Source organism: Hemibagrus wyckioides, linkage group LG13 (genome assembly GCF_019097595.1).
Source record: "Hemibagrus wyckioides isolate EC202008001 linkage group LG13, SWU_Hwy_1.0, whole genome shotgun sequence".
In the NCBI taxonomy this organism is placed as follows: domain Eukaryota; kingdom Metazoa; phylum Chordata; class Actinopteri; order Siluriformes; family Bagridae; genus Hemibagrus; species Hemibagrus wyckioides.
In genome coordinates, this window is record NC_080722.1 from 6,962,501 (window position 1) to 7,095,000 (window position 132,500).

General features: G+C 38.4%; 5 protein-coding genes across 8 annotated transcripts in view; 2 read left to right on the forward strand and 3 right to left on the reverse strand.

Moving 5' to 3' along the window:
- Window positions 1–25,606, reverse strand: part of LOC131363235 (alpha-actinin-2-like) — a 35,808-nt gene extending 10,202 nt beyond the window's left edge. For all 3 annotated transcript variants that reach the window (XR_009206295.1, XM_058405562.1, XM_058405563.1), the window contains exons 1-15: window positions 25,328–25,606; window positions 21,933–22,047; window positions 20,775–20,894; window positions 20,308–20,394; window positions 18,773–18,860; window positions 15,777–15,855; window positions 14,636–14,717; window positions 9,406–9,491; window positions 9,154–9,246; window positions 7,903–8,133; window positions 6,498–6,645; window positions 6,245–6,395; window positions 3,288–3,396; window positions 2,161–2,301; window positions 1,551–1,733 (exon numbers count right to left, since the gene is read on the reverse strand). Coding sequence is in view for 2 of the 3 variants with exons in the window: in XM_058405562.1 (XP_058261545.1) it covers window positions 1,551–1,733; window positions 2,161–2,301; window positions 3,288–3,396; window positions 6,245–6,395; window positions 6,498–6,645; window positions 7,903–8,133; window positions 9,154–9,246; window positions 9,406–9,491; window positions 14,636–14,717; window positions 15,777–15,855; window positions 18,773–18,860; window positions 20,308–20,394; window positions 20,775–20,894; window positions 21,933–22,047; window positions 25,328–25,468 (1,854 nt within the window). In the remaining variant the exon portion in view is untranslated. The remainder of the gene's footprint in view (window positions 1–1,550; window positions 1,734–2,160; window positions 2,302–3,287; window positions 3,397–6,244; window positions 6,396–6,497; window positions 6,646–7,902; window positions 8,134–9,153; window positions 9,247–9,405; window positions 9,492–14,635; window positions 14,718–15,776; window positions 15,856–18,772; window positions 18,861–20,307; window positions 20,395–20,774; window positions 20,895–21,932; window positions 22,048–25,327) is intronic.
- A 4,514-nt stretch (window positions 25,607–30,120) lies between these two features.
- Window positions 30,121–31,655, forward strand: LOC131363625 (olfactory receptor 14I1). Its single transcript, XM_058406349.1, has 2 exons — window positions 30,121–30,126; window positions 30,900–31,655. Exons 1-2 carry the CDS (start codon window positions 30,121–30,123, stop codon window positions 31,653–31,655), a joined length of 762 nt encoding a protein of 253 aa, XP_058262332.1.
- Window positions 31,656–39,253: 7,598 nt separating this feature from the next.
- On the forward strand, window positions 39,254–46,085 carry LOC131363587 (uncharacterized). The gene is made up of 10 exons (XM_058406287.1): window positions 39,254–39,389; window positions 39,560–39,703; window positions 40,667–40,795; window positions 41,568–42,519; window positions 42,737–42,837; window positions 43,287–43,499; window positions 43,690–43,806; window positions 43,917–43,993; window positions 44,127–44,186; window positions 44,647–46,085. The coding sequence occupies exons 2-10, from the start codon at window positions 39,569–39,571 to the stop codon at window positions 44,696–44,698; spliced, it is 1,836 nt and encodes a 611-aa protein (XP_058262270.1). The 5' UTR covers window positions 39,254–39,389; window positions 39,560–39,568; the 3' UTR covers window positions 44,699–46,085.
- Window positions 46,086–46,376: 291 nt separating this feature from the next.
- On the reverse strand, window positions 46,377–69,783 carry LOC131363586 (rho GTPase-activating protein SYDE1). Its single transcript, XM_058406286.1, has 8 exons — window positions 69,523–69,783; window positions 56,809–57,489; window positions 54,176–55,120; window positions 52,703–52,932; window positions 51,700–51,826; window positions 51,454–51,620; window positions 50,301–50,586; window positions 46,377–49,763 (listed from the first exon to the last, which is right to left on the reverse strand). Exons 1-8 carry the CDS (start codon window positions 69,605–69,607, stop codon window positions 49,324–49,326), a joined length of 2,961 nt encoding a protein of 986 aa, XP_058262269.1. The 5' UTR covers window positions 69,608–69,783; the 3' UTR covers window positions 46,377–49,323.
- A 2,095-nt stretch (window positions 69,784–71,878) lies between these two features.
- Window positions 71,879–85,236, reverse strand: LOC131364056 (cytochrome P450 4F3). 2 transcript variants are annotated; one of them, XM_058407121.1, is made up of 13 exons: window positions 85,080–85,236; window positions 84,676–84,853; window positions 81,876–82,020; window positions 81,656–81,709; window positions 80,196–80,323; window positions 77,612–77,733; window positions 77,232–77,511; window positions 74,965–75,031; window positions 74,721–74,850; window positions 73,324–73,457; window positions 72,817–72,881; window positions 72,410–72,492; window positions 71,879–72,329 (listed from the first exon to the last, which is right to left on the reverse strand). In XM_058407121.1, exons 2-13 carry the CDS (start codon window positions 84,850–84,852, stop codon window positions 72,161–72,163), a joined length of 1,554 nt encoding a protein of 517 aa, XP_058263104.1. In that variant the 5' UTR covers window position 84,853; window positions 85,080–85,236; the 3' UTR covers window positions 71,879–72,160. The 2 variants fall into 2 exon arrangements, with proteins under 2 accessions (XP_058263104.1, XP_058263103.1); XM_058407120.1 differs by having other exon boundaries at window positions 85,076–85,231.
- Window positions 85,237–132,500: the final 47,264 nt, after the last annotated feature.

Here is a 132,500-nt window from a genome sequence, read left to right on the forward strand (position 1 = left end):
TCTATTTATATTTATGTTTATTTCTATTTTGCACTACCTCAACTGCTGCTATTGTATTTTTGCCCAATATTGTACAAGTTGTCAGGCCCCAAAGTTCATCATCATCTCATTTTATTACATTTCATTTACATTTCATTGCATGTTCTTTTTCTTTTTTTTTTTCGGTGCTAAGTCTCCTGTGTTTTTGTTGTTGTGTCTTGTTGCTTTGTTTGCACCTAGCTGCACACTTTACACTTTATGTGGCTTGGACCAACTTTCGGTCCTAGCTTTGTGTTGTTCTTGTGTTTGATCTTTATGTTGTATGTTTGTTTTTTAATTTCACTATGTATTGCGTCAGCTATATGTGGTTGAAATGACAATAAAGCTTCTTGAATCTTGAATTATCTATTTTAGTGGTTCTAACATCCGTATACCAGGAACTTCCTAACAACTCACACAATACTTTCACCGTTCCGTAAAAGTGATGACGCTTGATGGATGAGTCATATATGTGGAAAAACTTAAGTGGAGATAATAATTACACCACAGTGCAGCTTCCTCAGAAAGCTGAATGAAGAGGAGTAGCAAAACAATCTATTTTTACTTACAGTTGATGTGGAAAAGCATTTAGCTGGGAAAATCACCATCACCAGTCATTGCGTAAGTTGCCACAGGTATGATCTTGTAGAAAAACTGTTCTTAAAGACACATACACTGATCAGGCATAACATTATGACCACTGAGGGGTGACATGAATAACACTGAGTATCTCCTCATCATGCCACCTGTTAGTGGGTGGGATATATTAGGCAGCAAGTCAACATTTTGTCCTCAAAGTTGATGTGTTAGAAGCAGGAAAAATGGACAAGAGTAAAGATTTGAGCGAGTTTGACGAAGGGCCAAATTGTGATGGCTAGACCACTGGATCAGAGCATCTCCAAAACTGCAGCTCTTGTGGGGTGTTCCCGGTCTGCAGTGGTCAAATCTATTAAAAGTGGTCCAAGGAAGGAACAGTGGTGAACCGGCGACAAGTTTAATGTGTTGACTTGGCCTCCAAATTCCCCAGATCTCAATCCATTTGAGCTTCTGTGGGATGTGCTGAATAAACAAGTCTGATCCAAGGAGGCCCCACCTTGCAACTTACAGGACTTAAAGGATCTGCTGCTAACATCTTGGTGCGAGATACCACAGCACACCTTCAGGGATCTAGTGGAGCCCATGCCTCGACAGGTCAGAGCTGATTTAGCAGCAAAAGGGGGACCAACACAATATTAGGCACATGGTTATAATGTTATGCCGGATCAGTGAATGTCTCTTTTGGTAATGTATATGACCCGACATCTAGCTGTCAAAAGAAGCTTAATGCACCAAACCTACATAACTACCTCGCAAAACTTTAAATGTCATTGAATTTATAAATATCATGTATTTCTGTCCACTTTGGGACTTTTCCACACAGATGCACACATTCATGCATATATGAACATTAGAAAATTGTTCAGCTGTTCATCTTAAACAACAGGATGGACACACACACACACACACACACACACGCACACACACACACACACCTTGTCCCATTTGAAGCCGATCTCAGCCGGGGTGATTTTGCAGTACATGTTGGTGAGTTTGGAAGAGATGTTGTAAGCCTGGGTGATTTTCTGCACCTCGTTGTAGATGCTCAGGATGGCCTGCCTCTCCACGTCTGCCTCAGGCAGTGTCATTTTGAACTGGTCATGGGCGGAAATCAGTTTCTGTACACACACACACACACACACAAAATGGGGCTATCTGCTGTGATATCCTACACACTTTACCTACAATAAATGTATAAATCATGGCACGAGTGATATTGTCTATGGAAGCCCTAAGAGGCCATGCAATCTTTTTGTTATGTTTTCTTATGATCTCTTGATCCCACACTGTGCAGAATTGTCTGAATAATCTCAAACATGAACGCCTACTTGTTCACTTTGCCAAAAACGAGTCCCATGTTGCCGTAAGATCAGCAAAAGTCACTAGAAATGTAAATTATGTACAGCAACTGTAACTCATTTATGAAATAGAGAATATGCATCACACATCAAACACATTAAATAATGATACTTCAGCCGGGAGGGGAAAAAAAGGTGTGTCTTTCGCCCAGCATTTTATTTACTGCTATACATCCCTGATCATTACCTCTATCTCCTCTATGCTGTGCACTATGAACATGTCCTGCAGGTCCTCCATGGCTCCCTCCATCCAGTTATTAAACGGAACAGATCTTTTACCAAACTCCAGGAAGAGCTGATCGACTGTCTCCAGCAACTTCTCTGTCCTCTTACAAACACACACACACAGAGTCACAGTCAGTGTTTAAAGCAGGTTGATGAGACTGTATCCATGATCCTTGCCACATTTGCCCCAGGCTTGCTCGACCTTTTTGTTTTTCTAAGTTTCTTATGTTCTATTAAACTGCTTTGAGACAATGTCCAAATACGAATCCAAAAATAAAACTGAATTTAATTCTCTCAAACTCTGCCTTATGCACATAATAGTGACGCATCTTGAGCCTTGTGTATGTCTGTGTATGTGTATCATCTTCGTTTATATCCATTTTAAAAGATTAATCTCCCAAAAAAGACGTGTTCTAGCTCAGTGAAGCGACTTTATGATCTTGCATTACTGTCAAAATAAATAACATGTTTTTGAATCAGAACAATATGCAATACTAGTATGTTTTCACATAAAAACACACGAGTGTTTACTATTTAAAGGCAAACTATTTCAAATAACCCACAGCATTTAGTCTGATATCCTAAACATATAATTATAACTGATCATCTCGAGCACGTTTTAAGGTGAAACTCCTTGTACATACTGTAGATATTCACATCATAACAGTAGATAATCATCATCTTAATAATCAGCAGCAGGAGCACAATAAGTTAACCATTTATTACTGGACACATTTCTGTCCTTTGCTGCATCTCAGTAAACTTTTAAAATGAACAAATATGAGAGAAATTTACTCAAAGCTTTTGAAAGATATATGTGTAGGTATTAGCTTTTTGTTCTGGGTCTGGGTGTTGACCTGTATGATAATAATCCTCCAGCCTCAGGTGTACTAGTGACTGATTTCAGAACATGACCCTGGAGTGGACTACATGAAACTCTGTGAACTCATGTGAACTCTATCAGAGCGATCAAGCGCTATATTGTGCAAAATATAGTTGTACAATATAGCAATGGTTTTGATTTTTTTTTTCTTTTGAAAACTGTAGTAAAGTAATGGTTGTTAATAATAATTATTATTATTATTATACCTCCAGAGCCTCTCTCCTTTTCTGAGTCAGCGTTCCCAGCTGATCCCACTGATCACAGATCTGCTGACAACGCTCATTAATGGCTGCTGCTGCATGGTAATCCAGTTCACTGCACATGCAGAGAGAGAGAGAGAGAGAGAGAGAGAGACTGAGACTGAGAGACTGAAAGACTTCTTGTTTCTTTCCATTCTCTTTTAATGGCATTTTAATGACTGTGCACGGACTGAAGACTACCGGTACACCAAGCTGTGAAAATAACAGCACTTATTAAAAGAGGATAAAAAGTAATTTCTTAATACGTGAAAAAGTCTTGGATATAGACAAATTCATGTCCTTAATTTATTTCATAGGCTGCTGGAGGATTCACAGAATAAGAATTTCATTTCATGGAATAACACACCTGTTCATATGACAAGAAACTCTGGAATGTTGAATCTTACTATACACCCATCAGGCATAACATTATGACCACTGACAGGTGAGGTGAATAAGACTGATGATCTCCTCATCATGGCACCTGTTAGTGGGTGGGATATATTAGGCAGCAAGTCAACATTTTGTCCTCAGAGTTGATGTTAGAAGCAGGAAAAATGGACAAGTGTAAGGATTTGAGCGAGTTTGACAATTGTGATAGCTAGACCACTGGATCAGAGCATCTCCTAAACTGCAGCTCCGGTCTGCAGTGGTCAGTATCTATCAAAAGTGGTCCAAGGAAGGGACAGTGGTGAACTAGTGACAGGGTCATGGGCTGTATGGGGACAGGGATATTTATTGTAGCAATGTAGAGTCTAACAAATACTGTAAATATTTAGTAAAATGTCTGGGCACAAAATTGGCAGGAGAAAACTAATAACAGTACTATTAAATGAATCAAAAAATCACAAAAGTACAATCTACAAATTCAAAATCAACAACGTTGTGTGAATTGTGTTAAAGTGAATGCACTTTGCCATACTGTGAATTTCTCAGTGTTTAATAACTGATTCTTGGTTTTCAGGGTCATTGATATGTGTATGCTTATCTGCGTGTGTGTGTGTGTGTGTGTGTGTGTGTGTTTGTGTTTTACAACTTAGAACACAGTGACAGAGTTAATGCTACACAGATCACCTCATGGCCAAAGTCCAGAAACATGTTTTTCATAAATGCACATGTTAGTGAGATCAGAAGGTGATACTCTAGCAGAGAAGGAGAGAGACAGAGAGATAGAAAGAGTGATAAAGATAACATGTAGTTACTTTTTCAAAAACATCAGTGTCTGCTATCGGGCCACAAGTGATGTGATGGGTATATATATTTTTTTCTCAGATAATGAAAGTGTTCGAATAAATTTCGTTAAAACCTCTACAGACATCAGTAGCTCAAGATAATAATGCTTTAAAGATGTGCTTATAAAACACACAATGTCTTAAAATATAAATACAGTATGAAATAAAACCCTACTGCAACTTTCCAGCACACACACACACCTTTTAAACTGACCCCTGAAGCTCTCAGTGATTTAATGTAGGTGTGTGAGACACTGACCCTGACCCACCAAAGCACACACACACACACACACACACAGGTCCCAGGTCCCAGGCCCCAGACAGAAAACCAATGTCCACAATTCAAGGGAAACAAATTAGAATACTGCTAGAACACTAGTCAGGCACTTATATGAATAATCAATACAAAGAGAGAGGAGGGGATGCATGAGAGAGTGAGAGAGCATGAAATAGAGAGAGAGACGGGGGGGTGCATGAGAGAGTGAGAGAGCATGAAATAGAGTGAGGGGGGGTGCGTGAGAGAGTGAGAGAGCATGAAATAGAGTGGTAGAGAGAAAGAGAGAGAGAGAGAGAGAGAGAGAGAGAGAGAAAGAGAGAGAGAGAGAAAGAGAGAGAGAAAGAGAGAGCAAGGGGGTGCATGAGAGAGTGACAGAGCATGAAATAGAGAGAGAGAGAGAGAGAGAGAGACTGAGATAGAGATCGAGAGAGGGCATTTACACAGAAGGAAACCAGCAGGTGTTTTGCCCAGGTCACATTTAGACCAGAAACAAAAGGAAGCTCAGACACTCTGCCAAAGCAAGAGCTTTAAATACACCACATGCTGCACAGAGCATCAAAACACTGCCACACGATATTAACACCTACCTCACCTCATTTTTCATATTTCATAGTTTCATATTTCTGATCTGATCTGTGACCCAGAGGATGTTTCTCTGTCTCAAAACTAATGCTAGCTTCACTATCACAGTTTATATAGCTGCTAACTTTAAAACAGCACAGCTATATATATATATATATATATATATATATATATATATATATATATATATATATATATATATTATTAAAATTAAAATTAACTCTATATTCTGCATGACCTCACAATGGGCCATATGAATACCTTCAATCAAGAACAATAAACACAGTCTTAATTAAAGCACCTCTTTAGAAATGAGCTAAAACGGATTTATGGTAATGTTGCATGTTTCACATTTTTCTGATGTGATCATCTATAAGTTACTGTTATAGAATAGTGATGAGGATAAGACTTACAGATTTCTTCATCATGATACGCCAATATGCTATTATATTGCTGCACTGGTAGTTTACTGACCTATAAAGACATACTGCCTTAAGTTAACATTCATAGGCGCTTGGTAAAAACCTAATCCAGGGCAATTTATGTAAATCTCATATAGTTATACAGTTGAAGGTCTTGTTCAGGGGCCCAACAGTGGTGGTGGTGGTGGTGGGATTTGAACTCAGGACCTTTTAATCAATAGTGCACCAACTGATCTACCACAGCTTCACTCTGGACGCCTCTAAAACCTTTTTTTTTTCATATCCAGACCTGAGGTCAGAAAACAAGATCAGTAACAGAGATCAAGTTTAACGTTAATGCTCCAAAATCTTCCCCATGGATTACTGATCTTTACTGCTGCAAAAAGGAGAAGAAACAGGAAATGCTCATACTTGAGTTCCTGTGCGATGGCAGCGATCTGCTCCACCCGGTCCTGATGTGCAGCAAGGTCGCTCTCGAATGCCTCATGCCTCCTGAGCAGAGCCCGCACCTCTGTTAGAGAGGCCTGCTCATAGTCCTTCTGAGTCAGGAGCTCATCCTTACCTACATCAAACACACACACAGAGACGCACACACACATTTTTTTGTTTGAATCATATTTCTCTTGTCTCTCTTGTGTTTGTGTGTAATGATGCACCCTCTGACCTTTAGCCCAGCTCTCGTAGGTGAATGCTTTCTGCTGGAATTTCTCAGCCAGGTGGTCAAGACGCTCCAGGCGTCTAAGTTCACTCAGCAACCAGTCTTCATAGCCTTTCTCTGCCTGCTCCAGACCCTGCCAAGCGCTCGTAATGTCCTAGAGAGAAACAGAGGACTTGTTAACTTGATAATCACCTTCACAGAAGACTTGTTAACTTGATAATCACCTTCACAGAAGACTTGTTAACTTGATAATCACCTTCACAGAAGACTTGTTAACTTGATAATCACCTTCACAGAGGACTTGTCTTAAATACAAAGCATTCAGAAAGTATTCAGACCTCTTCATTTTTTTCACATTTTGTTATGTTGCAGTCTTATGCTAAAGTGACTCAAGTTTCTGCTCAGTTCTCAGCATATCTGGCAGACATCTCATCATGGACGGCAGCTCATCAGCCTAAATTTAATCCCAGCAGATCTGAATTGCCGTTCATTTCCACGTCAGAACCTCGTGATCTCCCTGGACAACTCGCCTGGGTCACACCTTCTGTCACTGCACGCAGCCGTGAGGTAACCGTGGACAATCGACTGTCCTTTACCTCTCACACTGCAAATCTGACACGCTCGTGCTGATATCTCCTTTAAAACATCAGAAGGTTTCATCTGTTTCTATTCACACAGCTCACTTAGGTGTTCGTTCAAATCCCTTGTCATTTTGAGACTGGACTTCTTCACCTCGCTCCTGGCAGGTCTACCTCTGAGCAACATTCATCCTCTGCAACTGATCCAGAATGACATGGTTATAAACCTTCCTAAGTTCTCCCACACCACCCCATTGCTATTCTCCCCTCCACTGGCTTTCTGCAGAGTCTGAAGTGATTATTGAGAAATAACTGGAATCATTTTAGCATAAGACACATTTAACATAAAAAAATGTAGATACTTTGTGAATGCATTGTATGTAAAGCTCAATGTATCTCCTAAAGTTATTTATTTATATTATTTATATTTATATGATTTATTTTTGTCTACATAAAGGCTAGCAATGACTATACCTGCATCTTTAATGCAATTCAATGCAATTAGATGTTTAAAAAATATGAACATTAATATATAAATGCTCATATAAATAGTGACATTTTAGATTTTAAAAATGTATAATTTAGACTTTTTCCTGACACTATATTTGACAATTACTTCACTAAAATTCTAAATATAATATATATAATAAATTATAAATATAATAAATTAATCCTAACATAAAAAAAAACAGTTTTTTTCTGTTTGTATATAAACATCAGAAAAATATGACAATAATATCAGATCAGTGCCATTTCTAATAATAATATAAATATAAATAAATAAATGAATAAATAAATCTTAATTTGAGCATGTTGTGAATGTGGCGTCTCACCGACACCATTTTCCCCTCAGAGGGCATGTAGGCAGGCCTGTTGCTAATACGCAGTTTGGTCTGCAGCGTGTTGAAGTTGATCTCCAGCTGACATTTCTCTTGCACTTTCGGCGGCTTGTGAATGCGACGGTAGTCGCGGAAATCTTCAAGCTTCTTCCTCATGGCTGCCATAGAGGTCTCGGGAGAGCGGTTTTCCAGCCACGGGGTGGTGCGGCGGATCCAATCCAGCAGCTAAGAAGCGGAGAGAGAAAGGATGAAAGTCAGAGTAGAAGAGAGCGGTATTAAAAACGCATAACAAGCATAATGACGTGTTCAGTGCATCGCAGTACCTTCATTTAGCCTTTGTAAAAAATCCAAACATCAAGTGGAATTAACATTAATTGAGACTTCCCCAGTCAAGATGAGCTGAAGGTATTAAGATACAAGTACAAGGGAATTGATCGACACATTCCAAAACTGACTGCTCTCATCAACAAGGCATTTCCACCTACACAACTGTGGCTCACTCAATGTTTTTTTTTTTAATCAAAATTCTGTGTGAACTCTAGAGATTGTTGTGTGTGAAAATCTCATAAGATCAGCAGTTTCTGAACCGGCCCATCTGGGAACCAAAATCCACGTCACAGAGATTGTTCTTCTGCTACATGATTGGCCGATTAGATAACTACATGAATGAGCAGGTTCGTGTACAGGTGTTCCTATTAAAGTGGACGGTGAGGGTTAACACTTCTTTCTAGATATAATTTATATATAATATTTAAATTAAACATATTTATATATTACACATTTACATACAAATAAATTTTAAAGATTTATATATATATATATATATATATATATATATATATATATATATATATATATATATATATATTTTATATATATCATGTAAACATTTCCAGTATATTCAATAAAGATAAAGATAATAATCAATAAGACCTAGAGCAAAGGTATGCTTTAAAAAAAAGGAATTTATAAAACAGATTGTTAGGGTTGTAAATTAATCTGATTGGCTGAACTACCTTCAACTCTATTTATCAAAGTCTACATCACAAATTGAAAATTTTTTAATGTAGGCTCACATGGCCACATGCTGTATTAATGGAAACAAATGACCAATAATAGCATGAGGCTAATAATTTACTGAGCGAGCACACAGCCCTTAAACTGTAATGATTATCGTTATACGGATGACACAGTATGAAGACAGTGACAGGAAAACAAAAAAATCTTTAGATTTGTGTGACTCACCTCACTGGCCAGTTTCTCATAGTCTTCCATGAACTTCTCGTTCTCCTGGTTGACCCCAAGAACTTTGCAAATCCTGTTAGCAGCGGTCTCCGCCTTTCAGAGACAACATGGTATTTTTGATCATTTAGCTGAGGCAAGCTGTTAAAAAGGCAACATAATGTAGCCTATGTTTTTAAAGTGATAGATAAGGTCAATGTGGCATTAAAGCCTGTGTGAGGGAGGTGTGTATGACGTCAGGTCAAAAAGCTGTACCTGCTCGGCTCCAGCAAAAGCATGGTAGAAGCAGGACACGTAGGTCATGATGGCTCTCTCGTCAGGCTTGGGGGTGTTGATGATATCTGAAGAAAAGAAAAAAAAACAGGAAATTCATAGTAAATGCAATAGCACAAACAAACACAGGGCTAGGATGAGATACAAGCATGTGATCTGGTGGTACGCATGTTCTTCGGTTTGCAGAATTGTCAGTGTGCTCTGTGCTTGATGCTTGCTTGAGAAAAAATTCAGACAAACCAAAATGTGTTACACCTCATTTTTAAACAATGAGAGATTAAAGGAAAAACTTAAATCTGTCAGCTATCTGTATCGTTAAAGATGAGTCCACATTCAGTGAAGTCGGACAATGCTTCAGCTTTCTACATACTCTAATCTACAGTGGCCGAGAAGTGCAAAACAAAATAACAAATTTGAGAACAAAATAGCAAATATTATAATATTACTGGTAATCTATTTTGTTATTGTTGTGTATGTTATTGTATTTGTTATTTTTTGTTATTGTGTTTTTGGATTTTTTTTATTTTGTTTTTGGATTTGTTATTGTGTTTTTTTGGAATTGTTATTTTGTTTTTTTTGGAATTGTTATTGTGTTTTTGGATTTGTTTTGTTTTCTCATTTGTTGTTTTTTTCTGATTTGTCATTTTGTTTTTGGATTTGTTATTGTGGTTTCTGATTTATTTTTGTTTTTTTGGATTTATTTTGTTTTCTCATTTGTTGTTTTGTTTTCTCATTTGTTATATAGTGTTTTGATTCGTTTTAGTGTTTTGTTATTTCTTATTTTGTTTTTGGATTTCTTATTTTGTTTTTTGATTTGTTATTGTGTTTTCTGATATGTTATTGTGTTTTCTGATTTGTTATTGTGTTTGTTTTTGTGTTTTGTTATTGTATTTTTGCATTTCTTATTTTGTTTTTGGATTTGTTGTTTTGTTTTCTGATTTGTTATTGTGTTTTCTGATTTGTTTTTGTCTTTTCTGATTTGTTATTGTGTTTTGTGACTTATTATTTTCTTCTGCACGTCTCAGCCACCGTACTTACCTCCTTAAACAGCTTCATTAAAAAATACACTTGTGTATTTACACTTGTGTAAAGAAGGAGAAAATGCTCTTAGGACACCTGTGGTCAGTAGAGGTGCTGATGAGGGGTAATTAAGTGGGATAAGAAGGAGTGGGGTAATTGTTCAGATAAAATGATTCTGATATGCTGCAGAACCACATGAGAGACAGTTTCTGTGTTTTATAGCAAATCAGTAATCAGGTACATTTTTTATTCAAGTGATGAGTAGGAATTATGAATATATATGAGTTATGATGAGTAGGAATTATTAATATGTAACCTATAAACAATAAAAAAATTTGCAGAATGTCACTTTTCTATCTGCTCTAAACACCTTATGCTGATTACATTCCCATAAAAATTCCTGATGTTTACTGGAATGGTTTTCTGGGTTGATTTCTGTTTTCTGATTACTTCGATTCTCCTATCTTAGTTTGTTTGCACAATGCTTTTTGCAAGCCTGACTATGATGTTGGATAATTAAAGGCAAATAAATATTACTTATCTTAATGGAATAACGTCTGTTTCTGAAGAGTGCAATGCTAATCAGTCAAAAAATCAGTTGTATGCAGTGCATGTCCTGAAGGGTGGTGGTGATGCATATAAAGCTCTACTTTACCTCATCAGTAAGCCAATTAGTTCTCTACTAGATCAATATTAATGTCACATTTGACCTGACCTGATTCTGTTCCTGATCTATTTTCCCTAGTTTCCATCGAAGATACCATAGCATATAAAAAATAGAATTCAAACAGTCACAGTTCCTAGAAGCCTACCTTAGGGACAATAACAGATAATAAAACACCATCCATCAGAATGGTGTAAAAGGGTCTCTGGAGAACAAACCCATTTATACTCGTTTTAAGGCTGCGGCTATCATTATCTTTCATTGTCCGCATACTTTCTTTATCTCAGAGCATAAACCAAGGAAGGCTTTCAGAGTGAAGAGAAGGAAGGCAGCAGGGTCCTTACAGCCTGCACTGACCAGCTAGCACCAGTGCTTACAGACATATTCAACCTATCTGTGGCATAGTCAATAATTCCCAAATGCTTAAAAATTCCTTATTGTTCATGTTCCAAAGAAATCCCAGCCCTCCTGCCTCAGTGACTATTACCCATTAGCCCTGGGCTTAGTCATGGTGAAGTGCTCCAAAAGGCTGGTCAGAGACTTTCTCATCCCAATCACACTAGCTAGGACACCATCTTACACAGCCCTGAACAATCTGGACCAAAGGAAGGTAAATTATGTTAAAATGCAGTCTGTTGACTACAAATTTAACACAATAATTCCCTTCAAACTCATCAGCAAGTTGAACTTAGCCCATCCATGTGTCAGTGGCTCTTCAACTTCCTCATAGTCGGATCACAAGCATTATACATGGACAAGAATTTACTACCTCCACTACCCTCATCACTGGAGTCCCCCAGGGTTGTGTCCTGAGCCCCCTGCTGATGTCACTGTTGTGGTAGGCCTGATCTCTGATAATGATGAAAAGGTCTACTTGGAGGAGATTAAAAACTAGAGAACTGATGCCAGGAGAACAATCTCCACTTGAATGTCAGCAAGACAAATGACCTGATAGTGGACTTCAGCATGATGCTGGACAGGGACCTACCACCTCCCTATGATCAACTATGCCCCAGAGGAGAGAGTAGACAGTTTCTGGTACGTTAGTGTTACATCATGGAGAACCTGCAATGGTCCTGTCACCCTGGTTAAGAGTGCGCATCAGTGTCTTTACCACCTTAGACACTTAAAGGACTTTAAACTGCCCTCTACAGTGCTAAGTAACTTTTGCACCAGGAAGCATCACAGCCTGATTTGTGAAAAGCCCCAATCAGGATCAGGCTCTCTCCGAGGGTGGTGTGATCAACTGAGCTTACCATCTGCCCTGAGCTCCATAAGCTGCAGTCTATTAACAGCAAGTAGTGCTGGACCAAGGCCAGGAAGATAGTGAAGGACCTCAGCCATCTGAATAATGGACTTTTCTATCTACTGTAGCTTTTGATTCCTGAAGGCCAACACAGAGAGAACAAGGAGGAACCTGTTCCCACAGGTAATTTGAGCTCTCAACCAGGAGAATACACATGACTACTAACACACAGTCATACAAATACAGACCTTGGATTTCTTTGGACACCCACATCCAGCATTATATTTAGTATACATGTAATTTCTGTATTTATAAAGAATTATTATACTGCTAGCTTTTTCACTGCAACTACACTATATTGCCAAAAGTATTCGCTCACCCATCCAAATAATCAGAATCAGGTGTTCCAATCATTTCCATGGCCACAGGTGTATAAAATCAAGCACCTAGGCATGCAGACTGTTTTTACAAACATTTGTGAAAGAACGGGTCGCTCTCAGGAGCTCAGTGAATTCCAGCGTGGAACTGTGATAGGATGCCACCTGTGCAACAAATCCAGTCGTGAAATTTCCTCGCTCCTAAATATTCCACAGTCAACTGTCAGCTGTATTATAAGAACGTGGAAGTGTTTGGGAACGACAGCAACTCAGCCACGAAGTGGTAGGCCACGTAAACTGACGGAGCGGGGTCAGTGGATGCTGAGGCGCATAGTGCGAAGAGGTCGCCAACTTTCTGCAGAGTCAATCGCTACAGACCTCCAAACTTCATGTGGCCTTCAGATTAGCTCAAGAACAGTGCGCAGAGAGCTTCATGGAATGGGTTTCCATGGCCGAGCAGCTGCATCCAAGCCATACATCACCAAGTGCAATGCAAAGCGTCGGGTGCAGTGGTGTAAAGCACGCCGCCACTGGACTCTAGAGCAGTGGAGACGCGTTCTCTGGAGTGACGAATCATGCTTCTCCATCTGGCAATCTGATGGACGAGTCTGGGTTTGGCGGTTGCCAGGAGAACGGTACTTGTCTGACTGCATTGTGCCAAGTGTAAAGTTTGGTGGAGGGGGGATTATGGTGTGGGGTTGTTTTTCAGGAGCTGGGCTTGGCCCCTTAGTTCCAGGGAAAGGAACTCTGAATGCTTCAGCATACCAAGACATTTTGGACAATTCCATGCTCCCAACTTTGTGGGAACAGTTTGGAGCTGGCCCCTTCCTCTTCCAACATGACTGTGCACCAGTGCACAAAGCAAGGTCCATAAAGACATGGATGACAGAGTCTGGTGTGGATGAACTTGACTGGCCTGCACAGAGTCCTGACCTCAACCCGATAGAACACCTTTGGCATGAATTAGAGTGGAGACTGAGAGCCAGGCCTTCTCGTCCAACATCAGTGTGTGACCTCACAAATGCGCTTCTGGAAGAATGGTCAAAAATTCCCATAAACACACTCCTAAACCTTGTGGACAGCCTTCCCAGAAGAGTTGAAGCTGTTATAGCTGCAAAGGGTGGACCGACGTCATATTAAACCCTATGGATTAGGAATGGGATGTCACTTAAGTTCATATGTGAGTCAAGGCAGGTGAGCGAATACTTTTGGCAATATAGTGTATCTTTGCTTGACAGTTTTTTATCAGCTGTACATATCTGTATTTTATTCCACATAATGGAAACAAAGGCGGCACAGTGGCTTAGTGGTTGGCACATTCACCTCATACCTCCAGCCTCCTGGTTTCAAGTCACTGTGTGTGTGGAGTTTGCATGTTGTTGGTGGGTATCCTCCGGGTGCTCCGGTTTCCTCCCACAGTCTAAAGACATGCTTCTAGGCTGATTGGAGTCTGTAAATTGCCCGTAGTGTGTGAGTGAATGTGTGTGTGTGTGGGTTGCGATGGGTTGGCACTCTGTCCAGGGTGTATCCTGCCTTGATGCCTGGTGACGACTGAGAGCACAGACTCCCCGTGACCCGAGGATAGATCGGATAAGCGGTACAGACAATGAAATGAAAAAAAATAATAGAGACAAATATTTTTCTAGTGAAGTAAATTCTTATTTATGCCACCAGACTCATGTAGTGCATGTTGTACTGTGTATGGTTGTTTGTGTGACCAATAAAATTAGATTTCATTTGAGCTCATTAGTTGTAACAGCTGCTTGTTATACCTGTCTAGTTCATTTTCTTTGTTTTTTTTGTGAAGTCATATGTTTCCTATGCAGTAATGTACCTTGTTTTCTGTTGTTTTTAGTGCTTTGAACTGATTTTGTGACTATCTACTATGTGAGGTGTGCAACATACCTTCTGGATCCAGCATTTTGGGGATGTCAAGGTGTTTCTCTGCAATTTCCAGAGCCAGGTTCAGGTTGCCAAGATGATCATCCTGCATGTACACAAATAGAGGATGTACTCAAATGTGTAAAGGACTATTGAGACCAGCTGTCACACTATGGCTGCTGACAGTTCTAGGCCATCTTATTGTGACAGATCCTGATGTCTTGCAGGGGCCTGAAACTGTGTTAAAGGGACCATTTAGTTCACACTTTTTAGTGCTTTGTTTAGAAGAAATCTACATAGAAATGCAATTGAATATCATATGTTCCTAAAGAATGATTAACAAAATGGAATTCGCAACGAACCCTCAGGGGGAATGTACAACATGGCCAGGGTTATATTTATTAATCTTGCAGAAATCAGTCCATCTTTATCTTTCTTCTCAAGCTCTTCCAGTCAAACGAGACAATAAGTGTTCACTTAAATTCACTGGGTTTAATCCAAACCTTAATAACAGCCATAACAGCTTTTTAGCATTACCCCCTTATCTGTAAAGGTATTTTTTAGTTTACATTCAGTTCGATAATCAAGAAAAAGACTTTTGAAGTATCCTCATATAGGGAGCAGATGCCTCTAAAATATCGCAACTTGAAAATTGTTAGAGTTTAATAGCCTTGTTTTTAACTATAGCTATAACCACAACTAGAATGAAATAAGAACATAAGAACACAGTTTTCTGTATTTTTAGCAGTCTAAAGGCATATGAATAGATTTTTACTGACTGTGAATGATTCCACAAAATGAGAATTTAAAAGTTATTTTGATAGACATTTGATCCCAAGCCTGGATAAAATGAGAAGGTTGCTTCAGGAAGAGCATCAGGCGTGTGCCAAATAGAAAGATGCGGACCAAATATTCGCCTGTGGCAACCCCAAACAGGGAGCAGCTTTAAAGAACAACAGTTAATCACAGAACAAGAGATTACAAGCTGCATTTTACTAAATCTGGCACAATGAACCACAGCACAATCCTCATGTGATATGATCCTTCGACTAAAGAGACCACCGATTATACAAAAAACATTAAAAAATATTTCTCGGACATCTGCCTGTCAGACATGATAGACTGTATTGTGTCAGACTTGTTAAAGCTGATAAATCACTCAGACCTTGTTGAGTTTGGAGTAGTCAATCAGGTCTGGTCTGTGTCTGTGTATAAGGGCGCAGAAGGCCAGGCCATCCTTCCAGCTTAACACACCAGCGATGGAAAGAGCAGAAAAAACAATCACATGACATCTATTTATGTAGAACTGATACAACAAGTCTACACATCCATATTAAAATGGAAGGTTTTTGTGATGTGATAAAAATAAAACCAGTGCAAATCCTGTGAAAAAACATTTTCCACTCTCACTGTGAAATTACAACATATAAAAATAAGGTGAAAAAGAAAGAAAGAAAAAACCCAAAAAGCTTAAGTGCGCACATGCGTAAAGTAATACTTTGTTGAAGAACTTTTCGATTTTAATCCACCATTCTGTCTTTTTGTAATTTTATAAGCATTTATAAGAATTTTTTCTCACTCCTATAAGTATAAGGACATCTCCTGTGCACAAACCGTTCATTTGTTGATTTAGATCACTGTTTTGGGTCACTGTCATGCTGAACGCTGAAATCCGTTTTCCTCTTCAGCTGACTAGCAGACACCTGAAGGTGCTGCACTAAAATCCACTGGTATTTGGAGCTATTCATGATTCCTTCCACCTCGATAAAAACCCCAGTTCTGACTTAAGAAAAGCAGCCCTAAATTCTAATGCTGCTGAGCTTGGATGTGTGTGTGAGAAAGGACTTCCATCTGGTCTCACCCATTCTTCACAGTGGAGAATATATGAGATTCTTGTCACTTGCAGAGAGTAGTCAGAACCTGTCAGATATTCCTGCAGCTCCTGTAATGTCGCTTCAGTCCTCTCGTCAGCCTCTGTGTTCAGATTCCATCTTGTCTTTTGGGAACTTTTTGCAGAGACATCCTGTACTTTGGTGATGTCACTGTGGGGCTCCATTTATGGCACTTTATTTATGGCTGATTACCTTTATGGTGTTTTATGGTATATCTAACACGTTTTGGAAATTCTTATATCACAAGCAATTCTTAGATCCCTTTCCTGATCAATAACATTCAACAAATGTCATACCATGCATGCTTTGTAAGCTCTTTACAGAACATGGCTTCAAGAGTCTGATGAAACCTAGAAGGTCAGAAGAAAATCCTACAGAACGTTACTCAAAGTTTATCAGAATAATTTCATTGGTGATGTCATGATACGGGAGGTGAAGGCGGCTACAGGTGCAGACACGAAAACTAAGGTAGCAATACATAAAGATTAGGGTCAAGACTACACAGACAAAGACATGATAAAAAGGAGCATGAATGAGGTGACTAATGACATAACACATAACATGTGAGCTTGATGAACGGAGGTAACGGGAGACACAACAGAAGAAGAGTTCAAAACTCCGTACAGAGATGCTGGAGGGGAAATGGACAGATGATGGCTGTATGATAATCGCTTATGAACATGAGATTGGGGTTTTCTGAATACAGTCATTAATACTCCATTAATAAAAGGGTATGTAGACTTATGCAACCTGCCACTTTTACAGGGGTCAAAATGGCATTAGTTTTAAATAAAAGAAAAGAGAAGAGAAGAAAAGAAAAGAAAAGAAAAGAAAAGAAAAGAAAAGAAAAGAAAAGAAAAGAAAAGAAAAGAAAAGAAAAGAAAAGAAAAGAAAAGAAAAGAAAAGAAAAGAAAAGAAAAGAAAAGAAAAGAAAAGAAAAGAAAAGAAAAGAAAAGGAATATGCAGTACACTCGGTACCATACAGTTTTTTCTTCCCCATTTCTTTCACCATAAATCCAGGTCATTTGTCAGTGAAGCATGGTCCTAATAATACTCTGCCTTGATCACTCACAGTGATTTGACCACAGTGAGGGAGAGCAGCTCAGCTCTGAAGTGGACCCGACATCATGCCTATGCTGGGCTTTTTTCTATTTAAACTAATTATGTATTGTACTTAACTGATTATTTAGCTCTGTGTTCTGCCACTTGAGTTCCGTGATTTGCGTGTTTTCTTGCATGAACACATTTATTTACTCCCAAATATCACTGGACGCACAATTAATGATAAAGAGGCTTCTCAGGAGTCTCCACTAGTTTGTTGTAATAATGAAAATCAGTCCACAATTCAAATCTAATCAAAATTATTGTATTTATTATTGAGGTGTTAAAGTATAATCATGGACTATAACAAATGGACTGTTCAGGTGAGATCAACCAAAAAAACAACGAAAAACGAACAAATAAACAACCCTCAAAAACAAGCAGAGCTAGATCTTGCAAGTAGATCTTCAGTATAGTAAAATACAGCAAACCTGATATTGTTATTAGGCATGATTCTAGTCACTGTTCCTTTGGCAGATAATTGTGCTTTTTTCTTGAAATGAACTCTACGAATTAGCAAAATTATCTGGCATTAGAAGAAGGCTAAGTGTTAAGAAGTTTTTAAGAAGGTTTTAAGGTTTTTTTTTAAGGAAGTTCTAGCTAACTTGCTAAGCATTGCGTCATTGTCAAATGAGACCATGAGTGTTCACTTTAAATTCATTGGGTTTAATCCAAACCTCATTAACAGCCATAATAGTGCTTTTTAGCATTGTCCCCTTTCCTGTAAAGGTATATTTAGTTTTCATGAAGAAAAAGACATTTTATAAGCAGTGTAATGATTTAATGAGCTCTGTGCTTTGTCACTTAATTTTCTGTGATTTGCAAAAGATTAACTTACTTCCAAATGTCATTGGAAGGACAGATTAAAATCTTTAATTGGGAACTTTTTAGCTGTTGAGAGCATCAGTATGTTGGTGAAAACTATCCATCCAACTCGCTGTGATATATGGAGATATATATTTGCAGAATTCACCAAGTACCAGACTATCTTCAGCAGAAAAACTAGTTATTGCCGGGAGATACTCTGTGGATATTCTCCCCCAGGAGATGTGGTAGAATTGATCACTTATCACAGTGTTGACAAGTCCTATGTCCCAAGTCGTTAAGTTCACACTGTAAACGCATGTAAATCAGAAATGATATGAAATCTATTGTCATAATCTCTCACCTGCAGTGGAAGTTCTGGACGTTGACGTTCCTGTACGGAGCCGTCTTCCTCTGGCACCACAGCAGCAGGCCCTCTTTAGCAGAGGTTTCTGAAAAAGAAAAAAGAAAGAAACTCACTGATAACCCCTACACCCAGTAATACACGCAAAAGAAAAAATCATGTGTCTTAAGAGCAAATAATAAGCAACAGAAACAGAACAGAAATAGGGTTACTGCTAGATTTTTATTCCTCACATAACAAAAATTGGACCATGATTAATTGACCTCTAAGTCAGGAGTTCCCAAAATCTGAGGTCAAACAACCTCAAATAAACATTCGGAATTTATAATATAGCACTACTGTAACATTTTATGTCAGTAACACGCTGGGTGTTTAAGTGACAAGGAACTAAAGGGATATTCTTTGTAATGATTCACCAATCAAATAAGAGTTGGTGCGCTGTTATAGGAAAATAATCCAGGCCAGGGTGTTGTGATGTGGCACAAAATGAAGCAGACTAGTTTATACTTTTTTATACTGTTTTGTGCAGAACCATCTGTAGCACACACAGCATTATTTACACACTCACCTGCACAACTTCCGTGCATCCAACAGGTTTAAAAGTGACATTCTTAAACAGTAAGAGACAATGACACACAGTGATGCTAAAGTCTGTCTCTTTTCAAACTTTCCGCTATTGTCACAATTGTCTGCGGCTCAAACAGAAAAATCTGACCTTACGATCAAAAGTAAATACTAGTCTAGAAACTCAAGAAGGTTAAGTACAACAAACAGACACTGAAGGTGACATGAGGAATTTTTCACATGTTAAACTAACAGTTTTTCTTCTTCTAACAGTTAACCAGTTAGTCTTATTCTGAAATAACGCAATTTGAAACACAATGCAATTTTTAGCAGTAGAATCAGGGGTCAGGGGTCAACCTCCGGAGGAGGGGATCGAACCCAGGTCATTAGCAAGAGGTTACAGGAAAGAAATGAAGGATAAAACAAACAAGGTTTATAAGACACATAAAAACTAACAAACTGAAATACAATAGAAACTCGAATAAACACTCAAAAATCAAAGGGAATCACAAAAACACTGCTGAATTAAATAAAACAGAAACCAGACACAAAGCACAACATCCAAACATGAACTAAATGTAGGTACGACTCGACAGGTATATATAGGACTAATAATCAGGAGAATATGAGGAACAGGCGAGAACTAAAAATGGAGGGAAAACAGAACAATAGACTGGGTGGGGCAAATACACGCATGAAAAACTAAAACATAAACACGGAACACAAGGGCAAACATAAACAACTCCATGGAACAGGTCCTGCCAGATCGCCCTCTGGTGGTAAAAAATAATAACATGAAACAAATGAGGAGATTTCTCTTCAGTTTCTCTTTTGACACCATCTGGTTTGGGAACTCCTGCTCTAGCCTATACTGGATTTATTGATGTATCTGTAAGTATGTTTTATTAGTTAGTGCTGTCTTTGGTTTATGGGTATATGATTTTATGATTAGGTGCTTTTTCATGCCTTACCTTCCACCGAGATATCCTGGATGGCGAAGCGGAGGATAATGGTCCAGATCATTCCCAAAGTCATCTTTACATTTCCATCAACGATCTCTAAAAAAACATGTAAAACAAAACATTACTCTTAATGACTTGTCCCAAGGGCAACACGTTATATTTTACTTATTGTCTATGACTGCACTTATTATTTTTACTATTTTGTGTTCACTATCTGTCATACTTTTCAACTGAAATGATTTTAACCCATTTGAATAACTACAATATTTGATTTCAAGCCCGAAGCTGAAAAAAGACATGAGTCCTAACCTAACCTTAATATGAGTCTGTCTCTCTGTCTGTCTATTTAGAGAGGCAACAGTAATTATAGCCAAATCTGCAGTATCTCTGAGTCAACAGCTATTATTAGCTTACAATACACAGTATTTAGAAACTTTGGAAAGATAAAACATTGTCTTTAAAAACCGGTTTATTACCTTCTGCTCCGATGGACACCAGCTTTACCCCTTTACTGGTGATGTACTCCAGGGCTTTGTTCACATTGGCTATTTTGTGAAATCGCATTTTTCCTCTGTCTGGTTTAGGCAGTCTTTCACCTAAAAACAAATACAATATTTACAGTCAGTTTCTGACTTTCTGACTCTATCCAAAAGCAATCCTGAATTACTTACTACTTATTACTTACTAACTTCCTGTAAAGCAGCACATGATTAAAGCACAGTTCCAGTTCTGGTGTTAAATGACCAGACCTGACGCCTGAAACGGTCAACCGTTACTTCCTTTTCTCAAGGTTACAACATATTCGTATTTTTCATCTTTCTTGCAAATGAGGTTATTTTGACGCTCTGCACTGTTTCTGTACATTCTCTACTTAAATGTAAGTGTGAATGTCTTATATTGAGCAAGTTCTGCAACTGCTTTGAACATAAGCTCTGATTTTGTTCATGTCTGTTGAAGCACATGAAGCACTTGTGGAGTCTGTCAGCTCGAGTGCAGAGTGTCATTAAAGCAAAAACAGAATGTATAGTACTAAATACGCTAAAGAAATTCTAAAATTCACCTTTACCCTACATATTTCAAAGAAAATAATAATAATAATAATAATAATAATAATAATAATAATAATAATAAGAAGAAGAAGAAGAAGAAGAAGAAGAAGAAGAAGAAGAAGAAGAAGAAGAACTGCTGCCAGCAATTTCATCCATCCATCCATTCTCTATGCAGGGAACCTGGAGCCCTGTGCCAGGAGACTCAGGGCACAAGACAGGATAAACCCTGGACAGGATGCTAGTCTATCACATGGCACAACTGCATACACACTGAACAGTTTTAGAGACACCAACCAGCCTATAATGCATGTCTTTGGACTGAGTTGTTGTATTAAATTAGAAAAGAATGCAAAATTGATGCATTTTCAACAGTGCTTTTAGATCTTTGAAAGTTTCATATTCAGAAATTTTGTGTCTCTGAGCTAGCAAAAATAATACAATTAACGGTTATTATTATTATTATTATTATTATATTGTTAAATAAAACTTATTACTTATCATTATTATATTGTTAAATAAAACTTATTACCCAACCTAAAACTTCATTGAATGAATATGCAGAGTAAAAAAGTCTCGTCTCAGTACCAGAAATGACTTCTAGAAGGAGCATCAACTTGAGTCCATTACGAAAATCCTCCTCGATGTTCTCAATCTGAGTCCCAGCCTTACGCAGGTGCGAGTTGCACCATGCAGTGAAAGTCTGAGACACACAGACAAACAAGACAGGGGGAAAGGCTTTAGAGTTAACAGTTTTCAAGAACTTTTTCATTTCATTTTCATTTCATTTCATTGTCTGTACCGCTTATCCGATCTATCCTCGGGTCACGGGGAGCCTGTGCCTATCTCAGGCATCATCAGGCATCAAGGCAGGATAGATAGATCGATCGATCGATAGATAGATAGATAGATAGATAGATAGATAGATAGATAGATAGATAGATAGATAGATAGATAGATAGATAGATTGGATGCAGCTGCTCGGCCATGGAAACCCATTCCATGAAGCTCTCTGCACACTGTTCTTGAGCTAATCTGAAGGCCACATGAAGTTTGGAGGTCTGTAGCGATTGACTCTGCAGAAAGTTGGCGACCTCTTCGCACTATGTGCCTCAGCATCCGCTGACCCCGCTCCGTCAGTTTACGTGGCCTACCACTTCGTGGCTGAGTTGCTGTCGTTCCCAAACACTTCCACGTTCTTATAATACAGCTGACAGTTGACTGTGGAATATTTAGGAGTGAGGAAATTTCACGACTGGATTTGTTGCACAGGTGGCATCCTATCACAGTTCCACGCTGGAATTCACTGAGCTCCTGAGAGCGACCCATTCTTTCACAAATGTTTGTAAAAACAGTCTGCATGCCTAGGTGCTTGATTTTATACACCTGTGGCCATGGAAGTGATTGGAACACCTGATTCTGATTATTTGGATGGGTGAGCGAATACTTTTGGCAATATAGTGTATCATGAGGTGCAACGGCTAATGGATAACTTAGTTCTGTTCAGTAGAACTGAAAATATAAGTAAGAAACTTCAGTATGTCTATAATCGTAAATCTTAAAAAACTACTCACTTCTAAATCTTTTGAGGTCATTTTTGTATGATTTCAGTATAACTACATCTTCGGTTTGATTCATAAGTTGTTTTTTTCTGGGTTTACATAAACAAAATGAAGCAAATTTGCCTGTTTTGTCAATGAAAATTCAAAGACTGAGGTGAGCAATAGCTACTTTCTATACTTTTGCAATATCTCACTAACTAGGATTAAGTTAAGTTGCCTTTATTCACATATCCCATCCTTGGAGGTTTGGGGTCAGAGCACAGGGTCAGTCATGAGCAGCACCCCTGAAGCAGGGTGGGTTGGGGGCCTTGCTCAAGGGCCCCATGGTGGCAGCGGGGCAGTGCTGGGGCTTGAACCCTGATCTTCCAATCAGCGACCCACCAACTTAACCACTTGAGCCACCACCGCCCCAGATATTAAAAAACAATCAAATTACTTCCAACATACAATTCTGCTGTGAGACATTTGGTCACATGACCTACCTACATTTACCAGACACCCTTATCCAGATGACTTACATTTTTATACAATTGAGGGTTAAGGGCCTTGCTCAGGGGCCCAGCAGGAGCAGCTTGGTGGACCTGGGATTCAAACGCCCAACCTTCCAACACCTTAACCACTAAGCTACCACATCCCCTACCTGAGAGTGATGACCTTTTGCCTAGGTTTTTAACTATGTTTGAGAAATGTAAACGCTATTTATCGAGAAGCTATATGCTATATAGCTCCAGTGTAAAAAGTTCATTTCAATTTCTTATTTCATTTGCGAATCCTTGTCTGTCATTAAAGCTCTGTGCTCTTCCATGATCTTTGCTGATAACAGAAGAATGGGTGAATGTGCTGATTTCAGTACAGTCCATTAAACTTAAGTGCCTAGTATATTAAGTATAAGAGATTCAGAGAATATGCAAACGACTTTAGAATATTATTTCTTACTAAGAGGACCATTATTAGCTTTCGGTAATCATCATAGCATGCAGAATACTTATGGATATAACGCAACTCGAAACAAAGGGTGTAGGTTGTCGGACGGAAGAACATTTGTCCTGTCAGTGTCAGCTGTGCTGTGTGCCACTACTGTAATAAATTAACCTCCTGCTGAAATTTGTTCCGGGCTTGCAGCCCTGGCCCTGCATGCCACATAAGAACAGTGCTTGTCAATCAACATTTCAGATAACACCCATTGGGTTGTATTTAAATACCCCTAAATGACATTAAAAGGTCACGCAGGGTTGTATATACAGAGAAAAATAACCATTACACAGTATAAAGGAGAGAGAATGCATAGAGACAGAAAGTTAAAAACTTGTGGATGGACTTGAAGCTGATCGAGTTCTATGTAAATATTTGCAATTAATTCAACAAAGATCATGGACAATAGACTGAAGAAGGGTGTAATGCTTCTCGTAAACAGATTTTAAGTGACTTAAGATTTTAATGCATTAGCAGTCCACATGTTGGACCGGTCACTGCTAATACCTCTATTCTTGATCACACATGATCATGTCAAAGCCTTTTTTAATATGGTTTATATATATATTAGTTCAGAGTTTAGATTTTAACGTTCACAATCCAGACAGTCCTTCAGAGTCACTTAACTTGGCAGGTACAAACAGCAAACAGGTGCTACACTTTATTACAAACTATGCACACACACACACTTTCTATCAAACTCCCAATGTGATCATGCCTATAGGAAGGTGACACCCTGTGGAGATGGACAGCTAGCTAGCTGCTCCCCAGGCCCAGTGCTCTGAGGTTAAATTTAGTCGCTGTTGTATTCATTCTGATCTCCGGGACGTCCTGAAACTGCTGACAGTCTTTGCGGTGTACACATTGCCGGAATGGCGCGGTGAGAAAGCTGCTTGCTACAGAGCTCTATTGTTAGACAGTTCAGGACACTCACACACCACTTGCATGATGTAAACCCACATTTCTATTATACTGCTGGCGAATTTGATTCTGTGAATTCTACAATGATCAAATTGTTAATAAATATGAATCGGGGTGAAGCCTCACACACACTGTGGTCAAGAGCACCACTGTTCATGTTAGTCCATGACTAAGACGAGCCAAGATTGAGTCAAGAGACGGTTAAAGGGGTTGAGGCCAAGTTCACATTAAAGCAAGTATGTGCTTTTGCACCAATGATTAGGCGGAAGGAATAACTTTTTGTTAAACTTGTGAAAAGACAAGGTGGACATTATGTCTAAGCAGTAGTGGCTCCGTGGTTAATTTGTTACTGATCGGAAGGTCATAAGTTCAGAAACTGTAGCAGCACTGGTTGAACTCTTAAACAAGGTCCTAAATCAGTAAATGTGTTGTATCATGTCAAGTAAAATGCATTTAAATGTAAAATATAATTTGTCAAATCAAGACCACTGAATGCCTCTCTCTCTCAGGATTTGTCACCACTCGCACCTTGCGCTGTTGTTTCTCCCAGGCGGGGTCGAGCAGCAGGTCTCGGTCCCACTCATCCTCCTGGAGCATGTACTCCTCCTGCACGTAGCCGTTGTTGTACTGCGTCTCCGTTTGATTAATCGTCACCATCGTCGTTATCATCGTTGCCTCTTTTCACACAAACCCGAGCCTATGAACAAGGATGTGGCTGATTCCCGTGTGTCCGAGATGCTACACGCTCAAGCTTATGTGTAACTCGAGTGTCGTCCCGCCGCCGCCACCGCCGGCTGTGTCCCTCGCGCGCCCCTTTTTGGACGCACGGCGCGCGCCGATATCACCTTGCCACGTCACATGATGAACCTCAACAAGGTTCTCCGCTGACAGTGACCATGAAACCCGAGAGGACGAGCCGGGGTACTAGAGTTGAAGTTGAACCTGAGAGATTAAGAGAAAACAAAACAAAACAACAAAATCGAAAAGAAGCCACGTGACTTCACATGGATTTGTTTTTTAATGTCCAACAGTGAAAAGCGTTCGAGCAGAAGTGAAAAAAGCCATAAAACATATTTTACTTTCATACTTTAGAGCAAGATCATATGCCAAAAGGATCTCAGATCTTATCACATCACTATCATCATCCATACTGTGTAACAATTTCTTCTCTCAAGCCATCAGAACGCTCAGCTCTCAGGGACTGGACTCTCTCTGTCTGTCTGTTTGTCTCCCTCTCTCTCTTTCTCTTTCTCTCTCTCTCTCTCTCTCTCTCTCTCTGTCACACACACACACACACACACACGTCAGTCTGCAGTGTTTTTCTACATTCTTAAATGCTTCTACAAACTGTAATTTTGGACACCAAGAGACTGTTTACTGGTCAGCGCTATCTTTATGTGTCTGTCTTGTAATATATTGTATAGTGTCTTTGCATCAGTGGAGGCTCAAGTGGTTAAGGCTCTGGGTTGTTGATTGGAAGATCGAGGTTCAAGCTCCACTGATGGGCAATTGAGCAAGGCCCTTAACCCTCTCTGCTCCAAGGGTGCTGGATCATAGCTGGGGGGGGAGTGAAGGAGGCAGATATGAGAACATGGTGGGTCCTGGATATTGTTGATGGAAAGAAGCTATTTTTATTGCGTGAGGTTTTAGACTAGATGGACCCCAGCCTTCTGCGGGAGACTTTTAGCTCGGATACATTGTGTCCAGGGGTGAGATGGGTCAGCCACGATCTTAGCTGCCCACTCGGAAGTGTACGTTTCTTGAAGAGGTGGTAGATTGCAGCCATTCACCTTGTACACATGCACTTTATGTCAATAGGCTATTTTTTTTCCTTCCAGCACCATGGTCCTGGAGGAATGCTGTTTCATTTCACTGTGCACTGCATCAGCTATATATGGTCCAAATCACAATAAATGCCTCTTGACTTGACTCTTGTCTCAGATGGGAATTAGGTCTCAGATGCCATGGAACATAATGTACTCTGTACTGTGATTGCTGATAATGCTGATTTTTTTTAAAAAAAAAAAACAGTCTATTGTTGTCAGTGCAAATAATGAAATATAAAAAAGAGACATTTTAGTGGTACAGTTTTACAGATGAAAACACTGGGATTTTTCTAAAGACTGCTGCTATTGTTGTTTTTGTTGTAAGATCTCGTATGCCAACACAGCACCATCTAACGCTGATGAATTTAGTGAAGCTTTTTTCTTCCAATCCGGAAAATTGATTTATTGATGCAATAAATATTCTATGAATAAATAATGTCTAAAGGTGTCATTGATAATAGTTAACACCTAAAACAATGAAAATGTGTGCCTCAAAATCCCCCAAAATTATTAAAATGTTTTGAAAATGTTTTGTAAAATTTTTTGCTTTAACATTTAAATACTCAGCACCCTGAGGGTTTCTTTATTGTCTAGCTGGGATACCAAAATCCAATCAGTCAATAAAAGAACTATGACAAAGACAACAAGAAACGATGGATAACTTCCCAGACCGCCAATATTGATCTGCATGGCCTCCTTCAAGACCACGATCAATAAGTGCTGCAATTAAAAATAAATAAATAAATAAGCTGAATAAATAGATAGGTTAGGTTAATCAAAAGCTGTATTTGAAAATGTATTTTTGCATTATTAGTGCATGGCTTTAATGACAAAAGGGATATTGTTTTCCTTTTTTTCCCCTCTTATTTGTTCATATGATGAGTTTATAGAAGAATGCATCACATCCTTCTAAGTGCTTAAGTATGTCTTGGTGACTGAAAGCAATGTATTATCTCTTTATTTTATTTTTTCATGTTATTAAGTATAACTAGATTTATTTTAATTATAATATTTCTTCTTGAATATAGTATAATATTTTTGATTAAAATAAAGAATTGTACATAGCGATTTCCACTCCTCTTAACTGGCTCTTTTCCATTGATCATTTGGCTGAGCTCACCAATAAGAGCAGATTCTTTCAGGTCCTATATGGCCCATTGTGTTTTTTTCCCATCTGACGCTTGCAGTAGACACACGCTCTTCTTTGTCTTGATCGTAAATAATTCTATCAAAGCTTCATCTGCATACCAACAAACAAAAATAACATTCCTTTAAGTCACATTTTGTAAAATCTTTTATGATTCCTTAATGCCATTGCTGCTGCTGTGTCCTTACTTTATTGAGAAGTTATTCATTTGCTTTTATCCTGATAGCTGGACATTGTGCCTGCACTTGACTACATACAGAAGTGCAGCCGACCCTCTCTGTAATGTAATGTTCGGTCATTCGAACAAAGCGATGTTGAAAGCATGTTTCCATGGAAGCGTCTTGTTTCAAGTGAAATGCCATTTTTCTACATCAGGAAAAAAACATGTATATATATATATATATATATGTTGGGTTTAATCCAAAAAAAGGCTAAAAATGATGTCAACTGGGAGCGAATGTGGCCACTGACCTTGGAAAAATAGTTATAGATCTTACATAAATAGCCAGAATAATACTGTAAACAAAAAAAGTTCTCTTTTCAACATTATTTTTTATTGTCATCTAGTACTGGAGTGAAGTCCAATCTAATCCTCTGCTTCAAACGACCGATTCAAATACTCTACTTCAATTTCAGTGCTCATTAAATGTAACATAATTATGTACAAAGAAAACAAGTCAGCTGTAAGAACTGGGAATTAATGAGCTATTAATGCAGCTCAATTCAATAAGCTGGTCTCACTGTCCATGACTCTGGCTCTGGAGTAGTATCTGACCTTAGCCCTGAGAGTAAACATTTAAAAAAAAATTGTTAAAATGATGGCATTTCCATAATTTCACTAAAAAACAAATCTAGGTAAACACGACACTGAGCGTTACAATGCTTGTAATTGCTTACAAAAAATGAGTTCCACTGGATGATTTTAACATGACGATATATGAGATGAAAATCTCCCAAGGTTTTATATACCATAAAAACATCTGTGTACATTGCAGTTACATATTTGGCTTAAAACATTCAAATCTTTAATTTAATTATGTGATAATATCGCAGGTCTGTAGGGCAGTACTTGAGAACAGCAATTCACATTCATAACATTATACAACTGGTGCATTGTGTAAGGTACTGTCTTTTGTCTCAGTTTATAATAGTATACACTGGTCAGACATAACATTATGAGCAGTGAGAGGTGAAGTGAATAACGCTGATGATCTCCTCATCATGGCACCTGTTAGTGGGTGGGATATATTAGACAGCAAGTGAACATTTTGTCCTCAAAGTTGATGTGTTAGAAGCAGGAAAAATGGGCAAATGTAAGGATCTGAGCGAGTTTGAGAAGGGCCAAATTGTGATGGCTAGACCACTGGATCAGAGCATCTCCAAAACTGCAGCTCTTGTGGGGTGTTCCCGGTCTGCAGTGGTCAGTATCTATCAAAAGTATCCTTTAAGTCCTGTAAGTCCTTTAAGTCCTGTAAGTTTAAGCCCATGGGGGTGGGGCTCATGGAGGTGGAGCTCATCTTGCAACTTTCTTAAAGGATCTGCTGTTAACATCCTGGTGCCAGATACCCACAGCACACCTTCAGAAATCTAGTGGAGTCCATGCCTCGAAGGGTCAGGGCTGTTTTGGCAGCAAAAATTGGGACCAACACAATATGAGGCAGGCGGTCATAATGTTATGGCTGATCAGTGTAACATGCTTCACTATATTTTATATTGTTATGACTAATCAGAATGCCTTATTTTCTTATTTAATAATGTTTACAATGTTGAACATACATATTCAGTACATATACAAATTGACCATACGCACAAGGTACTGCCTCTGGCACTATATCACTTATAACACTATAGTGTCACTGCATTACTGTTTTTTTTTATATTGTATATACTATTTTTTATATTTATATTGTTCATATTGTTTATAATGTCTTCAATTTATTTTTGCTTCTATCTATGACAAAGAAGTTGTCTCTTACATCAAGCACTCTTACATCAACCGTTTCTTGTCGCTGGGACTGTACACTTCTGGTCAGTATTTTTCAACAGGAAATACTCACACATTCACTAACACATGACCATCACCAACAAAACATCAGGACTTAATGATCAATTAAAATGATAATGACTCTTTTCTGTCACTGGATGTTGTTTATTGAGCACATGGTGTGTCTCCTCTCCATTCATCACCTCATAACAACCTGACGGCACGCAAGCTGCAGAATGGGACCGGTAAATAAACTTCATTTAGATTTCTTGTTGATAATTTAATAAATTGGGACACTGTTGGGAAAAGCTGACATAAGAGTGTAGGTTGGGGGGAAGTGAAAGCAAGAGGGGGGGGGTAGTTGATGCAGGTGAGAATCCCTTTACACCCTCGTCGTCCTCATCCTCTTGCACCAAGGCACATTTCAGAGCTATCTGAACCACTGTACCTTATTGTAAAAGTATCCAGCTGTCATAATTAAATATGACTAAGGACTCTATACTGGGAAAAGACTCAATTAAAAGACACAATGACCCACTCAAGGAAAGTGTCTGATTTAGGATGAGTAGTATTAAGCTTAAAAAGATATCAACAATAAATACAAATAATACACGTAATAATATTCTTGTAAAAGCAAAATACATTTTAATGAAAGGAAAAGGAACTAACCCCTCCCCTCTCCATACAGGAGAGACTAGTTGCTAGGAGATGATCGCGTAACTTTATGGTCACCGAGACTGATGAATTGAAGATCTGAGCCTTAAACACTCCACACAATACTTTACTGTTAACAGATGGTGTTTCAGCCTCAAGCAGTTATCCAGCCTCCAAGTTCTCTTCTCCTAATTCGAGCGACAGCAAAAAAAAAAAAGAAAAAAGATGAATTTTTCACAGAAGGATGAAGTGGACTGCACTAATTTGTCATCACTCTCTTCGAATGAAACTCAGCTTTCAGTTGAATGGAGCTCAGAAGTAACCTCCTGTCTCTTTTGGGAAATTGTTTACAGTGAGGATTTGCTGAACATTTCAATAATTATTATTATGACACTTTTCATTTTTTCCCTGGTTGTTAATATTTATTTGCTCCTGGGGCTGGAGCACTCTGAAGCTCTTTCCTGGAATCCACGTTACGTGCTGTTGAAGAACCTGATTGTGAGTGATTTGCTGCTAACCCTGACCATCGGTCTTCCAGCACTTCACTGCTTGCTGCACCGGGAAACTCTGAACTTCAGCGTCAGATGCGTAGCGCAGTACTTCGCTGTGAGTTTGGGTATCAATAATTCGCTTCTGACTGTGGCTTCCATGGCTTTGGAGCGTTTCGTGTACACATGTCATGGCATCCACTACCTGGGCATCATGACCAACATGCGAATGTACTGTTTTCTTATTCTCGTCTGGTTAGTGGCTTTAACGGGTGCTGGGACGTCTACAGTCCTGGTGCTGATGGGCAGAGCGAAATTCGGTCGCATCATTGCAGGGTTCGTGTGTGAGCCGGAAGTTGTGCAAGCTCAGCTTGAGCAGTCAAAGTATTTTGAGATGTTCAACAAGATATATGTCGGATGCGTACTTTTCCTCTGCCTCCTCATATTCTCGTTCTCTTACAGCCGCATGTATCAGGAAGCCCGGCAGGTGCAGCAACCTTTCCAGCAGGACAACGCTCGTGCCAGATGCACCATCTTTTTCTACTTTGCCATCTTTTTGCTTCAGTTGTTTCCAAGCACAATTAAATTTATCACTATGTGTTTCAAGGATGTCGACAGTCAGATCTATATGTTAATGCTAGTCTTGGTTCCACCGTGTGTCAACCCACTGGCATACGGTATCAGAAATAAAGAGGTACGTCAGGCACTGGGGCGTCTTTGGGGGTCAAGGAAGCTTAAAGAGCTATTTTGTTGGTAAGCTATGTATGCAAACACACAGCAAAATGTTTATAGCTCCTGTCTATCGGGCTGTTTAAGTCTACTGCAGCTGTGCAGTCGGTGACTATTATCTACTACATTGTGTGCTCTCTACATCGCCTCGCCTTTTATTTAAATATGCTACTGTAATCTACTGTATGTATATATGTAGTTTCAGTGCTTTGCATTCTAAGAATGAAATCTCAGGACTGTCACAGAACCACTGCTGGACCTTCAAGTAAGACTCTCAACTTTAAACCGCTCGGCTTTCAGCCTGGATAAGATTTACTACTTTGCTTCTTCTTAAAAAAAAATGTCTGCTGCGTTCATAAATATGTAATATGTCTCCATTTTCCATAAAGCTATTGCCTGGCACAATGTATGGAGTTATTATAAGAACTGGAGAGAGTTTTTCTTCATTTCACACGAGTTTCATTTCAATGTTTGCTCACTGCCATGCTGTCTGCAAGGATGTCCTTGTAGTTACATGTACAGAAAGCCTATGAAGACATGTTCTTTTGTCATAGAGAATATGAATTAAGGTGAGTGGGTGATTCAGGTATGCAGGTTGCGTGCTTTTAAACTGGCTGCAATAATGAGGCATCTTTACAAGTTAGCTCAATTAGCCTCATTACATCAGTGCAAAACTAGTCAAGTGAAATATCTTCTGGCTGACAGCTACATCTGCTCTAAGCAGGAAACCGTGTAAATCTCATTTTGTTCTGAACTACTACTTTAATCTAAATATATGTAAATTGTTTTTGTTGTTTTTTTTTATATATATATAATGCAGTCAATGCCCACAGTCGTTATGTCTTTAAGAAAAGTGACGATTTGTCTCAATATTCTCAAGATTTTCTGTGTTGTATTGTTCATTATGTCATTTCTTAATAAAGAATGAATTCTACATATGGTCATTTATTGTTGTGTTCAGACCAGCGTGTTTCGACAAGTAAGCTTTTCAGCACATATTTGAGCTACAATTTTCCTATCTGCTCACTGGGTTTAAGAGATGTATGACATATCATACTTTATCGAATTTATAGCTTTTATCTGATTGGTCAGAAGTGGCTCACTACGTTTGTGTTACAGCACGGCTTGGACAGTAGATGTTGTAACATAAATAACTGGTTTATAATAATTCTAATGTGTTATTTTCTCTATAGTAACAGCCCATACACAGGGACTGATAAGGTGGACACTCCAAATAATCTATAACTAAACATTAAATCTTAACTAAGATCCACTGAAATGTAGGTATGGAAGTGGAGTTAGCATACCGATGTGGATTATTTTCGGTTATTTTATATTCCCTGTGTAAAAAAAATACGCATTCACAAAGGGCGATAAAAAGAAGGTAAAGATTCTTGCGTCTTCTGACTTTATTTATGGACAATTTTGGAATAGAGAGTCCAAATACATTTATCTTTATCGATGTGAAGTTTATGCTTATCTGGCTGCAAAAGAAACTTGCTTTGCTTTAAAATTGCTTGTTATTTTATATTTGCAAAGCTTGAAACAAAAATTTTCAGAGGCAAGCAAAACAGAGCGTTTTAGTGTGTTAGATTTAACATGGTATGTAATAATTATACTTGAAAGCTCTTCCAGTCCATCAGGTTAATAAGCCCTGTAAGAGCACTTTCCACCCTAACCATATTAACAATACAGTCTCCTCAGAAAGCTCCAGAATGGCAATGCCAAGTCTTTTGTTTTTTGCTATACATTGACAGCCTTTGGGTTTGAAATAAAAGCTGAACACGATAGATCAAAACGATCGTTTCTAGATGCGTTAAACAACAGTTTCTGTACCTAATGGCAGGTTTTGTTCATTTTTCTAAAGACAGCTCATTGTTAGCGTTAATCGTTTTGGTCGTATTCATTGATGCATATCATATAGCGACCATTCAATGAATGCTTTAACACCGTGAAAATTATGCTCAGCAAGCTACTGTAGCTAACATGTTATAGTCTCAAAAGAAAAAAGAGAAAAAAGATATATGTGTGAATGAACCTGGCGTCATCCATGACTGATGGTTCGATCCGAATTCAGAATGATCTTACTTCCCTACTTTAATTCTGAAGCGGTAATTATGAATATGTCATTTTCACATGCTTTGAAGCTTCTCCTGGTGCTTCTGTTCATACTTGTGGGTCATTTCCTTAAGCTTGGAGTCAACTATGGAGTCTTCTTTGTCTCATTCTGGCTCTCCACAGACCAACTACATTACAAATTCCAAGGCGTACCCGAAAATATATCCTTATTCCCCCATATAATGCATTTAACTACTGAGAAATACTAGGAAAAGGAATACCGTGGAACTCAAAAACCATGTGGGCGATTCAGCTCTAAGACAGAAACAAAAGAAGTAAAGAAAACACATCTTAACACTTGAGTGATGTTCGGGTAAAATTGACCCGCTTTATATTTTTACAAAACATTTTTTGCATTAGTTATAAATCATCCAGACTTGCAGATGCATTTTTTGACAGCTTTAATTCACAGCCAGTGACTGCAGTAATCTTTTGTGTTTCATGTTTCTAATGTTCTACTACTTCACGTCCTCCGTGGCACAGACAAAGCTGTCCTGTTGCTAGCATGTTCTCTCCATCACAGTTCTTTTGCATCGACCTCCATTCTCCATTCTCTGCTCCGAATTTCTTGAATGCTATTAAATTCTATTATAAAGGTATTATCTTTGTGGGTTTGTTCTAGGAACAAAATTAGCCATGCTTTTAAAAATATGTACTACTGCAGTGCATTGACCATTTTAGTGCCAAAAGCAGTCATTGAACAAAATTGAACAAAAAACAGTGCATGCAGTTTATCTGATATACTGAGGCAAGCTCTTTTAAGGCTGGGGAAATGAAAATAAATGAGTAAATACAGTAAACCAACAATTCACTGAAACTTATAAACGTATAAACAAGGCATTCTGTACAGTGAAATATAAAGAGGGAAACCAAACGATTTACTATCCTTCATCTTTTTGTCATATTTCTTCATGATCAAGGTCAACACCTCCATTTTCCGAACCTATAGTGAAATATACACCAGAAATGACTTTTAATCTTTAACTATATCAGAGTCTAGACATCAACGCAAAGGTTTTCAGATGTTTTATCCTGCAACTTTGTTACTCTACACCGATCAGGCATAACTTTATGTCTAATATTGTGTTGGTCCCACTTTTGCTGCCAAAACAGCCCTGACCTGTTGAGGCATGGACTCCACTATAGATCCCTGAAGGTGCGCTGTGGTATTTGGCACGAAGATGTTAGCAGCAGATCCTTTAAGTCCTGTAAGTCGCAAGGTGGGGCTTAAAGGACACTTACAGGACTTAAAGGGTCATTTTGATAGATACTGACCACTGTAGACCAGGAACACCCAACAAGAGCTGCAGTTTTGGAGATGCTCTGATCCAGGAGGATTATCTTTCCATATAAACTCAAGGACACACAGACCCTGCAGTAGACAAATGCACTGACATTCTGTTTGTGGCCATTAAGGTTCACTACTTTTCCCGGTATAGTGTATAGGAAATTACTTTTTAATAAACAGGCAGATAGGAGGGTAATAAAACTGACGTCATGGCATGCTCATGAAGGCTAGTCAGTGCAGCCGTGTATGGCAAAACCTTTGGCAGTGTGGAATTCAAAAATGTTTGAGAGAGAGAGAGAGAGAGAGAGAGAAGCTTTTTATTGTCATTTCAACCACATACAGCTGACGCAGTACATAGTGAAATGAAACAACACTTCTCCAGGACCCTGGTGCTACATAAACATACAACATATAGTTGGACACAAAAAACAACAACACAAAGCTAGGTTGTGAAGTTGAGTTTCCACCCAGGATGAAGAGGTCATTTAGGTGCAGTGACATGTTCAGTTCGGCCCTTCAGAGAACTGCATGTGCAGCTTCAGACAAATGCAAACTAAAAAAAGATGACACATTCATACAGTCAGATATCTGGCAAAGGTAAATTAACACTTTAGTATGAGCATTATGCTATGATCGTTATGGAATAAGCACGCTGAGTACCGGTTATACATGGTCACTATACAAATAAAACTGAATTGAATTGAGTTGAATTCATATGAAGAAAACGTCCTAAACTGGCACTGCATTCTCAGCTGTTTCACAAGTCATGTGTCTACATCTGCTGTAACTCACCGCATTTAACCAGCTAAAATAATACTCTGAGCCTAAGTCTTCTTCTCTCCCTGTTTGGTCATTTCATCTACAAAAGCCATTTCATCAATAAACCATTACTAAAATGCTCTTGAAAATGAATTTCCCTGCACAATACTGTCCCAGATCTTTTTCAGTCCTGCAGTAACTGATGTCAATCCTTCACAATGCCTTAGGCAATAACCATATAATGGTTAAGCTTAAAAAGTCGTTTTAAGGATATAATAAAAATGATTTGCTTGTGATTAGTCCCTGCCTGCACTTTACACATAATCTACATTGTCTTTAAAAATCACATGATCACAAGCATACTTAATATCTTTCTCTCTCTCTCTCTGTCTTTCTCTGTCGAGCTATACTTCCCACTCCTGAGCTCCCAGTGTTCTGAGTTTCCAGTGTGACCACTTCCTGGTTGGAGTCTGGTCTCGTCACTTGGTGGTACTCACTGCTGCTGTGGATGGACCTGTGTGGACAGCCTGTGACCAGGAGACAGCCGTGGACAGAGACACTTGGAGACTTTTACACCGTCACGGATCTGCCATTACATCTGTCAGCTTGTGACAGCAAGGAATTAGTGTCTATCATGAACTCAGGAACTACACTGACCTAATAGTTCCTCATAAGCCCTTGGTTGCTGTTGTAGAAAGGACATTATTTACTTACGTTTACATTATTTACTGTCCACTGGCACCCAAATGAGGATGAGGTTCCCTTCTGAGCCTGGTTCCTCTCAAGGTTTCTTCCTCATATCATCTCAGGGAGTTTTTCCTTGCCAACGTCGTGCAGGTTTGCTCATTAGGAATGAAAAACTAACTTCAATTTGAACTTTATAATTTTTTTCCTTCCTTCTCGTTTCTATACTTCTGTAAAGCTGCTTTGAGACGATGTCCATTGTTAAAAGCGCTATACAAATAAATTGAATGGAACTGAATTGAAATCATTTTGTTTTGCTTAAAGAACTGACAGGTTCAGAGAAGACGCAACATTATTGAAGTCATGGCAATGTCCAGGCATATTCCAGTGCCCGCTCACAGTGCATTTAAATGACCTGTGTCTGAGGTTTGACACACTTGGTCACTTGAAAATATATTTCCATGATCTCTCCAAACTGTTCTCATAGCTGAGCTTTTGCGTCTGCAGCTTCCTTTCCGAGACGTCTCAGAAGAATCAGGTGAGCCCTCCATTAGCACTGAACAGAAAGCAGCTCAACCCCTCACCCCTTTTCATTTTCTTTACCCTTTTTAATGAATGGGGCATTTAGCTTTTATTTTAACCCACACATAGATGCAATTAAACTGGTTCTGTGTGAGATGTCTGCATTCAGATCTATTCATTAAAAGTGGTCTGAATGAGAGCATTAAGCTCCTGGTGAAATTAAGCCCTGAGGTTCATTCAAGTACAAGGGCCACTCCACCGCAACACAACGTAACGCTCATGTATAGAAATACACACGCATTAAGCACATCTGATTTTTAACAAACACAGGTTCTGTAAATACTTTTAATAAAATATACTTTTGAACAGACCTTCCTTCCTGTTCCTGTAAGGATTATGTACCTTAATCCTTTCATGATCCCTTTACCATGTTGTGAATATGTAGTATTGATTTTCTTAAGGCTATAATAAGATCGGTTGCTACTTTTTAGGTCTTTGTTATTTTGCTTTGCTACCAAAATGAAGTCTACTTTACCATGTGTGTGTGACGAAGTACACCAACAATTGTGGACGCATATATTTTGGACTTTGCTTCAATACTAGGATTTTTATTTTTTTATTTTTACATATTTTTATCTATGATCATTTTAATCCAAGGCTTAAAAGGTATGGAATGGATTTGCCAATTATCCTGTAAGTTTTTCATTTTATAGTTTTATGCATACTTACTCAACGTACAAATTCAATGACTTTGCTACTTTAATGGCTTGCAGGTCTTAACCAGTCACTAAAAATATGTTGCAGTCAATTATCAGGTCCAGAGTGTGCTCTGATATATGATCTACAGGTATATTTTGATCTCACACAATGCATTTACTCACTGGTTCCATACAGTTGGATGGGTAACCATGAGGACCTTTGGATTTGGATTTTTTCATCTCATTTAATCTAACAAATACTTAATACTCCATAGTGAACATTTATTCAATGCACTTCATATTAATGCCCTTAGTTTTGGAATGGGATGTTCATCAAGGTGATGATAAAGGTCACATGTCCACATACTTTTGGCCATATAGTGTAACTCATATTGGAGCTGTGGAAGAAACCAATGCTGGACCTGGACAAAATCTTTTTTTAGTGCATCATATATCCATGAACTAAATCCATGAGCCATGTAACTATATGAACTAAAACCCCATGATTTAATTTTTAATATTAGTTCATATTAGTGCATACAACATGTACTGCTGTTTTTATATCAAAATGCAATTTTCTCCTCTGACCATTAACATGTTATCCACCATTTGCATTGCAGACTTAGAGTGCAGAGTTATAGACTTCCAAATTAAATTCCTATTCCAAATAAAGTAAGAGAACTCGCTAACTCCATAATGCAACATTAATCTATTATTATTTTCCACCATCAACATTATTATTTAATTTGTTTGCCCCTATTTACTCCTCAGAAATATTAGCCTCTTAAAACCTGATTAAATGCTTAATGGAATACAAATATATGTTTCTGTGTGTGTGTGTGTGTGTGTGTGTGTGTGTGTGTGTGTGTGTGTGAAATCACTTTGCTGTGCTTCTCTCTGTGTTTAATGAGGTTTTATGCACATGTCTGTTCTTTATGAGGTCTCAGAGAAAGAGATGTTACTGTGACACACTGGGACAGGACCTCAGCTCCTTGCTTGTGTCGGTCCTCAGTGCTGTTACTGAGGATGATTATCAAAAACTTAAATAATATAATAGTAGAAAAAATCAAGCAGGGATTACCCAGATTTTAAGGTCAACACAGTCAGATGTTCCAATCCTTTTGTGGACATCCACAATATAAAATTAGGGTAAAAACGTGAAGAAACAAACAAATTAACAAACAAAAACCAAATTTGTTCTTTGCAGAAAATTTTACAGAAAATATATATAATATATAATACATATATTATAGTAGTATATATATATAATATAAATATATATAATATATAATACATATAATATAGTTATTACGATATTTTATATTACGATATTATATATATATATATATATATATATATATATATATATATATATATATATATATATATATATATATATAAAATATCGTAATATCGCTATATTATTATATATTTGTTTGCCAAATATTCAAATATTGTATGGATTTATTTTTGCTCTAGATTAACAAGGGCCAGTGGGCGTGGCTTGTCGGTTTCTAGGCAACAGAGTTACAGTCGTTAGTTTCCGGAAGTGTTTACCTAGAGGCTACATATCCGCGGATGAACTACAACAAATTAAACTATTTATCTGATTGTACGCTATATTTATATGTTTTATCGCCACGAGAAAAAAAACAAAGAAAAATGACCTAAATTGTGAAGCAGGAGTGTATAGGTAACGTAACCTTGCTTTTTAAGTTTTGCAATTTAATATAATAGCAGGCCGAATTGCGCGCGCTAAACTTTGTTACTTACTTTGTTACTTACTTACTAAAGATATCCGTAATCATAACAACAGTAAATAATATCAGAAAATGTATGTATATATATATTTTTTCTTTAAAGAAATAGGTGATGGAGAGCTATGAGGAGTTCTGTTTGAAGAGCCTAGCTCACGTGCACGCGGAGAGTGGGTGCAGCGCGCGACACGGCCACGCGGAGGCGCGATCCGCCATCCGATTCCACGGCAGGCACGCGCTTCTGCCCAGGGTAAAACAAGCCGTGTGTGTGTGTTTATTTACTGGCACAGGAAACACGTCAGCATTTATTTATTTATTTAAATATATTTTTAATTTTAATTTTTAATCATATTTTAACGAATTAACAAAATGCATGACTTATGTAATGACTTGAATAAACACATTTTGAATATCTCATTACAGTGTGTACTAAAATGGCTGGGAAACATGTCTATTTTTACTAAAACACACACACACACACACATACACACACACACGGACACCTGACACATTCAGACACCTTTTTATCAGAACCAGCATTAACTTCTTCAGCAATCTGAGCAACAGTCTGTTGGATCGGATCACACGGGCCAGCCTTCACTCCCCACGTGAATCAGTGAGCCTTGGCCACCCATGACCCTGTCTCCGGTTCACCACTGTTCCTTCCTTGGACCACTTTTGATAGATACTGACCACTGCAGACCGGGAACACCCCACAAGAGCTGCAGTTTTGGAGATGCTCTGATCCAGTCGTCTAGCCATCACAATTTGGCCCTTCATCAAACTCGCTCAAACCATTACTCTTGTCCATTTTTCCTGCTTCTAACACATCAACTTTGAGGACAAAATGTTCACTTGCTGCTTAATATATCCCACCCACTAACAGGTGCCATGATGAGGATATAATCAGTGTTATTCACTTCACCTCTCAGTGCTCATAATGTTGGGCCTGATCGGTGTACAAAGATCACTTAGATCTTACATTTTGCTGTCGTTTAATCCCTACTTGTACTTTCCTGGTGTGCATAGTGTACACAAACATGCAAAGATTTAGCAAACTGTAAAAATGCAACATACGTAATTATTGTGATATAAAGTTACCCTAAAATACTGGCAATTCTAATATGTTTAATTACAGCAGTGAGTAATTCACTCTGTCTGTGTGCTATGTGTGTGTGTGTGTGGTGTGTGTGTGTGTGTGTTGTGTGTGTAGCTCAGTGAACAGCAGCGTGTCGAGATGGCTGAACAGAGACAGACAGCAGTGCAGAGAGAGTGTGAGAGACACACAGTGAGACTCAGGTCTCTGCTCGATCGAGTGCAGGATGTCATCAAACACGTACAGGTCATCTCAACACCTATTACTGCAAACACACTAAACTCTACTAAACTTTGTAATGTCAACTTTTTCTAAGCTATGTGGCCTAAAAATGTTTATATTGCATGTAAAGAATACAGGAGACTATACTTTCTATGCTTCTATGCTTTGGGTAAGTTTATTATGCTCAGTGTTACTCAGGCTGTACTAATTAGGATGCACTAATTGGTGTATGCATGTAAGTAACAGATGTGGAATAATCAATCCATTTAGTGATCCATGTGGAGAGATGTTTACATTTCCTGTCCTTAACATACCACACAACATTCTGGTGTGGTCAAAAAAATGCTTTCACACGAACAGTCCACTAAGCAAGTGCCAGGATCATTTCCTGTGCTGGTTTGTAACACAGAACTAAAACAAACAATGTTTAAGTTTATGTAGAAAACTATTACTTTGGTAAAGCAACACACTGAAATGCTAAATTAAGTAAAGAAGTATATTTCTTGATCTAATCTTATGGTATGTCTGATGGTTAACAGTCTTGACTCTTCTAATTAACAATGTTTGTCACAAAAATTTCCAGCAAATTCCTGCTCCTGCATTATGACTAGCTTGTATTTTGTTCACAAACTACAAGAACCTTTGAGAAACAGAAGCTTTCTGTATTCTGACAGATCACATTAGTAGAGTATCTGGGATTTGGGTTGAAACTTTCCTTGCTCTTCTTCACTGTCCCCCATGGAAGGTGTATACTGCCACCTACTGCATTATAATGAATATTTTCTTCTCTTTGCAGTTGCAAAAGGTGCAGGGTGATGAGCAGGGTGATGAGCAGGGTAATGAGCAGGGTGTTAACCAGACTGTAGAAGCCCCTTGGTCCAAAAGAACACAACTAGAGGAGCAGCAACACAGCAGCCACTTCTTAAACCGTACTGCACTGCGGAAAAAGACACTACTGCTCCTGAACAGCCAGATGGAGAGAATGAGGAAAGGAGGAGAGGAAAAAGGAGAGGAAGAGATTCAGCCAAGCTGTATTGGAGAGATTGGAATAGGAAATGAGGATTTGGGATATGCAGAGATGAAAAGTGGCAAGAAAAAGGAAAAGGAAGAGCCTGACTTTGATGGGGATTGTAGCACTGATGCTGATTCAAGATCACCTGACCTATCGCTGACTGGATTTTCTATTTGTTCCAGTATAATGGACTCTTATATTCCGTTACCGAGTCCACCCAAACCCCATTCATGCCAAATGCCCATCTCTGTTTCTGTTAACAAGTCAGACGTCCATCCTCATCATTTTAATGAAACTTTTAAAAACTCCAAGAGAGGAGCAACAATTTCAACAGAACAGTCAAGTTTATCAGCGTCTTCTGCTGTGGACTGGAACTGCCGCTGCTCAGACCTATCCAAGACTAGCTGTAATTTAATCATCTCTTCCACTCCCAGAAGCTTAACATCCCAGAGACCAATCAGCATGCTAAACACAACCCAACCAGGTCTCCTTAAGATAAAGAAAACCCAGGGTAATCACTCCGCCACCCATAAGCGCTTCCCTTTAGCTCCACTCAACCAGTCCTACGATGTGGAGAGTCCGTCCCCGACACTGGATCATCTCAGGCCACAGATCAGATCAGCCTCTGAGGCCTCAACCTTCATCAGACACAGTCTGGAGCTGGGAAGACTTCCAAAGCACAGAATGAAACAGGAGGATGTGGCTGCAGCAGATATCCTCCAGAATGAAGCAGTAGGTAAGTACACAAAGAAGAGTCATTTTAAGTCATCGTACTTGCATTAACTAGAAACCTATCCATTGACTAAATCTGTCACCACTGCTACAATAAAATTTCACACAGCAGTGAAATTAGTCATTTTCATTGTGAACACTAATATAAGTGTAGGTTCTTTTGTACAGTTAATTATGTGAGTGGGAAACATTTCTGTAACCTGTGTTATCTTCTCTTGTAGGTAATATCCAGCTAGAAGAAACATCATGTGAGCGTGTGAAAGAACAACACACTCTCCAACTCTCTGACATTCCCAAAACACAGGAACAGGAAACACGACAGGTCCCATCCATCACACAACCTTGGATATCAATACACAGCATAAACACTCTAAAAGATGTTTTTGTAAAATTCTCTTTCTAATAATACTAATTACTAATATACTAATAATGTAGATGAATCATTACCAAATTATTATGTGATCAAGTAATACTTAGCATACTATAATTGCACCATTAAAATAAAACGTCTAGATTTTAGCCAATAATCAGGTTAAACAGCATATGTGGACAGTTAAAGTGATCTGCGCAGAATTAGACGGTAAATACTACAGCGTGAAGAAGGATTTTAATAAATGACACAACAAGATCTATACATTTTACATAACATCCTTCTTCTACTACAGGCTTAGATAGAGTACAGAGCAATTATGTAGCTGTCAATCATATGTATTTTTATCTGAAGTGGTAAGATCATAAAATATTAATGATACCAATTTTATTTCAATTCAGTTTCAGGAGCAGCAGAAGGCGGCATGTTGTCTAACCGCTGCAGCCCGAGGTTTCCTCACACGCCAACTTCTCCGGACCGAGAAAATGAAACAGTTGAACAAAACCATTCAGGACTCCAGAGAGGTCATTCGATTTTTTCAGACAGATACACACCAAAGAAGAGCTTCCTTCTTTATGCAGGATCTCAAACTGCAGCACCGAGTCAGAGCACAGGTAACGCACACATACACAATTTTCCAGCTGATTAAAAAATAAAAACAGATGCAAGTTGCAAACAAACTAAATAATTTCCATTAAAATGAATAGATAAGAAGGTAGTGGTCTAAAGAAATGTAGGACCATATCCCCCTGTTTTTACCTGCTGTTATATATATATATATATATATGTATGTGTTTTCTCTAGGTGCATGCCGCTGTGTGTGAGATACATGAGATCTTTTTTGTGTGGCCTGTGAGAGACAGAATAGCTTTACTGCAACAGGACCGAAAGCTCCACAGTGAGAGGAGAGTGAAAAAAAAGGTACAAGAGGACAGAGAAAAAAGAAAAGAAAAACCCTGACGTATTTAACACACACAGATAATATGAAACAAAAAACCTGACAAGGACACACTTGCATGTTTATACCACAGGAAAAAGCTAAGAGGGAACAGAACACACCTCGCCAGTCCTCTTGTACCCAGAATGCCTTGTGCCGGATGAGACAGAGGTGAGACACACACATAAAACACATGCAAGATATTCAGCACAATTAATTAACCTGTGTCTATAAACTACTGTAAAGTAATAGATTGAGGAATAAATACAATAAAAGATACATTCACTTTTCCTTTGTCCTGTAGGGTTCTGCAGCCAGCTCAGAGCCAGAATACACCAATCATCTCTCGGACACTCAAACCAGCGTAAGTGTGCTCATTATCTAGTTAATCAACAGTTTTAAGATTTATAGAGATCTCTAAGAACAGCTACAGTACAAGAGCCGGATGATGGACTGTATTTTATCACCAAGTTAAATGTTTAAAATAAACAACAAAGATGTATGAACGTGGGACAGACAAGGGTGATCAGGGATTGGTCACTGAGGACCAGGGCAGTGGTGGCTCAATGGTTGAAGCTCCAGCACTCATTGTCATTGTTGGACTATTATTGAACAAGGCACTGTATCATGACTGACCCTATGCTCTGACCCCCATCCACATATCAGAAGACGTGAGAAGTCATTGCTTTTTGATGGAAGACTACTGTTAAGCATTAAACTTGTTGTAAAATAGTACATTATTAATACTTATGAGTATTAAATAAAGCAATGATATGCATGTTCAACCAAGTTATTTAACACTTACTTTCTTTCATCCCCTGCAGGAAAGCGATGAGGAAGACCACAGCTTTCCGAGCTCCTCAGCCCCCGAGCTGAATGTCAGTGACCAGTGTAACACCACCTCAAGTGCTTATAGGTCAAATCTATCAAATTATAATGATAAACTAGACTAGCCTTTATCTCCTAGTGTCCTTTTAGTTATCTTTAGTACTAAATTTCCAGGCACTCCATTGAATTAGGTGAACGCATATGCTATTAAAGCTACAGGGTCTTATGGTTATGACACTGATGATGAAGCTAATTAGACAAGTTAGATTAGATGTATTGGCATTACAATCAAAATATGTATGGAAGACAAAGAAGTAGTACTATTTTAAGATCTCACTATGTCCATAGTAAGGATGTACGTGAATGCAAATATGTTATTTGGAATAAACAGTTTGATACTTATACACTAGCGCTCAAAAGTTTGGGATCACTTGCATATTTCAGCTACGGAGGAAGACTCCATCAGCCAATTCATCTTGTGGGAGATGCTCCAGGAAGCATGGGGTGAAATCTCATCAGGTTATCTTGAAAAATTGACTGCTAGAATGTCCAGGCTATCAGCATGTCCTGTTGTTTTACTATATTTTCCTATTCAGACTGATTTCGTGTGTGTTTCCTTGGAAAACGATAACATTTTTGAGTGATCCCAAACTTTTGAGTGATAGTGTCCATATGATATAAAAGCACAGCATCAAGTTTTAAAAGCTTGCCAGAAAGTTTCACATAGCACCTGGTTGAGATTAAACTAAAGGGTGTCCATCAGGATTGGGATCCCGGCACAATGCAACAGAAATGTCCCAACAGCAGGAGACTTTTACTTTCAGCTCGTTTAGTGGCTGCCTGGTCAGTTTCACATTAGGCTACCAGTTTATTTAAATTTTCCCAAAGTGTTTAACTAAAATAGCATGTGTACAAGATTTTAGAAGCCCTGCACTCATCTCGTCAAGACCTATTATGAAACTCACTTTGCGTTACATCTCAATTTTTCATAGTATCCTCACTGTGCTATGGTTTTAAAACAGATATCACATCTATTCTATTTATTTCTAGGCAAAGCATGCTGAGATTTATTCTTTAAAAAAATGAAATGTGATGTACATTATTCTCACACAGAGCAACTGTGGGTTATATCCCATATGAGACCGACCTTTAGAAAGAATTTTTGAGCAGACACGTCCAGTATTCCCGGTTATTCATGAAGTTAAACTTTGTCGGATCCTTAAACTGTTCAACAGGGCTGAGATTTAGGGACTGCGGGGTACTCAAACAGTCAAAAAACCCACTGACATGTTCCTGGACGTGTCAAATAATGAAATATAAATTCTCTAAATGATGATCGAGAGGATGATGGAAGCGCTATAAAGAAAGCCAAAAACACAGTCACAGAGAATTTAACATGGGATATAGCAAACAATAGTACATGGTTCCAAATGTTGTATACAATACTGGTTTAATCATTATGACTTATAATACTGTGCTTTTATTTGTATTTGGTTAACACTGATTGGTACTTAAAGGTACCAATTTAAGAGGTTTTTTTTTTTTTACACTAGTACACATAGGCATAGTACATAGAAAAAAAATAAGTGCTTGCTGTAAATGTGCAATACAAAATAATACTGTATAGAACAAAATCAAATAGAATAAAAATGATTACAGCGTTTTTGCATAATGAGCAAACCCCTGCTCGGTAATGGCCTTAAATTCCTTAAATGTCCTTTTATTCCCCCCCATCTTCTTCTTCTTTTTGTACATTTTATTAATTAACAAAAATCACAGTCAGAAAAACATATGTACCGTGCTCCAATGTTAAAGAAACAGTGCTACACCAGCAACGGCAACACCGTGTACTGCACTCAACCAAGTAAGCAGCAACGTCATATAACCAAATACGCAATACAGAAGTGCAAAAGAACCGGCAAAACGTGTCTTTGGTCTGGAAGTTTTTAGAAAATGGTGTGTGTGTGTGTCCTGATTAGCTGATCCACGTTGTGCTTGTTCTTGAGGCTAAATGATCGGGCAAATGTGGATTTGCTCATTCTTTCTACTTTCCTCAAAGTGAACTGTGCAAATTAAGTACAATAATCCTTCTATACGAAAGCAAAAAGACAGTTTCCCTCTAATACTGAAATATTACTGGAATCCAGACACCTGACTGGTAGCTCAGAGGTTAGGGGACCACAACGTCTTGCTCATAGGCTATATTTAGGTCGAAGGGAAGATTGTTTTTTGTTTTTATTCCATTAAAGCATCATTGAGGGCTGTCTGGCGCAGGAAACACATCAGCACGCTAGGAAAATGCAATCTTTCAACTCAGAAACAGAATGGGGTAAAGCATCTCGAGCATTAAGACTGGACCAGTAACGGAATGTCCCAGTGGAAAACTTTACATAACATTTGGCCCAAGTGCCGCTGGCAGGTCACACTAGATGGGAGGATTTATTTCAGGGGGAAAGAAGACATGCATAAATAGGCACTGCACAAGCTTTCCTGCTGCTATCAATATTCATGGATCGAAAATCCAGATTTAGCCCTAACACAATTTGTAGACAATATGAATAAATCAGTAATGAAGTGTAAATTGTGACCATGAAAAAAAGTTTGTTGAGATCGTTTGGAATTTGTTTTGCTGAAATTGAGCCTAAATGAAACGGCATTTATTTGAGATGACGACAGAAATCTCTCAGGTCACTGTTTTACTTTAGGATGCAGCTGCAAAATCACTCACAGATTTTTTCCTTTCAATTCCTACCGACTAGCTAACGCTGCCCTATCACACAACACCTACCAGCTAGTGAGGGTAAAGGCTCTCTCATGCTTCTTCTGTATCATGAAGCCAGCCAGCTACATCTTTTCAAACTGATGCTCATGCAGATCAACAGGGCTGGGCAGAAGCAAAGCTGTTACCATAGAAACAATATCGGATCGTTCATTTCACAGCCGGAACTACCGTCCAAGACGTGCTGTTGTACCGCACATATGTGATCTCAGTAGGAATTGTCATGTGCTTAAAAGACAGACTTCTAACGTTCCATAATTTTGGCTTTACACCACAGTTTATATTAACATGCTCATGTTCTGACAATGCTTCTTTGGTAACATGATAACCTGCATTTTTTTGTCTTGTTTACTCTAAGAGAGAAAAAGATAGAGGGGCTGATGAAGGGATGACCGTTTACAACCTGTAAGCCATAACAGGAACTTGACACTTGGATGTTTCTAGTCTTAAAAGAAATGAAACCATGTGAAATGTGTTATGATCTCATCAATCTGCTCTGGTTGTTTAAAACTATTTAGTTAAATTGATAAATGTGGTTAAATCAGTGTGTAAGATGTCGAACAACTGATCAGAAGGTTGTGAGTTCAAATCCCAGGATCACTAAAGCTCCTGCCGCTGTGCCCTTGAGCAAGACCGTTAACCCTCAACTGCTCAGTTGTATGAATGAGATAAATGTTCCCGGACCTAATGTCTTCCGATGTGTTTTTCCCGAACAGAATGATCATAGCGGATGCATGTTTCTTTCCTGCTTAAACAAAGCTAATAATTTGTGCTGCGAGACGAGATCGTGCCCTTAAGCAAGCGCTGTCTTGAGCAACATTATAATTTAACTTTAAACTGCTAGGAAACTCCCTAGGAAATGTGCAATAAATGGTGCAGAATAAAATAGAAATACTAACTGCATTCAGTAACGCAGTGCTCATGAAGCCTGAGCATAAAGGCAGAGACGATGGTGGGATTTTATGGAGCTGGGGTGAACAGTAACACTATGCTTTTGAGTATTAATTCAGTTATAATGGCATGAAAACAGAGTCCATAAGACACCAATGTACTACTCAGTCCTTTTTTTAGACGAATCACGTGTGTTGTGTTTGTGCCGGGAATGAAAACTAACCTCTGTGCTTTTGAGGCTCTGCAGGATTTGACTTGCCCTACACACACCTCTGTCTGGGTTTCTATTAAATATAATTTCACACTTTACTAAAGCAGAAGAAGCTGCTTGTCGTCGACCTTCATCGTTAAAGCGCCCATTTGAACGCCTGTATCTGCAGCGCATTCTTCCAGCATCAGGTCTTCAATTATATAATTATGTACATTCTCCAGGCTTAAATCCCTTTCACCAAATCAGCCAAGACATGAAGGTGTCTGCAGCTGGCTTCTTCAGTTTTTCTATTAAAGCTACTATAAGATGGTTGTATTTAATAAGCTGGGAAACCTTACAGCCTCCAGTGTAGCACTGTGAAGACGGCATTGCCTCGATTATATTCGTTTTCATAAAATCTTCCAAACAGATAAAATGTGAACTGTATCATCATCCGAAACCATCATTAAGCCTTTCATTATTTGTGGCACACCTTATAGGTGAGGCTGATGCTTTTGTTGTTACCAAACAAGATGGCTGCTGCTGTCTGTGAGGACATTTTGTCATTTTTCTAAAGATAAAGTTTTCACACCGCTAAACTGGAGTGTCCATCTACATAGCTTCAGAGCAAAAATAATGATAATAAAAAAAAATTAAAGATCAACACCAAATGTAGAGGCACATCATGTCTTGGCTGATCTACACCATCTGCTCTAAGTGTTGCTTTAAATCATAACACATTTAAATTCTGAATACTTCAATGCTGCATGACTTCAGTGCAGTGCAGATACAGGGTTTACGTAGAGACGGTGCTCAGAGGCAGATGTTGATCTGTTTGGCGAGTTCACGCTCCAGATCTGATATTAGGTTATCGAAGTCTTTCAGACTCAGTCTGCATGTAAACGGCGCGTCAAAGTCTAGCGCATAATCGTCCGTGTACACCCAGTCCTTTTTCTTCTCCTCGTCCTCATCGCTCTCGCTGCCCGCCACCTCGTCGTAATCGGCGTCGTCGTTGGTCAGGAAGTCCCGCCCACACACGCTCCAGTCACCAGCATAGCGATTACAGGGTGGACTTTCCAGACGGCCACGCCCCCTCCGTGACACTACCGCTACGTCCTGGGGTAACGGCAGTTCCACGCGTAACGATGGCCGCTGACCACAACGCTGTAGGGAATTCTGGGAAAGAGAAGGAGGAGGAGCTTCTTCATCCTCTGAACGGCAGGGTGACTGATCCGTCACTCTTCCTGTTGGGACTATAACAAATTTTTTTGTTTAAAGGAGGGAGGCATTAAGAAGAACAAAATTGTAGTTATTTCTCACATTTATAACTTGCTCTAACATTTATGAGTATAAGAGCTGAACATAATGTGAAGATAATGAAGACTGAAAGAAAATAATACATAATGATCTGTAAAGTATTTACTGTTATGACTGATTCATATAAAACTCTGTATAATCGCATTAACACACATGCTTGCACACATACACACACAGCACATTTTTGTGCTTGATCTGCTGTACAAATTCTCCACAGCTGGAAAGAGGAGCTCAAAGTCCAGCTGTGTGCAAGACACGTGAGGCATGTGGCAGGATTAAAATGGCAGCCATTACTGCTGACAGGCGTGAAGTGTTTAAGGAATGCTTTAGCAAATAACCCTTAGGTTATTAAAAATGCATATGTGTGTGTGTGTATGTGATTTAACTGTAGTCTTACTGTCAAAGTGTGATTTAGGAATGTGCAGTGAAAGACGCTAAGTGAAAGAAGATGTTAAGAACACTCTCTCACTCACTCGGCCAGAGCTGCAGCAGATAGTGCAGAGCTTCGATGTGCCGCTTGAAGTCCACAGCGCTGGCCATCTCCATGCTCTGCTGTGTGAAGTTTCTTCCTCCCAAGCTGCTTCCATGTCCTGCAGGGACTGATGGGAAGGCGCCCGGTCCTGCTCCTTTCCACGAGTCCTGGGTTGGGGTGAGCAGAACAGGGCCGAAACACACAGCAAGGTTCTGACAGGTCATCAGATTACAGTCGCTGAAGGAAGCCACCAGACTCAGATGGTCCAACAGGAGAGAGAGTGTGGCCTGGAGAGAGTACACGCGCACACACACACACACACACACACACTTCATCAGGCATGTGAGAACAATCATACACTCCGTTAATGTTGTGCCAATTCCTTAATTCAACAGAGGGGTATGACAGGCATGCACAGATGTATTGTGGTTAAACACACAGTATCATTCAGACACACACTCAGACACAGACACAATGTCAGATACACTGTCAGACACACACACAGACACAATGTCAGATACACTGTCAGACACACACACAGACACAATGTCAGATACACTGTCAGACACACACACAGACACAATGTCAGATACACTGTCAGACACACACACAGACACAATGTCAGATACACTGTCAGACACACACACAGACACAATGTCAGATACACTGTCAGACACACACACAGACACAATGTCAGATACACTGTCAGACACACACACAGACACAATGTCAGATACACTCTCAGACACACTCTCAGGCACACTCTCAGACACACTCTCAGGCACACTCTCAGGCACACTCTCAGGCACACTCTCAGGCACACTCTCAGGCACACTCTCAGGCACACTCTCAGGCACACTCTCAGGCACACTCTCAGGCACACTCTCAGGCACACTCTCAGGCACACTCTCAGGCACACTCTCAGACACACTCTCAGACACACTCTCAGACACACTCTCAGACACACTCTCAGACACACACACACAGACAATGTCAGATACACTGTCAGACACACACACACACATACACTGTCAGACACACACACTCAGACACACACATACACACACACACACACTGCAACACATGCACAGTGAGACAGTCACAAAGCAAGACACACAGGCAGACAGACTCCCACACACATACTGACACAGTACCCTCTCTGGTTCAGGTAGACACTGCAGCAGGGTGACGGTGTTGTGTGATCTGTGTGTGTCGTCGCTCCTGCACACTGGTCTCTGACACATGGCCTCCAGCACCACCTCATACAGAGTCCGTGTGATGAGTGGCGATGGCAGCTCACGCAGGTAATCCTTCAGAATACCTGAAGACAATAATCTGACACATCACACTGAGGAACTTAAACTGTGTGTGTGATTGTGTGTGTGTGTGTGTGTTCTCACCGGTAATGACATTGATGTCAGGATACAGCTCTTCATCGAGTGTGACGGTCGCACTGTCCTTCTCAAACGCATCCCTCAGTTCCTTCTTTACAGCCGCTGAGCCACAGAGACGATACAGACCCACAACCTATACAACACACACACACACACACACACACACACACACAGAGACACAGTCACACACACACACACAACATTTCAGCCTTGTTAGAAAGTTCACATTACAGGTCAGTGAGAGACTGAAGAGTCAGGCCTTTTCAGTTTGAACAATGGCCAGTGAGCCTCTAAGTAATCTCATGGTTTCTTGTCAACACAGTTGCAGGTATAAACAAGTTTTTCCCATGTTATGGAATAACCCAGATTGTCTCAAGCATCTTGTAGTCAGGAGCTTTATTGTAAATGTCCATAGTATTATTTTGTCTGTTTATTAGAACCTTAGATCTTTCTATTCCTGACCACTCCAGCAACAAAACGTTTGATTTGATTTGACATTTTTAATAAAGACTCCATGTTTTTGACTTATTGAGATTTGGATTAAACCCATTCAAAGTCAAGAGTTATATAATAATAATAAATATAAAAGCTTTGATAATGATGGGTTGTGCTTTTCACTGCTGTAACCAAATGTCATAAATCACAGAGGCTCTGGCTTCACTTTACTGACCCTCAATTATTTGTATAGCGTTTTTAACAATGTCCATTATCCAACGTCCATCCAATGAATTGAACTGAATTGCCATCAGTAGTTATAAAGTTAGACTCTGTGATGAATGATTGTCTAGTTGGGACATGTAAGTATAAAAGTTTCCAACCTTTCACATATTTAAGGTGGTCCATTACTACAGTCTTAATCCCATCCCTTTTCACTATAATATTTAATATATTTTTCAGCTCAAACACACTTATACGCAGTTACAACTGTCTAGAACTATGAATACTCTAAGCATTTAATAATTTCTTAACTAATATACAAATATAGATTTACAAAAAAAAATTTTTCAACCTTGAGTCCCCGCTTTTCGATCTCCGCCACACATTTCTGAATGATCAGAGGCACTTTGGGAACGCAGGCCTCTTTCTCCACCAGGTGACGCAGCTCCACGCCGAATACGGAGGGGGGAGGCAGCTCGCTGAGGCGGGGCGGTGGCGCCTCCCACTGCTCCAACAGAGTCAGCTTCACATACAGCAAACCCCTCGGCTCCAGCTTCACACACAGCTGCTGAGTCCGAGAGGCTGGAGGGAGGGAGGGAGACAGGGGGGGTAAAGATAAACAACCAGAAGGGCAGAAGGGGGCCAAAACTGAGGGAGCATAAACACACTAACAGACCCGAGATCCAGTAAAACATCCCATTCCTCTTTCACCCTGTAAATCTGAGCTAGCATGTTTATGGTTACATGAAAAGCTAATCTGTGAATAAGAAACCTGCTGGAATAAAATGACACTGTATAGTAATAATAATAATAATAATAATAATAATAATAATAATACACAGAAATGCACTGAAGCTCGTGTTAAAAAATTTTGAGATTTAAAAATGTCTGTAAAGCAATAAGGTTATTGAGGTGGCCTTAACACCGCTAAGTGCAAGAGAGAGGACTAATATCGTCTAACACCGTAAACAAAACAGCCTCTGCCAAAACTCACACTCTTGTTATTATGGTAATGCTGACACCAAATACTGTTCCTATACATCTGCTTTAAATTACACGTGACGTAAATGGAGATTTAACATATTGCTGTGTTCAGAGTAAACATATAAACACTTTGGAACAATCACAATAACTTCATTCAGATCTTCGCATGGAGCCATTGTGTTGACAGCTCTCTCTCTCTCTCTCTCTCTCTCTCTCAGTACAACTACAACTATCTCACTGGAGAGAAACCCAACCTTGCAGCACCAGGATCAGGCCTTTAACAGCTCTATTCTTGGATCGGATTTGGCTTTAACAGCTCTCAGATTTTTGACTCTGCATCACTTGTTGAGTTGTTTTGCATAAACAGGTCTAACAAATGCAAACTGAAGGTAAAAATCAAAATACTTAGTTCTTAAATATGACAGCAGTGGCCAGTACCAGCATGTGCATGGAAAGTTCAATGATCTTAATGTACATTGTTAACCTTAATTGGATCTTGGCAGTGTCTTATTAAGGATCTCGCTTCCTTTGGTGCTTCCTTGATAATCATATTAGATCAGAAAATTCCAGATAATTTTGGGTTTGAAGGAATGGTATTTACAAGACACCAACTGATAATTATCATAATTCCAACATGACGTACAGACCCTGCGTAAGCCTCAGCACATCTTCATGCACTTGCACAAACAGTATAACGCAATGAATGTAATGCAAATGAACGACGTTAGATTTTTGACTGAAGCATTAAAACAACGTGTCCGGTATAAAATCAGAGAGAGAACTGTATGAAAAATTTAATGACTGTGGCTTAAAATGAAATATATACTCATAAACCTCTCACCTTTAAACAGAGGGGGGATTGCCACAGTGCCCAGGCAGCATACCCGGTTGCGTGTTTGACCACCGGGGCCTGTGGTTCGATCCACGATGTTAGCACTTGGTGTGAGAACAATAAGCTTTAGCATGCGCGCTCTCTCCAGCTCCAGGTTGAAGGTGTGGTTTAGCGGGAGTGACGTCTCCTGGCAGGTGAGTAAAGCGGTGCGAGCTCGCGTCACTCCGTCCACCTGGATGGCACAGAAGATGTCTTTAGAGGTGCGAGATCGCACGAGTTCAGAGACACCGAGAAGATGCACCGTGAGGAGCCCTGACACTCTCTGGGCGCACTTCGGCTGCTCCGATAGTGAGTAGTGCCGGAATGACCCGACTGTATCCTGCCACCCGCGGTGTGGAGGAGGTTGTGGAGACTCCTGTGTGTCTTGACCTGATCCCTGAGATCCCGGAGTCAAATCCTGTTTGGGGAGAAGCTCAGGGGAGTCGCCGTCGCTAAGATAACCACCTTTGCTAGCAGAACGCGTGCGTGACGATCGTCGCCTCGGTCTGGCGGGAGCGCTGGTGTCCAGATGGTACCTGCTTATGACATTGTTAGAAGACTCTTTACGTGCGTTGGGAGGTGAGGCCTCATCAGCGCCCCCTGGTGCATCACTGCCACCCGCTTGTCCTTGAAGGTGTCGCTGATTGCGTGATGAGCGCAGGCTGAGCTTACGGCGCAGTTCTGGAAGCTTGCGCATCTTCATAGACAGACGCCGTACTGTGCCGGGGGATTTAATCTTCTCCATCATACTGCTGCTGCTGGTTCCTCCTGAGATTTTTGTTTGTGCTCCAGGACTTCCAGAAGAGCCTGCTGAACTGCTGGCTGCCGCGCTAACAACTTCACTAACACTACTAGCACCTCCGCTGCTGCAACCCAGATAATAAACATCAGGGTGACAAGACTGTGGAGGAACATCTAAAGGAAAAAAAATAAACCAAGAGAATATTAATGATATTGTAACTGTTAATCCTTTTTTTTCTGTTTATAATTGAGTAGTCAATTGAAAAACAATTCACAACAACAAAAAAGAATATTTCAGCAAGTAGCTCTTCAGTGAGATCAGACCAGAGGGGTTAACCATCACAACCCACTTGGTATCCCCTCGGAAGAACTGGTCATTAACGGAGACGGAATATTCACCAATCAGGCATAACTTTATGACCACCTGCCTAATATTGTGTTGGTCACCCTATTACTGCCAAAACAGCCCTGACCAGTTGAGACATGGACTCCACTAGATCCCTGAAGGTCTGCTGTGGTATCTGGCACCAAGATGTTAGCTGCAGATCCTTTAAGTCCTCTAAGTTGCGAACACAACTTACAGGACTTAAGGGATATTTACAGGACAGGATACTTTTGATAGATACTGACCACTGCAGACCGGGAACACCCCACAAGAGCTGCAGTTTTGGAGATGCTCTGATCCAGTCGTCTAGACATCACAATTTGACCCTTGTCAAACTCGCTCAAATCCTTACACTTGTCCATTTTTCCTGCTTCTAACACATCAACTTTGAGGACAAAATGTTGACTTGCTGCCTAATATATCCCACCCACTAACAGGTGCCATGATGAGGAGATCATCAGTGTTATTCACTTCACCTGTCAGTGTTCATAATGTTATGCCTGATCAGTGTATGTAATGCACATTTAAACGCATATTAGATCAGATACTCATGAATAATACTTTAGGAACCTACAAGGACAATGAATTCATTCGGATTGATGAAAACAGGCACATGTAAGTATACCTATGATCTAAATGATGTCAATCACATGCTATGACTTTCCCGGTCATCAAATCTCAACTCAGTTGAGAAAAATGGTATGCATCACTTTAGTACAGAATCAATGCCATGATGCACTGAAGTGGTTTTAGTGTCTCATGTTGACCCAACACCTTATTGAGACGTGCTTGTGTTGTTATTTTTTTCCTTTAATTTGTCACTTATATGCATGGAGTATCTTTTACTGTTAGAGCGGAAAGTTTAAAATTAAATGGTTAAAACATTCGGCCCATTCTTTCCAATGCTGCCAATAATTACTGCAAATGATCTCATTTCTCTCTTCTCTGTCGTCTCATAAAAGTATTTACAGGAATTAAGGGAAGAAGTTAAGTTACTGTGTAAAGTGAGAGAAGTCCATAGAACAGAATGACCTAGGACTTTATTAATTTGAAAGGGAAAAACCAAAAAAATTTTTCATACTGGACTCATATAAACCATCAATTGATCCATTCATTCAAATGAATTAGAATTTCACAGCGGACCTCACGCTGAGGCTAGAGTGAAGAACATCTCCCACAGACTATTAAAAGACATGGAATGCAAATCATTTCCTGTTACGCTGTGTACTGTGACTAATAAAGCTGATTGTGAAAGCCTGAGAAAAAAATCTATAAAATGAACAGAAGCCCACGGGGTAACTACACTCAAGCCGGGTGATATCACAACGAAGCTATGCAGGGTATTTAATTAAATAAATATTTTAAAGGACAAGCTGAACAAATGGATCAAGAGTTCACCAATTTCAAGAATCTGTTGTTTATTGCTGCGCTCTTTCCTCAGCTCACGCTAAAGATCTCCACTGGACTCATTTCTCACCTCTCCATTCCTCTTGTGCTCCCTCCATGTCTCTCCTTCTCCAAGGATCTTCCAGCACATCCTTCTCTTTCTCCTTCAGCTTCAGCTTCACTCCGCTGACCCGAGCGTCCTCTTCTTCTGGGATGGGGTTGTACCAAATGTTGCTCTCGCTTTCAGTCATGTGCCTTCGCTCTGTGAAGCAGGCTGTGTAGGCCTCATCTGGAGCCTGGGTCTTTCCTGACGACAGCACCCAAGCTCGGCTACTCCTCTCCAAGTGCTGGAGGTACACTCCCTGCCCAGAGAGCTTACCCATGCCCAAGGAGGTGCAGTACTCAGTGACTGGAGGCGTTACTAACTCTGGAAGACCAGCATCGAGTGTGTCAGCCCCGTCAGCCGTGTCGGCTTTCTGGCAAGCTCTGGGGTGGGTTCCGTCTTTATGTAGATCTTTCCATCTCCAATCAAAGCCATTCTCCCTGAGAGAGGCCTGTTTGGAAGCCTGGGCTTTGCCTGTGCAGCTTTCTCGCTCCTGAGACACCGAGCTCAGGCTTGGGAGCTGCTCGACATCCCGGGGGATGGATGAGAGTTTGGCCCAGTTCTGTTTTTTGGACACTGTGATCTGTGTGTGTTTGGTGCAGTCCAACTCCACCTCAGTCACCGAGGACGATGAAGAGCTGTGGACGAGCTCCGTCTTCCTCGGTCCATCTGAGAGAGAGGAAACAGACTGTCTATTAGACCATCTATTAGACCTTTTTTGGTGCTCAGGTATTTTGTTTGACCAGAGTGACTAAGTACAGAAAGAACGGTTCGTTGGAACAGCGCAAAGCCGAAGCCACCAAACCGGGGGTGATTTAGTTTAATGGCTAATCCACGTGATGCCTGAGACAGTCATTAACCTCTACATAGTGGAGTTGGAGAGCATTCTTCTCCAAAAATAACATTTCTGACATGCGGGACATACCAAAGCATAAAAGTGACAGGGAAAGAAACCAGGGGAAAAGACCAAACACAGTCATGAAGATGGCAGTTTTTTTTTCCCCCGCTCCTTATCCCACAACTCCCTCCCTCCTCTCTCTCTCTCTCTCTCTCTCTCTCTGGCACTACCCCCTCCTCTTTCTCCTACATCCTGCACATCTGGAAGTTTCTCCCCTCAGCTCTCTTTCTTTCAGCTTAACAGATCCCCATGACACAGTGAATATCTTATTCAGCTCCCTGATCTGGGATAAAATGCTGTGTGAACGTTTCAGTCAGATGCGCTTGAAGTTGTAATAACACGGTTTAACTGAAGTGACAGAAACGATCAAAAATGAATCTAGACCTGGCACATTAAACCGCTTCCACTGAAACACAACACACCAAACTGCCCTTTATATTAGGTGCCCCAACTAAATATTCATCACGTCGCAGGTGTACGATTCCTGATGTAGTACATCAGTTATACTGCAGTTTGTCATCCCACCTGTAACTCATCAGTAGTAAAGGAACACTGCTGATCAGATATCAGCCGGATGATTCCAGCACACATGGCAGCTAGCAGCTGGAGTGATGAACACGTGCTTCCTCGAAAACAAGTAACGCCAACTATCGCATCATTTTAAATGGCTCCTCATGCTATCTCACGAAGCAGCTGAACACATTAACCTCCGATGCATACAAGAGCTCACAGAAACACAGGATTGCTCAGACTGGGGATGTAGAACTTGTTGGACTACTATTCAGAAGGTTGTGAGTTGGATCCCAGGTCCACCAAGCTGGACCCCTGTGCAAGGCCCTTAACCCTCAGTTGCTCAGATGTATAAAATGACAAAATGGTGTGTTTGGATAAGGGTGTCTGCCAAAGGAGACAGGAATATCATCCCTCCCTCTCAGACAGCATGGCCACAGAGTGCTGTTGCATCATCAGGACTCAAACTCTCTCATAATCTCCCATGAATAAGGCAATGGAACTCTAGGCTACTCTTTATTCTTTTATTTTGCAAGACATCTCGATCATCTCTACAGCTTGCACCAATATAAAAACTGTACTATTTTCTTTCATGACATGCAGCTTGATCCTGGTCCAGATTTCAGTAGTGTGGATGTGCTTTTAACTTTTTAAAAGCTGGTGTTTCTGTTCCTGTAATCACTTGTACACATGTGCTGCTACAGAACCCAGCTCTGATTCAGAGAATGATAATCTGTGGAGTGCAGCACTGAGTATTCTCACTACTAAGTGATTATTATTTGTTTGATACACAGCCTGACCTGGAGACTGGGTCAGCTCTCTAAAAGCAGGCCAGGAAAATCAGATGACACAGACACACACACGGAGACATACACACGGAGACACAAACACACAAACATGGACACGGGCATTAGAGACACGTGGGCACACACGCACACAGACCCGGACACAGACACACAAGGACACACACAGACACACAAGGACACACACAGACACACACACAGGGACATACAGGGACATACAAGGACAAAGACACACACGGACACACACAGGGACATACAAGGACACACATGGACAAAGACACACACGGACACAAACACGGACACATGCACATATATGTAGACACACACACGTGCATATGTGTGCACACACAGAGGATACAGCTTTAATGGACCTGATAACTTCCTGCAGCACAAGAACAGGGACATGCATAGAGAGGAAAACATACAGAGAAAGAAAGAGATGGACAGATAGAGAGAGAGAGGCAGGGAAAAACAGAAAAAAAGACAGAAGATGGAGGGACAAAGAAAGAAGAATAGAGGAAGAAATTGTGGAAAATGAAGTGAACTGACCGAACAGTGGGGGGGGAAGGAGACATGAAAGGAAACACTGGGGGCAAAAAAGAAAAGAAGAAAAGAAAAAAGACAGGGACTAATGACAGACAGAAAGAGGGAGAAAGGAGAGATGGAGACAGAAAAGTGAAGAGAAGCAAGGGAAGATCAAGGAGACGAAGAACAAAATGAAAGGAACTGAGGAAAGAAGGAAAGAAAAGCGACAGAAACAGAAAACTAAAAAAGATGGAAAAGGGAGGGAAACAAACACACACACACACACACCCCTACACCCCTTCGTCATCATAATACTAAACAAGCAGCTGTTGTGCAGCCTAGAGCTCATCAATGAACAGTCTGTTAGAGCAGCCTCCCTTATAGCTTCACACACACACACACACACACACACACACACACAGTTAACCCTATTCACTATTCATTGCTGCGACCAAAAATACACACACACACACACACACACACACACACACACACACAGAGAGGGCAGAGGTTCAGGTTCCCGCGTACAGCACGGATGCTGAGAGAGACACACACACACACACACACACACACACACACACATAATTAATCAGGCCAATGTCTCATGAGTGCACAGAACATCTTGTCTTTGAATGAAGGAGTAGGAATGAGTAGGAGTCACTACATCTTGAGACCCCGTTATACTAACAGTGCTGAATAAAATCCGCAGTCACACACACACACACACACACTCCACTCACCATCCACACAATACACAGAACCCTGAGCTACACAGTGGAACCGAGGGGTACTGACGTGAGCACAGTGACTGTATTGTGCATGTTCAATGTAAACTTTACAGGGAAAGTGCAGTGAACATTTTTAATGGTAAATTTCCCTTGCTGTCATTTGCTTCCTTACTTTTACATTTACACTTTTAATAAACACCCAAATCTTTTTCTAGAACTAAACAGACCCAAATCTTCATTCAAACAGCTACAACAGAGTTCATATTTTTAACACTAACAACAGTGAGCATGTGACACGGATTTTCTCTATACTCAGGACATGGAAATGAACAATACTGTTGCAAAACATCTATAGACAACACCGCTATCCAGAAATTAGCTTGATACCGACTGAGAGAACAGGATGAAAAGGGATTATAGGCGAGCTTCGCTTTCTGATGGAAGGAATAAAACACTTGAGAGAGAGCTTGAAAAGGAGAAGGAGAGCTTTTCTAGAAAGAAGGTGATGTGATGCAGAGAAGCAAGTGGATTATTTTCCAGCAGAACACTAGATCATGACGTGTTTTATTCCTCTTATACCAAAGTAAAGTCAAGTCTGTGTCCTGGAAACTTGGGAGAACAAATGGCTGACACTGGAGACTCCTTCCATGAATGTTAAGTATTTAAATCCATTACCTGGTCTGATATACAAGTACCAGGAAATGAGTTGTTAATACAGTAGCAATAACATATTATATCAATCACATTAATAATATTCCACTTTATTAGGAACACCTGTGCCTATGCACATTCATGCATCTTGCACAATGGCTAAAATCATGCAGATACAGGTCAAGAGCTTCAGTTCCTGTTCACATGTTCACAAACACTAGAGCAGGGAAAAAATGTGATCTCTATTACTCTAACCATGGCATGCTTGTTGGAGCCAGATGGGCTGGATTGCGTATTTCTGAAGCTTCTGTTCTCCTGGGATTTTCATACACAGCAGAACTGTACATCCAGCAACCGGCTTTAACGTGAATAACCACTCTGTACAACCGTACTGAGCAGAAAAACACATCATAAGAGGATAGGCTACAACAGCAGAAGGACACATCATGTTCCATTGCTCTCAGCTGAGAACAGAAATCTGAGGCTAGGCTCAGCCAGAGAAAAAGAAAAAAAAAGAAAGTGGACAACAACAACAATATCATTATCGTAGAAATACAGCAGTGTTCTATTTGAGAGAGGCTGTCTGGGAAGGGAGCATTTAGGGGCAGAATTAAATAAGGACTGTCCTCTGAGATTTCTAAACTGGCCAAGTCTGTTGGTAGTACAGCACGTGTCATTCCTGGAAAAGGAAATCCCATAATTCTGTTCAGAGTACAAGAGCTTGATAAAAGCCATGAGAGATAAACAAACGCTTTGCTAGTTACACAATATGGAGACGTTAACTTCGTCACCGAATCCTGAAAGAAAATTCGATAAATGATTACGCTGAACCGGACCCTGACTAAAAACCGCTGCGACCAAACAGACTGATCCCTTTTAGCTGATGATGTGTTCGTAAGTGTTTGACATGCAGGAGGTGTATATCCAGGAGTGTGTGTTTCCCTGAACTGAAAGCTCTTATTTAATTCCAGCTGTGTCGTGCCATGTTCGGCAACGAGTCCAAGACGGGGTGGAAAAGTTTGCTGAGAATGCATGCCTCGAACAACCCATTAAGTGTTTTCCCAAAAAATACCAGCCCTAATGCCCCCACCTACATAAACACACACACACACACACACACATAATTTGAGACATCCTGTGAGAAAGCAGCACTGTTCTCAACCCCTTTTGCTGCAAATCAAAAATAATTATCACTCCAGAGCAACTTTTCCATGCAACAGAAACAATTTTCTCCAGGCATTCATTCCATCTCTTTTCACATATTTTCCGTAGCCATGTACTAAAATGCTATTTTTACATTACAGTAATTGCTCAAATGTTTGCATGATATTACACCATATTCGTTAGCTAGCATTTTGTTTTAAACAGGCTAAGCATTCAGTGTTTGCTAGTTTTAGTCAGCTAGCCACATAGTTTTTCTTCAGGCATTCAGCAAGCCAAGTATTTTTTCCTTTTTAAAATCTATTATCATTTATTTAATCTTTCAAATGAAGCCAAAAGCAAGCTGACTAGCTTGCTATCATTCTCCTTGACAAGCATTTTTAAACAGCTTTAGCTCTTGTTTATAAAAGCAAGCTTGATGTGATGATTTTAGCTGCTTTAGTTATGTGGTTCTGAACATGTTCTAGAGGAAGTTCATTTTACTGTAATAGAATAATTTTACTTTGGTTGATTAGCTTAAAAGCAACACAAGGACAATATCATCATATCATATATCATATCATATATCATATCTCTGCATGTCTGGAGTTACAGTCTCTCTGATTGGACCATCTAAATGGAAACAGAGTGCACTTCTTTTAGTGTACACTAAAACGTGAGCTAGTGCTCTATTTCGTCTTTCATAAAGCAGACAGTTAAAGCTAAACTTGTGTTTGGACCATTTCTTCCTTGGACTTTGATCGATGGCTAATTCTGTCAACAATAACCTGTAAATCAGCCTGTAATTTTCATGTCTATATATATATTGATGGCTGTTTTGAAAGCGGAGGGGTTGCTTGGATGGAAAAGGTGCCGCTGAGCTCACCTTGTCTGAATAAAAAGGGATGAATTCAACTTACAAGCTTTTTGAAAAGAACCTCCATATGTATAGTGCATTCTTGTAATAGCTTACAGTTTGTTGATGAGTTTTATAACGTAGTAACCTGGACATACCGAGTCTTTGCAAATCTACAAAACTTTCTGAAAAAATTCTGCCTTTACAAATGGTAGCTGAATCTCTAGCTCAGTCTGTGCTCAGCATCACTGGATTCATGTCATAAGTACGAACATTTCCTTGAACACACAATAACTTCCCGTCAGCTTGCGTTAGCTCAGCTGGAGAAATGAAACATTGGTAACGTTTGCTGGAAATCAATGAACACATGACCGTCTCTAATTCTGCCTCCTGGGGTCGGGGCGATATTCTGAAGTGTTTGTGATGGCAATGTTGTGTGTGTTTAATATCACTTTATATCATAACACCAATCATTGGCTCACTTCTGCACCAAGATAAATATGTTTCTCTGAAGTCCAGAGTGAACTGTGGTCTCCGTTCCCTTTGGTACACGTGACTTTCCCATAATGCAATTCTCTGGAAAGACTGTGTGTGCCTGTAAAAAGCGCAAGAGTTTCCCTAAAAGTCATTAGTGAAAACTCTGCCTCGGGTTCAGCCTTTTATTGCCTCTTTTTCTTCTTCATGCTGAAGTTCAGTCAAGTTTTATTCCACTCATTCTCTCCCTCTTCTTCACTCACTCACTCGGTCTGTCTGTCCATCCCTTCTCTCAGTCTCTCACTCTTCTTGTCTTCTTGTCTTTTTCTTTCTTTCTTTCTATCTATCTATCTGAGGGTTAATCATTTGGCATTCTATCTATATGTCGGTCTGTCTGTCTGCCCCTCCGTCCATCTGTCTATGGGTTAATCATTTGGCATTCTATCTATCTATCTATCTATCTATCTATCTATCTATCTATCTATCTATCTATCTATCCTCTCTGTCAGTTACTTGCTGTCTCCATCTCTAGATCCCTTTTTATATATGGTTGAAGTGACAAAGTTTCTTTGACTTTTTCCTGTCACTCACTCACTCACTCACTCACTCACTCACTCACTCACTCACTCACTCACTCACTCACTCACTCACTCACTCACTCACTCACTCACTCACTCACTCACTCACTCACTCACTCACTCACTCACTCAGATCAGACAGTGGAGTAAATGTCCGTGCATCCTCACATCCCGCACACTCAGTGGGGGAAGCTCCACTGTAAACATCTGCACGTCCCCCTTTGAACTGTCCCGTTTTGTTTATTTGGAGGACTTACGTTATCAAGCCGCAGCACAGACAGTAAACGAGACACTTGGAACAGATTAGCTTCATCACTGGTTTTACTGGTTAACTGCTGACAGACGGATACTCCGTGTCTCTTTCTTTAACCACATGAGGCAAAACGCATGCACTGATACACATCTGTATGGCAAGCGTGTAAACACATTTTCCTTAATTACACATCACCACATAATCCGTCTGTCCTCGCACGAATGTGTACAATAATATGTCCGATACTTTGCTAATTATTACACACGTTAATGACGACAGCGTCATTAATAACGGTATAACAACGCACCACTTCTAGTATTCCTTCTCTGTAAAACACGTCCTATTTCATTCTTGCTACGTCTACAGTAACAGTGTGAAGAGTTGAGCAAATCTGCTATCAGGAAGTCCAGGAAGAGGAAGAGGTAAAAAACAAGACAAGGGGAATGAGAATATAAATAGGCTAATCTTCATCACACTGACAGGATGCAGAGCTGGAGGAAGCCCGGCCTCGGGCTTAAATAAAAATCCTCATTAATGATGATCTGAACTGAAGCTGCTGTACCACAGAGTTCTCCGAAGCAGTGTCCTAATCAGATTCTTCTGTATCATTCCAGATGATTTTGGAGAATATGTGTCTAGGGTGTTTATGGTGAGAAATACAAACTAATGTAGTACAGTAAGAAAAGGAGGATACAGAAATTCATTCGCTGAACAGATGAAATGATCAACTTAACACTCAACTCTATGCTCTTGCTTATTTATTATTATATAATTATCATTTATTAGAATTGTTAATTAAATAGCAACGATCCTAACCATCTTAGGTAGCTAGGATAGCTAATGTTTACTATCTCTGGTACATGAACAATTTATATTTCTATTTATGATGCTGCAATGTCTTATTTTTATGTTAATGTATTTATTTACCTGTGGTTTCGTTTATTTAATTTACATGTTTTCTTCTGGTGGTGTTTACTCAAGTAACGTGATTAAGGAGCAGATTTATATCTTTGGATGAATATAAACAAGCTTGTTTTTATTGGGAACTGGAAGCCCGGTGGTTAAGGTGTTGGACAACTGATCAGAAGGTTGTGAGTTCGAGGTCCACCAAGCTGCCACTGCTGGGGCCCCTGAGCAAGGCCCTTAACCCCCAACTTCTCAGCTGTAATAAATGTGATAATATGTAAGGTGCTCTGGATAAGTGTGTCTACCACTGATAAATGTTTTTATTATGGATTTAACATGCTAAACTATTTTTATATAATCATATGTCCCTAAATTTACTCAATAAGTACTCTTCCAGCATTGGGTAAAAATTATGACTACCATTTTAACCAATATCAGTCGGCAGTAATGTTACATTAGATGGCTTTTATGAATAACATCGCTTTTTGGGGGTGGTGTAGGTGCAAAATTGACATGAAAACGGCTTTAAATAAATAAATACAATAAACTAAACAAAATCTTTAATCATGGGACTGAACAGTAAAATTTCGATGAGTGATATACCTCAAAACATCAAACTATAGCATCAGCATTATAGATTTAACAAGCATGTCTTTATGTTGATTGAAATTCGTATAAATATGCACAGCATGACCTCTGAAAGATAAGTATTTACTACTGATGCTGTGATCTGATGTAACTTGCTGAACATGGGGTTAAGGAGACCGTCCTGACTTCAGAGGATTTCAGTGTTGAGGGAAGTTTTTGTTTTTTTCCCAGTCTCAATTTATAATCAATTGTATTTAACTCATAATGAACCCTGATGATAAAAGCTGTGCAAATCCAAAAATATTGGAAAAAGTAGAAAAGGAAATAAAGAAAAAAGACATCACTGAGGAAAAGGAACAGACAAAAAGAAAGAGAGTCCTGTTTCTTCACTCTCACGTGGCTCACAGATGCTTAAGATAAAGAGTTCTATTGACAGTCATTACAGAAAGTGCGTACACACACACACACACACACACACAAAGACTTTTACTAGACCAAGTGTGCACTGTGAGGAACATGAAGATAACTCCATAACAGCCATGACAGTGCAGCTGGGCAGCTTACTTCTCTCCATCTTGCACTTAATCGCTCTCTCTCTCTCTCTCTCTCTCTCTCTCTCTCTCTCTCTCACACAGACAGATAGACAGACAGACAGACAGACAGACAGACAGACAGACAGACAGACAGAAAGAAAGAAAGAAAGAAAGAAAGAAAGAAAGAAAGAAAGAAAGAAAGAAAGAAAGAAAGAAAGAAAGAAAGAAAGAAAGAAAGAAAGAAAGAAAGAAAGAAAGAAAGAAAGAAAGAAAGAAAGAAAGAAAGAAAGAAAGAAAGAAAGAAAGAAAGAAAGAAAGAAAGACGCAGCCTGGACTGTAAGATTAGACATATATTAATCATAAATACAAGTCTGAACCCTAAGGCATCACAGGAATTTCCAATCTCATGCTCCTCTCACACACTTATTACATCAGAACCTCTCACACACTCACTCTGTCAGACTCTCTATCACACATTCCCTCTCTGTCTGTCTCTCTCTCTCTCTCTCTCACACACACACACACACAGACACACACAGACACACAAAACCTCTCTCGCCCCTGTCCCGACCACATACCTCACACTGTGTCATCAGAAATGACGACAAACACTCCAACACACACTCACACTAGGAACCGAAGTGGCATGGTGTTTATACACACACACACACACACACTCACATACACACAATGTAGACCAGCCAGCAAACTACTTTCCCTATTTTAGACATCGTGAGAGAGAGAGAGAGAGAGAGAGAGAGGGGGGGGGGAAACCACTTCATTAATTCACACACTATCAGTAAGCCATGGGTCAGTCTACAATATTGTTTATATAAAGCATGTTTTTCACATTTTTACACGACTCCCATCTTGTTGGCTGAACAGAATCACACAAACATCAGTCCATTAAAACGTGCAGTGATCCTATAAGATTCATACGCTTTAGAAAATCCTTAAAATATTCTTATCCCATACTGCAGTATTGAAATTCTGTTTTTATTGATTTCATATGAATACTACTACTAAAATAATACTAATAACAAAAGAATGGGACAGATATTCCTGGTTCGATTTAGTTCGAGTTTAAGTTATATTTGTTCGGCCAGTCGCAAGCATGATCATATAAGAGTTTCTCCATCACTCCTATTGGTAGACATCTTGTTAATGAACATAGATACTGGTTTTAAGCACAAAGCGTCGTTAACTGACCAAGCAAACTTAAACAGATACAAAATATTCATTAAGTATTGCTGGATAAAATGTTAGATATGCAAGCTAGTTAGCTACATTCATGTCTAGTGTTTTTATATGAGGCATGGCACATTTTTTACATAAAAAAAAATCACAGCGCACCACCAACTAAAAAGTTTTTATATAATGAAAATGTTTATCTCCTAATTTGTTTATACTCTCTCAGCATGAAACCTGGGCTGTCATTCATCACTGTGGTTTTTTTTATTAAAAACATACAAAACAGTCTGTGTTCTTGTTTCTATAGCCATGAATTCACAAGGTCATTATTGCGCTACCTACTGATTTCGAGGAGTACTTCATTGCTCTGCCAGTCACTACATCACATGCACACCTGATGATCTCTCATGACACACTTGTGTGCATTTACATTTCTGGTATTTTATCCAGAACGACTTACATTTTCATCTCGTTTTATACAACTGAGCAATTGAGGGTTAAGAGCCTTGCTCAGGGGCCCAGCAGTGGAAGCTGGGACTCGAACTCACAACTTTCCGATCAGTAGTCCAACACCTTAACCACATCCCCTCAGCACAGTAGTTAAAAATCCTAAAAACTATCATACTGTCTAATTAAACAGAGTACCTTATACAAGACACATGACATCATCAACTCATTAAAATGACAGCCTGAGGTCATATGATCAAGTTTGTTACACACTGATTAAATTTAGCTTAAAGCTGCACCACCAAATCATCGGGCGTCTGATCACCTACAGCCTACAGAAGTAAATTTACTCCCGAAGAGTTAGATTTAGTTTCAAGGTAGGAGTTAATTGCAGGTTATCACTCAGACCTCTGTCCTACAGCTGGGACACCATATGGCGTAAGCTCACCGGAAACACCGATACAGTCCAAGTGTGGCCATGTGTGTCAGGGCTTCGGCACAGTTTGCTGACGATCCTGCTCGAACAAACACTTTATTCAACACCGGACATGACTTCGTGCTCCCTCATTCTGTCGTTCTTTCTACACCAAGGTTTCCCAACTCGCTGGTCTCGACAACCTGAACAACACAACTGATGACTATTAGCTGAGCACGTAGATAAGCAAAACTTCAAACTGAACGTTTCAACACTGGAGGTGAAAAACCCTCAATCTTGCACATCTGGATCAGTTTGACCAGCACATTGAGCCGGACTCACAGTACACACAGGCTCTCTCCAGGATGACCGGGCAGCGTACACAGACATGGTGGGGTCAAAGACCCGAAATGCAAGCAGACACAACTCTGACCATTTTGTTAAATTATTAATCTAACGTTTCCTATTCCAAGGGTCAATAAACCTCAATCCTAGAGATCCTACCTTTCAGTCCAGTTCTTCTCATTATCTGTTTTATTCTATTTCCAGATACTTTTTTTTTTAAATCTTACACTTATTTCTGTATTAAATTTCATTTTAGTGTTAAAAATATTCTTGTACATTCTATTACTTTTTTATTTAACTTATAATTTATTATTGCAAATATCCTAGACATCAGGATTATGACCAGATGGAGTGGTTTTAGAAAATCAGATGCGTGATCATCTCACTCTCACTCTCACTCTCTCTCTCTCTCTCTCTCTCTCTCAGCAATAGGTTCTGTTTTCAACCAGTCTGTGATCAATATTAAAGTCTGACCAATATTTAAGCAACAGATAAGCTGTTTCTTGCTGAACCTTCTGAAGGACCCTCTGTGTCAACCCAGCAAAAACAAACTCAGTATGGAAATATGGAAATGAAAAGATCCAGTGTTGCTCAGAAAGCCATGGTTCATGCATATCTCCTTCTGAGGATCAGACTCAACCCTCCAGCATCCTTCAGCCAGCAGAAATAAATTTCCTTTATAATGCAAACATCAACCCTTATTTAAGGGGTTCCTCCTTATAATAACAACTGCATGTTTTTCCTCTTATAATTCACGCACAAATAGAAACAAGAGGTCTGTCTCATAAAAGAAAAACAGCAACAAACGTTATACTTAAATAGTAAACATGACGATAATGGAGCAAAAATGAAGAGGAATACCGTTGAGTCTGGGGTCGGTTTTGCGGCGGGATCGGTCTTTACCCCGCAGTTTGGACAAGGTCCGCTTCAGTAAGGGTTCAGCCATTCCCGGAGTTTATTCTCGCCCTGCTGATATTCGCACGGGCCTGAATATTACGGAAAAAAAATCCCCAGTAACAAATAAACGCAGTTTAGTTAAATTTCACTACGCATGTTTTTCCTGAGACACGGCGTCTGCATCGCTGCGCCGCTATGAGTAACTTTCACAGGAAATGAATTCCACGGATTCTTTCCCAAACTAGTTTTTTTGGCCTCGCCTCCGATTGGTGCCGGAAAAACCCGAGCGTTTCTGGGAAATGAAGTTCTCAGTTGCTTGGTAGCTCACTGCCAAAAGTTTTGGGACGTCTGCCTTTACATGCACATGAATTTAATATAGAGTTGACCCACCCTTTGCAGCTTCTGGGAAGGTTTAGGAGGGATTTTTGACCATTCCTCTCTAGAACTGTGTTTGTGAGGTCAGGCGCCGATGCTGGACGAGAAGGTCTGGCTGCGCCGTAATTCATCCCAAAGGTTGAGGTCAGGACTCTATGCAGGCCGGTCAAGTTCCTCCACACCAAACTCGATCATCCGTGTCTTTATGGACCTTGCTTTGTGCACTGGTGTGCAGTCATGTTGGAACAGGAAGGGGTCATCCCCAAACTGTTCACACATAAAGTTGTCCAAAATGTCTTGGTATGAAGCTGAAGCATTAAGAGTTCCTTTCACTGGAACTAAGGGGCCGAGCCCAAACCCTGAAAAACAACACCTGAATTCAATGGTTTGGAGGGGTGTCCCAAAACTTTTGGCAATATAGTGTAGCTCGCGACTACTTAGCCTGCGTATGTTAATAAATTTACTGAACTGTAACCGCACTAAACTTACTGCAATGTCATTATTTACTATTTAACCTTTTTTTTAAAAAAAATATATATATATATAAATGTTTTCATTTATTTTATTATCCACTTGTTAATGTTAGCACTGGCACTTAATTTTGAAAGAAGTTGCTAGCTAACTTAGCATCACTTCAGGATTGTTATCTTATCTTAACTGCAGATTAGCTTACACATTTTCCCCGCCGTATGTCATATATCACATGAATAACTTAACAAAAAAACAAACAAACAACGAAACTCAAAGCACATAAATCTCAAAATATCAAAATAAAACCTTTAATGAACAAACAATCTTCAATTTCAGTTATTCTATATTAACCAGGAATTACTGTATAATTTCCTGATACAGAGTTTATGATATATATTAAGTCCCTGGATAAATATAAAATTGTCTCAGAATTAAAAGATCATTAATGATTCCACTTTCTAGCTGTAGCAAGGAGGGATGTTTTCTTTCTCCTTTAGCATATAATCTTCAGCATTCACTTTTGCATTACTGTAACATTGCTGATGTTCAGGGAAATACATTACTAGAGTTCTAAAATAATGCAGAAAATATGTATATATATATATATATATATATATATATATATATATATATATATATATATATATCATCTACCCCAAATCTAGTTGATCATCTAAGATATTTTAATGAAAACTTATAGCAACCAGTTTAGTGTCATACAAAATGCTTAAAATATTACAAAACTGCTTATAATAGGACTGAGACCTAAAGTATTCCATAAAACAGCTAAATATGTTTGTATTTTAAAATAAATAAAATAATTAAAAAAATAATTATTTTAAATAAATAAATAAATAAATACTTGAAGCCAAATTGGGGCTATACTTTTCTTTCTACCCGAGTCTAATCCTAGGGCAGGCTGTAAACCTTGTACTAAGGAAGAAAGTGATTTCAGGCTTCAGGATGTGTACCGTGTCTGTTTTTAGCTCTTTCACATCCGTTTGCTCATTTTTATAGGCATCAGTGTGTCATATGGTGTCAGAAAGCAGATAAACAAGCCTGTTTGAGACATAATTAACTCAATATGACCATACTTATACAATACTAAACTACCAGATAACATGTTCAAGAATTAGGGTAAGTAGAAACTGTGATTTTGGGACGAATTGTTTCTTTAAACATTGCTTCCTTTTGAGCTTAGATGAACGGTTATTGATTAAGGATACACATCCTGCACAGAAAGTAGTGGGTTTTTCAGTTGCTCAGTTAGACAGAGAGACTTTAACTTGCTCATTTGTAGTTAAAGTGTCTGATTAAGGCGTTATTGTGCTGCATTTGAAAATAATTTAATTTCATGTAACCCTTGCAATTCCATAATTCTAGTCCTTGGGCATGTCAATGACAGAAGCTACAGTTTGACTTCTAAAGCAATCTTTAGTTACTAAAAGTGATGTGAAACATATAAATAAAACCATGAAATGACTTTTATTTTGTAAACAAGCAATACAGCGAAGAAAGGAGGACATAAACATGCATGAAATCACTTTTGGGTGTATGTATGTATGAACTGTTTTGAAATGAGGTAAATAACCCTTGTTATCTAGAATTTAAGTGCATTCAATTAAGACATCACTTCATTTTTCTAAAATTAGGTATCATGTAAATCTCATAAAAAATAAAAAAGTATTATTTAAGTTTTCATTATTAAGTATTGTGTGCATGTTTACTGTATATACAGTATATGTGTGCATGTATTTCAGCTATGTAGAGGTTCCAGCATTAGAGGCAGCCCCTCCTCTGTTCTCAGTGTGAGCATATAAAGACGATTTGGAGATCTGGACCCTGGAAGAAGCCTGAATCTCCTCAGAGTAAGTGCCACAACCACTCGGATCTCCGCCATGGCAAAGTTCTGACCGATACAGTTCCTGCAACACAGGACATACTGCAGGTCAACTGTGTGTGAATGTGTGTGTGAAGCTCAGTGATTAAAAAGCAGGAATCTCACCTTGGTCCAGCAGAAAAAGGAACGAAAGCATATGGGTTGCGTTGTTTCTGGTTGTCAGGGTCAAATCGCATGGGGTCATACACCTGCAAGAAACAATGTTAATGCTTATTAACTGAACCAGTCTCTGTGAAGGAGGAAGGGCATCTTTAGGTACGTTCGGTCCATCAGTGGAGGCGTGGCTTCTGTATCTGTCGGTCTTAGGGTAAGAGATGTCCTGTCAGTCTCAGTAATGTATCCATGGCCTCATTTTCAGTAAAGGAGCCATGGCTTGAATGTGTACCAATCCCAGTGTGACCTTCGTGAGACCCAGTGAGACCTCTGAATTAACTTGACTGTATGAAATGATAAAAAAAACACAACAGAAGCAAGCAAAATCTGCATATCAAAAAGTTCAATTAATTGCTCACCTCTGGATTAGGCCACACATCTGGATTATGATGGGTGCCATAAACACTGATCAAACAAATAGTTCCTGTGTACAAGAAAACAACAAATCAGGGCGTACTTCATGCAATAAACACTGGGTTTAAATAAAGGCTCAAATTAGATACAAGGACGATAGTATATCTAAAATAAAGCCAACGTTACAAGCACACACAAGAAAATGGGAGTGTTGATAGCGCCCCCTTGTGGTGAATATAGAGATAAACATAACTGAGAAAATTAAGTGTGTGAATAGAGGTGTGTATGACACTCGGTGTTGTCCTAAGCAGTTGTTGAGCATCTGCTAGTAGAACAGCTAGATATCCTAATATAGAGTAAAATATGGCAGCTAGAATTAAAAGGTGACACTGTGTTGCTTTGTCAAATTGTCAAAGATTTGGGAACAATGAAGATCGGGTGAACTGGACCTGTATCCTTCACACTCTTGTTATGAAGGTTATACAGCAAAGCACAAATGAGTGATTAATTACCCTCTGGTACGGTGCGTCCCTCAGGAACATTTATATCCTGAGAGTAGTATCGGGTTAAAGCCAACACGGGTGGATGAAGCCTCAAACTTTCCTTAATGCACATGGTGGTGAAGGTCAGGTTACTGAGGTCTTCCCTAGAGTCAATAAAAATACAAAAATAAACTCTATGGCAAACAAAACATGTTGAACAGAAATAGTCTCAGTATATTGATCATCCATCATCTTGCTGGATAATTCTTTTCTGTCTATATATAGTTTTAGTATCCATTTTTATTTTATTAGGAGTTTTATTCCTATTAAACCATAGCAATTTGCTAATTATTAGCTAATTATCACACTTTCATCCATTCATAGGTACATTTGTGTTGTGGAACGCACATTATGCAGCGTATCTCTTACATTATAACGTCCATAAACTGTTGTTCGCCACTTTCTAAATAATCAGAGCTCAGAATTTAGCAGTGCTGTGGCTGTCTTTTGTGCTTTTCTCACCTTGTTTCACAGTTCTAGTGTTGTTTATTCCTCAGCTTACATATCAGAGTTAAAACAGTACACAAAGAACAGCTAGAAATAAAAGGTGACACTGTGTTGCTTTGTCAATGTTTTGCTTAATAGTGAAGATGGAGTCAACTGGATCTGTATCAAGAGACCCACTGTTGTTATGAAGGTTATAAAGTAACACAGATTGCCCTCTGGTACAGTGCGTTCCCCAGGAACATTTAAAAAACTGGATCAGGTCCATTTCGGAGGTAAATGGGTATCTGTGTAGAACTTTAGAAGAGCAAGTCTCTAAGTGATACTAAGCAATGTTCCTCTAGTTGTCTGCTTTTCTCACCTTATTTCATAGTTCTAGTGTTTATTCCTCAGTGTACATTTGTTTCAGACTCTGATAGCGAGCTTGCTGAAAAAACCTGACAGCCTTGTGTAGAGCAGTAGAGACCAAAATATTGAGTTCAGATCTGCCGATGGATCCCTGAGTGAGTCTCTCGTCTCTAAACTCTACCAGTACTTTTACATTAATAATGGACTATACTGAAGCTACTGAACTGAAAAGGTGCCAGCTAGGGGTCTGTGATGGCTTAGTGGTTAAGGTGCTAGACTACTGATTAGAAGGTTGTGAGTTTGAGTCCCAGGTACCCCAAGGTGCTACTGCTGGGCCCCTGAGCAAGGCCCTTAACTCTCAAATGTTAGTCACTCTGGATAAGGGTGTCAATAAAAATGGTTCCAACTATATTAAAACTGTTAACAGTTTTACCATGTCAAATTTTCCAGTCTACAGTTTATAATGTGAATATAATATGAATAAATGCATATAAAAATTGATGGGTCAATTATTCAAGGCTGATAAAATTCATGATGGTCACAGAGAACTTCAAAGGAATAAATGACGTGCGAACCAGGCGATCTCGTCAGTGTCTCGGCCTGCAAGTAGCTCATTGATCTCAGAACGACAGCGGTCTTGATACTCCTGGTGCATGGCCAGATTATACAGAACCCAGGAGATCGCACTCGCCGTTGTGTCATGACCTGAGAGAGAAAGAGGAGACAAACTTCTTTGAGAACTTCCTTATTGCTTAGTATTGTCACATTTCTGCGCTTAATATAAATCTAAAAGTAGTGATGCAAAGCAGCGCTTGTTACCTGCAAACATGAACGTGTTTGCTTGTGCTTTAATCTCCTCATTGGACAGACCTTCTCCGTTCTCATCCTGCCAGAAAATACCATCAAAATGTCGGCACCTTAGTCTCCTCACAGCTCAAACAGGCCACTTTTATGTAAAAGACTATATCTCGGTTAATGTATTCATTTGTTTTAAAATGACCCGCTCTTTTTTGACTGAAGAAGTAAGGTATCGATATCAATGACTAACATAAAGCATCTCTCAGACTCTTCACCAAAAGCATATCATTTCTATAAGCAGCGCTTTGGTTTAAAATACAATAGAGAAAATAAATGCACAACTGCTTTTTCATTCATTTTAATGAATTTTTTAAGTCATTCTTCATCCTTTGAAGAGAATTTCTTCCCTTTTGGTGCAAAGTAAATGTCACTTTGGCTAAACCTAAGTTTGATTCTATTATTACTTATTATTATCCATTATCTCTCTAGCCTCCTGGTGACCCCGTGCTTTCATTGCCGTGGCCCAGGTTCGATTCCTGGGCAGGTCTGCTAACCCAGCCACTGAAGAGTTAACTCTCAGTGCCAGTCCCAAGCCTGGGTTAAATGGGACGGTTGCATCAGGAAGGGCATCCAGCGTAAAAAAAACCTGTGCCAAATCCAAACATGTGGACCAAATAGTGCGCTGACCCCAAGCCGAGAGCAGCCGAAAGAAGAACAACCTCTCTCTCCTAAGTCACAGGGTTGAAGTAACATCTCTCTTACATAACCTTTCACAATATGGTACTTCCACTTAAAGACCCATTCAAAGCTGAACTTTGAGGCAAAGTTGAGTAAAAGGAAATCACGACCATTGACTGTTGCGGTAAGTCTATAACCGGTAAACTGGTATAATTGGTGTATAATCACAGGGTCGATTATTCCTGACTTTCTGCACGTGATCCATTGTGTTTAGTTCTGCCTGAGTAGCGTGGCAGGCTGGGAGCTTCAGCATGCTCCTTAGAATATTAACTCACGCTTACTGCATGAAGTTCAGTGTAGCTTTCAAGTTCAGTGGGGAAAAAAATATTGTTTTATTATTATTGTAATTCCAAAACTGACAAAAATTTGTGGTTAGTCCTTCTGAATCCTAAGAACGCAGCAAGGCATATTTCAGAAATATACTTCAAATAGAATAAAATCAAATACAGTTTTATTTGTCACATACACACTTGTGCACAGAGACGCCATGAAATGCTTTATCGACTGTCTGTGTCATAAAAATAGAATCAATAGGAATAAAACAAGAGGGAAAGTGGGAATAAAAATAGATTATATATAATACGATTATAGTTTTAATAAATTAATAATACTAAATAAATAAATAAATAAATAAATAATATAGAGAGGTATATATGAACGAAAATATATCTAGGAAAAGGATTTGGTCATGTGGTAGCTTTAGAGAAATACATAAATTCAGGATGTAAATTTTAAATGTAAAAATTTATCAAATTATTTCTTAATATGCAAGCCAGAGGTGATGGGTGCAAAGACAAACTCTAGGACATCCTCATCTGTGTGACACCAGATATGCGATAACTATACCTGTGTGCTATGTCCCTGTGATTTTATAACTATTTATCATTTATTTTATAATGTTACTAATGAAATGAAGCACATCGCTCAACTTTATGTGATGTGACAGGTATTGCTGTGGACAAATGTAAGGAGAATTTAGCTGATAGGATTGTTGTGGTGGATTATATAGATTTATGAAAGGATTTTCTTACATATGGTTAAAAAAGGTGGGTAAAGATATGTAATCTTTTCAAGGTTCAAGGTATTTTAGTAATAACTGAATTAAGCAACTTCTAATTGCGGAATGTGGAGGAAACCTTTAAGCTTCCTGTTGCACTGCAAGTTTCCTCATGACTCTTGATTGCATTATATTGTATCTTATATTTTATTAAATATGAACCTACGCCATGTGTATGTCACATGCCGGTGTGATAAAACCTAAATGTTTCTTTCTAAAGACTTTCTACATCAAAACTCCATTCTCAGTTGATTGACAGCTTATTTATCATCTTTGTCCTATTCCTAGTATAAAAGCGAGGGTTTAGCTCAATATTAGCTGAGACAACACACATCCAAAATCCTGAACACACTGTTTTTCTTGCAATATTATCACCAATCCAGTACACTGTATCTTTATCATCTCTGTGCTTGAACTGGATTCAGCTTTAACTTAGATCAAAGCATCTGCCCAATAATTAAACGTAAATATTTATTTACAATCACTCACTCACCTTTGATAGAAGCAGTAACTCTATAAAATCAACTGCTCTCCTCTTGTTGCCTGTCGTGCTAGTTTGTGTGTTATCTGTCCACCCCTGATGGAGGAACTGGGAACGGCGTTCTTGTACCACACTATCAGTGAAGCTGTGGACGATATTGCAGGCCCGACGGAAACGCCGTCCATCTGCAGAGTGCTTATACAGCCAGTTCCAGTGATGAAGGAGGTAGCGCTGCCTCTTCACCACCAAATCACTCAGCTCATAAATGGCAGAGATGTACTCACTACAATTTCTGTCAGAATTACACATAAAACATGTGTAATCAATGACGTCCGGGTGTCCATCACATACTGTACAGCAGTGTGTGTGTGTGAGTGTGTGTGTTCACTCACTCCTGGCATTGGCTATCATAGCTGAAAGTGCATTTCAGGAGGCTGTCCAGAGTCATCAAGCTCACGTGTTCAAACATATCAAAGTCATTCTTTCCTTCTGCCAGCAGGCGGCGCCATTTCTCCTAAATAGCACAGAAACGCAAGAATTGAACACAAAAACTTCACAGAAATCTGGAGGTAGATTATGATCTCTACGTAACAAGGAAGATGTGTCAGTGATAAAGAATAACTCCCTGAGACTACTTTAGGAAGAGACTTGTGGACTCAAAAGGAAAAGGATATTCTCATACACCGATCAGGCTTGACCACCTAATATTGTGTTGGTCCCCCTTTTGATGCCAAAACAGCCCTGACCTGTTATGGACTCCATTAGATCCCTGAAGGTGTGCTGTTGTATCTAGCACCAAGATGTTAGCAGCAGATCCTTTAAGTTTTGTAAGCTGCGACCTCGAGGATACCTACAGGAACTAAAAGACTTACTGTACTAAAGGACTAAAGGATACTTTTGATAGATACTGACCACTGCAGACCGGGAACACCCCACAAGAGCTGCAGTTTTGGAGATGCTCTGATCCAGTGGTCTAGCCATCACAATTTGACCCTTGTCAAACTCGTTCAAATCCTTACACTTGCCCATTTTTCCTGCTTCTAACACATCAACTTGAGGACAAAATGTTCACTTGCTGCCTAATATATCCCACCCACTAACAGGTGCCATGATGAGGAGATCATCAGTGTTATTCACTTCACCTCTCACTGCTCATAATGTTATGCTTGATCGGTGTATACATATATATACATATGTATATATATATACACTACTCACAAAAAGTTAAGGATATTTGGCTTTTGGGTGAAATTTATGCAAAATGTAAAAAGTTCATGCTACAGTGATATTATATCATGAAAGTAGGGCATTTAAGTAGAAGCATGCAATGGTGATTTCCTCATCTCAAACAATTTATTGAAACAAAAGCCAATGTGGGTATACCACAACAAAAAATGTCAATGTCTCAATAATTTGTCATGTGCCCTTGACCATCAATTACAGCTTGACAACGACGTCTCATGCTGTTCACGTGTCGACTTATTGTCTGCTAAGGCATGGCATTCCACTCTTCTTGAAGGGCAGCCCTCAGGTCATTGAGGTTCTGGGGTGCAGGGTTACGAGCCTCTACACGGCGCCTCAGCAAATGGAGTGGCCTGCACTTTCTCCAGACCTGAATCCCATAGAAAACCTATGGGATTCAGGTCTGGAGAAAGTGCAGGCCACTCCATTTGAGGTACCCCAGCCTCCAGCAGCCGTTCCCTAATGATGCGACCTCGATGAGCTGGAGCATTGTCGTCCATGAAGATGAAATTAGGCCTGTGTTGTTCATCCAGGGGCACAATGACTGGATTAATGATGTTATTCAGGTAGTATTGGCTTGTCACTGTACCATTCACAAGATGTAGGGCAGTTCGGTATTGAGTAGACACACCTGCCCAGACTGTAACACCACCACAACAGTGGCTGATGCATAGTGCTCTCCTTGACGTCTCCAACATCGTTGGCGGCCATCATTTCTGCTCAACGTGAATCGACTTTCATCAGAGAACAGCGCTGAGGCCCCCTGGTCCCTCGTCCAACGCAAATACTCCCTGGCCCATGCAAGACGATGACACCTGCACCTGGTGGTCATTGCAGGTCGTCTAGCATGCAGACCACCATGATGTAAACGGTTTCGAATGGTCTGACGTGACACTTGGGTGCCTCTCACCTCCCTTAAATGTGCCTGGAGTTGAGTGGCATTCATCATCCGGTTCCGCAGGGCACTGTTCACAATGAAGCAGTTATCAACGTGGCATGTGGTCAAAGGACGTCCACTTCTATGCCTTTCTGTGACTCTTCCAGTCTCTCTGTCGCAACCTGCTGATGACACTCTGTGACACTCTAAGCTCAGTGGTCACTTCCCTCTGAGAACATCCTGTTTGAAGCCTCGCAATGGTGAGGTACTGTTGATCAGTTGTTAGGCGTCGTCTTGGTCTCATGATGTCAAAATGTGAACAGCAGGATGAAGAGGACTGTTTAAATACCAATTCTAATTGAACCAGAAAATTTATCGGTCGATTCACGGATCAAACACCAGTTGTGAATTTTGCCGTTAAGCACCTTGTTAGAGAACAGCAAGTTATGCAAAAAGTACTGAAACACTGAACAGTTGGACATGTGCATTCAAAAGTGTAGAGAAGGTCAAATTAAGTTCACCTGTAAAGGTTATAGTGCATTTTAGGTGCATCCTGAAATTTTACCCGAAAGCCGAATATCCTTAACTTTTTGTGAGTAGTGTATATATATATATGTTTTATTACAGTATATAGTTACAGTATATATATAGTTTTAAGTACATTTGTTGAAACTTTTCATTGGAATTTTCATCACACAAAAAAAACAGCTCTTTGTAACGGTATATTTGACCATTAACCAAAGTGACAGAACCACAGACAACATTTCTCTTGTGATTTCCTCTTTCACAATCTGCCGAAAGCTGAATATGTGACTAATTATTCTGTAGAGTCAGAAACATGATACATGCAGACTCACATGCATGGTGTTGGTGGAGCTGTTGAAGATTTGAATGTAGTTTTTCAGTATGTCAAAGTGGAAGGCCGGAGTGAGGAGACGACGCTGACAAGACCACTGTTTTCCATTACTCAGCAGAAGTCCCTGTCCTGTTTTACACACACACACACACATTGGAGTAGTAATGGCCTTACACATACACACAATGCATAGTAACTGTTATGAAGGTTTCTGTGGATCCAATAAGCTGTTATTTCAGGCTGCTGATAGACATTTCATTTAGGCAACAAATGGATAAAAACCTACATAAAATCTGAGAAGCAGGTGAATCTCCTGCACAAATAAGAAACACTCAAACATGCCATATGTGGGGCAGAAAGCTGCAAGAACTGAGAAAGCTGCAAGAACTTTTCTTTTCTGTTATTTTCAGCAATTTTCTTGCTTTTTGGCGTCTGCCTGCAAAGACCACATAAGGAAAAGGGAAGTCCGTTTTAAAAATGTAAAAGCAGTCAGTCTGCACAACACCTCACTAGCGAAGTGTGACTTCCTCATGGTTTGGTCATGCTTTATGAAAAGTTACAGTATGTGCTGCAATGAAATGGACACAAGCCTAATCAAGTCAGTTTGTAATCAGATTATATTGTATTGTACTGTCTTTTGTCTTGCACTGTTTGCACACATGCAGCTTATGTAGTTCTGTGTATTGTACTTAGTTCAGTGTTGTTCTCATGCAGCGTGGTCCTGGAGGAATGTTGTTTCATTTTGCACCAGCTGTGTATGGTTGAAATGGCCATAAAAGCTTGATTGGACTTGACTAGTATACGGTATACACAGTATATAAAGGAGAAAATGTCACATTTTGATCACGTGAGGGTTTTCACAGGTCACCTTAGATATTAGCTTTGTTTGGTGTTGACATAGCATTAATTTTTGTTAGATCTTTACCTTAATTTAATTAAAACAAACAAACAGACAAAAAAAAAACCAAAAAAAACTGTGCAGCGGTCCTGGTTAATTTCTTTTAAAACAGTAAACCCAATTTATTTTTCAGTATTAAATTACAGCATGCGAAACAATTGACCGCTTGTTTGGTCAGACAAATCACAACTTGATTTCAAATAACGCTGATTCATACCGAGAGTTTGAAAACTGATCTTGATATATACCGTATCGAGGACTTGAGATCTCGTACCAATCTTTCTTTCTTTCCCTCCCGAACAGATCACATGAATACCTCTTCTGTAAATGGGTCATGAAATGATGCTAATAATAGAAGCAAGTTGATGCGTTCAGACAAATGACCGTCTGACCGGAGGAATGAGAAGGGTCCCTTTATGGTAATTCTGTCAATACTGTAACCTAGTTGATGTTATTAGTTAACTTAACTAGTTAATTTCAGGGACCAAAAAACACATAGCAGAATGTTACAACGTGTGTGTGTGTGTGTGTGTGTGTGTGGGTGTGTGTGTGATATTACTTACCAAGCCATGGTCTCATAAACCCATAGAACAGCTCGTCTTTAACTGTAATGGAAGCTGGTAAGAAAAATATCAACATATAAAAATAAATAAATAAAGAATAATTTTACTCAGGGTCATTTAGGTGGATCTGTACATGTGAACGATGATTGGTTTGAACAATTAAAGTTATAATGCTAGCAATTCACACATGCTACTGGTTATAGTCCAATAAAACATTTACCAGAGGCAAAAAGCAATGGCTTGATGTAGTCAGGATGAAAACAGCGCACAAGGTTATAAAAGGGACCGAGAAACCAGGCACAGGAGTGACGGTAGGTCCTTATCAGCTCATCCAGCTCCTGAAGACCCACTTCATCAGACCGAATCTGAGAGAGAGAGCACAACAAAGAGAAATAAGCAATACGGGTTAAATACATCCATAAACAATATTGGATCTCCAGAAATAATCTTGATACATCTGCATCATTTGCATATGTGATCAGTAGCATCAGGCTTCTTTCATTAATGAATGATAATACATAAAGGAATGCATGCATAAGAATGAAGATACTCAAAGCATGAGAGAAACAGTACTACAGTATAACATTCACATCTTCTATGTTATTATAATAAGCTATAATTACAAAAACCTGCTATTAAAGAAAGCTGCTCGCTATTAACAGCATAGCCACTTGTCTGTTTTAGGATAGCAGCCAAGAATGGAAGAAGAAGCCTTTTATTATCGCCACACACATTACAGCACAGTGGAATTGTTTTCTTCATGTATCCCAGATAAGGAGGTCAGAGCTCAGGGGACAGCTATGATACAGCACCCTTGGAGCAGAGAGGGTTAAGGGCCTTGCTTAATTGCCCAGCAGTGGCAGCTTGGTGGTGCTGGGGCTTGAACCCCAACAACCCAAAGCCTCAACCATTTGGGCTGCCACTGCTCATAACTCGGAATATGACACGGGACATGACATGGTATAGGCCATTTTCAGAGATAAACAAATTAAATTCAGGAAATCCTCTGACTCCTCTGTCACTCTAATCAATCAACTGCAAATATATGCATTTGAAAACAGATTTTCTTTTTCACTCTGTTGGGTTCAGGATCATTTATGGAGAGAAAGAGGCAAAGAGCCAGTCCTAAATCCCAACATGTGATGATTGTGGCTGTTTCCACTGGCAGGGTTTGCTAAGAATTCTTAATCTAGCTAGTTACCCGGCAAGCAAACTCGCTGCTAGGCCACCATCAGCTATTTTGCTGTGCCAATGTTGGAAGTTTATACACAGACCTACTGATGCTAACAGATTTTAAACTTGCTTTTCCAACATTGTTGGTTCATGAAAAGTGCCCTTTTGCTATCACTAGCCCCATTCTGGTACAATTCCTAATCCCCATCCGGGGTCATCAAACCCTTACAATAGACATTCTTAGTCATCTGATGCTACCTGGGTAGGTTATACAGGTTATGTTCAGCTAGTTGTTTTGCCTGTATATGTGTAGCTCAATTGTATTTACTACTCCATTCAATACCTTTCAGATTGATAGAAGATAGACAGCTGATATTCTTGCTAACTGTTCATGTTCTATTACAACAAATGACACCCCTCTGTGTTATACTTAAAACCTTCTTTATATAGCCATGTATTCATGTTTTACCAAAGTACAACAATGATAAACCTTCATTTGAACACTAGCCAGCTTGTTTCCTAGCAAGCTAACACAAGCTACATGTAGCTTTGTAAGCAACACAGGGGACCATTTGAGACAGAGAAATAACATTCATGACTTTGAAAGGAACAGCTAAACTGTTAAAAAAATTTTTTTTTTGTATTCTGGCTGCCAAAAGTGTTGAGAAATCGATGTGTGTAAATGTCCTTATCATTTGAATCTGATAAAGATCTTCTGTGCAAGAACGTTTTCTGTGAGGAACTCAACGATACCGTCAACAGGATGCAGCCAGTGTGGGTTTGATCTTTTGCATCCTGTCAGTCTTTCTCTGGAAAGCTCCCAATGAACTGACTGTATGTACAGGGCAGTATACAAATCCTTCCTTTTGGTTTGCAGCCTGCTTTAAATGTTTTTCCCTGGAGAGTCAAATCAATCAACAGCCACAGTAATGTCTTTCTGTTCCAAAGTGAACGGTTTTCATATCATTTATCTTTCATCTGCTGTCCTATTACACTTATTCTCAGTGTAAGTGTGTGAGTAAGTGTGTGTGTGTGTGTGTGTGTGTGTGTAATTCCAGTCTTCCTGTCTACTATTATTTCTCAATTCTCTTCTGCACTCATATTTCATAATAGAGCATCATGACATTCACAAAATCGAATCTCAATGCAAAACCCTGATGTTAAATACTAAAATAGTGAATTTGAACCACAAGTGTACGATTCAGAATTTCAACCCGAACTTGAATTTGTGGTAAAACATACAAACATACATGTAATATTGTGTGATTGTCTGAAGTCTGAAATTCAAAGTGAAGTATTTGTATCATCATAATTCTTAATTCAGCATTCAGACCCTCTATTAATACACAGTTTCAGCGTTCATTTCAAAATAATGGTGTGAATAATGGTGTGAATCAAATTTAAAATAATAACATGTCCAGATTTAAAAAATTCTAATGACATAATTTTTAACTATTCAGCCCTTAATCAGACCTACTTATCTGTCATCCTTTTCTTTTCTTCTCTTTCTTCGTTTTTCTATTTTATTGTCCATTTCATTCATAACATTCTCTCTCTCTCTCTCTCCCTTTATATTAGACAGACAGACAGACAGATAGAGAGATAGACAGACAGACAGACAGACAGGTAGGTAGGTAGATAGACAGATAGACTGACAGACAGACAGACAGACAGACAAACAGACAGATCAGCTAGATAGATAGATAGATAGATAGATAGATAGATAGATAGATAGATAGATAGATAGATCCCATGAGTGATATCAAATCACTTTGTATTTTTTACTTCTGCTTTTATTTCTTTCTACTGTCTCCTTTTTCTCGTGCATGCTGTAGAAAGTCACTCACGATTCCCATGTGTCCCATGAACCAGTTGCGCTGTGGCGGACAGCTGAAGCAGGAGAGGCGCGTGCGTTTCGACAGCACCTGCGCGAGGCGCGTGAGGAAGACCACCACGAGCGTGAGCGCGCACACGACGAGCGCACCGGACAGGATCCTTAGAGCTTCAGACAACACCGCAGCCATCCTGAGATACAGCAGACAACACTGTGCATCAGTGCACACACACACACACACACACACACACTATACGCATTGCTAAGCGACAATACCGCGCTCACACACTCTTTGGGTAACTTGAATAACGAGATCCCTTAACGTACCCGAAAAAGTCGTGGCAAAATGACACCTAATGCTCTTTGTTAAAATGATATATTTGATTTGTTGCTCACAAAAATGCCGACCTTACCTACCTTCAGATGTTTGCATGCATGTCCTTGGAGTTTGCAAAAATTGTTGCACCAACGCGTTTTGTAATCTGTGTTTTCATCGGAGATAATTTACAAAGCAACTTCCTGGACAGACACACACACACGCACGCTGGCACACACACACACACACACACACATACACGCAAACACTGCCCTATAGCTACTCCTCCATAAAGGTATCAACAGGTTTGGCTTTGACAGTAGATTAGCAGGTTTCCTGAAACCTTTTGTGACTGCTCAGAAACTAGGTAAAAGATCAATTCATTATTTCATAAGCCATTCCCTATTCAGAGCCTGTGTGTAGTTCTACCTCAAGGCTGACAATCTCTATACAAAAATCCTTTCACTTAGTGTGAGTGTGACCTTTAAACTCTATTGACGTGGTTGTGTGTTTTGGTGGCGCAGTGAGCAGCAAGGCCGTTTTGCAACATCGTCTTGAGTTTGAGCCTCCAGTTCCAGGTAACTGGCTGTGTGGGGTTGCACATCGCATTGAGCAATTGTGTTAACTACACAAACTGAGGAAGCAGTTGTGTTAACTGTATAAAACAGATGAAGCAAACTGAATACAAAACTGTGTTTATGGAAATCAGTTAATTCTGTGATGAGAGGGATGATGTACACGACTGATCTGTGTAAATTCAGTGGATTTTTTGTTCTCCCTTTGGTCTGTGTTTTGTGCACTAATAAAGAGTTCAATTCATTTACTTCATTGAAATTTGGACACCATGTAAATGAAGTGATTTGCATTTTTATACACTGCAAATATATGTAATAACAATGTATACTGTGTAGTTATTTAACATTACATTTTTACCATTTAGCAGACACCCTTATACAGAGCATCTTACATTTTTTTATCTCATTTTATACAACTGAGGGATAAGGGCCTCGATTAAGGGCCCAGCAGTGGCAGATTGGTGGACCTGGGATTCAAACTCCAATCAGTAGTCCAACACTTTAACCAATAAGCTACCATATTAACTGGTGGGTTTCCTCTGGGTGCTCCGGTTTCCTCCCACAGTCCAAAGACATGCTTCTAGGCTGATTGGAGTCTCTAAATTGCCTGTAGTGAATGAATGAGTGTGTGTGTGTGTGCCCTGCGATGGGTTGGCACTCCGTCCAGGCTGTATCCTGCCTTGATGCCCAATGATGCCTGAGATAGGCACAGGCTCCCTGTGACCCGAGGATAGATCGGATAAGCGGTACAGACAATGAAATGGAATGGAATTTAAATCTGTCAACACATTCCCAATTTTTAGTGTAGCTCTAAAAATAAACAAAATTCCCATTGGAATATGTTGATTATGCTGTGTCAATCATCTGTTATTTATAAACCTCATCTATCTGTGTCTGTTTATACTGTTTAAGTCTGATTTTATCTGTTAAATTTACCTCTGGAATTGTGAATCTAGTTTTTGACTTCCAACTTGTGTGGATTTTCTTTTTCTTCCAGACACGGAAGACTACTAACAATTTTTTTTTGATAACAAAGGCTTAACAAAGACAAAACAGATTTATATTTAGATTTATCAGTATCAGGAAACCCACCCCATATTCATATGATTTGGGTCCTTGAAAAGAATGTTCATCTCTATCTCTGTCTCCCTGTCTCATACCGGACAGTGATGTCCCATAGCTTCCCATGTGCTCTGACTTCAACTTTGAAAGCTATTTCTGTAATTCTGTATGCACATGAACACACTTAAGAACATGAACATGAACACACTTAATTCAGTAAGTCAGTGCTGAAGATAATAACTGTTTTGTAGTCCTGTGTTTATGAGAGGCTGATAAAGAAGATTACCAAGTAAGATGCTATCTTTCACAAAGCAACAAAACTAAAATCTGTTTTCATGAAAGTATGCAGTCTGTGTTATGTCTTTTCTAGTCTCATCTTGTCTCATTTGGGAAAGAACAACCGTTCTTCATGCTAATCTAAATTGCCACCTTCCACAAGCTACAGATAACCATTAAAAGAATAACCATTATTAGTTAATTCTGTGTTAATCAGTGATTGGGTAACGTGCATTGTGCATGTAATATACACACTATAATGCTAGGCAATAGTGAGATATTTATTTGCTTATGTTTAGTGAATGTCAAGACTCTTAAACGCCAATTTACGGAGACACCTATTTCATTACGGAATATAATTTGCCATCATAATCGGTCATGAATAAATATCAATCGAGAACCTATTAAACTTCAAATATCTCAATTTCTACATGCAGACATGCAGCCCATTTCCCTGCATGATCTACTTATTTATTAATCACAACGCTTGTGCATACACATCTTCATGTATAATACACAACCACATTACTGTGTGATGCATTGTAATAATGTTAACTAAAACCTGTCAATCAAGCCAGTGTAAAATCAGCCAAGTTGGGTTTCAGGAACTTAAGTCTTAAATCAGTCAGTTCTGCTCCATCAGTCTTCATTCTACAATATTAATGACCACAGTAATGGACCGCAGGAGGCTCAGAGCGAATGATTAGACAGGAAATCCCTGCAATAACCCCCAATGATTGGGTAAATAAATAATGGGGTGTTTTAGGTGCCACCTACTGGCTAATCTCTGCTAGATGGTGACTGGAACATAAAGCTAATGAAATATTTAGGTATTAGTTTAGAGTAAGGGGTAATGATTCATGCCCATATTTACATTTCTGGCATTTGGCAGACACCCTTTTCCAGAGCAACTTACAATTTACCCCACTTTTTTTGAGCAATAAGAGCCTTGCTTAAGGGCCCAGTGGTGTCAATTTGGTGGACCTGGGATTTGACCATCTGATCAGGAACCTTCTGAACACCTTAAACACTAACCTACCACATCCCATATATAAAGATCATGCAGGGGAGGTTCAAGAGTTTGATTATTACTGGGGCACAGGGTCCCCAAGAATTTTATAAAAGTACTTAAAATTTCTTAGCAGTGTCCAGGGGCATGCTCAGAAGCAACTGGTAAGAAAACAGCACCAAAGTATTCAATTCTGGAGAATGTTTATTTGTTTGTTTGTTTCCTTAAATCCAAAACTAGCATTTATGGGAACAAACCTACTAACTAATCGCTTAAAAAAGCTTTCACTGATGATGACTAAATTGCGCAGTTTGGAGCAGATTGAATGTGACCACATTAAAAGAGATAAGCATGCGTTCCTTTATCAGTTAACAAGTTAATGTTATAAATCAAATCTCTTCTAACTACATTAGATCTGTCAAACAGGATGTCCTCGTTCAACTGAATACAAATTCACATCTTCTTCTCCTTTCGGCTTTTCCCTTCAGGGGTCGCCACAGCGGATCATCTCTCTCCACCTATCCCTATCTTCTGCATCCTCAACACTTGCACCCGCTAGCTTCATATCTTCATTTATTCAATCCATATACCTCCTCGTTGGCCTTCCTCTTTGCCTCCTGCCTGGCAGCTTCATGTCCAACATTCTCCTACTAATATACTCACTGTCCCTCCTCTGAACATGTCCAAACCATCCCTAACTTTGTCCAACATGACCTGTCCCTCTGATGTACTCTTTCCTAATCCTGTCCAACCGTGTCACTCCCAAAGAGAACCTCAACATCTTACTGCTCATTAACACATCGATAAACGATATTCCGCGTTATACCGGTATTCCTCAAGATCGTACAGTATTATGAAATATCGTCAGACTGCAAGTCGAGGTTTTCATGGAGGAAAGTGAAAGGAGGAGGAGCACAGGAGTAAAGGGGCGGGGCGTGTGACTGGAGAGGACACAGGATATTTTCGCCTCCGCTGGCGTTACCATTAGTCCTTTAAAAAAAAAAAAATTATTAAGATGAAATACATGATAACTTTTAATAAAAAGACACGCCTACTGACAATAAGACTACAAAAATTGAATTGTTTTTAATTTGCAGATAAAGAGATTATCTTGTAAGTTTTTATTTTTTATTTTTTTAATAAATGATAATGACTGATAATAAACAGTAGATACATTTAGACACATACAGAAACTAAACATGGTTAAGAATTGAATATTTGAGAAATTTGTAATAAATAATAAATCTAATATTTATTAATGAAACATACCTAAAAATGATTCACACATTTTTAAGGCTATTAATGGCTGGTCTCAAATTTATTTATTTATTTATTTATTTGTTTATTTGTTTGTTTGTTTGTTTGTTTCTTTACTGAAGTTCAGAAATGAGCCGCTAACCCTAAGACTGCAGCGTTATGTGTATAATACACGTAATACACGTACAACAGTCAAACGTATAGCAGTTATAGCTGCTATAGCAGTGTGTGTGTGTGTGTGTGTGTGTGTGAGAGAGAGAGAGAGAGAGAGAGAGATTACCCCTAGAGGGCAGTAGAACACTTCAGTTGTAGCCCGTTGTTTTAACAGTAGTAGAGAAGTGGCTTTTGAAATCTAATGTATATGAACCTATGAGAACATTACAGAATAATCACATGAAATCAAATTAACATACAAAGGTAACACACAAAAAGGGTGATTCCTGAGAAATATTATGAAATAGTTAAAACTATAAAATGTTTTTAGTATGGCAATAACCAGATAGGTGCTTTGTAGATCAGGCAGATTTTTTGCACTTATTATAAGAAGAATTGTATTCAAACTGCTTAACCTCATTTACTTAGGGTCTCTCTCTCTCTCTCTCTCTCTCTCTCTCTCTCTCTCTCTCTCTCTCTCACAATCTGTTGGAAGCAGCACATCTTTCCAAGTCTGCCTAGCACTAATGGGACAAACTTCTCACCAGTTCCTGTTTCGTCTTTGCGTCTGTGTGTGAATTTGACACTAAATAATAATAGAGTGTAAAATATTTCAGGATATGACCCCTGCTTTGTGGCTCTGTGGAAATGTCAGAATTTATTTATTTATTTTTTTGGCATATTCATATGCCTTTTCACTGTGGGAAAAGTGCCTTCTGCACTGCCTGCAGTAACCTTCAACAAAACTTTATATTTGTAGCACTATGAAGAGCTGAACTTTTCTGGCCTTACCAAAAATACAGTCATAAGATGCAATAAAGTTACAGCAGAACTTTTTCTGGATTTCTCCAGGATGTGTTATAGAATATAAGAAGTTGTTATTTAACTGCCTCTCACCCAAAAGTCTCTTCGTTGTTACGCTGTATGGGACGAACTTTATTTCCTCCCCTCTGTAAGCACAGTCGTTGTGAGTTCAGCTAAATTTTAACAAAGTGTTTGAATGTAAAAGTGCGTTTTAAAGAAATGTCTGTGACAGGACTACTCCTTTTTAACATGCAAATCTATGACACTGTAGCACAAATGTAGAACAAAACAACAAAATGGCCAGATAAAAAAAAAACCTGAAATGATTTTTTTCATGGTTTCATAGTTTGTTAATATTAATATTTTATAAAGAAATGGAGTACACTCATACAGTTGGAGCAGTGAACTGAGCTAAAACATAATTGGCAATCATATGAAGGGATTTGTTATAGAAAAGAAAAAAGAAAAAAAGTAAGCTATATATCCTGAGGGTCAGCATATAAGAAGACAAAGTCCCTGTACTTCAGTTTCTCTTGAATATACAGATGTCATAAATTCTTAACCAGGTCCAGAGTCACATTCCTCATTATTAGCAGTAATTTATAGTAGTTTCAATGGGTGGAATGTATTCATTTATTTCTGTTCTTTCATGATGATGTGATGAATGATACATGATTTGATCATTTTTTGGACAAGTTTCTGTTTTTCTTTTCTTTTAGCTTTGAGCATTATCTAAATGGTCTTGATTTGTGTCCATTGCATGTGGTCCACAGTATAAAAGTCAACTGTTTTACACTTCATGTTCATCTCTTCAATTATACCCCTGCTCCTAGTCTCCTGATTCTTAATTCATCTTACTTCTGGTGAAACAGCAGTGTTCTGATCATCCAGAAAGATTTACAACGATAGTTTTAAAGTTTCAGTGTGTGTATGTGTGTGTGTGTGTGTGTGTGTGAGAGAGAGAGAGAGAGAAAGAGAGAGAAAGAGAAAGAGAGATCCTAGTTTTCAAAGATGTATTTGCACCATTCCAAAAATAAATGCAAAAATATTACACATAAGTTAAAAAATTGGACAGAATAAAGGTGTTTAACAGTGATCCAGTTATCACATGCATCTCTTAGGCTGCAAATAAACTTTTCCATAATCTTAATTCGCGGTCTGATTTGGCTTCAAGCTGCATGAAACCTAAGGTGGCCAGATCCAGCAAAATATTACTGTGGGTTGTGTGGGAAGTGATGTGGCTGGAAACATACTTAAAACATACATCTTAAAAATTCTTCAAAACTTTTCATGCTAGGATTTACTTATAGCAGCAATGTGAACCATGCACAAATGGGATTTCTGTGTTTGCACCTGCACCAACAACCTGTACCAAGACAGGGAAATGCACCAGGGTTCAATTCATACAGAGTGAATACCGCATACGTGAACAAACCATAACGTGTCTAGAGTTAGACATTTTTTTCTACGCTATTTGTACAAAAATGATTGTGACATGATCGTGTTTGCAAAGTGATTCAGGATAATAAAGCTTACGTTAATTAATAGATCATAAATAATGACCTCCAAACTATGCTATGAACTCCATTGCAAAATATTCTCTAAGTAGCAGAACAAGATACAAATATAACATTCAGACTTGGACTAGAATGAACTAATTGTATTCATCTGCAGCTGAAAGCGTCAGAATCATAAATACGTGACTAAAAATGTAATAAACCAATAAATATATTCATGATCTTATTTGGCAACACCAAATCTTTATCTGCTCCTAATCTGCACCTCCGTGAGGCTGGAAGGTGTGTTATGTGTGTTGCGCTGTGACACTGTGGCTGTAGATGTTCTCCCTGCCGCTGAATTCCATTAGTCTCCGTAGTTAACACACTCTCTTAGTTTTGAACAATGTCTTTGCTTGAGTTTCCCCCGTAGAGACAAGAGAGCAATTCAACAAACCCTAAGCCCCCCGCCTCCCCCTCTCTCTTTAATTTTAGTAATTATCTGTAGCTGGGGGAGGTGGCAAATTGGATTAGCATGGAGAGTTTTCAGTCGAGTGATCTCCCTCCGTCGCCCCGTGTGGTGACCCTGGACTGATAAGGAAAAAGGCATCAAAGAGACATTTTTGGAGTGCAGGTGGCCTGCAGGGATCTCTCCGAATCAGTTTTTAAGCTGCCTGAAGGTTAGATTATGCTATAAATACATATCCACAGACATTATTTCTTTTACCTGCTATTGTAGATGTTATCATAATGTCTGGATCCTGTGCAGAAGTGCTGTGTAAACATGTGCAGGCAGATGGCTGTGTTGCATTTAGATATCAGTAAAACCTGCTTATAATACAACATAATATTTAATACATAATGATTTGGGTTTGTCCAAGCTCGGTGTCACTAGTGCATGCAACTAGTCCATGCAATTCACGTGCATTTAAACAAGACAGGGATAAGATTTTTTGTGCATGAGCTTAAATGTGAATCTCTATGGACCCTTAAGCACTGACATATACACCATCCTCACAGCAATTTAGCAAATAATATATAACTACAGTAGGCCTTTTTTTTTTTACTTAGCTTGGTCTAATATTAACACATAATCAGCATTATAATATTATCTTGGTTGATGCTTCATTACTGAAATATAATTAGCAGCACTTCATTATTAGTAAACTTTTCCCTCATCCATCAGCAAAAACAATGCCATCAAACCAGCGTTATTGAGAATGGCGAGGTCTAAATACTGAGGTGCCCGCTGAGAATGAATGTGTCATTCAGGAGAAGGAAATGAGCAGCTTTCTCTCTGCTTGTTCTGCATTTAGACAGCAGTTTGAAAAGGCCTTTAATCCTCCACTTCCTACTGTGCCATACACAGAAGGAGATCAAACAGAGTAGAGACACACTCTCTGCATGGCCCAGCCATGCCTCCCCTCCTTCATCTTGATGCACAATGTTGTGGAGGGAAAGAAAATCGCTACAGTTACGGCGAACGGCAGCTCTGTAAATAGAAACACATCTAGACGCAAAGTAGTTTGCGGGTAAAATCTAATGTAGAATTAATTATAAGCTAGAAACAATGACTGGACCTTATGGTTTCGGGCTTTTTATCAATTCTGCATTAGAATAGAGATGTGTACATGTTTATAATGTTTCTCACGGTGTCAAATCTGTTATGATTCACACGCCACAAACAAGAAGTAAAGTGAAACAAGGTGTACTATAAATTTTCCACAACACCATGTTCTGAAATGCTTTATTCTCCAAAGTGCCAAAGTGCTACTAAGTTTTGTATTCATTAATGAACAATAAAATAAATGCACAGTAAAATTTAATGCACTGGATTGTAACAAGATAGCTCCTGTTATCACCAGCAGATATAAACAGCCGTTTCCTTACCCTCTGCTGTCTATTGCAAGTAATAAGATCAAAAAAATAAACATGGCTTGTTAAGCTACAGAGAAACCAGAAAGACCTCAAGACTCTTTAATTCTAACTGTTACAAAGCACTGACAATGGAGACTCCTTCCATAAAAAGCTAATAAATGAATCAAAAATATCGCATGTTTCCGTCTTTGTTCAATTAGCCTTAGATCCTGTTGATTTCTTCATGATTTCATGATTTCTTCCATAGAAATCCATGGATCTTAAGTTGTTGCTATAGAAACAATATCAGAGCCAGTGCATTACTATAAACTTGCAATTTTGAATTAGACTGAACTACAGTCTGAGCTGCCTGTTATAGACAAACAACTAATGTCTAATGACTAATATTTATGTATTCTTAATTACCTTTAAATAATTAAGTGTATTAAATGATATGAATGTTTAGGGGCGGGGTTATCATCTGTGTCTTTATTATTATGTTTGATTAAAATAGAATCTTGTCCAAACATTACATAGTACACTAAAACTTTGTATGTATAATGAATTTTTTTTACTGACTATGGTTTGTTTGTTATGTATATATATATATATATATATATATATATATTTTATTTCTTACATATATACACATTTAGGCACTGTTGGAGAACTTTGAAACATCTACAGTACTTCAGTAACCGAGAGCCTAGTGAAGGAGTAAGTAGAGACATAGATCATATACATATCTATCATTTAAAGCAGTGTTTGTATAGATGATGAGTTTCTGGTTCGAGTCCCAGCTGTGTTTCCATGTCAATCATGGTTGTGCAGGAGGACATGATTACCCATGGTCATGTAGCTGACATGACAAAAGCGGTGTTCTTCTCCGAGTGCTTGGTGTAACTTGACAACACCATAGCTGGAGAAGATCCTGTGGCAGCCATCATTTACAGCAGAGGAAGCATTTGCTGGAGTGAAGCATGTTTGTTTCACTCAGCCAGAAGAGCTCAGTAAAGACACTGTCATACCCAGCCACTGTTTTTAGATCGTTTCCGTGCTTAAACGTATGAATTGAAGTGTAACGTGTGTGGTTTAATGGAGACTGCACTGACCTTGTGGAATTTACACACCGTAAAACCGTTGGATTTAGCTTGTATATGTTAGTGGTATGACTTTTCAGCTACCGCGGGAACTGAAATTGTTAGTACAGCAAACAATTATTATTATGGAACTGATTCTTCCTCTCAGCGGATGGGCTGAAATGTACACACCGGTAGACAGACACAGGCTGTGCTCAGTTACACATGATTTCATTTGATTTGGTTATCACCGGGGCCTGGCTGAGCACTGAGGACAAATCGGTAGGTGTAATCCCACCGTGTCACACTTGGACCTCAGTTATTTAGGCTCAGATTTAATATTCATTACTTTTGCAGCTTGGCTGATTTTAAGAGGCTCTCTCCCCTAGTCTAACCCCTCCTTCTGCACTCAACCTCACCACCTACAGGATGTCTGTGCTCTGGCAGCCTGTCTTCAGGTCAGGAGTAAAGAGGAGAAGATACATAACACCATGATCAACATATATATAAAATCTATATCCTATATCCATTCATTCTGATTGTGTCCACTCTTAAAATTGTAATAAATTATACCTTTTCTTATCTTTGGGATGGTACTCTCAAGGGTACATCTAAATTAATTAATTAAATAATTTATGGTTTTATTTATTTCTTCGAAGTTTTGCTTGCATCTTAATTTATTGTTATTATTTTTTATTTTATTTTTTTTTATGAATTTTATTTTACAAAACTTCACATTATCCACATTTCCAGGTGAAAGATATAAATATTTACATACATATAAGACATAAATATTGAAAATATATGCCTGTAAGGTGGTAAATTTATAGTTTGGACCTTTTCATTGCTTTTTCGTGAGAGTCTGCGTTGATTGATTTCTATTTTTATTTTTATTTATTTTTATTTCTCACATACTTCTTCAGTTGACCTGCTTCATTCATTCAGGTAAATTCCTTTCAATACATCCTGAGTGCTATATCTTGCCATGTCTGAAAAAAAAAAGAGAAACAAACCCATGAGCATCGTGTTTTCACGAGCAGAAAAAAACACATTAACTGTGACTAGAAGGCTTATTTAATTGGTTTCCGCAAGATTATCTTCATACAGATTTGAGGAATATGATACTACTACTAATAATAATATTAAAAGCTTGAATAGATTTGGATGCACTCTATCTGGACCTCACAGTAATGCGTCTATGTTTAGCTACGACGCAGGAATAAAAGCCTCTCTCTCTCTGTCTCTCTCTCTCTCGCCAGCTGAATCTGTGTTCTTCCCCATCATCATTTTTGTGATCTATGTGAGACAGACAGCATTTCAGTTCCTTGTTCCAAGATAAAACATCTGTTGGCTATTACATGACCCCAGCAGAGGCAACTGTGAGAAGCAGGATGGGTCTTTAGAGAGCTTTAGAGAGCATGTTTGTGAATATTTTTATCTCCATTCACTATAAGTGTGTGGTGTTTCTTTCTTTCTTTTCTTTTTTTTTTTTAAAGAAGAAAATCTTTAGCTTGAGAGGAGGGAGTTGAGTTTTTTTCTCTTCCAAACGGGTAGCAATTTCCCTCCATTTAGTCCCTGAGTGTAATTAGCTTGAAGAGATTGTGGAGTGAGCAGCATATTCACAGGACATTAACTTGCTCACGTCCTCCAGTTGCAGGGAATTAATAGGAAAGATTAAAGTTTAAAGCCATTATGGCTCAGAAACCGGCTTCGCAGAAAAATGCACTAGCCTGCTGCTGTGTGTTCGCGACGCCTCTGCCCGTATTTTGATAAAGCGATTCGCGAACATTTGCAAGGAAAGGCGTCAGGTGAGTTAGTTAGCAACGATAAGCGGCGGAGAGAGAAAGAGAGTGAGTGTTAGATCTATATAATGATGTGTTACACAAACGATCACGCTGGAATAGGTTAAAGTGGGCAGCTTGCTGTGGAAATGTAGACAAGAGGAATTCCATTATGCACAGAATCCAAAACTCAGATAGTAAATCATCACATTTTATATCACGGATTTAACAGTTTATTCCATATTTTATGGTTTTATTCATAATTGAGTGTCTCATATATTTGTCTTTATCCTAATCATAAAGAAATGATTCTGATGGATAAATTCAGCAGTCGTTTTATCTGCTCAGAAAGATATCTTTATATTTATACCTTAATATTTCAAGATCCAATGGAGCCTGGCTTTCAGACCACACCTAAAGAATTTTGCATATTAAAAGTTATTAGGTTGAGACATGAAGAAATTTAATCATCCATAACAGTCTATTCCAAGAGCTGATTTGAAAAACTTCAGTCTCAGTCGCTCGGGCAAATCTATTTTCCATAATTCAGTACCTGGCCTTACAGAGGCTGGTGATTCATTTGTGTGTATTAAGCTCGGGTTTTATTAGATCCGAGACAAATTTTGGTGTGGGTTCCATAGATCATTAAGCATGAGGTAATTTTATCCTTGTTTCCCTAATGATGGCATAATGGAGAGCGAATTTCTTAACTAAAGAGCACAGAATGCTCTGAAGGTCGTCCTCATCTGCGAGCTCCTTCAAGCGCTTCTCCTCGAGATTGGAAAAGTGGGGAGCTTTTGGAGCAAGTCATTAATAACGGTAAAGCTCAAAGCCTATTTGTGTCTCACTTTCTACTTTTCATGTTGCTATCTCTCTATCTTGGAATTTTTTTTTTTTGTCTTTTCACTTTCTCTCTTTCCTTCTGTTCGGAGTGCTGATGGAGCAAGGCTGGGGACTGGAGCATGGTGAAGTAGGCTCGTGATTGAAATTTTATGTATGGACTTTCACCATTTTACTTATTCATGATTAAGAAAGGTTAAAGAGAGAAGGTGCAGAGAGAGAGAGAGAGAGAGAGAGAGAGAGTGAGTGAGAGAGACTATAATCTTAAATGCCAAGAGTATAATCTCCATTTGGGCTTTGGCGCAAAACCTAATTGGCATTAGAATTCTGCTGAGGACTCGAATACTAGGTACTTTATCCTCATCACTTTAGATATTGTTCCAAGTCAATCATTTGTCAACATGATGCATGATGGGTAGAACCCGGCTAATCAACTCTTCTGTCTCTTCTGGGCTGTGGAGACGTCTCTGTACATCTCTGTCCAGAAGAAAGGTGGAGATTGGGAGAATGTGTAGGATACTGTGGCCCAGAACTCGACAAAACACACCACTAGAACACACTCATCCGACAAATCTTTAATGGTATACAATATACGGTGTAGGAGCTACTAAATATGCAATTAGACGCCATTGTGAACTTTTTAATGCTAGAACATCCTCACACACTTATTAAAATAAACACGATAGAGACTAAAAACCCCTAAACATTCTCTCCTCCCCGAGCATCAGTTTTATTCATGACGAACATTACAATTTTTCCCTCAAAAGTGAAACAACTCACATGTAACACATTATTCCTCTTATTAGCCTTCTCTAATTTGAATTCATACAAACTTTCTCACCAAAAAACCCTTACAAATTAATTAGCAATATGGCCTCAAGTTAGAAATTTGTAGTCATTTACATGACTTAATTTGTATGAAACGTGATAAATGACACAGTGATCCAACATCATCACCTTTGCTTGCTACATGTTTCATTAGAATTTGAAAGCAAAACTAAATTTTATTAAATTATTGAATTAATAACAACATTGAGAGATTAACATTTTTTAACTTTGGCTCAAAATAATTTTTTTTTTTGCTCCAGTTTAACCTGAATAACTAAACTCATAATTTGTCATATTTGAGAAGAGTTGAGTTCAAAGGTGTGTCTTGGTTATATATATAAATGCATTATTCCTGCCCAGTACTGAATAAAGGTTGTCTTGATTTTATGTACATTGTAAGTGACAGCAAAGGCAATAACTGTTGCTAATTGCTTCAATCCAAATTTTCCTATCCCTGATGTTTTTTTTGCTTGAAAGGCAGGCACTTGTGCTTAAAGGCCCCATCTTGGCAGTGTATAAAGTAGAAAGTATAAAGTACCCAAAAGCCACACTTGAGTAAAAGTACAGGTATTTTGTTAGAAAATTACTCAAGTAAAAGTTAAAGTCACCCATTTGAGTAAAAGTCTTAAAGTATCTGAAATAAACTGTACTTAAGTCTCAAAAGTAGTATTTTCATGAATGTATTCAAGTATGGAAAGTAAAAGTAGAAGTAAATGACATTAATAAAAAAGCAAGACTGTAATAATTTGGAGAATTATGAATTTTATTCTGTATTGCTTTCTTTCTTAAACTTCTCAATAAGTGCACCACCTAAAAAATAAGACTTGCATGAAAGAAAGAAGAGGCCTTTAGAACTGCATTGTAATGAACTGTACATTATTAGTGTTTCCATACATGTGCACTTGTAACTAAGGCCATGTCCACATGTAGCCGGGGATTTTTAAGAAGGGAGATTTTTCTCTGCATTTTGTCCTTTCGTCCACATGCTAATGCAGTTTGAGGTAGTTTAAAAGGGAGCTTTTGGAAGACTTTTCCAAACCTCCGTTTTCAGTGGTGTTGTGTGGACGGGTAAACGGAGATTTTGAGGAATTGACGTCATCGTCTGTGTGCCGGTCTCCTTGACTTGACGTCAGCTTTGTTTATGAATATATTTTGTGCAACAGCAGACTTACGTAAACTACTGACTGTGTTAACGTTGTTTACTTGACTTTTTACATGTGTGCACACACACGTGAAGTTACTCACACATTACGTTAATAAACAGAGGGACCGGAATGTAATACGGAGCTCACTGCTGCTGCATACAAAACTCCGACAACGCACACAGCGATGGTGGTTTTGGACGAGACCCGGTCGGACTCCTACATTCTACAATAAAATTTTCGCATGTCAAGGGCATCGCTTTCCCGTGACGCACCATTGTTGTTAAACTACTGGAACCAGTAATAAAGTTTATCTAGGCTTCTGATTGGCTAGGCATGCTCCTGACAGCACTTAACAGGGCGTTTTTGTTTTCATGTGGACGAAGATATTTTCTAACACGTAGGTCAAAAAAATGAAGTAGAAAAATTTTTTTAAAAATTTTTTAAAAATACCCAGCCACGTGTGGACATGGCCTAACGTCCACAAAATTCCTTTACCGCAAATTTGGACAGAGGTTTTTTTGTAGTAACGAAGATGCCGAACACAAAATGTATCGGAGTAAAATTAGAATTTGTTTCAAAAAAGTAGTGAAGTAAAAGTTGGCAGAAATATAAAAACTCATGTAAAGTACAGAAACTCTCAAAAAATACTGAAGTACACCGCTACTTAATTAATACTTACACCACTGCATCCTGGACACTATTAAAAAAGAACGATAATTTGCAAAATCGAATCTAAACTAAGCTCGGAACTTTCCCTGCATTAATATCGATGACTATTTTTCATTTTATTGAGTCTCCAGCTCATCAACCCAAGACAAGGTCATTATTTACTAGCAGCATAAGAGTCACAATGTGCATATTACATCAGTTTCGATCATAATAACAAAAAAGCTTAGTGTGAAAAAGAGTTACAAGGACCCTCTGTCTCCAGACCAGATGAATCACCATGCAGAATCCCGGAGAAAAACTCTAACATGGCAAAATGTCGCTTTAATAGTCACAGACATTTTCTTTCCTCTTCTATCTTTCACATCAAGTTTAATTGGAAAAGAGGCAGAATTCACTTGGAAAGGTCCAGGAACAAACAGGACAAAAAGAAAGAAATAAGGCTGACAAGATGATCGATTACCTGTAAGTCCACCTGACACAGAAATTAGAGTTTTTTAATGACGGCTGCTTCTTCCTGGACATGAAATTCAAATGCTCTGGGCGAGGATCTATCAGAGCCGTCAGGCGTTCCTTAGGCCTGAATGCTCCTAGCACAGCCACTCTGTCTCTGTCACCACTGAGAGGGACATGGTTATTACTGACATGCCTTTGTATTAACCGCCGTCGTTCAGACGGAACACACACACACACACACCTCATCACACACACACCTCTTCCAGGTGTCTGAATTGCAGTTGCAAATGATGCCGGTTGCATAGAAAAGTAAATGGTCTCAGGTTCATTTTCAGGACTTCTTTGTTTTGTTAAAGCATGTCAGACAGAATCCTGTCGACGTTTGTAAAAGGAGAAAATCTCAAATCCCTTCAGATCTCTCAGATTTTAGCGGGTGCTCACTTTAACTTTCAAACTCCGCATCAGTTAAAAGCCTTGATCATTCTGCTTAGATCCTGTGTTCGAGCGCTAAGCTCTGGCGAATCCAAAGGACAATACTAGATACAGGACGATCAGGAAAACACCCAACCATGCGCTGACTCTGTGGAACATACCATTAGTCAAGCATTTTATTTCTAACCGATTAAATGTCTCACAGAGTTAAAATAACCATCCATGAAGGAGCAACGATTTACAGTTGATTTCCTCTCTACAATGGTCAAATTATTTACATTGGCTCTTTTTTTTTTCTTTCCTTCTCTTTCTATACCCGATTTTGCTGAACCATAAGGAATTATCGGTTTGTGCCATTGACAGCTTAAACAAACCCTCGGAAAAAACAAAAACAAAAACCCTAAAGACACGGTAAATTCTTTAGAGTCAGCTCCATGGTTGTTTGTTGGACTAATCTGTGTCTATATTATTATCCTTTTGATTAATCAGATCTTGGTGTTAGTGCACTAAATCTATTTAGGATTACAGCCGAATGAGTGCAGATTGAATACAAGCAATTTAGTGCTTGAGAGGGAAGAAAAAAACTCAAACTAAATGATGTAAACATCTTGTAGACAATTCAGCTCATTTTCTCATCTTACGTGACGTTAAAACTGAGCCAATGACCCAAAAATATAATCAATTATAAAATGAGCACTTTATTTCACTGCACTGTGTTAGTTAAGCCACTCGTTTTTCCCAGGGTCACTAAGGACTGACCACAGTTTACGTTTACGCCACAATATCTTTTAGACATTACAGGAATTTTCAGTATTCAGATGCCTTCAGTCAACATGTTATATAAGCAATAATAATAAAAAGAAAACATAAAAGTAAAGAAAAAGGAGAAAAACCATGGGGGGGGGCAGAGATAAGTAAAGTAAATGAGTTTCTAAATTTTCAGAATATTTTAAATGATCGGTTACTACTGATATTAAAGTAATGCTACATCACATTGATTGTGAGACTAGAGTTAAAACCTACAGTGTCTGTGTTTTGCTGATTATAGCACATCACATCTGCATTCAGTAAACATTGACACAATGGCAGATGATGTAAAAATCAGGGCTTGAATTTGGGGTGAGGAATTTCATTTTACTTCATTCATGTCCAATACAATTCATTTCATCGATAGAATTTCAGACTGAATACAGAACGTCAGTGAATATAGTCTAAGATTCGGAGCTGCCTTCTGGTTGATCAGATAATACTTGAACAATATAGCAGGAGCAAGAGTGCAGTTATACCATAGGTCAGTAGGGCAAATAGGGTAGACAAAAAGGGGGCTTTTTTACACTTGAAATAACCCTAGGTGTTATTTTGTTAAATATTTTTACATTGCTCCTACTTTACCCAGCATTAGACAATTCATCCAGAGCAACTTACATTTTATTTAATACAACTGAGCAATTTAAGGTTCAGGGCCTTGCTCAGGGGCCCAGCAGTGGCAGCTCACAACCTTCTGATCAGTAGTCCAACACCTTAACCACTAATCAACTACTTTCCAATGAATATTCCTAAACCCTGGCTTAACCTTAATATATGTATATTTTTTACAATTTCCACAACCATGTTTAGATAAATACAGCATGCGACTGCTTTAAATAATGGCTTGTCTTTCACATGAGTGAGAAACAAAGCAGAGGTCTAAGCAGGTATTGTTATCTTTCATAGCTTTCACATTTTTTTTTTTTTGCCTGTTTAAGTTGTCTAGTTGACCAGTTGACCATCTACATATTTCCCCCTCGATGATCCATGACGTACAGTGTTTTTGCCGCCTGCCGCTACCCAACCATTTTTGTTAAATGTTGCTACGTCCTAGTTTTCACGTGCTATGAGGCGCAAGCCGTTCAGTTTCTATTGGGCCTCTGTTGCAGAGCATCAAGCCATATTATTCTAACACCACATCCTTTCACACTGTACATGTTTGGCACCGAAATGTGGGGTTAACTCTGCAAAAGCTGTGCAAACTCTGCTTCATAAACCCCAGAGTTTCAGTACACATGGTTAAAAGCAGGGTTTTAGAAAGACCCAGGGTTAAGAACAGTATGAAAAGCTTTAATAATTCTTTATGCAGGATCACTGCTGTACCTTTGATACATTTCCATTCATGTCCCGAGGCTGCTGTACAGTACGGCAAGCTAGGCTGTCAGATTTCTTGAAATGTTTCTCTTCTAAGATCTCACTTTACTTTTTTCAAGTACTCATAGAACTCTAATTTCACTAATCTAAAAAATGTAAAAAAAAAAAGCGACAGAGAAGCACCGAGAATTGTAAACAGATTGATTAGAGATGTTTCCAATTGATATTAGATCCACAGTGACGGAGGAGGGAGGAAGAGACAGTAACATGCACCAGTGCGTTTAAATCTATACAAACGGCTTGTGTTTGACATTGATGAATGGAAGTGCATAGAATATGCTTTAGTTTAATGCATTTGCTCGACTCGGCTAAGTTACTGTACATGTTCCCAAACACGGCCTAAAGTTTCTTTTACAGCTACAGTTGTCATATTAAGGTGTGGACAATATTCCAATATTATCCCCCAACCCCCCCTATCCCCGATGCAACTCTTGCTTTGTTCGGTTGTGTACATTTCCACAATTCAAAACACAATTCTTGTTCATTTTATATTACAAGATATTATAATATTTGACAAGTCCATAATGTGTTATGTGACTGTCCATGCATTACTGCTGACTTAATGGAACAGAAGTGTGTTTGTGTGTATAGGAATATAGAATAAAGAGATTGAGGCTGTCAGTCAGGACGCTTTCTTCCAAACGGAAACGTTGTCTTTGCATCCATTGTAATATCCACTATCCATGTTCCCGAATGTTCCTGGAGAGAAACATGATTATCTGGTGTGAAGAAGAGCATAATGCTGTGTGTCTCTTTGACATTTTCCCCATCACCTCACAAGACCAAGACGTTGTGATCCGTCTACATGATACCTAGACTTCATAGGAAGATTTAATTCTACACAACAATGATGAACCTGGAAAGGTCCAGAGATCCTTTTCGGTTTTACGCCGTTGTCCTTTGCAAGTCTCTTCATAGCAAATTAGAATCAACTTTAAACAGAGTTACAAGTCATTTTGTTTCTCAATATTCAAGGAAATTAATCATTCGTATCTTATATGATAGAGGCAGCTGGCTGGTAAAATACTGAATATTAAGTAAGACCTCCTCGACTCACGTCGCTATAAGATTTTTACACACCTTACGCCAATGAAAATGCTGTTTTTGTTTAATTTGTAATTAAACAAGGGAGAGATACTGATGTCACATGCCAAAGTTTATATAATTATCAGCAGCGCAGGGTTCGAAAAGGCAGCGCTAATTCAAAGTCAACACTTTATAGGTCTAGTCAGAAATAATTTATGACCTTCATAAATAAACTCTTACTCGTAAAAAAAGAAAAAAAGAAAAAATAAGTCCTGTAACCAGTCGTTACTGAGCTGTAGAAGTTTGTTTTACTCGTGCCATGTTTTATGAAAGCCAGAATTTACAAGCTCATTTAAAAGCGCATCCTCAAATGGTAGACTGTAATCAATTAAGACGTTAATGCAAAATCTCAGCTGAAGGTCCTTTCACTGGGACAAAATGTGGACATCCTACTGACAATAGCAGACACCAGAAGAGTTTTCATATTTTTATGCTGTTCATTTACTCTTTAAGTTGTTAAATACAGTGGAGCCAAGTGGTTGAGTCCAGTTCTTGGGTCACACATCTCCAAGCTGGTATATTTCCTGACGTGTAATTCTTCTAGATTTGATCTAAGTGCAGTTGTTAGTGGTGAAGGAAGATCTAAGTGACTCAGTAGTTGTTCAGTGAATTACTTGCATGCATGTTTTAGGCTTTACAGCATGGCACTGGTGCAGGATCCTGCCATGGCATTGGTCATCAAAAGGACTGTTACCAGCAACACTATATTGATGCTTAACATAGTCATTTTGTCTCTTACTATATACTGCCTCACAGCTCCTGGATTGGGTCCTGAGCTCGGGTTACTGCCTCTGTAGAGTTTCTGTGCATGTTCTCTTTGCATCAGTGTGGGTTTCCTCCCACCAGGAGTAGGATAGCCCATATGAATGTGTGTATGTGTGTGTGTGTGTGCAATGTGATAGCCTGGCGCCTTAGCCTGCGTATACATTCCAGTCTAACTCCCAATGTTCCCCAGACTACATACATAGTTTGTGCAACTGTGGGCATTTTTTAGTCAAGAAAAAAGGAAAAGCTGTGCAGGATTGTATAAGAAAAGAAACCTTACTGAGGTTGAAGGAGTGTTCTTGTTTTGGGGTAAAAGTCAGTGTGTGTGTGTGTGTGTGTGTGGGTAAACACACGGGAGTGGTCATGCTTTTGGGGAGGTGTTGGAGCATCTGTGTGCAGCTGAAGAAGGAGATTGTGGGAGGAGGTAATTAAGGGTTCCATCTCACAGAGCATTGTTTTAATACCTCTTCTCCACTATCTATCTCAGGTAATGGGGTGTGACACACACACACACACTTATGTAAGGAGCACCTTTGTGTGCTTCTTATACACCTAGTCCATAAATGCAGGTTTTAGCAACCGAAGACTCTCCAAACCGATCTGTTTATTACCTTATGGAGTATTTATACTACTATAACTGTTAGTGCTACTGAATGCTTGATTCTGATTGGTCCACAGAAGGTTCATGGAGTCTTGTATGCTGGACGATCAATGTCTGAATAATCAACAAATCAAAAAAAACAGTAAGCTTTCATATGGTGATATTTTCTGTAAGGTCACAATTACTGGAAAAAGTCTCAAGTATCAGTTCTTTGTAGAATTCAATAATAGAAGAGTCTTCAGGACAGAAGTTTCTGAGTAACACGACAAACTGCATTTTATAATTTCATGAGAGATAATTGAAGTGAGGCTGGTCAAGGAGCAATTACCTATAACGTAAATGATAACACGAACTAACTTATTTCACCGAAATTCCACAATATTGTCTATAAATTTACTATGAATCTGAGTATAACTGAGTAAAATATGAACTATTGTTTATTACAGTCTTATAAATTGCCATGTTATAAAAGCACTTCTGGATTAAATTCGAAATTTATTTCCCTTACGCCTAGCTATAAATACTCTAACGTACAATATAATGCTTCTTACTGTCTGGTGACCTAGAATTTGCTTGTAGATTAAGAAAAATATTATTACATCATAATAAATAGATTAGAAAATAGAAGAAATGTGCAGTTATTGGAAAGCAATCAACTTTGTACTCGTAGCAGTGACTTCATTATTTGTACAAAGAGCATGTCAATTACCAATTTCATCTAATAAAAGCGTAAAACAAGCTCTGGTATGGCAAGATGTACCACAGATAGCTATGCCTTCTCTCCTTATGCATGAAGGGTGCAACCAATCAAATTTCAGATTCTTAAAAATGTGCAGTGTTAACAGTCATAAGCATTAATGATGGTTTTGAGATTCTGCCCTAAACCTTGTTAACACTAATGTTAATTATTTATGTTAGAAAATAAAAATAAAAAGGCGGTAAAACGATAAAAGACCTGGAATTAGTAGACAGTAGGTCTGTTACACACCGCAGTAATTCTGTTTGAATAGTCTGACCTTTTTATGCAGAACTAAGACAAATAACCATCAGTGCACTGAAAGTCATCATGAATCATAATGAAGTATTATAAACTACCTTCTCGGTTATGAAAAGTATTGCGTAGCCGACTCTCCTGCGAAACACCTCAGAAAATAATTCACTTTTGATAAATGTCCAGAGGGAAACCATTAATTCTACATCTAAGAAGTTTCAGAGTGGGAAGAGCTTCATAAAGACACAGCTGAAAATTCAAACTTGAGATCTATCTACAAAATAAACACACACTGATCTACTCCAGAAACTATTTTGATCAGGACACATGAAATTATTTTCAGACGCTCTGTAAATGTGTAATTGTGTTCAAAACTATATGTTCGCTCATATCCGTAGTGATGTCCGGCGTTGCTCAGCCCCCTGGAGTACAACTGTTCCCGACAGCTACGGCGGAGAATGCAAAAGTCTCAGTCACTATGGCTAATATCATGTTTCTCAGCCAATCCCTCACCATTTTTTGGTCCTAATTGGCTATTTTTCTTTATAAGAAATTAAGCATTCAAACTTCATTTGCATCCTTATTTTTCAATTTGCTGCCGTTGTAGTTTAATTTATTCCATATAATTCCTTTCACTGAGAAGGACATTAATCATTCCCCATTCCTCTTACTGCCAAGGGATGTGTCTTCGCTCTTTTCATTTAATCGATATCATGAACGCTGCGTTTCTTTTCTTTTCTTTTTACTGAATATGAAAAAATATTTTTTTTGCCAAAAGCTATCAGCTTGTTTAGTGCTACGAAACTGACAGCTCACTTTTCCTTGATTGTTTCAAATACATATTGCGGCTAGGTTTCTCAATACAGGAAACTATCAGGAGACTTAAAAGGTCACACATCCTGACCTTTCTGAAAAGCTTATCTGGAAATATTCAGAGGTTTTGATGATGTTGATCTATTATAGTTGTTTCCTTGGCAGACTTTATGTTTCTTAAACATAATCATATAAAACACGTACGCTACAGAGGAAGTCCTTTGTGAAAGACTCATGGCAGAAATCAAACATAGCAGTTACAAAGCTCTGAAACCTTCTAATAATGATAATAATCATCTTTTAAAGAAATAATACAATAACAATGATTGGGCATTTTTCTTTGTTAAACAACGCATTTTAAATCAGTTAATTATTAGCCATAGGTTACCTGTAAACAAGGCTTTATTACAGATTTGATAAGGTATTAGGGTTTAAGGAGCCACAGAAAATGAATCAACAACTTCTGACCAATCAGATTCAAGAATTCAAAAGTGCTGTGGTGTAATAAATGTAAAACACTCGTGAGTGACTGTAGTTTAGGTGAGAGAAAAGCAGCAAATATTAGATGATCCTATTGTTTGTATTATTATTTCACCAGACATTCTCTACGAAAGATTAACAGAAAATTTCTTTCCATATCACAAGCCCAAATTATAACCAAACAATCCTACATTTCTCAAAACATTTCTGTAATATGTAAAATAAGTCCCACCCACTTAATGCTCAGTTTCTGCGATTGAAACCATCGCAATCACACACGCTTTCAAAATAAACATCATAAAGCTAAGTGAAAACTTTGGAGCAAAAGTGAAAACTTTGGAAGGGCATCAAAACAAGGTTTAAAATCCCTCTATTGTTTCACAATTCGCAAACAAAACCTATAGTAAAGTTGATTTGATTAATGGCATACATTTGTCCCTCGGTGTGCTCATAGACTTGTGCATTCAACCTATTCGTTCTTTCCAACCGTTCATTAACTTTTAACCTGAAGACTGCATTCAGGCTTACGAAAGAAACATAGTCCCTTGAAGACAATCTATTCATTAAAATAATATGATCGTTTAATGAAAGCGCTATTAAGATATTCTCCAGAAATAGTGTTGGTCAGCGGTTTTCCCCAACTTGGCCTCCTTAATTACATCATTCTTCTGCTGTCATTAAGGGTATTAAAAATTCATTAACGAGGAAAGCACTGCTGAGCAGCAGCAAATCAGATGAAAAAAAGTCCCTCGATGTGCTTTTAAAGGCCATCACTGTCATTAAGAGACTCTTAACGGCATCGGCTGGCATCTCATCAACCTAGTATTAATAACCCAGGAGTCTGAAAAGGACAAATGGCAGTCAAAGTATACGGTCCACATATTTATAAATGAAAAACGGTTCACAGTGTGAACGCAAATGGAGAACTTTTATCATCGACTAAGCCTATAGTATCATATATAGAAGAAAGTTTAAAATAAGGTATTCATGTATCAGGCCATTTATTGAAAATACCTAAAAAGGAAATAGAAAGTAAGTAAATAACTTTTAATCTACCCCATTGAACACACTTTAATGTCTTCCATCAGGTTTTGAACTGCAGTGCCGTGTCTTGTATGCTTGGCTCCGGCAGTGAGAGTGTTTTCTTTTCTATTGCGTTTTAGTCTAACACTCTCCTCTAATGCCCTCATTCTTTACTTCTAGCTGTACTTAACATTTGCACCCCATTTTGTCAGTCAGGGCCCAGTGACTCAACAATTTCAGTGCAGCTTTGGGGCCTCTGTGTAGTGTTCAGTCCTTCTCGAGTGAGTGAACAGCACGCTGGATGTATACAGTAGAGTTTTATTGATGCGACCGTGGGCCTCTTTCACTCTCTCTCTCTCTCTCTCTCTCTCTCTCACACACGAAGTCCCTCTCTCCATCCGTGCCACAGAGCCGCAGGTGATCCGACACAGATCAATTTATCTGAGCGCGAGCAGCAGGCAGTGAGACGCATCTTTACGGAGGAGCAAAGTAAATAAATACATGAGTAAAAGAAAGAAAGAAAGAAAAAGAGAGAGAGCCCTGAAGTCTAGAGCTTCGTTTATACGGTAAGCACTTCTCCAAGTCTTATTAACCGATCATTGTAAATAAGCACACTCCAGACCTGAATGTGTATAAATATTTATTTTTTATATTATCTATAATTCATTATCATACTGCTTTTCTCACTCTGACACTTTTATTGACCATGCAATTAGTTAAACAAGGGGTGGCACTATATTTGTAACAACTGACCCTTTTAAAGAATTATAAGCTCAATACAAACAACCCTGATGCCAAATTGCCCACCTGAGTGGAATGAATGAGAAAGTGACTTAAATAGATTTCGTAGCATTTCAGACACGACATAGATACATTTCCAAAAGATGCTCTATGGCGTTCCTGAACTCGGTTTTTGGAACATCCACACTAGAACCTGGTGTATAATTTAATTCAGCTTGATCATTACATTACCGTACAGCATCATTCATTACAAACACGACTACACAAAGAAGGAGACAGGAGAGCAGACACGCGATACTAAATGTAGTACAAGAGAGTGATGCAAAACAACATATACTACAATACTGGATGTATACACTGCAAAAAAAAAAAAAACCCACAATAACATCACTGTAAGAAACTGTAACTATTAAAAAATGAGTGTTGGAAAAAGAGGTAGAAGTAGCTTACAGTACATACATTTTAACATAAACATTTAGTACACTGTCACATTTGCTGGGGTGCGTATATATTTTCTCATGAAACAGTGTTAAAGTTATGAAACATGCTTTCTTTTTATTAAGGTTATGTGTTCTCAGAGCCTTAACTGCTTTATATATATCCGCTTGTAAGATTATGGATGTTTATAACAATGCTGTTACACTGTAATGTGTCAAGTTAATATTTAAATATTTTTTTCCCTTGACCTGTAAGCGCTTTATATATCTGCTTGTAAGATTATGAATGTTTATGTCAATGCTATGATACAATTTATAACAATGACAGAGATATGTACTGTATGTGCCTGCTTAATTAGGTATAATAAGATAAATAAGATAATTATATAAATACGTATATATATATATATATTCTCTGGTTTTTAAGTAAACTGTTTCATGTTAGCTTACACAATTTATATGAATTCAAATGACAAGCTTATATAACATATTTTCAAATCCTGCTTATATGATAATTACAAATGCATATGTCAATGCATTGTCACCATTATGAAGAGGTTATGTGTGGTATGTATTCTCCAGCTCTCAAGTAAAATGTTTTTATTTCTGATTGAAGAATTATTATGAATTTTGTTAGCAAATTTCATGAAATCAAAGTGAAACCATTGGTTCTCTGGACCTTAAGGGTTTTATTTTTCTTGGAGTTTCTATAGAAACATATATTGATTCATATATAAATAAAGTGAGTTGTTTAGTGCAAGAGTTTTACAAATATATATGACAAGGTCATGAGATGTCACAGCATGTAATGACGGAAATGTTTGCATTTTCTCTGGTTCTAAATTAAGCGAGTTTTTGAAAGGTAGCTCAATGGTTTTTCGTACATCATCACCTTCATGGGATATAGCAGAAGTACACTACGCTACAGAATAACTTGCCATGACCTCTGAATGAGTGACACAACCTTAGGCCAAGAAATAAATGAATAAATTAGGTTTAAATCGACAAAAGCTTTTCTGAAAGGTGTGATACTTTATAAAGATTTGAAGGCTCATAAGAGAAACCTTTGTCAGTTCTATAATTATTTGTTTATTTTCGGTTGTATAGGCCTAAATTTTTCTGATAACTTGAACCGAACAAATTGTGAAATATAGATTTTGCTCTCAGGTGCTACACTGATAATGTTCCTGATCCTGGACTGCTCCACACAATGCAATATAGAAGTACTGAACACATAAATACACAATAAAACAATCCCACACTTGTGTCTGCACCCCACTCTGACACAGCCACCATTACGCCGTGTGTGTAAGTGAAGTGCTGCTGCAAGTGTCTGTGCTACAGCAGGATGCTGGTGGACAGTGAGTGCTTCGCTATGAACGCTGGTTAGAAAGTGAGCCTAATCATGCTGATATGATCCTGGCAGGGGTGCCTTTTATTCCGACATGAATTAAAGACTGAAGACTGGACTCACACAGTGAAGATACTTAAGCCAATCTCTGTCAGTAACACACACTTAGTGCTAATGTCCCCCCACCCTGGGAGCCATGCTGTTAAATAGCCCAAACAACAGGACTTATTTTGGGGTTATTATTATTATTATTATCCGACCACGGTGAGGGTCCGTGTTGGTTAATGGGAATTGTGGAAAAGTGGAGTTTATTAAGAAGATTTCTATGGTTTTTCTCAGTGTTTACACAGAGAAAGGAATATCAGTGGCCTGCTGGAGAGCCTCTGCTTTGTAAACGTATAAGTATTAAATAAACTTTATTCAATAACTTGAAGACTATCAAAACTACTCAGTATCCATGTGTTGGTGTTATTGTACAAATAACAACACACGATAGAGAAGCAGTTGGATTTTATATGAATTGCAAGGAAAAACTACTTAAGACTGGTAGGTTTTCATAAAAATTGGTGCAAGATCGAGACCAAATAACACTGACTCCTGGATGATAAAGTAGCTTAACTATACATTAGTCACTCACTCTGTTAACTACATACAATTGTGTACCTGATGTATGTTTCTTGAGTCATTGTAGACGCTGCATGATATTCTTGAAATTAAATAACTAAGTAATAGCCTGGGAATTTAAAGGGATAAAACACATACTGGCAATATGAGCTCAGACTTCTTGCCAATTTGAATGAATGAAATTCAGTAAAAGTCCTAGAAAGAAATGCAGAGGTTTAGCTTGGGGGTATAGGTGAGATTAGCATGACATTTTGCACAACTTCATTTGGATCAAATCCAAAATAAATCCAGTTCCATCACGCACACAATGTTTCGAATCTGTATGGATTTTATCCATCAGATCAGGTTGACAGGATCAGGTAACCTAGAGATTGTCTTGATTAAGCGGTGTTCACTTTTATGTTTTACATAAACCTTGGTTTAATCAGGTACTCTCCATATCAAAAGACACATTAATCCCTTTCAACAAAATCATTTTTGCCTAACACGAATAACACAAGGAGATCAGGCTCCATCTTTGCATATGCATTGATATTGCAGTGTCTCAGAGGGTATTTGTCACAAAAGCTTTGTGCTTGTTCTATTTGAATGGGGAGGAACCGAGCTCAAACGTCCCCACAGGACTGCAGCCTCCCTCCGGCACAGTTTTCACTGAATGTGTTTAACCCATAATGTGAGAGGTAGTAAATCTTGTGTGTGTCTCATCTGGTGTAGCAGAGACAGGCTGCTTAAATACAGGATCATTCAAATCATTTCTCTCTCACTCTCTGTATGTGTGTGTGTGTGTGTGTGTGTGTCTGTTCATGTCCCAAGTGTCTCTTTCTCGGCCTCGGGCTCTGCTTCCCAACAGAACTGGTTTTAGCGTTTCAGTATGGCAAAGTGTCTGGGAACATATTGGCTATGACATAAAGGATGGATATGTTAATACAAGAGAGTGGGAGAGTGAGACAGATTCGGAGAAGAGAAAAAATGGCATGTCTCACGCTGCTCTAAAATATTGTTGGCTATAGTTTTAACCTTAATCGTTTCTTTGTATCAGACATAAGACGTAAGGATTCAGACATAAGGATTGTTAATTTGTTCAAAGTGTTCAGGAATGGCATAGTGGTGTATCAGCTGTAACTCTTATTTTTTTCCCCCCGAACCTCTCTTTGTGTAGATTTGGACAAAAGCCACGGTCTTCGCTTTCTGGCAAAGCCATTCTATAATCAATCAAGCATGGCCATCTCTTTAAAAGAGGAGGAAGACATTATTCAGCGTTCGTCCTTGTGATCGGGAGCCCACACAACCATGGATGAGTAGTTAAAGGAACAAAATAAGAGCAAGAACACAAAGGACTGTTGTCACCCAGAACAGGTTGTAAGAATCTTCTAAAGTACAGTGTCTTTAAATCAGGGATATGAGGGGCAGAGGTAGTGTCAGATGCAAGATTTGTTTTGGGAATTCTTACTAATGACTACTTATTAGTTAGAAGTATTACCATCCACATTATATGCCTTATACATTGTACAGAATAGCCTTGTATATTGTATATGCTATGGAATTACCCTCAAAATAATTCAACCTCTTTTTAAACTGCAAAAAAGTGTCTGGTTTATATTCTTATTAACTTCTTTAATATTGCCAATGTAAGTGCATCACTTATGTAAGTACATGAAAAACATTTTCCATTTCTAGATAAACACCCAGGACCCATGTTCTTAGTGAACATACTGCATACCTTCAACATATTTAGTTCAGCATTTAACATTCAGTTATATGACTATACTATAATTAACAAATTCACACTATCTGTTGTTACCCAGTACACTTTCTGAGTCTCTTCTTCATGTCGTCTCAGGGAGTTTTTCCCATTTCCACCGTCCCCCTGACCTGCTCAGTGGGGAATTAAATCCACATCAGGACTCCTGTAAAGCTGCTTTGAGACATTGTCTTTTGTTAAAAGCACTAGATACAAATAAAAATAAAATGGAACTGGAAAGTCATCCTCCTGTACATGTCACAGAAAACAAGCTGAATTTTCCCTCAGATTTCCCTCATTAACATACGTTTTTATTGTCTCATCCCCCCTACTTTCATTCTCTCCGACTATCTCCCTGAATAGATTGTGGTAATGAAACGGCCCCTGTTGAGTATTTTAAAAGACCTCAAAGATCTATAAACAGACAAGAGCTAAAGTGTATCTCTAGGGCAAAGACGATAGCATTACAAATTGAGCAGCTTGTAAACTGTCTGTACATTTGATGGAATAACATTTAATGATGGTCCAGAGGGAATAGGTTTATTCTGAGCTTTTTGTCCCTTTTGGCAAATATTCCAGCCCTTGGGATAAAACACAGTTCAACAAGATGCTGAGATAGTTTCCCATATCATGATACATACAAAGGCTCTTACAAAGCTTCGTAATGATAAAACTTTCTGTTAGGATTCACTTAATTAACAACGTTTACTGGATAAGCTTATTTCGCTAACACGTAATAACTGAAGTGTAAATTTTTACTAAACGCACCAACACTGATTAGTGTTTATTTAATCAATAACTAAAAATAAGTCAATAATAAATAAGGAACAAAGAATAAATGACAGCAATGTTTCTAAATGTTCTTATACATAGCAGTTGTGTTCTTGAATCAGATTGGTCAGTGGGTGCATTATTATTGTATCAGTATTTATATCTATACCATGAATGTTAGGCTTTCATTAATTGTCCTTTATCTAATATTTTTCTTTAGTAAAAGCTCATACACATGGACGTGAACTACTGCTCTACATAATTAAGACTAATAGACTAATAGGAATAAATACTGTGTTGGTCTAACAAGGAAAACCATACAGTATTTAACATTTATTGGAAAAGAGTCTCAGGTGTCAGGGCTCTGTTACAGTAAAGGTTCCCAGCATGATAAAGTCTTCAGGACAGAGGAGATTACACTTTCTGGCTTCCCAGTAAAATGGCAAGCAATGTTTTTTACAAGGGAAAGAAAAGGAGATGCTGGTAACAGATTAACTGTTTATCGTAAGCGATATCAGGAACTAACCTGTCTTACAGACATTCCACATCATTAAATGTAAACAGAAAGCAATGACGTGTCATTCATTAAGAAATTAAACATGGAAATCATTATCAAGTTCTGAGCAGAATGTGTGTTTATGGGGAATTGATTGATTAATTGGATTATCTGGTTTATCATGTAAGAAAAAATCAACAATATAACATGTTAATATTAATGTTATAAAAGGTGTGTTAATCCTGTTAGATAACACTGGTAGCAGGAACCTTATTGTAAATCATTAATTTTCACATTTAGGTGCTCTTACAAAAGAACTTTCACAAGTCTGACTTCACAAGGTTTGATACAGAAGCCTGGGGTTCTGGACTTAGCTAGTAGAAACATGGTTCTATATAAAACCCTTGGAGAGCAGTGAACCTTTCATATAAAATTTTTTCTATATAGACTGTATAAGCTAAAATCAATGCCATTACTTTCTGCAGTTTTATCTCTATTTAGATAATGGTGTGAGCTTTTTTTGAAACAAGATGTTTATGAATGACATGTTTGTAGAAAATATTAAGTATTGATCTTGAGCTGAAATGATAGAAACACTTAAATAAGAGGGAGGGGCTTTGCTGTTATTAATACTATCCACAATTTTTTTCATAGCATGTTGTTTATGTTGAAATAAATTTTTACTGTTCGAATTTGCTTGTATTTCTTGTCTAAATTTGCTGGTAATAATAATAATAATAATAATAATAATAATAATAATAATAATAATAATAACCCCTTTTCATCTTTTCACGGTGTGAATCCAATCATTTCTTCAATGAACTGTTCAAAATGGTTCTATATAAAGAACCATTCTGAAGCAGGTAATGGAACCATTTTAGGGTCTAACCAGAACCATTCCTTTTAAAGAGCGTAAAGAAACTGAACTTGATGATATCTGGTGAGATTAGTAAATCTCAGTACCATTACTAAATAAACTATGTTGGAGTTATTCTGCAACATACAGCATTTTTAAAGTTAATTATCTAAATTACAAGGTCAAAGTCAGTATTTCAGCAAATAGAAACCTTAAACAAAATCATATACCGAAGACTGCTCGTTATTTCCTCTGAAACTGAAGGAAATCAGCGTGGGAAGCCAGAGCAAGTAGCTCACTTGATCACTGATAGTGCCAATACTGCTGATCATTATGTTCAGCACAGCAGCACTCACTCAGTGGCGGCATTTTGCAACAATAATCTGTGTTGCACAGCCCACTGGACATGAAGTATATATGTTAAACATGGTGTTTTGAGCCATTTGGCGTCTGTTGGATTGCTATTAGCCTTTCGAATGGCAGTGTCTTACTCAATCCCTGTATAATTACAAATGCAATTAGAAGCATTAGATTATGAATTGATCCAGCACATAAGATTGGTGTCTGATTTTTTTTTTTTTACTGAACTCTAAAATCACTTGAAGCATACAGGCAATATTTGTTCCTCTCAAGCCTTGTGCTCCATTTGGCTAATCAGAAAGTGTGAGAGGGAATAGTTTAGGTTTAATGAACTGGACAAACATTTTATTATCATACCATTACAGATCTAATGCTTGTACTCTTGAATAGGAGGAGACGAAGTGTACAACAAATGCTTCAGACTCATAAGGGTCTCTAATCAGCTAGTTGGTTGGGTAAAGGATAAATGTGAATCTGCAGAGATTTATTTATTTATTTATCGGCTGTTTCAGTTTATTGTTTTGTCGGAAGCAGATATTTTTCGCATCAAATGAAACATTGCCTTTTCTCTGTGTACCTTGCCCAAATCAATTTACATACTCACTCCACTGCAGAGCTAATTTCATAGGTTTATTTCCCGAAATGAACCCTCTTCATCAAACCCATTGATCCTCGGAAATCCAGAGCAATATCACTGTTTGTATAATAAATTGACTTATGATTCAGGTATAGCTCAGGGTGGACCGAGGGAGGGGTAGGTGGGTTGAAGAGCAAGAAAAATGTCTGTTTAGATCCTGGTGTGTGCGTTAGTGTGGTTAATTTAGAACATTTAAGCTCGGGAATGAGCTTCTCCATCAAATGGTCCTGCTTCCATTTGCATTCCTTGCATACGAGTCAATTTACGGCTGACCCGCACCATAAATCACTGACAGGCTTGGGCTGAGTATGGGCCTCCAGACATTAGCCTAGTGCTCACTGCTTTAAAAAGCCAATTTAAAAGGCAATTTTCACAAAAAAAAAGCGAAGGGTTTGCTTACAGCTGAGTCTCTACTAGTTCAGCAAAATCTGAATTAACCTGTGTTACTATTAAAGAGCTTCTAATACACTCAGGTTTACATGAAGGATGTCCATTACGCTTAAAGTTTTCTTTTAACAAAGCCCTGTATGATCACAGAGCTTAAATAACAAATGGTTCTGCATTGGATGTAGTGGAAATTATGGATTTTGCAAATTTTGTGCACTGATTTTGTGCATCAGCAAGAATTTATATGTTTTTAGAGGTGTCACAGAAATCTAAAGCTCCTCTAGAGGTGATGGAAACAGGTAAAAAAAAATTTGATAGGGATTTTGGTAAGAGTGATATGTACAGAATCTTTATTACCAAACTTTATGACTGTAGATGTCCTATTTCTGCTAATAAATCTGTATAGGAAATGCAAGTTAGTTTTAATTACTCGAAAAAGAATTAATGCTCATGATCCACACAGCCACCAAAATAGCAGAGAGGGGAAAAAAACCCTCCTAAAATATAAAAAAGTGCCTGAGGACTTTAGGACTCTGTTTACTTTGGCCTTTTTCTCCATCAATAACGTGCGGCTAAGAGAGTGGCTCAGCGGCTGCTCAGGCAGAAACCTGTGCTCAGTAAAAACAGCCTCCACACACCAGCAGCGGGCAGGCAGGAAATAATTGATGACCCCTTTCACGGGATCCTCAGACGGGTGTTGGGAAATCATTTTCAATCTTTGGCTTAGCAGATGAAACAAATGCTCCCAGCTTGCTTTGTCAATTCTCACTCCTTAGGTTCAAACAAAGTGGTTTTACCAGGGGACGGCCGTGAGGCGAGTGCGCGGGCAGCCATGCTGAAAATGTCCCTTGTCCTCCACAAAATGGTGCAATGTAGCATTTCATTTAGCAACACTTTGTTATTTGTCTTTGACAGAGTTGTAATAGGAAGAGCCTTCATATTCATTGACCAGGTGACCTTGAACTACTGCAGGACTGGAAGTGGAGACGCGAGCCGGGCCTAAGACAGCTCTAAACTATTTCCAGCCTGCACTGTGGACACGATGCAGAGACATACAGCACAACATGACAGAGAAAGACAATTGGGGTGGGAACGGAGGTATGAGGGAGAGTTTTAAGGAGGGTTTGAGGGGCAGAAAGGGTGGGAAAGGAGAGAGAAAAATGGGAAATTAAACAAAGATGAATAAAAATAAATGAAAAGAAAGCATATTTAAATCACTGGCATGTCATTATTTGGAAAAAATGTTTAAACAGTAATCAGATTGGTGAAATCTGTGTTTCTCTGACTGATGAGCAGGTGTGTGTGTGTGTGTATCCGTATGTCTGTACAGGCTTTTAATCTAACATGCCATACTTTGTGGGACATTACACACTCTCATGTTGGGGGCCTCTTTGTCGCCTGACAGCATATGTGTGTGTGTGTGTGTGTGCGTATGTGTGTGTGAACCAAAGCAGCAGTGTATTCTGTAGCAGTGAGGCCAGAAGTGTGCTGCATTACCAAGACAATGTGGCCATATGGAGAACAGAAGGCTCTCCCTCTGCCCTATTCAGCTGTAGCCAGACCCTGGCATACCCCCAGCAGACCCTCGTCCCCTTCCTCACACGGCGGTCACTCGGAGGTTAGCGCTTTAGCATAACAAGTGATGAAAAGGGAAAAGTCATTTTATTTCCATTTAGAGTCATTATTGCTCTGAACACTGGGGGATGGGGAGGCGTCTGTCCAACATTCAGCAACACGGCTGAAGTCAAAAGACTGGCTGCTTGAGGAGATAATGAAAAGATCATTTCAGGCTTCCTGTCTTCAAAAGATAAAAGTCAGCTAGCAGATATCTAATCTCAACCTGGGCTGGAAAAAAGTTTATTTGATATATTTTTTTGCTGATTTGTTAGCGTAACATGAATTGATTTTCTAATGTTGTTTAGCATGATGGAAGCTTAAATTTAAAAACCGAATTGTTTTTGTTCCAAACATTAGTTATTTGGGTAATAATTCAGCATTCAGCGGCTCACAGGAGCTCACAGCCAATAATTTATAGTTAATATGTGCATATAAGTTGTAAATTATGATTACTACTGCCTGGAAGTGAATATGTCCTTTAATGTAAACTGTTTTTAATATTTAGTTGTAATTTTTATTTAGGTGACATACTGGCTAATTTATTCCCTAGTATTCCCATAATTCTTAGCTGATGAGCTCCATGACGAACACTGAAAGCTCTTAATGCCATAAACTGCACTCACCTGGTGCAGTCTAGAACCTAAAGTCTCAACATGGAGATTCTAATAAGATTTTTTTTTTAAAAGTGATTTCAGTTTATCATTTCATGCTGAAAGGTTTTTAGAGCAATATTTAGATAGTAATAAAGTGATTTGCACATTTTTTACACTAAATAATACCATTTTCTAATAAATCTTTTAAATCAGTTATTCAGCAGTGCAGGTCCTTATGAATAAAATCTAATGCACACTGAACAAATCTTTTATTGTTCAATTTGATCTACTGATGCTTCCAATCAGACAGAATTACAACCAAAACCTGTTTGTGCTTCATTTTGGTCATTTCTCCTTTAAATTCCAGAATTTGTCAGACATTTTTTGTTTATATTACCCTTTCTATTTAACTGTAAAAGTAAAATAGACCTTAAATTAAACCTATAATCAGTTGCTGAGTTATTATCTATTTATATTAGTTATTTATCTATTCTAGTAAATCAGGTGTTATAATCATTTATTTATTTATTTATTTATTTATTTATTTACGAGCTTGCACATTTCCAGAACCCATAAATATTCGAGTGAAAAAAGCAATACAATATCATCTAAAAATAAAAACCAGGCATCACTAGAAGATGAAGATACTCATAACTGCTATATTCATGACTGCTACTCTCTCTGAACTGCTGTACTTATACTGAAGTGCTATCATGATTTTAGACAATTTACCCCCAAATCTTTAAAGGTGTCTCACGTAAAGCAGCCTAATTACTGGTTCGGGTGGTGTTGATAATTGTCCCATCTGCGAGGCATAAATTAGAACTGAATCATAATCTCTCTCTGATGTCTTAAGGACACTGCGGGGTCCTTTAAACAAGACAGAGGCCTATTGATCCTTTGCCGTAAATGCTCTTTTCAATGTTAATAGCCTAATTTGCTCTAATGCGTTGCCGTGATGTTTTGTTATCCAAGGACGTGCTTGGATTTATAGCTTAACTTGAAGAGTGTCGGCCAGCGCTAACTGGAATGTGAGACTTCCTGTATGAAAATGTAGGGCATTCTAGGGGAAATTGATGATCACACTGAGCATTAGTTCGTTTTGATTTGCTCTCCTCGGGGGTAATTACCGTGGATTAATGTTGCTTTCCAGGCTTGTGAGTGCTAACTTTTGCCGTATCCATTTCCCGAATGGAATGTCTTTGGCTAATAAAGTGGCTAATAACACTGAAAGCCCCTGATGAGGGCGGTGTGTGGTGTATCAATACTGGTTTCCTTGGCCCTGCTAACTTCTCTCTAGCTTGTGTCACTGTCAGTCTTTGTGTAAAGATTATTAGGCTGCTAAGCATTTGTTTTATGTCACGACCTTGCAACGCTTGTGTGGGTGTTACACACAATACAGCTGTGAGCTCTGTGTGGTCCACATTAACATACACATATATGCACAAACGCCTCAGAAATGACTGATTATTGTTCATCTGCAAACGATACAATAAATTCATATTAGCATAATTTGACGAATATAGTGTAGCGAGTCTAATTATTTATTATTTGCTTTTTTGCGGCCCACTGTACAGCCATATCAGGAAAGTTTCTACAGATGTGTATTCATTTTAATGTTAGGTCTAAATTAACCATAATAAAGATATACAAAAAAGCCTTTATTTTGGTATTTTTGGAAATGATGTATTATTAATTATCTTTTATTTTATTTTGGGGATTTCTAAAAATTAAAAAAAAAAACTGATGTGCGTATTTTTGCAATTGATGTCAATAGAAAATATCTAGAATTTTTTGCATTGTATATTAAAGGCTCTTTGTGGTGGAAAATGTATAATCCTTTGGCTGTTTAAAAGATAATGATTTAAAGCTGGCAACATTAAATGAGGACAAATTCTTACATGTTAAATTCTTAGCAAAATAAAATCACTTTCTGGCACGTTCATTTTTTTTGCGATTTCATGCTAATCAATATATTAACTCGAATGCCTATGGACATAAATCATCCTCATAACCTCATATGAAATAGCCTGCATTGAAAATAATTTCCCATACATTCCCATTATTTCACTTTAATATGATTGTGTATCAAATATACTTTACAGACTTTTTATGTTGCACTTTCAGCAACAAAAATCTATTTTTTTTTTTTTTTACATATATGTTCAATAATTCTGTTCTCAATATAAATTTACCCAAAATTCTTAAATTAAAAAAAAAAAATCAATCAAAGGAGGGAATTTTTTAAAGTTCGCAGTAATGCAATTACCTCCATGTTTTCTATTGCTCATGTCCTGAGGTGTAGGGCAGGAACGAAGATTAACAGAGATTAAAGAAGGGCAGAGATAGTGTAAAACAGCATCAATACTCTGACACTCAGTAGTGGAGAAGGTGACAGGCACTATTAACCTTAAACCAGCCCATTTGCTAAATCAATGTCACTCACAGTTAATAACAGGTGTAATCAAATACATTATGCAAATCTAATTTGATGCCTCTTGCGTTATGCAAATTGACTCTAAATATAATGAGTCACGACACCTGACCAGATAAGGATACAGAACTCTCTCTCTCTCTCTCTCTCTCTCACCGAGGCACACATGATATTTAAACAGCCACGATCATTTTTCAGCCTATTTTTATATCCTCAGTAGGTGATTGTCTGAAAGTGCAATATGTAGATAGAAGATATGACTATTTGTTGCTGGTATTATAATGCAAAATAATAATATAATATAAAATAAAATATAATATAAAATAAGCTGTAAATGTTTTTTTTTTATATCTTTGTATATTTTATATTTTTTATATTTTATATATTATATTTTTTTAAATATTTTTTATATATTTTTTTTCTGTTGTGTTTTTGTACCCTAAATTTGGGTATTTTAGTTTTTTTTTTTTGTTATATTCCTTCCTATTTTATCTATTACCTGTGTTTGTGGATACTGCTGGAAGCTGTGAATTTCCCATTGGGATGAATAAAGTATCTATCTATCTATCTATCTATCTATCTATCTATCTATCTATCTATCTATCTATCTATCTATCTATCTATCTATCTATCTATCTATCTATCTATCTATCTATCTATCTATCTATCTATCTATGTTTGGAATCATTTGAAGTATCTTTACTTTATTGACTTTCTCATCTACAGTACATGCTCAAAAATACACATTAAAGGTACAGCCACAGGATCTGTTACATTGTGAGGGACATTTAATTATTTCACTTGTCATGTTTTGTGTCAACTTAGAGTGCAGCATCACGAAAAACACATCTAAAGTTTATCTGACTGATCACCTTTATCCTACAATGAAACAAGTTTCTTCTGATGGGCGTGACTTCTTCCGGGATGACCATGAACCCATTCACAGGTCAGGAGTGCTCACACTGAATAGTTTGATGATGTAAATTATATAGTGTGACCTCCACAGTGACCAGATCTCGACCAACGAAACGAAACACTGACGGAGAGAATATCTTTTGAAGGACAGACGTTTAGAATCAGTGCAACGGTGCAGTGAAGATATTCTGGAGGATTTCAGCCCTTTCTAGGAGACTGATTTTGAGGGTTTTTTTTGTTTTTGGACCTCAAAAGAATCTGCTTGACTGCTGTTCAAACTATTTATAAAAGATTGCTAACAATAAATTTGATTATTGCTGATTTTAATGATGCGAGGTATGGAGCCTGATGTGCAGGAGTGCCTCTGTGTGCAGTGTTAAAATGAACATTGATCCCAGTCATTAGGAGATGAGGAGGTTAGTTAGCCAATCAAGACCTTTTGCTTGAGTGACACTGCTAAAATTGTTGTTAATTACGCTGCCATCTGCAATGTTGCCCTGCTATACACACACCTGTTCACAAAAACAAGGGTCAGACACTGCGAGTCAACTACACACAAACAAGTCTGTATTTAGGAATTGATAAATGACAGAAATGTTACATGATACAAAAATTCAATATACAAAAGTATAGATCTTCTGTATCTTCTTAATTCAGGTTACTATTTGTAACTACTGTAGTGTGTAAGGCTGTTTATAAATAAATTTATAACCTGACCAATTTGGTACTCACCAAGTGCCAAGGATATACACTTTTCTGAGCGTAGATCTTCCATCCTGCTTAATTGCATCTGTTATTGCTGTTAAAATCTCAGATTCATCTGTTAAATAATTACCTCTGGACAGTGAGCCAATTGTTTGATTATCAACACGTGTTTTTTCACACGACTCAAGCTGGGTGGAGTCAACAGAGATCCTACAACTTGTTAGATAGATAGATAGATAGATAGATAGATAGATAGATAGATAGATAGATAGATAGATAGATAGATAGATAGATAGATAGATAGATAGATAGATAGATAGATAGATAGATAGATAGATACTTTATTCATTCCAAAGGGAAATTCATTAAATTTCTAATAATGAAGGTTTTTGTTATCATATGTAACACACATACTACTTTATTATTCATTAAGATCATCATGATCAGGAAAACCCACCCCTACATAGCGCAATTGGTCAGTGTTTCATTTGTCCAATAGGTTGTTTTTTGATTGAACAATATACAATATATATAATTATGGGAGATATATGACAGATATATGGGGTCATCTGCAGCTTTCATACCTCTCAGACCCTCATTAAGTATGCTGCTCATAAAGCTCAATATATTTTATTTATTTTCTCAAAAGGAATTTGTACTAGAGGCACCTTTTTGTATAAGGAATAAAAAAGAAGATATCTCTGACTGGTTGAATTCTTCAATTTCAAATGACTCATCTGGAACATTACAATTACAGTAAATAACAATAAATATGTACTTTTACAATTTTATTTCACTTTTTGGTACCTACCAGTGTTTGGTCTTGTCTATGGGATCTTTCGTTATTGGAAAATGAAAAACAAACAAGGGTCTTTTCTAACTGGCCATTTCATTGGTTATATCACTAAAGGTTCTGGACTGGGAATAATATTTCTCTCTAAAATCAAACTTAAAACTTGAACTAAAAATATTGACTAATTTATCAACTAATTTCTTAATTTCTTAATTTCTTTCTTTCTTTCTTTCTTTCTTTCTTTCTTTCTTTCTTTCTTTCTTTCTTTCTTTCTTTCTTTCTTTCTTTTTTACATTCTGTTTTTTCTAATAAGTATTAGACCTTTATGGCACCAAAACAATCCACCATCACACAAAATTAATTATTTAATGAATGAATTTGTTTGTTTGTTTTAGCTTATTTTAGCTGTTTTATTTACATTTGTTTACAGTTCTTCTATTTTACACATTTTTCTGCGCTATTCTATCTATATTGTGTATTTTGTTTATATGCCCTGTGCAGTTTTGTGTTGTTTTTGTATTGTCTGTTATTGCACTTTATGTAGCTAGGACAGCTTACTTTCTGTCCTTAGCTCTGTGTTGTTGTTTTGTTTTGTAGCTATATATTGTTATGTTGTTTTATGTAGTACCAGGGTCCTGGGGAACGTTGTCGCATTTCACTGTGTACTGTGTATATGGTTGAAATGACAATAAAAGCTTCTGGACTTGACTTATATTTAAAACATACTTAGATTTAATATTTTGGCAGTCAAAGGGGAAAAACACAGAATCTCAACGAAGTTAAAATGCATCTACTGCATCAGACTCTTCATGAGAGCTCGCAAAGCCAAAAAGCAATTCCGGCGGTTGTATATTCTTATAATCTCTGCTTAAAACTATCATGTCTATCATTAACCTGCGCATCACCTGCTAATAAAAGCTCCATCTCTGAGAGCGCTGCTCCAGTCTCAGTGGGTAGATGAAGTAGCAGGCCAGATGGTGTGTAAAATGTGGTTAAAATGTGTCTGTGGTCTCTGAATCGGCTCCTTTAAGGCAGATATATGGGTTCATCTGCAGCTTCCATACCTCTCAGGCCCTCATTAAGTATGCTGCTCATAAAGCTCAATGTTTTTCCATAAATACCCAGGGAACGCAGTGAGACTGAGGCAATCCTGAGCACACTGCTAGCAGAAGCCGAGGTTGAATGAGTCCTCGGGCTGCTCCATCTTTCCCTCAGTTAAAATATAAACTTACACGGGCTATTTTTTCATTATGTTAATCAAAATCCTCCCAAATGCATTCCATCTTTTATATAGCCAACTTGATCCAATTTTTCAGCATTAAAAAAAAAAGAATTTAATTGGGCACAAAAGATCTGCTGTGAGATAATGAGAGCACCAAGCTAACAAGCATTTGTCCTTGCGTGTGACATTTATAAAAGTTAAAATTTCAGTGATAACTAAATCAGATAAGTAAAGCCATACTGTATATTTTATGGCGAAGTATACTACAACACTGTTGACTTCTCTGTAGTTTTGTCTGTATTTTAAGCCTTTCTCTAGCTTACAAAATCCAAATAAACCTGACACCTGCATTAAGGCACTTAAGCATTTGCATTTTTTATTTGTTTGCATGATCAAGTTATCCACCAGAGCAGAAAATATCCTCATGGATCCTACACACCCTAACAATGGACTGTTCTGGTTGCTGGGGTCAGCAAAGTGCCTCTGCAACCAAATCACCAGGACTAAGAGGCTTAGAAGAATCGTCTTCCCCTAAACAATCACAACCTGGACCTCACGAGCACTACTTCAGCTCCTAACACTAATGCAAAAACACCAGAACATAGCTTAAAGATGTCACATGCACTAGACACATACTGTACATATGGACAGAGATCAACATACATACATTTTAATATGTATATTATTTGTATACTCTTTTTGTACATATAGTATTGTAGTACAATCTTCAGAGAAGCCAAATCTCATTGCACTGCACCTTTTTTTTTTTTTTTTACCAGCTACAAATATGCACATGTGACAAATAAAGATCTTATATCTTGAATTGTCTTAAGGGGCAATGACAAGTGTTCTTTACCAGCTAGTAAAGTATGAAACTTAATAAAAACTCCAATATACTACAGTAGAATATGTTATTCTATAAATCAAACAAAACAAAATCAAACTCCAAAATGAACATATTATGTCAAAAGAAATATACATCGTAACCTTAAGAACACTTTATTTTGACACGAAACTGTATATAAGGGAGGAAATGAGCTAACTTGGCAGTTAAAGTAATTTCTGTAGTTCAACAGAAGAAAACTGTATGTCTCTCACCCATATGACTCAAAATTATTAAATGATCTTAAGACAACTGGGAAATTGATCCCAACTGAGAGATGGCTGGTCTAACAGGGACCAAATATTCTCTCAAGTTCAGAAATCCCACTGATTTGGCATTAGACTGGCTTTGGTATTTAATTTTTGCAGCTCTTTGTTTGATAGCTATATAAAACTGGCCAGTGGAAATAAGTGAGACTGAAGGAACATGAAGCACTCTCTTGCCTCCTAAAGGGAACCACCAAGAATGATCTGATTGTGGGGAGTCCAGGTGGGAAAAAAAGTGTGAAGGTATTTAGTCTCTGCTGGAGAGCAGCTATAGGATTCCTCAACAGCTCACTAAACTGGGGAAACAATGGGAAGAAAACGTCCACAGTCAAAGTTACTACCAACACATTGACCCTGAAGAGCAATTCAAGTTTACTGACTGCTTGGTCCCCTGTCATTTGCAAAAGCAAACAAACTCAGCCTTTACACCACAACAGTCATCAGTCTTAACATCTGTAGATTTTAAGTCTCAGCTGGACCATATACAGCTTCTATATTGCACTTATGGCTTGTGGGACATTCTTTGTCAGGGCCAAGCTCAGGTCTACGGTGGAGTTTAAGGTTCTTAAAGTTACTGTTATAGCCGTAACCAGAACAATTAGGACTGAAGTGCTAAAACACTCTCACTGCAGAGGGGGAAAACAGCATCTGTGTAACAACCTTGCAAAAAAACAAACAAACAAACAAACAAACAAACAAAAAATAACTACAACAACAAAAACAAGAAAAAAACAGTAGACCGGGGCATTAAAGGGTAGGGTTAAAGTTCTGTGCAAAAAACCATAAAGGCAACATAAAGTACATCATACAGGGAAACAATGTCTAAATTATTCTATTCTTTAATGATTGACCCTCATAAATAACATTCAGATCATTACTTTTACATTTCTATCCACAGCAAGAGTAAATCTCAGCAATTTTATTACAAATAGACATCCCTAACTTTAAAATTCATTTATATTTGGTGAACTATATATCAGTCACGACCCTTTTTAAACACAGCCTTTCTGTTTCATGGACTCAAATGTCTGCGTGTACAGTATGCTTTAATGCAATGACACTTTCTGTGCCTGTTTAATATTTGTACATTCCTGTGATATTATCTTACACATTTTTCAAAATTAAAACAAATTTATGTCCTGATTTAAACCACCATGGCCCTGTCTCCAAAGACAGGCCGTCTCTAAAGAGGAATGTAAGAAATCAGTTGCAAGTGCAGGGATGCAATGATCTTTATCGTCAAAGCATTCAAGACACAGACAAGACATAGTCAGAAAACAGGTAAGGGTCAGGCAATGAACAAACAGCATGAACTAGAGCAGATAATATCAAAAATGTGAACGCAAACAAGGTCAAACCTGAAGGATGAACAATGATTCAAAGAGGTGTGAGTCTGGAGGTGTGCTAAAAAGGTGTTCGAGTCCTGGTGTGTGTAATCAATAGTCTGGTGAATGTGATCATGAGAGATGGGTGTTCACCCATGTTTGTTCACTCCATTCTGGGATGTGTAGTTAAACACCGATTGTAGCACTGATATGACAATGAATAAATAAATAATGAACATGGTCCCATGACCTATATATTGTATTTGCATATCTGATCGCTTGTGTGTTTCTATTTGTTTTCTGATTACATCACTATACTTTATCATACATTACCATCTTAGCTAGATGTATTCTGATTTGCTTTAGTAGCATTAAGACATGTTGACCGTCATGTTGAATGACTGCAAAAGCAGGCTCCAGACTTCTTTTGTTGGCTCTGTTGTCTATGAACTAATGATGCAACGACACACCGCAGGCCAAGAAATAACAGAGCAGCCAACTGTCCAATTCCATATGCCCCCTAAAGATGAAGGACAATGCATATTAAAAAGAGCTACACAGATTCCTATACGTATATGAGCTTGAATTAAAACAGTCATTCAGCACTCCAAACGTCATTTAATAAGAAATTTACTAAAATGCGTCCTATGCCAAATGCCTCGCTTACCGCCGCGATATCATTTTGGCTGTAATGATAATCTGATCCTGCCATGTACACATAAGGATATAAATGAATAATGCTGGACTGATTTATTGAGATTACGTCAGTATAGGAATCTCATAATGAAACAAGCAGAGGGGAAAAGAAGCATCAGGGCAGCCCAGCTTAAACCACAATAAAGCTATAAATACTACATTCCACTGTATCAGCATCGTATGAGACTCTCACAGTCGCTTAAAGCCATATGCACATACATACACATGCACCAAGAGTCAAACACACCCTTCGTATGCACACATACACAAATTCACAATGCAACAATTTTCACCTCGAATGAAAGGACATTTTATGATAAGATCTACTTTATAAACCACAAGATAAAAAGCCACGCCAAGGTATCAGATGCTGGATGAAACAATGCAGGACAAAGTGGGTTTGTATGATAGATGGTACATCGCAGAGTCTCCATTCTAATGCTCCGCAGCCACTGGTGATGGGTGCATACATCTATTAAGACATTACGACAGCGAGCCTGGAAAAAAGGGAACACTTCATCTGAATTCATTATTAATGGATCTATATCTTATGTTTAGGGCCAAGGACACAATCTGTATCACAATGCAAATATCTATCATTAAACGCTGACAGTTCATTTGTCCCGTGAAGGAAAGAAAAATGTCTTCCAGTGGCAGAGGGATCCTCGGCGCTTCATCTACTCAGACTTGGAATAGCAATTTCTAAACAAATGCATGTTTGCCCAATTTAGAAGTGCTGTATTTGTTTTCATCAGTTATGACTCTACTTCGGAACAATATCACAGTACAACTACAGAGCTCAGAAAAATAACCTTGATGGCTTATCTTAAAGTGTGGTTGAAAAAAAGGAGACTGGGTGATCCTTCAAAAACATCCATTTATATAAAGGACAATCCAGTGAGGTACCTGAAAACTCAGAGAATATTTATTTTATGAGGGTGTGAATGTACAGTCTGGATAAACCCGATTTATGACAAATTTAAACAAATCATGAACTTCCTGAGCAACATTTTGACATACCGGCTAGCAAGACCCTAAGATACTACAATACAGTGGAACCTTGGCATACAAATTTAATTTGTTCTGGAGGCGAGTTCTTAAGGCGGAAATTTGTATTGCAAAACGGGATTTCCCATAAGAGATAACATAAATGCAGATAAACCGCTCCAGTCATCACCCAAAATTGCAAATATTCCCAATACGAAGCGTAAGTAAACTGTATGGCTGCTTACAAAGAACTGACCCAAGCCAAGCATTCCATGTCAAGGGTCCTCACAGGAAGTCATGCCAACAAGCTTGGGCTAAAAGTAGAACAGACCATCCATGCCACCAATCTGTTAACAAAAAAACCTGCAAAGAATCATGTAGATTTTGAACGCATGCCGAAGACAACGACTGTAAAAATTTTTATTAAAATTTGTAAACTTGCTTCGCTTGGCTTTCCATCGATGCAAAGAACTTTTGAACGGCTCGCGGACATACACGCAACTTATCCAGCATTTGGTACTGTTCGTTCGAATACCAGAAATACTTTATTTGCCGATTTCTCAAGGGCATTTGTATGCCGAGGATCCATCGTATAATCTAGATATGTGTCTGAACTTACACTTTTTTTGGTTGAAACGTCTTTTTGGTTGTTTTCGAAAACCTTATTTTAAAACTAGATTTTACTATAATCTAAAATATTTTGTTCTTTGAGATTGTGACTCTTTCTTATTATGTAATCACAATGGGTTTGTCCTGAATTTATTTATGAAAGAATAAAATGAAAAGAATATTTCACTGAACAAGATCATTTAGAATTGCATTTGAATTATTTTTCCCTTGTATGATGTTCGAGTCTAATTGATCTGTGTTATGTGTATACTAAAAGTATTCTAAATTTGTTGTAAATCATCCACATTTGAAAATAAAGGCAATAATCTGTTGTTTCTTCGTTTGTTGGTCATCACCTGTATTTGAAAAATTAGTTCAAAATAATAAAGTTATTTATAGTTTAGAATTTATTTCGGCACACAAATTATAACTTTATCACAAAAACGTTCGACATTTTCATTGTTAAATATCTAGTAATTGCAAACATTAATCACAAATGATATCTATATTGTTTGGGATTGAGATAAATATGACTTGTGTAAAGGATTTTTGTGCTTTTTTTTGGTTTGTAGTGCAGAAATCCATGATTTCTATGTAAAGCTGTTGTACTAGTGGATTTAAAAAAAAAGCCAGATTTTTGTGAAACCTAGGTGTGAGTAATGTGTGGCTCAATCTCTCTCTCATTTGTTTTATTGTGTGTGTGTATAGCCATTTAAGGTATAAATGCAGGTGTGAAATGGAAAACAGGCTCATAAAATCTGTCTTACATCAGCAGAAAGATCATCAGAGACAGCGCAAAGTCAGCTTTTACTGGAGGACATGTGGACAGTGATGGACCAAACCCTATCAGTGATTATATACTACTCCAGTACACTCAGAGAAAAAGTGTTCTTTGATGGTTGAGTGTAGAAAGGGTTTGACTTTGAACCCTGTCTATAAGGGAAATCCTCTTTTGTAGGATTGCACATAGAGTCATTGCTGAAGAACACAAGACTGCATGCTTATTCTGTTGTGTATTGCAGTGCGGGAAACACAACCCACACAGCAATGCATAGAAACTAGAAAATTCCCAATATATCAATTAACTGATATTGTTTCTTTAATGATGTGAGAAAGATGGATGATCATAAGAGAATGTTATATTGTGGTGTTTTAGTGCTTGATTGATGCTTAGGGACACACATTTACTGATTTATCCAATTTTAACAGCTGAATCTAATTTTTTTGAAAAGTAATAGGGTTTGGTGGTTAACACATTTGCCTCACAGCTCCAGGTTTGAGGATATGTTTCATGTTCTCCCTGTGTCTTAGGGTTTTCTTCTCGGTCCAAAGTCCAAAGACGTGCATTGTAGACTTATCTCTAAAATGTCTGCAGTGTTCAGATGACAGACTGGCATCCTGTCCCTGCTTTGTGCCCTTAGTCTCCTTGGATAGGTTCCAGGTTCCATATGACCCAGTAGAATAAGCAGTGTAGAGGATGGATAGAGGAAACATGAGTTTCTTATGCTTGCTTTCTGACAACCACCTCAGGTTTTTACATTTACGACATTTTTCAGACATCCTTATCCAGAGTGACTTATGTTTTACCTAATTTTTATATAATTGAGTGTTGAGGGCCTTGCTCAGGGGCCCAGCAATGGCAGACCTGGGATTCAATCTCAGTAGCCCAACACCTTAACCACTAATCTTCCACACCCTTTACAAAGCATAGGTTATAGGTTATAAAGCATATCAAAGTACACACACACACACACACACACACACGTGAGACCTCCTGTAGTATTTTTTGCTTTCCCTGCACACCTGGTTCATTTCAGCTAGTAATTATTAAGCCCTTCATAAGCTGACTCAGGTGTGTTATCGCAACCAAGGCAGAAAAATGCAGTACATGAGTGACCATGTCTAAAACTGCTGCTTTTAAATAAGCCAGGCATTAATTGCACTTCATCCCACAGTGAGGCTACATCATTGAGACATCTTGACACATTGAGACGGGACTGTTTAGAATATCATTTGAATTTCTGTTAAACTCAATGTGCTTACAAAAGCCGCATGTCTGAATTTAGATTCATTGAGTATTAAGAGAGTGATTATGTGTGTGTGCCGGGAAAGGGGGCAGTTTTGTAGTGGGAATGGTCACCATGATTGATGGTCCTTCGGGAGCTATAGCCTTGGTGGCTATTGATTCGCCTTCCCTTAAGTATCTATTTATTCTCTATCTGCTTTTTTCTCCTTTCTCTGATCAGTTCATTTACATTTCAGCCAGTCACTGTTGGAAGCAATTAAGCTCCACAGGTTCATTAGAACTTCCACTGACTGATTCATTTATCTTTGTGCGTGCGTGTGTGTGTGTGTGTGCTAATGTATGTGTATATATAAACTATAGATTAGGAGATGAGCATTATCATGGAGATAAATAT

What these genes read in the sequence shown, in the direction of transcription:
- LOC131364056 (XM_058407120.1), bottom strand. Translation starts at nt 85,095, where the DNA reads ATGCAAACATCTGAAGGTAG. An exon ending in GTTTATGAGACCATGGCTTG is followed by an intron (nt 80,324 to 81,655) that starts GTAAGTAATATC and finishes TGTGTAAAACAG; the next exon opens with GACAGGGACTTCTGCTGAGT. An exon ending in TATGATAGCCAATGCCAGGA is followed by an intron (nt 77,512 to 77,611) that starts GTGAGTGAACAC and finishes TAATTCTGACAG; the next exon opens with AAATTGTAGTGAGTACATCT.
- LOC131363587 (XM_058406287.1), top strand. Translation starts at nt 39,569, where the DNA reads ATGGAGAGCTATGAGGAGTTCTGTTTGAAGAGCCTAGCTCACGTGCAC. An exon ending in CCTCCAGAATGAAGCAGTAG is followed by an intron (nt 42,520 to 42,736) that starts GTAAGTACACAA and finishes CTTCTCTTGTAG; the next exon opens with GTAATATCCAGCTAGAAGAA. An exon ending in TTGTGCCGGATGAGACAGAG is followed by an intron (nt 43,994 to 44,126) that starts GTGAGACACACA and finishes TTTGTCCTGTAG; the next exon opens with GGTTCTGCAGCCAGCTCAGA.
- LOC131363586 (XM_058406286.1), bottom strand. Translation starts at nt 69,607, where the DNA reads ATGGCTGAACCCTTACTGAAGCGGACCTTGTCCAAACTGCGGGGTAAA. An exon ending in AATCCCCCCTCTGTTTAAAG is followed by an intron (nt 52,933 to 54,175) that starts GTGAGAGGTTTA and finishes CCCTCCCTCCAG; the next exon opens with CCTCTCGGACTCAGCAGCTG. An exon ending in TCGAAAAGCGGGGACTCAAG is followed by an intron (nt 51,827 to 52,702) that starts GTTGAAAAATTT and finishes TGTGTTGTATAG; the next exon opens with GTTGTGGGTCTGTATCGTCT.